At 45.3% G+C, this 136065-nt stretch overlaps 1 protein-coding gene and 1 pseudogene across 2 annotated transcripts; both read left to right on the top strand.

The window, feature by feature from the left end:
* Positions 1–41776: 41776 nt before the first annotated feature.
* LOC149453694 (granzyme A-like) lies at positions 41777–55110 on the top strand (annotated as a pseudogene). The gene is made up of 5 exons (XR_016314425.1): positions 41777–41857; positions 46008–46149; positions 49143–49284; positions 50869–51133; positions 54244–55110. The product of XR_016314425.1 is annotated as a granzyme A-like (transcript).
* Positions 55111–59559: 4449 nt separating this feature from the next.
* On the top strand, positions 59560–91245 carry LOC149453693 (granzyme A-like). Its single transcript, XM_089688087.1, has 5 exons — positions 59560–59672; positions 67337–67490; positions 73408–73552; positions 76657–76917; positions 87828–91245. The coding sequence occupies exons 1-5, from the start codon at positions 59564–59566 to the stop codon at positions 88020–88022; spliced, it is 864 nt and encodes a 287-aa protein (XP_089544213.1). The 5' UTR covers positions 59560–59563; the 3' UTR covers positions 88023–91245.
* The last annotated feature ends 44820 nt before the right edge of the window (positions 91246–136065 follow it).

Raw genomic sequence — 136065 nt, 5'->3', positions numbered from 1 at the left:
AATTTGCCCTTGAAAGGCTGTCATGCCCGGCCAGTAGCGTGGCATCGGAGCGCGTGTTTAGTGCGGCAGGAGGTATTGTAACTCCGCGGAGGACACGACTGTCCACCCAAAGTGTGGAGAGACTCACGTTTGTGAAAATGAATCAGGCGTTGATTAGTCTGGATTTCAAACCACCAGTTCCTGACACAACTGACTAAATCCGCCATGAATCATGCCCCAAACATGTGCCACTGTCAGGTCTCCTCACACTGCTGGTGGGTTCCATTTTGTCATAGGGTGCTGGCAGATTACGGGCCTCCAATTGCTGCTGCCAGGCCCGTAATCTGCCATGGGCCCCTGTACCGCCTCCTCATGCTGCTGCCAGGTCCACAGTGTGTCATGGGTCCCTGTACGGCCTCCCATTGCTGCTGTCTCCATCGCCACACTCTGCCATGTGCCACTTTCAGGTCTCCTCACACTGCTGGTGGGTTCCATTTTGTCATAGGGTGCTGGCAGATTACGGGCCTCCCATTGCTGCTGCCAGGCCCGTAATCTGTCATGGGCCCCTGTACCGCCTCCTCATGCTGCTGCCAGGTCCACAGTGTGTCATGGGTCCCTGTACGGCCTCCCATTGCTGCTGTCTCCATCGCCACACTCTGCCATGTGCCACTTTCAGGTCTCCTCACACTGCTGGTGGGTTCCATTTTGTCATAGGGTGCTGGCAGATTACGGGCCTCCAATTGCTGCTGCCAGGCCCGTAATCTGCCATGGGCCCCTGTACCGCCTCCTCATGCTGCTGCCAGGTCCACAGTGTGTCATGGGTCCCTGTACGGCCTCCCATTGCTGCTGTCTCCATCGCCACACTCTGCCATGTGCCACTTTCAGGTCTCCTCACACTGCTGGTGGGTTCCATTTTGTCATAGGGTGCTGGCAGATTACGGGCCTCACATTGCTGCTGCCAGGCCCGTAATCTGTCATGGGCCCCTGTACCGCCTCCTCATGCTGCTGCCAGGTCCACAGTGTGTCATGGGTCCCTGTACGGCCTCCCATTGCTGCTGTCTCCATCGCCACACTCTGCCATGTGCCACTTTCAGGTCTCCTCACACTGCTGGTGGGTTCCATTTTGTCATAGGGTGCTGGCAGATTACGGGCCTCCCATTGCTGCTGCCAGGCCCGTAATCTGCCATGGGCCCCTGTACCGCCTCCTCATGCTGCTGCCAGGCCTGTAATCTGTCATGGGCCCCTGTACCGCCTCCTCATGCTGCTGCCAGGTCCAGAGTGTGTCATGGGTCCCTGTACCGCCTCCTCATGCTGCTGCCAGGCCCGTAATCTGTCATGAGCCCCTGTACCGCCTCCTCATGCTGCTGCCAGGTCCAGAGTGTGTCATGGGTCCCTGTACCGCCTCCTCATGCTGCTGCCAGGCCCGTAATCTGCCATGGGCCCCCATACCGACTCCTCATGCTGCTGCCAGGCCCGTAATCTGTCATGGGCCCCTGTACCGCCTCCTCATGCTGCTGCCAGGTCCAGAGTGTGTCATGGGTCCCTGTACCGCCTCCTCATGCTGCTGCCAGGCCTGAAATCTGCCCTGGGCCCCCGTACCGACTCCTCATGCTGCTGCCAGGCCCGTAATCTGTCATGGGCCCCTGTACCGCCTCCTCATGCTGCTGCCAGGTCCAGAGTGTGTCATGGGTCCCTGTACCGCCTCCTCATGCTGCTGCCAGGCCCGTAATCTGCCATGGGCCCCCGTACCGACTCCTCATGCTGCTGCCAGGCCCGTAATCTGTCATGGGCCCCTGTACCGCCTCTCATGCTGCTGCCAGGTCCAGAGTGTGTCATGGGTCCCTGTATCGCCTCCTCATGCTGCTGCCAGGCCCGTAATCTGCCATGGGCCCCCGTACCGACTCCTCATGCTGCTGCCAGGCCCGTAATCTGTCATGGGCCCCTGTACCGCCTCCTCATGCTGCTGCCAGGTCCAGAGTGTGTCATGGGTCCCTGTACGGCCTCCCATTGCTGCTGCCAGGCCCGTAATCTGCCATGGGCCCCCGTACCGACTCCTCATGCTGCTGCCAGGCCCGTAATCTGTCATGGGCCCCTGTACCGCCTCCTCATGCTGCTGCCAGGTCCAGAGTGTGTCATGGGTCCCTGTACGGCCTCCCATTGCTGCTGTCTCCATCGCCACACTCTGCCATGTGCCACTTTCAGGTCTCCTCACACTGCTGGTGGGTTCCATTTTGTCATAGGGTGCTGTATGGCCTCCCATTGCTGCTGCCAGGCCCGTAATCTGCCATGGGCCCCCGTATCGACTCCTCATGCTGCTGCCAGGCCCGTAATCTGTCATGGGCCCCTGTACCGCCTCCTCATGCTGCTGCCAGGTCCAGAGTGTCTCATGGGTCCCTGTACGGCCTCCCATTGCTGCTGTCTCCATCGCCACACTCTGCCATGTGCCACTTTCAGGTCTCCTCACACTGCTGGTGGGTTCCATTTTGTCATAGGGTGCTGTATGGCCTCCCATTGCTGCTGCCAGGCCCGTAATCTGCCATGGGCCCCCGTACCGACTCCTCATGCTGCTGCAAGGCCCGTAATCTGTCATGGGCCCCTGTACCGCCTCCTCATGCTGCTGCCAGGTCCAGAGTGTGTCATGGGTCCCTGTACGGCCTCCCATTGCTGCTGTCTCCATCGCCACACTCTGCCATGTGCCACTTTCAGGTCTCCTCACACTGCTGGTGGGTTCCATTTTGTTATAGGGTGCTGGCAGATTACGGGCCTCCCATTGCTGCTGCCAGGCCCGTAATCTGCCATGGGCCCCCGTACCGACTCCTCATGCTGCTGCCAGGCCCGTAATCTGTCATGGGCCCCTGTACCGCCTCCTCATGCTGCTGCCAGGTCCAGAGTGTCTCATGGGTCCCTGTACGGCCTCCCATTGCTGCTGTCTCCTTCGCCACACTCTGCCATGTGCCACTTTCAGGTCTCCTCACACTGCTGGTGGGTTCCATTTTGTCATAGGGTGCTGGCAGATTACGGGCCTCCCATTGCTGCTGCCAGGCCCGTAATCTGCCATGGGCCCCTGTACCGCCTCCTCATGCTGCTGCCAGGTCCACAGTGTGTCATGGGTCCCTGTACGGCCTCCCATTGCTGCTGTCTCCATCGCCACACTCTGCCATGTGCCACTTTCAGGTCTCCTCACACTGCTGCTGGGTTACATTTTGTCATAGGGTGCTGTATGGCCTCCCATTGCTGCTGCCAGGCCCGTAATCTGCCATGGGCCCCCGTACCGACTCCTCATGCTGCTGCCAGGCCCGTAATCTGTCATGGGCCCCTGTACCGCCTCCTCATGCTGCTGCCATGTCCAGAGTGTCTCATGGGTCCCTGTACAGCCTCCCATTGCTGCTGTCTCCATTGCCACACTCTGCCATGTGCCACTTTCAGGTCTCCTCACACTGCTGGTGGGTTCCATTTTGTCATAGGGTGCTGGCAGATTACGGGCCTCCCATTGCTGCTGCCAGGCCCGTAATCTGCCATGGGCCCCCGTACCGACTCCTCATGCTGCTGCCAGGCCCGTAATCTGTCATGGGCCCCTGTACCGCCTCCTCATGCTGCTGCCAGGTCCAGAGTGTCTCATGGGTCCCTGTACGGCCTCCCATTGCTGCTGTCCTTATCGCCACACTCTGCCATGTGCCACTTTCAGGTCTCCTCACACTGCTGGTGGGTTCCATTTTGTCATAGGGTGCTGTATGGCCTCCCATTGCTGCTGCCAGGACCGTAATCTGCCATGGGCCCCTGTACCGCCTCCTCATGCTGCTGCCAGGTCCAGAGTGTGTCATGGGTCCCTGTACCGCCTCCTCATGCTGCTGCCAGGCCCGTAATCTGCCATGGGCCCCCGTACCGACTCCTCATGCTGCTGCCAGGCCCGTAATCTGTCATGGGCCCCTGTACCGCCTCCTCATGCTGCTGCCAGGTCCAGAGTGTGTCATGGGTCCCTGTACGGCCTCCCATTGCTGCTGCCAGGCCCGTAATCTGCCATGGGCCCCCGTACCGACTCCTCATGCTGCTGCCAGGCCCGTAATCTGTCATGGGCCCCTGTACCGCCTCCTCATGCTGCTACCAGGTCCAGAGTGTGTCATGGGTCCCTGTACGGCCTCCCATTGCTTCTGCCAGGAGGCAGCAGGGTCGCAGCAGTGTCAGTGGAGGAAAACGGCCACGGAGTAGAGCACCAGCTCCACTGCAGCCTACCACCACGGCCAGTAGTGGTGCCGGTGTGCACGGAGGAAGTAGCAGTCAGCCAGTGAGGAGTAGCGGGGGCAAAGTTTCCTACTCGGTGGTGTGGCAATTTTTCGTCAAGCCGCCCGAGGAAGTAAACGTAGCCGTATGTCGACTATGTGGCCAGAAAGTCAAGCGTGGCCAGGGGGCCCATGTTGGGACTACAGCGTTGCGTCAGCATATGCAGCGTCACCATTTGGTGGCCTGGGAAAACCGTGATAAAGATACGGCGGTTCTGCCTGCCCCAGCCCCCGCTCCATCACCCGCTCCGTTACTTGCTCCGTCACCCGACGTCAATCGCCCTCTATCAGCCAGTCAAGGCTCCAACACCTCTGCTGAGGGGAGTTGTCGCTCGTTGGCATCTTCCGCTCGTTCAGATGCTCCTTCTCCTGCTACTCCTCTTCACGGATTCCGTCAGCAGTCTTTCTTGGAATCCGTTTCCAAGAGACAACAGTTTGCGAGCACGCACCCGACGGTGCAGAAGCTGAACGTCCTCCTGTCCAAGTTGCTGGTGCTGCAGTCCCTCCCTTTCCAAGTGGTGGACTCAGCACCTTTCCGAGAAATGATGGCTTGTGCCGCGCCGCGGTGGAGAGTGCCAAGCCGGCATTTCTTCGCCAAAAAGTCAGTGCCAGCCCTGCATTCACATGTAGAAGAGATGGTGGGCCAGTCTTTGAGCATGTCGGTCTCTGCCAAAGTGCACGGCAGCGCCGACGTGTGGACCTGTAACTACGGTCAGGGACAGTACATGTCATTTACGGCCCACTGGGTGAACGTGGTGCCGGCACAGCCGCACCAGCAACTTGGACAGGTCACGCCGCTTTTGCCTCCACGTTTGCACGTCCTTGGTCCAGCAAAGATGTCCGCCTCTACCACCTCTTCTTCTGCCGTGTCCTCAGCCGCCACCCCCGTGCCAAGTCCCATTACCCGACCGGCATATCACATGTGCAGGGCGCAACGGTGTCACGCTGTGCTGCACCTGGTATGCCTTGGCGAACGTAGTAGTCACACAGGGGAGGAACTTCTGAGTGTAATGAACAGAGAAATCGACAGATGGCTGTCTCCGCGCAAACTGAAAATCGGAACCATGTTGACCGACAACGGAAAGAACATGGTGTCTGCTCTGCGTCAAGGAAGGTTGTGCCATGCGCCATGCATGGCTCACGTGTTCAATCTGGTTGTCAAGCGGTTCCTAAAATCCACCATCCCACTGCAAGACATCCTTAAAATGTCACGTAAACTTTGCATGCATTTCAGCCATTCCTACACCGCAAAGCACACCCTCCTTGAGCTGCAGCGGCAGAACGGAATTCCACAGCATCGCCTGATCTGCGACGTTGCAACAAGGTGGAATTCAACCCTACACATGTTAGACCGCCTTTACGAACAGCGAAAGGCCATCACCGATTTCCTGATGTTACAAGCGGATAAAGGTACTCCCCTGTGTAACTTAGATGTCAGCCATTGGCAGCTCATGCGTGACACCTGCCGCTTGCTCAGGCCCTTTGAGGAGGCCACGCTATTCGTGAGTCGGCAGGACTATGGGATGAACGACGTCATTCCTCTGTTGCACGTCCTGGAACAAATGCTGTTAACAATGGCTGGTCAGGGTGCGGTAGACGTGGCGCACAGATCTCAACGCCACATGACCCCTGTGGGGGCAGGACAGGAAGAAGAGGAGGAGGTAGAGGAGGACATTGGTGCTCAGGAATTATTGAGTGAAATGGGTGGTTTTTCCACTCAGCGGACAGGAGTGGAGGAGCAGGAGCATCTGGTAGAGGAGGAGGAGGAGACAGAGGACCCAGACGCACCGTGGCAGTATGCTGTGGAGATGGAGGCAGGGAGTCCCTCGCATTCCTTGGCACAAATGGCCCATAGCATGCTCGGTTGCTTGCGTAGCGACAGCCGAATAATAACCATCAGACAGAGGGATGACTTTTGGCTGTCCACCTTGTTGGACCCTCGCTACCGTTCAAAAATGGTGGCCTTTTTCACACCTGCTGAGAGGGAGGCCAAAATAACGTACTATAAAAACCACCTATGTAGTCAGTTGGTCTCTGCCTTTCTGCGCCAACGTCCATCCTCAGACACTGTGGGCCCTGTGCGCTCACGTTCCGCTGCCATGGCAGCAGGGGAGGGGTGGGGTGGTAGGAGCAGTGGCAGCTCCACCAGCAGCGGCTGCCTCAGTCTGCAGTCGATGATGAGTAGCTTTCTTCACCAGCGCAGTGAGGAAACTACTAACCAGCCGCAGCAGCAGCAGCAGCAGCATCAGGTGGACCTGGAGCAGGATCTCAAACAACAGGCTTGGGCCTACTTGGACAGCACCCTGCCAAACGAGGTAGACAATCCCCTTGACTACTGGGCAACGAAACTTGACCTTTGGCCCCAACTAGCTGAATTTGCCCTTGAAAGGCTGTCATGCCCGGCCAGTAGCGTGGCATCGGAGCGCGTGTTTAGTGCGGCAGGAGGTATTGTAACTCCGCGGAGGACACGACTGTCCACCCAAAGTGTGGAGAGACTCACGTTTGTGAAAATGAATCAGGCGTTGATTAGTCTGGATTTCAAACCACCAGTTCCTGACACAACTGACTAAATCCGCCATGAATCATGCCCCAAACATGTGCCACTGTCAGGTCTCCTCACACTGCTGGTGGGTTCCATTTTGTCATAGGGTGCTGGCAGATTACGGGCCTCCAATTGCTGCTGCCAGGCCCGTAATCTGCCATGGGCCCCTGTACCGCCTCCTCATGCTGCTGCCAGGTCCACAGTGTGTCATGGGTCCCTGTACGGCCTCCCATTGCTGCTGTCTCCATCGCCACACTCTGCCATGTGCCACTTTCAGGTCTCCTCACACTGCTGGTGGGTTCCATTTTGTCATAGGGTGCTGGCAGATTACGGGCCTCCCATTGCTGCTGCCAGGCCCGTAATCTGTCATGGGCCCCTGTACCGCCTCCTCATGCTGCTGCCAGGTCCACAGTGTGTCATGGGTCCCTGTACGGCCTCCCATTGCTGCTGTCTCCATCGCCACACTCTGCCATGTGCCACTTTCAGGTCTCCTCACACTGCTGGTGGGTTCCATTTTGTCATAGGGTGCTGGCAGATTACGGGCCTCCAATTGCTGCTGCCAGGCCCGTAATCTGCCATGGGCCCCTGTACCGCCTCCTCATGCTGCTGCCAGGTCCACAGTGTGTCATGGGTCCCTGTACGGCCTCCCATTGCTGCTGTCTCCATCGCCACACTCTGCCATGTGCCACTTTCAGGTCTCCTCACACTGCTGGTGGGTTCCATTTTGTCATAGGGTGCTGGCAGATTACGGGCCTCACATTGCTGCTGCCAGGCCCGTAATCTGTCATGGGCCCCTGTACCGCCTCCTCATGCTGCTGCCAGGTCCACAGTGTGTCATGGGTCCCTGTACGGCCTCCCATTGCTGCTGTCTCCATCGCCACACTCTGCCATGTGCCACTTTCAGGTCTCCTCACACTGCTGGTGGGTTCCATTTTGTCATAGGGTGCTGGCAGATTACGGGCCTCCCATTGCTGCTGCCAGGCCCGTAATCTGCCATGGGCCCCTGTACCGCCTCCTCATGCTGCTGCCAGGCCTGTAATCTGTCATGGGCCCCTGTACCGCCTCCTCATGCTGCTGCCAGGTCCAGAGTGTGTCATGGGTCCCTGTACCGCCTCCTCATGCTGCTGCCAGGCCCGTAATCTGCCATGGGCCCCCGTACCGACTCCTCATGCTGCTGCCAGGCCCGTAATCTGTCATGAGCCCCTGTACCGCCTCCTCATGCTGCTGCCAGGTCCAGAGTGTGTCATGGGTCCCTGTACCGCCTCCTCATGCTGCTGCCAGGCCCGTAATCTGCTATGGGCCCCCATAACGACTCCTCATGCTGCTGCCAGGCCCGTAATCTGTCATGGGCCCCTGTACCGCCTCCTCATGCTGCTGCCAGGTCCAGAGTGTGTCATGGGTCCCTGTACCGCCTCCTCATGCTGCTGCCAGGCCTGAAATCTGCCCTGGGCCCCCGTACCGACTCCTCATGCTGCTGCCAGGCCCGTAATCTGTCATGGGCCCCTGTACCGCCTCCTCATGCTGCTGCCAGGTCCAGAGTGTGTCATGGGTCCCTGTACCGCCTCCTCATGCTGCTGCCAGGCCCGTAATCTGCCATGGGCCCCCGTACCGACTCCTCATGCTGCTGCCAGGCCCGTAATCTGTCATGGGCCCCTGTACCGCCTCTCATGCTGCTGCCAGGTCCAGAGTGTGTCATGGGTCCCTGTATCGCCTCCTCATGCTGCTGCCAGGCCCGTAATCTGCCATGGGCCCCCGTACCGACTCCTCATGCTGCTGCCAGGCCCGTAATCTGTCATGGGCCCCTGTACCGCCTCCTCATGCTGCTGCCAGGTCCAGAGTATGTCATGGGTCCCTGTACGGCCTCCCATTGCTGCTGCCAGGCCCGTAATCTGCCATGGGCCCCCGTACCGACTCCTCATGCTGCTGCCAGGCCCGTAATCTGTCATGGGCCCCTGTACCGCCTCCTCATGCTGCTGCCAGGTCCAGAGTGTGTCATGGGTCCCTGTACGGCCTCCCATTGCTGCTGTCTCCATCGCCACACTCTGCCATGTGCCACTTTCAGGTCTCCTCACACTGCTGGTGGGTTCCATTTTGTCATAGGGTGCTGTATGGCCTCCCATTGCTGCTGCCAGGCCCGTAATCTGCCATGGGCCCCCGTATCGACTCCTCATGCTGCTGCCAGGCCCCTAATCTGCCATGGGCCCCTGTACCGCCTCCTCATGCTGCTGCCAGGTCCAGAGTGTCTCATGGGTCCCTGTACGGCCTCCCATTGCTGCTGTCTCCATCGCCACACTCTGCCATGTGCCACTTTCAGGTCTCCTCACACTGCTGGTGGGTTCCATTTTGTCATAGGGTGCTGTATGGCCTCCCATTGCTGCTGCCAGGCCCGTAATCTGCCATGGGCCCCCGTACCGACTCCTCATGCTGCTGCAAGGCCCGTAATCTGTCATGGGCCCCTGTACCGCCTCCTCATGCTGCTGCCAGGTCCAGAGTGTGTCATGGGTCCCTGTACGGCCTCCCATTGCTGCTGTCTCCATCGCCACACTCTGCCATGTGCCACTTTCAGGTCTCCTCACACTGCTGGTGGGTTCCATTTTGTTATAGGGTGCTGGCAGATTACGGGCCTCCCATTGCTGCTGCCAGGCCCGTAATCTGCCATGGGCCCCCGTACCGACTCCTCATGCTGCTGCCAGGCCCGTAATCTGTCATGGGCCCCTGTACCGCCTCCTCATGCTGCTGCCAGGTCCAGAGTGTCTCATGGGTCCCTGTACGGCCTCCCATTGCTGCTGTCTCCTTCGCCACACTCTGCCATGTGCCACTTTCAGGTCTCCTCACACTGCTGGTGGGTTCCATTTTGTCATAGGGTGCTGGCAGATTACGGGCCTCCCATTGCTGCTGCCAGGCCCGTAATCTGCCATGGGCCCCTGTACCGCCTCCTCATGCTGCTGCCAGGTCCACAGTGTGTCATGGGTCCCTGTACGTCCTCCCATTGCTGCTGTCTCCATCGCCACACTCTGCCATGTGCCACTTTCAGGTCTCCTCACACTGCTGGTGGGTTACATTTTGTCATAGGGTGCTGTATGGCCTCCCATTGCTGCTGCCAGGCCCGTAATCTGCCATGGGCCCCCGTACCGACTCCTCATGCTGCTGCCAGGCCCGTAATCTGTCATGGGCCCCTGTACCGCCTCCTCATGCTGCTGCCATGTCCAGAGTGTCTCATGGGTCCCTGTACAGCCTCCCATTGCTGCTGTCTCCATTGCCACACTCTGCCATGTGCCACTTTCAGGTCTCCTCACACTGCTGGTGGGTTCCATTTTGTCATAGGGTGCTGGCAGATTACGGGCCTCCCATTGCTGCTGCCAGGCCCGTAATCTGCCATGGGCCCCCGTACCGACTCCTCATGCTGCTGCCAGGCCCGTAATCTGTCATGGGCCCCTGTACCGCCTCCTCATGCTGCTGCCAGGTCCAGAGTGTCTCATGGGTCCCTGTACGGCCTCCCATTGCTGCTGTCCTTATCGCCACACTCTGCCATGTGCCACTTTCAGGTCTCCTCACACTGCTGGTGGGTTCCATTTTGTCATAGGGTGCTGTATGGCCTCCCATTGCTGCTGCCAGGACCGTAATCTGCCATGGGCCCCTGTACCGCCTCCTCATGCTGCTGCCAGGTCCAGAGTGTGTCATGGGTCCCTGTACCGCCTCCTCATGCTGCTGCCAGGCCCGTAATCTGCCATGGGCCCCCGTACCGACTCCTCATGCTGCTGCCAGGCCCGTAATCTGTCATGGGCCCCTGTACCGCCTCCTCATGCTGCTGCCAGGTCCAGAGTGTGTCATGGGTCCCTGTACGGCCTCCCATTGCTGCTGCCAGGCCCGTAATCTGCCATGGGCCCCCGTACCGACTCCTCATGCTGCTGCCAGGCCCGTAATCTGTCATGGGCCCCTGTACCGCCTCCTCATGCTGCTACCAGGTCCAGAGTGTGTCATGGGTCCCTGTACGGCCTCCCATTGCTTCTGCCAGGAGGCAGCAGGGTCGCAGCAGTGTCAGTGGAGGAAAACGGCCACGGAGTAGAGCACCAGCTCCACTGCAGCCTACCACCATGGCCAGTAGTGGTGCCGGTGTGCACGGAGGAAGTAGCAGTCAGCCAGTGAGGAGTAGCGGGGGCAAAGTTTCCTACTCGGTGGTGTGGCAATTTTTCGTCAAGCCGCCCGAGGAAGTAAACGTAGCCGTATGTCGACTATGTGGCCAGAAAGTCAAGCGTGGCCAGGGGGCCCATGTTGGGACTACAGCGTTGCGTCAGCATATGCAGCGTCACCATTTGGTGGCCTGGGAAAACCGTGATAAAGATACGGCGGTTCTGCCTGCCCCAGCCCCCGCTCCATCACCCGCTCCGTTACTTGCTCCGTCACCCGACGTCAATCGCCCTCTATCAGCCAGTCAAGGCTCCAACACCTCTGCTGAGGGGAGTTGTCGCTCGTTGGCATCTTCCGCTCGTTCAGATGCTCCTTCTCCTGCTACTCCTCTTCACGGATTCCGTCAGCAGTCTTTCTTGGAATCCGTTTCCAAGAGACAACAGTTTGCGAGCACGCACCCGACGGTGCAGAAGCTGAACGTCCTCCTGTCCAAGTTGCTGGTGCTGCAGTCCCTCCCTTTCCAAGTGGTGGACTCAGCACCTTTCCGAGAAATGATGGCTTGTGCCGCGCCGCGGTGGAGAGTGCCAAGCCGGCATTTCTTCGCCAAAAAGTCAGTGCCAGCCCTGCATTCACATGTAGAAGAGATGGTGGGCCAGTCTTTGAGCATGTCGGTCTCTGCCAAAGTGCACGGCAGCGCCGACGTGTGGAGCTGTAACTACGGTCAGGGACAGTACATGTCATTTACGGCCCACTGGGTGAACGTGGTGCCGGCACAGCCGCACCAGCAACTTGGACAGGTCACGCCGCTTTTGCCTCCACGTTTGCACGTCCTTGGTCCAGCAAAGATGTCCGCCTCTACCACCTCTTCTTCTGCCGTGTCCTCAGCCGCCACCCCCGTGCCAAGTCCCATTACCCGACCGGCATATCACATGTGCAGGGCGCAACGGTGTCACGCTGTGCTGCACCTGGTATGCCTTGGCGAACGTAGTAGTCACACAGGGGAGGAACTTCTGAGTGTAATGAACAGAGAAATCGACAGATGGCTGTCTCCGCGCAAACTGAAAATCGGAACCATGTTGACCGACAACGGAAAGAACATGGTGTCTGCTCTGCGTCAAGGAAGGTTGTGCCATGCGCCATGCATGGCTCACGTGTTCAATCTGGTTGTCAAGCGGTTCCTAAAATCCACCATCCCACTGCAAGACATCCTTAAAATGTCACGTAAACTTTGCATGCATTTCAGCCATTCCTACACCGCAAAGCACACCCTCCTTGAGCTGCAGCGGCAGAACGGAATTCCACAGCATCGCCTGATCTGCGACGTTGCAACAAGGTGGAATTCAACCCTACACATGTTAGACCGCCTTTACGAACAGCGAAAGGCCATCACCGATTTCCTGATGTTACAAGCGGATAAAGGTACTCCCCTGTGTAACTTAGATGTCAGCCATTGGCAGCTCATGCGTGACACCTGCCGCTTGCTCAGGCCCTTTGAGGAGGCCACGCTATTCGTGAGTCGGCAGGACTATGGGATGAACGACGTCATTCCTCTGTTGCACGTCCTGGAACAAATGCTGTTAACAATGGCTGGTCAGGGTGCGGTAGACGTGGCGCACAGATCTCAACGCCACATGACCCCTGTGGGGGCAGGACAGGAAGAAGAGGAGGAGGTAGAGGAGGACATTGGTGCTCAGGAATTATTGAGTGAAATGGGTGGTTTTTCCACTCAGCGGACAGGAGTGGAGGAGCAGGAGCATCTGGTAGAGGAGGAGGAGGAGACAGAGGACCCAGACGCACCGTGGCAGTATGCTGTGGAGATGGAGGCAGGGAGTCCCTCGCATTCCTTGGCACAAATGGCCCATAGCATGCTCGGTTGCTTGCGTAGCGACAGCCGAATAATAACCATCAGACAGAGGGATGACTTTTGGCTGTCCACCTTGTTGGACCCTCGCTACCGTTCAAAAATGGTGGCCTTTTTCACACCTGCTGAGAGGGAGGCCAAAATAACGTACTATAAAAACCACCTATGTAGTCAGTTGGTCTCTGCCTTTCTGCGCCAACGTCCATCCTCAGACACTGTGGGCCCTGTGCGCTCACGTTCCGCTGCCATGGCAGCAGGGGAGGGGTGGGGTGGTAGGAGCAGTGGCAGCTCCACCAGCAGCGGCTGCCTCAGTCTGCAGTCGATGATGAGTAGCTTTCTTCACCAGCGCAGTGAGGAAACTACAAACCAGCCGCAGCAGCAGCAGCATCAGGTGGACCTGGAGCAGGACCTCAAACAACAGGCTTGGGCCTACTTGGACAGCACCCTGCCAACCGAGGTAGACAATCCCCTTGACTACTGGGCAACGAAACTTGACCTTTGGCCCCAACTAGCTGAATTTGCCCTTGAAAGGCTGTCATGCCCGGCCAGTAGCGTGGCATCGGAGCGCGTGTTTAGTGCGGCAGGAGGTATTGTAACTCCGCGGAGGACACGACTGTCCACCCAAAGTGTGGAGAGACTCACGTTTGTGAAAATGAATCAGGCGTTGATTAGTCTGGATTTCAAACCACCAGTTCCTGACACAACTGACTAAATCCGCCATGAATCATGCCCCAAACATGTGCCACTTTCAGGTCTCCTCACACTGCTGGTGGGTTCCATTTTGTCATAGGGTGCTGGCAGATTACGGGCCTCCCATTGCTGCTGCCAGGCCCGTAATCTGCCATGGGCCCCTGTACCGCCTCCTCATGCTGCTGCCAGGTCCAGAGTGTGTCATGGGTCCCTGTACGGCCTCCCATTGCTGCAGTCTCCATCGCCACACTCTGCCATGTGCCACTTTCAGGTCTCCTCACACTGCTGGTGGGTTCCATTTTGTCATAGGGTGCTGGCAGATTACGGGCCTCCCATTGCTGCTGCCAGGCCCGTAATCTGCCATGGGCCCCTGTACCGCCTCCTCATGCTGCTGCCAGGTCCACAGTGTGTCATGGGTCCCTGTACGGCCTCCCATTGCTGCTGTCTCCATCGCCACACTCTGCCATGTGCCACTTTCAGGTCTCCTCACACTGCTGGTGGGTTCCATTTTGTCATAGGGTGCTGGCAGATTACGGGCCTCCCATTGCTGCTGCCAGGCCCGTAATCTGTCATGGGCCCCTGTACCGCCTCCTCATGCTGCTGCCAGGTCCACAGTGTGTCATGGGTCCCTGTACGGCCTCCCATTGCTGCTGTCTCCATCGCCACACTCTGCCATGTGCCACTTTCAGGTCTCCTCACACTGCTGGTGGGTTCCATTTTGTCATAGGGTGCTGGCAGATTACGGGCCTCCCATTGCTGCTGCCAGGCCCGTAATCTGCCATGGGCCCCTGTACCGCCTCCTCATGCTGCTGCCAGGTCCAGAGTGTCTCATGGGTCCCTGTACGGCCTCCCATTGCTGCTGTCTCCATCGCCACACTCTGCCATGTGCCACTTTCAGGTCTCCTCACACTGCTGGTGGGTTCCATTTTGTCATAGGGTGCTGGCAGATTACGGGCCTCCCATTGCTGCTGCCAGGCCCGTAATCTGCCATGGGCCCCTGTACCGCCTCCTCATGCTGCTGCCAGGTCCACAGTGTGTCATGGGTTCCTGTACGGCCTCCCATTGCTGCTGTCTCCATCGCCACACTCTGCCATGTGCCACTTTCAGGTCTCCTCACACTGCTGGTGGGTTCCATTTTGTCATAGGGTGCTGTATGGCCTCCCATTGCTGCTGCCAGGCCCGAAATCTGCCATGGGCCCCCGTACCGACTCCTCATGCTGCTGCCAGGCCCGTAATCTGTCATGGGCCCCTGTACCGCCTCCTCATGCTGCTGCCAGGTCCAGAGTGTCTCATGGGTCCCTGTACGGCCTCCCATTGCTGCTGTCTCCATCGCCACACTCTGCCATGTGCCACTTTCAGGTCTCCTCACACTGCTGGTGGGTTCCATTTTGTCATAGGGTGCTGGCAGATTACGGGCCTCCCATTGCTGCTGCCAGGCCCGTAATCTGCCATGGGCCCCTGTACCGCCTCCTCATGCTGCTGCCAGGCCCGTAATCTGTCATGGGCCCCTGTACCGCCTCCTCATGCTGCTGCCAGGTCCAGAGTGTGTCATGGGTCCCTGTACCGCCTCCTCATGCTGCTGCCAGGCCCGTAATCTGCCATGGGCCACCGTACCGACTCCTCATGCTTCTGCCAGGCCCGTAATCTGTCATGGGCCCCTGTACCGCCTCCTCATGCTGCTGCCAGGTCCAGAGTGTGTCATGGGTCCCTGTACCGCCTCCTCATGCTGCTGCCAGGCCCGTAATCTGCCATGGGCCCCCGTACCGACTCCTCATGCTGCTGCCAGGCCCGTAATCTGTCATGGGCCCCTATACCGCCTCCTCATGCTGCTGCCAGGTCCAGAGTGTGTCATGGGTCCCTGTACCGCCTCCTCATGCTGCTGCCAGGCCCGAAATCTGCCATGGGCCCCCGTACCGACTCCTCATGCTGCTGCCAGGCCCGTAATCTGTCATGGGCCCCTGTACCGCCTCCTCATGCTGCTGCCAGGTCCAGAGTGTGTCATGGGTCCCTGTACCGCCTCCTCATGCTGCTGCCAGGCCCGTAATCTGCCATGGGCCCCTGTACCGACTTCTCATGCTGCTGCCAGGCCCGTAATCTGTCATGGGCCCCTGTACCGACTCCTCATGCTGCTGCCAGGCCCGTAATCTGTCATGGGCCCCTGTACCGCCTCCTCATGCTGCTGCCAGGTTCAGAGTGTGTCATGGGTCCCTGTATCGCCTCCTCATGCTGCTGCCAGGCCCGTAATCTGCCATGGGCCCCCGTACCGACTCCTCATGCTGCTGCCAGGCCCGTAATCTGTCATGGGCCCCTGTACCGCCTCCTCATGCTGCTGCCAGGTCCAGAGTGTGTCATGGGTCCCTGTACGGCCTCCCATTGCTGCTGTCTCCATCGCCACACTCTGCCATGTGCCACTTTCAGGTCTCCTCACACTGCTGGTGGGTTCCATTTTGTCATAGGGTGCTGTATGGCCTCCCATTGCTGCTGCCAGGCCCGTAATCTGCCATGGGCCCCCGTACCGACTCCTCATGCTGCTGCCAGGCCCGTAATCTGCCATGGGCCCCTGTACCGCCTCCTCATGCTGCTGCCAGGTCCAGAGTGTCTCATGGGTCCCTGTACGGCCTCCCATTGCTGCTGTCTCCATCGCCACACTCTGCCATGTGCCACTTTCAGGTCTCCTCACACTGCTGGTGGGTTCCATTTTGTCATAGGGTGCTGTATGGCCTCCCATTGCTGCTGCCAGGCCCGTAATCTGCCATGGGCCCCCGTACCGACTCCTCATGCTGCTGCCAGGCCCGTAATCTGTCATGGGCCCCTGTACCGCCTCCTCATGCTGCTGCCAGGTCCAGAGTGTGTCATGGGTCCCTGTACGGCCTCCCATTGCTGCTGTCTCCATCGCCACACTCTGCCATGTGCCACTTTCAGGTCTCCTCACACTGCTGGTGGGTTCCATTTTGTCATAGGGTGCTGGCAGATTACGGGCCTCCCATTGCTGCTGCCAGGCCCGTAATCTGCCATGGGCCCCCGTACCGACTCCTCATGCTGCTGCCAGGCCCGTAATCTGTCATGGGCCCCTGTACCGCCTCCTCATGCTGCTGCCAGGTCCAGAGTGTCTCATGGGTCCCTGTACGGCCTGCCATTGCTGCTGTCTCCATCGCCACACTCTGCCATGTGCCACTTTCAGGTCTCCTCACACTGCTGGTGGGTTCCATTTTGTCATAGGGTGCTGGCAGTTTACGGGCCTCCCATTGCTGCTGCCAGGCCCGTAATCTGCCATGGGCCCCTGTACCGCCTCCTCATGCTGCTGCCAGGTCCACAGTGTGTCATGGGTCCCTGTACGGCCTCCCATTGCTGCTGTCTCCATCGCCACACTCTGCCATGTGCCACTTTCAGGTCTCCTCACACTGCTGGTGGGTTCCATTTTGTCATAGGGTGCTGTATGGCCTCCCATTGCTGCTGCCAGGCCCGTAATCTGCCATGGGCCCCCGTACCGACTCCTCATGCTGCTGCCAGGCCCGTAATCTGTCATGGGCCCCTGTACCGCCTCCTCATGCTACTGCCAGGTCCAGAGTGTCTCATGGGTCCCTGTACGGCCTCCCATTGCTGCTGTCTCCATCGCCACACTCTGCCATGTGCCACTTTCAGGTCTCCTCACACTGCTGGTGGGTTCCATTTTGTCATAGGGTGCTGGCAGATTACGGGCCTCCCATTGCTGCTGCCAGGCCCGTAATCTGCCATGGGCCCCCGTACCGACTCCTCATGCTGCTGCCAGGCCTGTAATCTGTCATGGGCCCCTGTACCGCCTCCTCATGCTGCTGCCAGGTCCAGAGTGTCTCATGGGTCCCTGTACGGCCTCCCATTGCTGCTGTCTCCATCGCCACACTCTGCCATGTGCCACTTTCAGGTCTCCTCACACTGCTGGTGGGTTCCATTTTGTCATAGGGTGCTGTATGGCCTCCCATTGCTGCTGCCAGGACCGTAATCTGCCATGGGCCCCTGTACCGCCTCCTCATGCTGCTGCCAGGTCCAGAGTGTGTCATGGGTCCCTGTACCGCCTCCTCATGCTGCTGCCAGGCCCGTAATCTGCCATGGGCCCCTGTACCGCCTCCTCATGCTGCTGCCAGGTCCAGAGTGTGTCATGGGTCCCTGTACGGCCTCCCATTGCTGCTGCCAGGCCCGTAATCTGCCATGTGCCCCCGTACCGACTCCTCATGCTGCTGCCAGGCCCGTAATCTGTCATGGGCCCCTGTACCGCCTCCTCATGCTGCTGCCAGGTCCAGAGTGTGTCATGGGTCCCTGTACTGCCTCCTCATGCTGCTGCCAGGCCTGTAATCTGCCATGGGCCCCTGTACCGCCTCCTCATGCTGCTGCCAGGTCCAGAGTGTGTCATGGGTCCCTGTACGGCCTCCCATTGCTGCTGCCAGGCCCGTAATCTGCCATGTGCCCCCGTACCGACTCCTCATGCTGCTGCCAGGCCCGTAATCTGTCATGGGCCCCTGTACCGCCTCCTCATGCTGCTGCCAGGTCCAGAGTGTGTCATGGGTCCCTGTACGGCCTCCCATTGCTGCTGCCAGGAGGCAGCAGGGTCGCAGCAGTGTCAGTGGAGGCAAACGGCCACGGAGTAGAGCACCAGCTCCACTGCAGCCTACCACCACGGCCAGTAGTGGTGCCGGTGTGCACGGAGGAAGTAGCAGTCAGCCAGTGAGGAGTAGCGGGGGCAAAGTTTCCTACTCGGTGGTGTGGCAATTTTTCGTCAAGCCGCCCGAGGAAGTAAACGTAGCCGTATGTCGACTATGTGGCCAGAAAGTCAAGCGTGGCCAGGGGGCCCATGTTGGGACTACAGCGTCGCCATTCGGTGGCCTGGGAAAACCGTGATAAAGATACGGCGGTTCTGCCTGCCCCAGCCCAGGGTTCCATTTTGTCATAGGGTGCTGGCAGATTTCGGGCCTCCCATTGCTGCTGCCAGGCCCGTAATCTGCCATGGGCCCCCGTACCGACTCCTCATGCTGCTGCCAGGCCCGTAATCTGTCATGGGCCCCTGTACCGCCTCCTCATGCTGCTGCCAGGTCCAGAGTGTCTCATGGGTCCCTGTACGGCCTCCCATTGCTGCTGTCTCCATCGCCACACTCTGCCATGTGCCACTTTCAGGTCTCCTCACACTGCTGGTGGGTTCCATTTTGTCATAGGGTGCTGGCAGATTACGGGCCTCCCATTGCTGCTGCCAGGCCCGTAATCTGCCATTGGCCCCTGTACCGCCTCCTCATGCTGCTGCCAGGTCCAGAGTGTGTCATGGGATCCTGTACGGCCTCCCATTGCTGCTGCCAGGTCCAGAGTGTGTCATGGGTCCCTGTACGGCCTCCCATTGCTGCTGTCTCCATCGCCACACTCTGCCATGTGCCACTTTCAGGTCTCCTCACACTGCTGGTGGGTTCCATTTTGTCATAGGGTGCTGTATGGCCTCCCATTGCTGCTGCCTCCACCGCCACACTGTGGCTCCACACTCTGGTTTTGGCCTCGTGACTGCCCAAATGAGTGAAGTGTGCGGTGATTCTAAGATCGACGGCACTCATCTGCATGTCATACTGACTGACAGTATTATTTCTCTTCCCCAGCAGACTCCAAGGGCATTTAAATTAAAGGTACAGTGTTCTGCACTAATATAAAGGCTCTCTGAAGCCTAGAAACACTCTTTTATAAGTTAAATTCGCAGCGAATATATTCGACTCGAATCTAATTTTTTTCACGAATTCGCCGAATCAGTCGAATCGAATTTTTGAATAATTCGCTCATCTCTAGTGATAACCTATCCCCATCTATTCTAATTCTGAGATCCAAAAAATGGATCTCTTCCTTACTTGATTCGTGTTGCAAAACAATCCCCCTATCATTATTATTCAAAGATAAACTCATTCAAAGACTCAACTTCCCCTTCCCAAATTAGAAGGACATCATCAATATATCTTTTCCAGAGCACTAATTCAGAATGTGCCTGGTGATAAATGGCTTCTTCTTCCCACAGAGCCATAAAAATATTAGGCAAACTTAGCCCCCATGGCTACGCCTTTACTTTGCAAAAATTATACACCATTAAACTAAAAATAATTATTCCCCATGACAAAATCTAACAGAGATAGAATGAAATTGCTCTACTGCCTTTCTGCCATGGAGATGGGAAATTATGGTTTACAGAGAGACTACACCAGCAGTATCCAAAAGATATAACTGTTTCCACTCAATGTTATTTAAAATATCAATAACCTGGCTGGTATCCTTCCAAAAAAAAGGAGTCACTGTAACCAAAGGTTGTAAAAAATGTTCAATATATTTACCTACCCTAGAGGTGACTGAATCAATCCCACTAACAATGGGTCTCCCAGGGGGGTTAGTGAGGTTCTTATGTACCTTAGGTAGACAATATATAACAGGTACACGTGGAGCAATGGGAACTAGAAAACCCTTCTCCTTTTTATAAAGGATCTTACTTCTATAACCTTCATCAACCAGACTAAGTCGTTATTTTTTAATTTAATTATAGGGTTGCCATTTAGAGGGACATATGTGTCTCCATCTGCTAATAAACTATACATTTCACATTGATAGTCTTTAGCTAGAACAACTAAACCCCCCCTTATTTGCCACCTTTATCAGACAGGCTGACTACGTTGTCATTCCAATTTCTGAGGGTATCCAAACCCCTCTGGAATCTAACATTACTTTTTTGTCTTTTAATGGATAGGTCCTTCAAATCTTTGAGGACCAAATCCTTAAAGACAGAAATAGAAGGGGCCACATTACCTGGTGGATAAAAAGGGAAGCATAAGACAAGGAGGTGTTCTTAAATCTTGGTTCATAAATAATATTATTATTAATGGTTCTAGCTGGATTGGTAATTAAATACCTTTTGATGATGAATGTTCGTATATATTTATGAACATCCATATAAGTCTCAAATTTACTAAGCTTCCGTGGAGGGGCATATTTTAAACCATGCCCCAAAACGTATTTTTCATCATCAGATAGTTTGGAGGAACTGAGATTAAACAAACCTGCCTCCCCCCTCTGGAGCCTCTATTACCCTTTTTGCACTTAAATTGGCCTTCGGAAAAAAAATCATTATTAACTCTTGGCCTCATTCTCATGTCATTATTTTGATACACTTCATATTGTTTCTGATATGGCCCATTCCTATTTTGGTTAAACATACAGAGTTTATTGACCTTCCTTTGGGGGTCCTAATTATCCGGTAAGGAGCGGTGTATTTGGTGTTGGTGAAAGGTCTTTTTCCCTTCAATGTTTTCTCTGGACACATTATGGACTCATGCTGTTTCCTTAACACTGGACTTTCTATATTCTATATTTTGGATTTCTTGTATCATGCTAGTTTAAATATTTCAATTTTTATAGTCCATGTATTGTAACTGGTAATACTGTGCTAGCTGCTAGTATGGATTCTAACGGTAGACTTTATAATTGATCTCAAGTGCAATTTAATGTTTTTATTTTTGTGTACTCTGTAGATATAGTACGTTATCAACAAGAAAGGAAAAGGTGTACTTTGTTTATTCTTTTGTTACCAAGTGTTCCCTGAAGTTTTAAAGCTATTTCAAGGGTTCCTCCATAGCAAAAAGTTTGAGAAAGGCTGTTCTATTTTGTATTACCCATAGGAAGTAAGCATAACTCTGGCTCTTTATTGTGACAAAAAATTAGCAGAAAAGTTGTGCAAATGTTTTGCTTGAGGTGATTGTAGCCGTATTAGTGCATTTACGACAGGAACAATTGAGTACTGTTCGTGATACTTTTTTTATTTGCACTAACATACAATTTTGAGGACAAGCTTTCGGGGAATGTCCCCTTCTTCAGGTCGAAGCAGTACTGAAACAAAGATTTAGCAGAATGTTAGAAGAGATGTAGGGGATGGGAAAAAAACAAAAAAACAGAGATAAGACACAGCAAAACCAAAGTCTGGGGGGGGGGGGACAACACTAGCAGAGGCAGTCATGCTTAAGCTGATAGTCATAAAACTGTTGGATAATGATTGAGGAATCCCATGTCCAAACTCAGGCCGTCTCTTGTGTCAAATAGAATTATCATTCTTAGTTCAAAAGTTTTTCTTTCCTGAATGGATTTGAAATTTCCTTTAAAAACTAAAATATTGAGGTCTTCCATTGTGTGGTCTCGTTGTGCGAAAAGGTGTCCCACAGGTGTGCAAAGGTCATCTTCTTTATGTTCCTTGATGGTATGTCTGTGCAAATTCATCTTGGTTTGCAACTTCTGTCCTGTTTCGCCAACATAAGATCCTTTGCTACATTTTCTGTACTGGATAAGGTACACAACATTACTAGAGGTGCAGCTGTATGATCCGGAGATATTGAAGATCCCTTTTGAGTGTCTGACACTTTTTGATGGATTGATTTGGTTGCACAGTTTGCAGCGTTTTTTATTGCAGGGTTTGCTTCCATTATTTGTGACATCATAATCAGAAGGAAGTTTTCTACTGATTAGTTTATTTCTGAAGTTGGGGGGTTGTCTGAAGGCCAGTATTGGGGGTTGCTGGAATATTTCTTTCAGAGTTCCATCCTCTGTTATGATGGGTTGTAAATCTTTGATTATTTTTCTTATCCCTTCTAGTGCTGGGTTGTATGTGGTTACTAGAGGTACACGGTTGTTTGTTTTCTTCTCTTTGTACTGAAGTAGATTTTCTCTTTGGGTTCTCAAGGCTGTGTTTATGCTGGTGTTGATAGTTTTGTCCTTGTAACCTTTCTTATGGAAGGAGTCTGCTAGTGTCTCGAGATGTTTATCTCTGTCTCTTGGGTCAGAACATATTTGGTGGTATCTAATGGCCTGACTGTGTATGATGGCACGTTTCGTGTGTGGGAGGTGGGAGCTAGAACTGTGGAGGTAGTTGCATCTGTCAGTGGGTTTCCTGTATATTGAGGTGTGAAGCGCATCATCCCTGATGTATACTGAAGTGCTTAGGAAGTTGACCTGTGTGTTTGAGTATTCCATTTTTAGTTTGATTGATGGATGAAAAGTGTTGATCAATGAGTAAAATTGTTTTAGGTATTCTTCACCTTCTGTCCATATGATGAAAATATCATCAATATAGCGATAGTATCTGTATGGTTTTTGTTCCATGCTGTTCAGGAATTTTTCCTCCAGGTCAGCCATAAATAAATTGGCATATTGGGGTGCCATTTTACTTCCCATCGCAGTACCCATACATTGAAGATAGATGTCTTTATTGAAAGTAAAGTAGTTGTGTGTAAGTATGAATTCAATGAGCTGTGTAACATCCTCAGCAGTGTATTTGTGGTTTGGTGAAGATGATAAGGATCTGTGACATGCAGCTAAGCCATCCTTGTGAGGGATATTACTATACAGGGATACTACATCCATAGTCACTAGAAGTGTATTAGATGGTAATTGCTGTATGTTGTTGATCTTATTCAGAAAGTCAGTTGTGTCTTGCAGGAAACTAGCAGTATTCTTGACTAACGGTTTTAACATTTTTTCTACAAAGCCTGAGATTTGTTCGGTGAGTGTATTCATACCTGTTATGATGGGTCTGCCTGAATTTCCTGGCTTGGTGATTTTGGGCAGCATGTAGAAGTCCCCGATTTCTGGATGATCCGGAATCGCATTTATAAGTTCTGAATGTAGGTGGGCTGTAAGTGTTTTAATGAGGCCTTTTATTTGCTTTGTAAAGTCCTGGGTCGGATCATAATCCAGTTTTTTATAGTTGATAGCATTTTCCAGCTGCCTCTGGCCTTCTTGTATGTATTTGTTTGTATCCATCACAACAACTGCTCCCCCCTTTGTCCGCTGGTTTGATGGTGATGGCCTGATTATTGCGCAAATCGTGTATAGCCCTTCCCTCTAGTGGTGAAAGATTGTACAGAATTTTCTTTTGCTGGGTGGATATCAGGGATGTAGCTCGCAATCTGAAACCTAGAGTGGGGCTACAGCAACTGGACATCTAGCCACCGCTGGTGGCCATCCTGAACTTTATGGTCAGTAATTTTCATTTTATTGTACTACACATTTATTATCTGGAATAAAGAGACCCTATGCAGTATTACACTATGTGGTGTCCCTTATTGGGCTCTCCATGTGAGTGCCATCATTCGCAGTGTCCGCTTTAAAAGGTGACCCCAGATGGTGATACATGCCGAGGGATTCCGGATACAGATGAGGGATTCCTTAATACAGATGAGACCAGATGGTGATATGGAGTGTGACCTGACCTGGGAACAGATGACCCACTAATTACCTGATGACACAGGATTTTCATATTGAGTGTTAAAAACGCACTTCTGGTGAGTGTGCATTTTTTATTCACTTGGAACACATCATCTGTCACTCCCAGATCGGATATCCATACACCAATTTTTGCTATCCTTTTGGGATCCACACGTTTATATCTTTTATTGGACTAATATTTCACTATAATGACCACGTGGTGGTATCATTTAGTGCACCTGATGTAATATTAAGGATGTGAATATACAGTGATAGATATATTTATTAAGTTGCACAATATGATTCAGTGCTGCACCTATTTGTCTTGACTCATATATTTTTGGAAGGTTTCTTTTGGTTGCCTTTTTGGTGTCCTAGCAGCTGCCGTGTTTTTTCCTTTATCTTTGTGTAGCGCTTGCTAAACATTCCTTTTTTACAACTAACAGTTGACCGTGGAATATTTAGTAGAAAGGAAATGTCATGGATGGACTTATTGCACAGGTGACAACCTATCACAGTACCACGCTTGAATTCACTGAGCTCCAGAAAGCAACCCATTATGTCAAAAATGTTTGTAGAAGCAGTCTGCATGCCTAGGTGCTTGATTTTATACACCTGTGGCCATGGAGGTGATTGGAACACCTGAATCCAATGATTTGAAGGGGTGTTCCAATACTTTTGGCAATATAGTGTATGTAAAATATGAGGAAGTCTAAATTATTTCATTGGAGTGTACCAACTTTTCTATTTCCTGTTGCTTAATTCATTATAGAGAATTTTGAGTCAGGGTGAAACATCCTGTCAGAAAACATCACCTCTAAGTGTGAAGTTTCCAATGACAAGTGTTAAAACAAGTTAAAAATGAATGTATATGTTTCTTTCTTTTCTCTGAACTATAATACTGCCACAGAAGCCTCTTGGAGAAACTTAAATAAAGGCAAAACTTTTTTTTAACTTTTGTATAGAGGGATTAGAACAGGTTCTTAATGCTGTCTGTGGCCCCCTTACCTCTTTAGGGAAATTCACCCACTCTATTTATCCTGTTTACTTTTATCACCGAGAGTGAAAGTCCCAAATTTTTAGTTGTCACCAGAATAGTAATAGAAGGGACACTAGTTCTGGTGACCCAGTAACTTCTTGTTTTTACTATGGGACAAGAAGTGAGAGAAGAATTATAAGGGGGACTACGATTGGCTGGATGTTAGTGCCAAGTTGCACAAGTCCCCGCCCCAGTTCTTCTCGGATAGGGCAGCTACCCACCTGTTTATGGAGCTCTCTGCCACTCTCCTGGCCATAGGCCTGCTCTCAACATTCCTGGCCATAGGCCTTAATATTCAAGAATAAAGGGATGCCCACACATAAAATGTACTTACCGAGCTTTACTGTAACTTGAAAGGTTTCCATGACTTTTGCTATCACATTTGACACATTAACAGAATTCTTCATCACAGAAAGCCATACACAGGAGTAGACATTCTGTAGTTATCAATTAGGTGCAGAATGCCAGCACATAACTTGTAAGCCATCTTCCTTTAAAACCTCCTCTCCTTGGGAACACAACAGAGATGGGTCCTGTTTCCCTGTATACAGCTCACAGCATGCAACTTACATCACCAAGTAGAATCAAGGTGCCCTCATTAGTATGCCAATCTCTCCCAATGTCCCTTTCTATAGCTCTGCCCAGGCAGGCATGCTACCAGATGGCCCACTTGTTTCCAGGTTTCACAAGTACTCACTCTGACTGTTGCCTGGCCTACAAGGCCTCTTGCACCCCACTTAGGCCGTGCAGGAGAAGGTCAGGGGAGACAGGGTGCCTACAGCTGTTCTTACTGAGTACTGTACCACCTCACCTGAGACTACAGCCCTGTAGATGTCCCTTTAGGTTAGCAGCCAATTATATCCTAGTAGCTCTGGGGTGTTTGTCTCCCATGCCCCATCTTCGACTGCCCCCCACTGGGATTTATATGGGCAATAACTCCACCTATAACATCACTAGAAGAAGGTTTTCTCTAAAGGGGGCCCAACAGCCATTTACCACTTTCCCTTTACTATACTATGTTAGGAACAGTGCCACCTAGTGGCAAGCAAGCTAATTGCACCTGCCAGCACACTACCTATCAGGTACACAGTTGGCAAAAAAAAAAAAAACTGACAGGGGTTGTAACTGTTCCTTAAAAGCTCTGTCCAAATAACTTTAACTACTACTTTACCACTGGCTGACCGCCGCACTTATATATACATCCTGTCAGCAAATAAAGTGATCTGGGTGACTCTACAACCACCTGACTACTTTTACTGAAATGAGAAACCTTTTAGGCACTGCAGTACACTGGCACTCCCAATTTTGAGTCTTGACAGGTTTGTTATCTGTTTACTCGATGCAACTCCATTTTCTATAGTTCACCAAAAAAAGGGTATTATGTTCTGCTTGTGTGCACTGAGGTTCATTTGAGTATTTTTTTCTGAACATAAAAAATGCAACCATTTTATTCCCAATGGCTTCTGCTTTCAGAAAATATATGTTTGGAAGTTCTAACTAATGTTCTTGCAAAAAATGCTGCTTTAACATGTGCGTGATATATTTAAAAAAAAATGCCACAGAAAGCAAGTGGATAACTACAATTTTATACTTCATTGTAATGACTGAGATATTGCAGAAATCACCTTGACATTAAATTTGACTGTAAATTTCATGCTGGAATTTGCATGCCACCAGATGTGTCATTTGATTGGTTTTGTTGCCTTTATTTTAAAGGGCACTTGTATTGCATAGTTGTCAGCATTTAAAAAAAATTTCCAGGAACACTTTTGTGCATTCAGCAAGTAATTGTAGGTGAGAACTATTTTAATTAGGGTCTGGATGTTCTTTAAATTGGGTGAGGTTCTACAAGAAGCATATCAGAAATCTTATGTAACATGTAATTTTCAATGATAGGAATATTTATCATAATAAGAACAGAAACACAACTAAGAAGGTCATTTTTATTAGTAAAATGTTATTGAGTTAGTTTAGCTAGTTACAACTTTTTAGTTTGTATGATCTAGTGCGGCCCAACGAAAGCCCTGGCAGAGAATAAAGCACAAAATACTCCTCAATTATCAGTTCAGTCTCACTGACATGTATAAAACCTAAATTATCATTTAAAACATAAAACAGAATATGGGCAGAGAGCTAAAACTAGTTTGAACCTACCTTATAAAAGACCTTCATTAAAAAACTGTGATCAGTCACTACTTAGTAACCAGCAAATATTGTGGCAATAAACACTTTAGTGTCAGAAGTATGTAATGTACAGCAGTCAGCTTTAGTGCAATGCACAACACAATATATAGAAGAGAGGAATTAATAAGTATTTGATCCCCTGCTGATTTTGAATGTTTGCCCACTCACAAAGAATTTATCAGTCTAAAAATTGAATGGTAGGTGTATTGTAACACTGAGAGACAGAATAGCAACAAAAAATTCAAAAGAAATGCATGTATAACAAATTATGCATTGATTTGCATGTTCATGAGGGAAATAAGTATTTGATCCCCTATCATTCAGAAGGATTTCTGGCTACCAGGTGTCTTTCATACAGGTAACAACCTGAGATTAGAAGAAGTCTCTTAAAGGGAGTGCTGCTAATCTCATTTTGTTACCTGTATAAAAGACACCTGTCCACAGGAGCAATCAAACAATCAGATTCCAAACTCTCCACCATGGCAAAGACCAAAGAGCAGTCCAAGGATGTCAGAGACAAGATTGTAGACCTACACAAGGATGGACTGGGCTACCAAACTATCGCCAAGCAGCTTGGTGAGAAGGTGATAACAGTTGGTGCAATCATTTGCAAATGGAAGAAACACAAAACAACTGTCAGTCTCCCTAGGTCTGGTGCACCATGCAAGATCTCACCTCGTGGAGTGGCAATGATCAAGAGAACAGTGAGGAAAAATCCCAGAACTACATGTGAGAATCATGTCCATGATCTTCTGGCAGCTGGGACCACAGTCACCAAGAAAACAATTGGTAACACACTATGCCAACAAGGATTGAAATCCTGCAGTGCCCGCAAGGTTCCTCTGCTCAAGAAAGCACATGTCCAGGCCCGTTTGAAGTTTGCCACTGAACATCTGAATGATGCAGAGGAGGACTTGTTGAAAGTGTTGTGGTCAGATGAGACCAAAATCAAGCTCTTTGGCATCAACTCAATTCGCCGTGTTTGGAGGAGGAGGAATGTTGCCTATGACCCCAAGAACACGATCCCAACTGTCAAACATGGTGGTGGAAACATTCTGCTTTGGGGGTGTTTTTCTGCTAAGGGGACAGGACAATTGCACCTCATCAAAGGGACGATGGACGGGGCAATGTACTGTAAAATCTTGGGTGAGAACCTTCTTCCCTCAGCCAGGGCATCAAAAATGGGTCATGGATGGGTGTTCCAGCATGACAATGACCCAACACACACAGCCAAGGCAACAAAGGAGTGGCTCAAGAAGAAGCACATTAAGGTCCTGGAGTGGCCTAGCCAGTCTCCAGACCTTTATCTGGTTGAAAATCTGTGGAGGGAGCTGAAAGTTTGAGTTGACAAACATCAGCCACAAAACCTTAATGACTTGGAGAGGATCTGTCAAGAGGAGTGGGCCAAAATCCCTCCTGAGATGTGTGCAAACCTGGTGGCCAACTACAGAAAACGTCTGACCTCTGTGATTTGCCACCAAGTACTAAGTCATGTTTTATGAAGGGGATCAAATACTTATTTCCCTCATGAACATACAAATCAGTGCATCATTTGTTAGACATGCATTTCTTTTGAATTTTTTGTTGCTGTTCTGTCTCTGAGTGTTACAATACACCTACCTTTCGATTTTTAGACTAATAATTTCTTTGTGAGTGGGCAAACATTCAAAATCAGCAGGGGATCAAATACTTATTTCCTTCACTGTATAGAGTGCAGTGGGGCAAATGTTTTGGGTTTGTGGTCGGCAGGATGAAAAAGTGTTCAGCTTCACAGGTCAGTGAAAAGAAAAACACCCTTCCTCTTTGGGTAGAGAAAGGAAAAAATGCCCTCAATCTCTGGTCAGTGAGAGGAAACAAATACCCATGATCTGTGGTCAGGGGGATGAAAAAGATGCTTATTATTTGTGGTCAGGAAAAGAGAAAAAATGGGTCGCCATGTGTCGTCAGTGGGAGGAAAAAAATGTCTGCTCTTGGTGGTCAAATAAAGAGGATAAACTGCCACTATTTGTGGTAAAAGAAAGAGGCAAGAATGCCTGTTATTAGTGTATTTTTTTACCACGTTTTTGGAAAATAATAAAAAATAATAATTTTTTTGTTTACACAAAATTGTCACTTAAATTTATTGCTCACACATGCCATGGGTATATGTGGAATTACTCCCCAAAATACATTCTGCTACTTCTCCCAAATATGGGGATACCACATGTGAGAGACTTTTTGGCAGTTTAGCCAAGTACATGACCCCAAAATCCAATTAGCACCTTCAGGCTTTGAGCCCTGGTTCACACTGATGCAGTGCGGAATTCGCGTTTTCAGTATGAATTCCGCACCACATCACAATCGCACCCCGTTCATACGAACCGATGCGGGTGTGTATGTTAAGTTAACAACAGCCTGAAAGAGGTCTGCAAAATGCGGTGCAAAATGCTGTGCAATGTGCAGAATCAGATCGCATAGGTGTGAATATTTATTGGATCCGATTCTAGCGCGGACCAAAAAAAGGGTCCTGCATGTTTTTGGTGCAGGTGCAGTGCGAATAGAGCCATACAAAATGTATGGCTCCAATCGCACCGCACACAAATCGCATGTGGTTTGCACAGGAATGCGGTGCATTTTTTGTTCGAATCACATGCGATATACCGCACCACACATATGGCAACCCAGGCTTAAAGGGATTTGTTTCCTAATTACACTTTCTGACTACTTATCACAGTTTCGGAGGCCTGAAATGCCAGGATAGTACAAAACCCCCCAATTGACCCCTTTTTGGAAAGTAGACACCCCAAGGAATGTGGTAAGATGCATTGGTGAGTATTTTGCAGATCTCGTTTGTTGCCACAAGTTTGTGGAAAATGAAGAAAGAAAACAAAAACATAATTTTTCTTTTCTTTTTTTATATTTCAAAACCTTGTGAGAAAAAATGAGATCTGCAAAATACTTACCATGCATCTTTTAAATTTCTTGGGGTGTCTACTTTCCAAAAAGGGGTCATTTGGGATTTTTTTTTACCTGTAGCAGAATACATTTTGGCTAAGTTTATGACTAACTTTGAGTTTACTATATATTTTTTATAGCCAAAAGTAAAAAATATTGTTTGTTTTTTTTTAAACTTTCCATCTTTTTTTGTTTATAGTGTGAAAAATAAAAAGCACACAGGTGATCAAATACCACCGAAAGAAAGCTCTACTTGTGTGAAAAAAAGGACATACAGTACATTTTGTTTGGGTACAGCATTGCATGACCGCGCAATTACCAACTGAAATAGTGTAGCGCTGTATAGCAAAAAGAGGCCTGGTCAGGAAGGGGGGTAAATCCTTAGGAGGGCAAGTGGTTAAAGAATAACTGACACCATGTCTGCACAAGAATCGCACAGGAAAGCGCGAGCAAAATGCACTGCTTTTGCGATCTGCATTGGGTGTCACTAAAATGTTAACAGCACCCAAAACGGGGGTCGTAAACACAATGAATTTGGCCACGCTCAATCTTTTTGCCATGATTTGGTTGCCATGATCCGGTTGCAGTACGTTTTAAAAGTAGTGCATGTGCTACTTTTAGTGTGGTGCAGTGCGATTTAGGCCATTCAAAATTAATGGGCCTGAAATCGCACCATACACAGCGCATTCCTGTGTAATTCAGCTCCAGGCATGGTGTGAACCAGGCCTCAAGGTAAAATGTTTTATTTTAGTTTTGGATAGAGTCGAGACTAGGGAGAACCCCTGTCAGGTATTATTGCTGTCCATGCTCCCCATTAACCACCAGCCCTCTAGAAGATTTACCCCCTTAATGACCAGGACTCTTTTTGCTACTCAGCGATGCACTAATTCAGCTGATAATTGCGCGGTCATGCAATGCTGTACCCAAACGAAATTTACGTCCTTTTTTCACACAAATAGAGCTTTGATTGTATTTGATCACCTGTGTGCTTTTTATTTTTCGTGCTATGAACAAAAAAAGACCGAACATTTTGAAGAAAAACAATATTTTTTACTTTCGGCTATAAAAAATATATAGTAAACTCAAAGTTAGTTATAAATTTAGACCACAATGTATTCTGCTACATGTTTTTGGTAAAAAAAATCCCAATAAGTGTATATTGATTGCTTTGTGTAAATGTTATATAGTTTACAAACTATGGGATAGATACTGCAATTTACGCCATTTGTTTGCTATACAGCACTGCACTAGTTTAACTGACAATTGCGCGGTCATGCAATACAGTACATAAATGAAATTCATGTCCTTTTTTTCACACAAATAGAGCTTTTTTTTCGTGGTATTTGATCACCTGTGCGCTTTTTATTTTTGGCGCTATAAACAAAAGCTTTTGATAAAACTTTTTTTTTTAAAAAAAACAATATTTTCTCATTTCTGTCATGAAAAATATAAAAAAAAACTAAAATTTTGTCATAAATTTAAGCCAAAATGTATTCTACTACATGTTTTTAGTTAAAAAAATCCCAATAAGTGTATATTGATTGCTTTGTGTGAAAGTTATAGCGTCTACAAACTATGGTATAGATAATGGCATTTACATAGCTTTTACTTTCTGACTGCTCATCACATTTCTTGAGGTGCTAAAATACCAGGATAGTACAAACACCCCCAAATGTCCCCTTTTCAGAAAGTAGACACCCTAAGCTATCTGCTGAGAGGCATATTGAGTCCATGAAAGATTTATTTTTTTCCCACAAGTTTCTGGAATATGACAAAATCTTTTTTTTTTTTTTTTTTTTTTTACACAAAGTTGTCTAAATTGTTCAATGATATATTTCTCGCACAAGCCATGGGCATATGTGGAATTACACCATAAAATACATTCTGCTACTTCTACCGATTATGGGGATACCACATGTGTGAGACTTTTTGGGAGCCTAGCCACATACAGGAGCCTGAAATCCAATGACCACTTTGAAAGCCTGAAGGTGCGTAACTTCCTCATTTCACTTCCTCATACCTATCACAGTTTCGAAGGCCCTGAAATACCAGGATAGCACCAACCCCCCCCCCCCCCAAATGACCCTTTTTGGAAAGTAGACACCCCAAGGAATTTAAAAAAAAGGTATGGTGAGTATTTTGTAGATCTCATTTTTTCTCACAAGGTTTTGAAATATAAAAAATGAAAAGAAAAAATATGTTTTTGTTTTTTTTCTTCATTTTCCAAAACTTGTGGCAACAAACGAGATCTGCAAAATACTCACCATGTTTCTTACCAAATTCCTTGGGGTGTCTACTTTCCAAAAAGGGGTCATTCGGGGGGTTTCGTACTATCCTGGCATTTCAGGGCCTCCGAAACTGTGATAGGTAGTCAGGAAGTGTAATGAGGAAATAAAGCCCTTTAAAAGCCTGAAGGTGCTTATTGGATTTTGGGGTCCTGTACTTGGCTAGACTGCCAAAACGTCTCTCACATGTGGTACCCCCATACTCGGAAGAAGTAGCAGAATGTATTTTGGGGAGTAATTCCACATATACCCATGGCATGTGTGAGCAATAAATCATTTAAGTGACAATTTTGTGTAAAAAAAAAAATGTTTTGTTTGTCATTTTCCAAAAACTTGTGGTAAAAAATAAATTCTTCTATTGACTTAACATGCCTCTCAGCAAATAGTTTGGGGTGTCTACTTTCCAAAAAGGGGTTGTTTTGGGGGGTGGGGGCATTTTATGCCCAGCATTAGAAGTTGATGCCACACATCACTCACTCTTCTAACCACCTGAAGACCAAGCCTTTTTGCTAGGAAATTAATTTAAACCCCCAAACATTATGTATTTTTTTAAAGCAGACACCCTAGTGAATAAAATGGTGGGTGCTGCAATTTTTTATGTCACATAGTACTCGCGCAGAGATTTTTCAAACGCAATTCTTTTTTTAAAAATACACTTTTTTACTTTAAATGCACAAAAACACAATATATTTGCCAATTATTTGGTAAGATATAAAAGATGATGGTATGTCAAGTAAATATATACCAAACATGACATGCTTTAAAACTGTGTATGCCTTGTGCAATGGCGACAAACTGAATACGTTTTTAATAACCATAGGCAACGTTTCAAAAGCCTTTACAAGCTACCATTTTAGATTTACAGAGGAGGTGTAGTGTTAGAATTACTGCCCTTGATCTGACGTTCGTGGCGATACCTCACATGCATGGTGCAACTGCTGTTTCCATACCAGCACAGGGTGAAGGCTCAAGAACGCAGGTGCGCGCATGCACAGGGGGGTGAGGGTACTTTTTTTTTTTTCTTAAGTTATTTTGATTTTTTTTATTATTTTTACATTGTCCCTTTAATTTTTTTTTTTTATCACTTTAATTGCTATCACAGGGAATGCAAATATCCCCTATAACGTCAATGTGCATTGTCATATATTATTTTTTCAGAAATCTGGGGTCTATGAGACTCTGGATATCTCCTCTGCCCTTACATTATCTAATCAAACCAAGATCAGTGTGATCAGATGCTTTCCCAATTTTACAATTTGCGCTGTTTATATCCTGCGAAACTGAAGTGATGAAATGCTCGTAGCTTCTGATTTCTTAGACTATAGAGATGATTGGCACCATTCTGGTCTCCAATCAGCTCTATGGTCAGCTGGCAGAAACACCGGCTGCATTCTCAGGTTCCCCCGATGGCACGAGACTGCCCAAGAAGGCCGTGGAAGGCAGCGGGGGAGGTGGGGCATCTTCTCCCACTGCTTGTAAAAGCAATCCTGCAGCTAATTAGCCACTAGCATTGCTTTTACATGAAAGCCGATCACCAGCTGAAAAAAATTATACCAGGATGATGCCTACAGCTGTAGGCATCATCCTGGTATAACCATTCAAAGTCCAGTAATGTACCAGTACATCGCTGGTCCTTGTTGGGTATATATGCTATGTTCTTTTTTTTTTTTATGCAGCCTGTGGGCTGAATGAAAAAAAGAGAAGAAATCTGTGCCAAAAAAAATGTGTGGGGGGGGGCGCATGCGCGGCCGGCTCCTGTATGGACGTGGAGTAACACCGCTCCGTCCATAAGCCAGACCCGACGCAGCACACACCGGCTCTGAGGGACAACAACCCCGCAGCACATTAGGGCAGAGGTATACAACCCTCCCTACCTATGCCATGCCGACGAAAAACCCTGGGACAGCCCGGGAAACTGACTCTTTTCTTCCCTGCAATCCAGGCAGGGATCCAAGATGGCACCGGCTGTCGGAACAGAGCTGACAGGCAGGGAGAGGATGACAGAGCACAGCACACAGATCCCAGGCTGCAGTATCCACTCTACCCAGGGGACCCTGGTGAGTCTTCTCCTCCCCTGACACCCACATCAGGCAGCCCAGCTACGTCCAGACCACGGCTGGACATTGACAATATATCCATGTGCCAAACCCTAATCCATCCCCTCAGCATCCCAATGATCTCCCAATAATTGAGTCGTTCCCGGTGTCTGACCAACCTATTTTGGAGATTTGCATGAAAAATATGCTCCTCTCACTAAGACAGACGCTACATAGTGATTTGACATCATCGCTTGCCCAAATCACTACCGTGATTCAGAACCAAGACCACAGACTGCGCCATATTGAGACACGGATGGGGGAAATCATTACAGCCCACAATGACATGATTGATGCACACGCTGACCATACCTCAGACATCGAACAAATTAACCTAAAGCTGGCGGACCTGAAGGACCGCTCAAGACGCAACAACATCAAATTTAGAGGTATTCCTGAACACATCACCAACGAGGCACTACTACCCTTTATACAACAATACATGAAATCTCTTATACCGTCTCTCTCAGATATAGAGATCGCAATTGACCGCGCTCACAGAATACCCAAGCCGTCTTTCCTGTCAGCATCAATCCCTAGGGATGTTCTGGTGCGGATTCACTTTTACCATATAAAGGTGAAAATAATGTCAGCAGCCAGAAACCCTCCATCATTATCACCATCTTACTCAAATATCAAGTTATACGCAGACCTTTCTAAAACTACACTCCTTAACCGTAAAAAACTGGTTACCATCACCAAAGCCCTGCGGAATCACAGTATCGCATACCAATGGGGATTCCCCACAAAAATAACGGTCAGACACCAGGGAAGAACCTACACTATTAGAAACCTAGAAGCGGGCATTGAATTATTGAAAACGTGGAACATAATACCCACAGACCCCCAACAATCTTCTTCCTGTGAAGCTCATCAAATGGAAGCAGGCTGAACATAACCTTAGTACCTCATCCATCCTCAAACTACATACCTCCGTCGTTCATCTCTACGACGTCCCATTATATCAAGATCTGGCGATCGGCCCGATTAAGGAAAATTATTTGGTTACAGAATACTGTTTGGCATGACCCTATGGATGGTCAATGCTTGTTTTCACCCCCCAGTTTTGAAGTAGCATACCATGCTACCCATGTTTCTTGCATTTTTTGCAAGCCTTTTTTAACCGTACCCGCACCCTTCCCTTCATGCACCAGCAGTCAAATAGACATATCACCAGTTTCACTACCTCTACCGAATGCATCAAGAATACAGCTTCTGAATCCCCGCATAAGCCAACTTTGCATGACCCAGACCATGACAATCTATCTACTCAAACTATATCCGCTCAACGTAGATCAACGCGTTCAACGCTTTAAATGCCAACTCGACCACCTTACACACCGAACAGAAAATATACACTATGATTAACATAACATCTCTAAACGTACGTGGTCTAAACTCCCCTTTCAAAAGATTGATGCTTCAAAAGGAAATTCGGGCATCCCTTGCGGACATAATTTTCATACAAGAAACTCACTTCGCAACATCCAAGACCCCCAAACTACAACTGCATCGATTCTCTACCATGTATATGGCCACCAATCCCAAGAAGCATAATGGCGTTCTTACAGCAATTAAGGACACAGTACAATTCAGCCATGTTTCGGAAGTAGCTGACCCCCAAGGTCGCTACCATATTCTGATCTGTAAAATTAATGACACTCTCTACACCCTAGTGAATGTTTATGGTCCAAACAACAATCAGACCCAGTTTCATCGGAAACTCTATAACATCATTTCCTCCAAAAAACAAGGCAGACTCATCATCGGCGGAGACTTTAATATTATCGGCAACCCTCTCCTGGACTCATCCTCTAAGAACAGATCCTCAAAACAAAACTTCAACCGTTTCCTGTTCGACCACGATCTTTATGACATCTGGAGGTGTCAACATAGCACCGAAAAAGACTACTCCTATTACTCCCCTGCCCACATGTCCTACTCCAGGATTGATTTCTTTATCACAAATAAGTGGACTTTACAACATGTAACGTCATCCAACATTGGCACCATCACATGGTCAGATCACGCTCCAATCAACATACTCCTGGACGACTCTCACCGCTCAGCGCTTCCTCCCATATGGAGACTGAACTCTACTATATTGAAGAATCCAGAAAATTTAAAACATGTATTAGATGCTCATAACCTATTTTTTGATCTAAATAACACACCTGACATTTCTATAACCACACTTTGGCCCGCCTATAAAGCATACATGCGAGGTATTCTCATACAACTCAACTCTCGAATTAACAAACAGAGATCTAAACAAATCGACCAACTCCTAGCTTCTATAAAACTAAACGAACAACTTAACAAACAAAACCCCAACACCACCACTTCTGCATCCCTCGCCTCGGATAGAAACCAGCTCCGATCCCTCTTACTATACAAATATGACCTTAATCTTCAAAAATCGAAATCACAATTTTACTCCCTTGGAAATAAAGCAAATTCTCTCCTGACAAAAATAATTAAACAAAAACGCCTCAAATCCAAAATTCCCTCTATATTACACCCAAATACTCGTACCTCACTCACAAATCCTAAAGACATAGCCGATGCTTTCGCAACCTACTACCAAACCTTATACAACATCAGAGATGATCCAGACACACATCAACCAACAACAGAGTCCATACAAAAATTCTTAATTTCCACTAATTTACCCCAGCTCACTCCATCACAACTTACCTCCATCTCTACTCCATTCTCTCCCAGGGAAATTGAGGACTCTATAAAAACCCTACCCTTACACAAGTCCCCAGGGAATGATGGCTTTACCAACGAATACTACAAAACACTTGCTCCTCACCTTACGCCATACCTAGCTACCCTTTTTAACCATGCTGCATCTGCAGGTACATTTCCCAGTGAAATGCTCCAATCCATAATCACCACTATCCCCAAACCCGGCAAGGACCCCCAACTAGTTCAAAACTATAGACTGATCTCACTGCTGAATACAGATATAAAGCTCTACGCCAAATTGGTGGCCCGAAGACTGCTTCCCTACCTGCCGACGCTAATCCACCCAGACCAGGTAGGATTTGTCCCAGGTCGCCAAGCACCCAACGCAACAAGAAGACTCATCTCCCTTATCCACACACTAGAAAATAACAAACAACCCGCTTTACTTCTATCCCTTGATGCTGAAAAAGCATTTGACCGAATACAATGGCACTTTATGACACTTACGCTCCAAAAGTTTGGAATCTCGGATTGGATGCTATCGGCAATCCTTGCCCTCTACTCAAACCCATCAGCGAGAGTACTAACCAATGGCACGCTTTCACAGGCCTTTCATATTTCCAATGGAACCAGACAAGGCTGTCCCCTATCACCCATAATTTTCACCCTTCTTATTGAACCTTTAGCTTCTAAACTTAGAGAGGACTCGACGTTCACAGGGATCACCCATCTCAAAAAAGAACACAAAATAAGTTTATTTGCTGATGACATAATATTAATGGTTACAAATCCATACAAATCACTACAAACGATCCAATCTCATCTCCTACAATACTCAGAAGTATCATACTACAAACGTAACGCGCCCAAATCATCTATCTTAAACCTCAACATATCTACTAAGCTTCAGAAAATACTTAAGCACCGCTTTCCCTTCTCTTGGGAACACAAAAGCATCCCTTATCTAGGAATTAAACTTACCACGTCAACAGATCAGCTCTATGCCTTAAATCATAAACGACTACTTGATTCTATCCCACAAGAACTTAAAACCCTACGTACATCCACATTATCGAAGCTAGGGAGAGTAGCCACTCTAAAAATGTGCATACTACCTAAAATTCTTTATATCTTCCGCACACTCCCTATACCCATTCCTAATATTTTCTTCTCCAAGATACAATCAGCTATTTCCAAATTCCTCTGGAACTCGAAGAAACCCAGGTGTACAACGAACTTACTCATACGCCCAATCTCTAGAGGAGGAGCAGGTCTCCCACACTTAAAATCATACTATAGCGCAGTACTTCTAGATCAACTCTATTTTTGGTGGCATCCAACTAACGAAAAAGCGTGGACTACTATGGAAACACTCCCACACCTTTCGACATCACCACGTGATATCCTGTTCTTACCACAATCCTCCCAACCCAAAATTATACACAAACATCCTTGCGTCCAAGCTTCCATACAAGCCTGGTATGACCTTTTATCAAGAACCTCCTCAGAATCAAAGGCAATCCTCACCCCAATCACAATACTTCATTATATCACTCCCTCTTTGAACCTTCTACAATGGGAAAGGCAAAATATATCTCATATACAAGACCTTTATACAAACCACAAACTAGATTCCTTTCTAACTATTCAACAGAAATTTCACCTTCCTAACAAAGAAATGTTTACTTATTTAAGAATAGCTCACTCCCTAAAAAGGACGAATATCCCTCTTCTCTTGAAAATACCTACAACTACATATCTTTTCCTCACCAAACCACAATACCCTAAGAAAGGAATATCGACCTTTTACAAGCTCATAACCAGTACATTGTTTCCCCTTCAAACCACTTCTTTATCCAACTGGGAAAAAATCCTCTCCCACCCAATACAACCCCACACATGGGGAAAAACTTTTACTATCACACACAGAGCGTCCAGATGTAGCTCCCACTGGGAATCTTACATAAAAATTTTGCACCAATGGTATCTCACACCTCTCAAACTCGCATTATTTTATCCCCAACATTCACCCGCTTGCTGGAGAAATTGTGGAGAAACAGGTTCAACCCTTCATATTCTTTGGTCCTGCAAATCCCTAAGATCGTTCTGGAACAGTGTGTTTCAATTGATCTCTACCATTGCTGGGGCCCAAGTGGCGCCACACCCAGCCCTCGCTCTCCTACACATAGGAAAGGACAATTTTAGCATCGCATCCCGTACTATCATCATCCATATATTAGCAGCCGTCAAACTCAATGTCACTAAACTCTGGAATTCTTCCAAAACCCCTTCTCTCTCTACCCTTATAACGGATCTGAACTTTCAGTGCGATATGGAAAGAAGATCAGCCTTTACTAATGACGCCTCTCACCATAAATTTTCCAAACAATGGTCCTTATGGCTACACAACCCCAATTGCTCTATAAAATGATAACATACTCACAAACGAATAACATTACGACCCTATGTCCTAGACTGGTGTTACAGCGCTGCGGTATTTTAACTAACAATTGCGCGGTCATGCAATGCTGCACCAAAATTACATATACATCTTTTTGTCCCACGAATTGGGCTTTCTTTTGCTGGTATTTGATCGCCTGTGCGTTTTTTATTCAATGCGATATAAAAAAAAAGACCGACAATTTTGAGAAAAAAAACAATATTTTGGACTTGTTGCTATAAAACATGTCCAGTAAAAAATTTAAAAATCAAATTTCATCATAAATTTCTGCCAAAATATATTCTGCGACATGTCTTTGCTAAAAAAAATCCCAATACATGTAAATTAATCGGTTTATGTGAAAGTTATAGCGTTTAGAAATGGCGGTATATATACTGGAATTTTTTTTTATACTAATAATAGTGGCGATCAGCGACTTATGGCGGCAATCAGCGACATATGGCAGCGATCAGAGACTTATGGCGGGACTGCGGCGGACATTCTGACACTGGGGGGGAACTGACTTGGGGTCACTGACATCCCCAGTGACACCAATACAGTGATCAGTGCAAAAAAAAACACCGACACTGTGCTAATGGCACTGGGGAGGAAGTGGTTAACTTTTGGAGACAATGAAAGGGTTAACTGTGTGAGGGGAGTGTTTTACTAGGGGGCGGGGTGTGAACTGCTCTGTTACACACTGTCCCGGAAGGCTGTGACCAGTGATCCCGGAACAGTAACAGTGTGCTGAAAGCTGACAGGGAGGAAAGCTCCATTGAAAACAATGCAGCCTTCATCTCTGTCAGTGATTGCCAGCAATCGCCAGGCTCCGGCGGGCATTCACCGGCTGGGACCCGGTGATTGACACCCGCGGCCGCGATCGGTGCCAAGGGTAGGGCGGTCGCGCGCCTCGCACGTGCCCCCTACCCCGGAATTCAGGATCACGTATATATACGTATATGTACTGCGGGCGGTCCCCTTGTGATTAAAGAGATTTGCCTTCCCTATTTGTTCTGTTTACCATTATCATTGAAAGTGAAAGTAAAGAAAATTCTAAGTTTTAGGTTGTCCCCAGAAAAGTAATAGAGAGGAAGTCTTCCAATGGGGAAGTTCTAGTGACCTGGGGGTCTCCAAGGGATTCGCAGGGATTTCATCTCACTTCCTGTTTGGCTATGGGACAGGATTAAGTGAAGGGAAATCTCTGAACTGGGACACAGATGGTGGACACAAAAATGTCAGGGGTTATAACCCTCCTTTGCTCTATCCAAAATGAAAATAAAAATGCTGGCCATTGATTACTCGCCAACTCCCCGTGATTGCCAAGTATCTTCAACGGGGGAGGGGGGGGGGGAGATCAGATCCTGTCAGATCCTGCACACTGCTTTGCATGGCTGTGCATTGCACAGCCATGCAAAGCAGTGTGTTCACAGTGAAGCATAAACACGCAGCCACACAGTTATCCCTTTGATCGCCCGAGATGTTAACCCCCTCCTGCCCACTGCCATTAGTACAGTGTCAGTGCTTTTTATTAGCACTGATCAATGTGTTGGTGTCACTGGGGATGTCAGTGACACCAAGTCAGTCCCCCCCCCCAGTGTCAGAATGCCCGCTATAAGTTGCTGATCGCCACCATTACTAGTAAAAATTCCCCCTCAAAAATCCCAGTATCTATACCGCCATTTGTAAACGTTATCTTAACGTTAACTTTCATGTAAACCAATTAATTTACACATATTGGGATTTTATTTTTAACAAAGACATGTCGCAAAATACATTTTTGCCTAAATTTGTGATGAAATTAGATTTTTTAAATTCTTTGTTTAATAGCAAAAAGTCAAAAATATTGTTTTCTTCTCAAAATTGTCAGTCCTTTTTTTTATAGCGCAAAAATTAAACAACGCACAGGCAATCAAATACCCCTAAAAGAAAGCTCTATTTGTGGGAAAAAAAGGATGTAAATTTAATTTCCGTGCAGCGTTGCTTGACTGTGCAATTGTCAGTTAAAATAACGCAGGGCCGTATCGCAAAAAATGGCCTGGTCAAGAAGGGAGGTAAATCCTCATATGTTTTCTGTATACCCGGGTTATGGACTCTTTTTGTTTGGTATGCTGAAGAAAAGCTATTTTTGTTTGGCTGTTTTGAACAATAAAAGACTGTTTTTACAAAGTTGGCTGGCTGGTAATCTGGAGCCCCACATTATCACAGTATGTATGCCATATCTTTATATAGTATATCTCAAATCTCTATGAATGTGTTAACTGCATTCTGGTTGAAATGGAGACTGAAAAGGGAAGTGATATAGGTGACAACATTTATATTTGCCTCCACATGTCAAGAGCCAATATATTGGTTTCACACTTTATCTTTCTTTCATTTCACAGAAAGCAGGCATGGAAATGCTACAGAAGAAATCCATCATGAGAACTGTGCTTAGCATACAGCTGATTGCAGCTTTTCTACAGAGCTGTTTAGGTATGTTTTAGTTTACCTTACCTCTAACAGAACAGTGCATGCACAATGTTTGGAATATTAGTTAAATTACCAATGTAATGGCTTGTATAGATGTGGAAATACTGCATGTTTTCAGGTAAATTCAGCTTAACCCCTTCTGAGTCTTACTTCTTTCTCATCTGTCCTCAAGAATAACTAAACCCAAGAACAAAAATGCAATATATTGCAGCTTACAGGCCCTCGATGTGGATTTTAGCAAATATTGAAAATACTGTAGCCTGGCCAGAAATGCAATGTCCTTGTCAATTCCTGTGGGCTGCACTAAAGAATATCTTCTTTCCTAGCTATCTTTTGTAAACTAACAATTTCCTGCCCCCATGAAATGGAGATGAAGAGATATGGACAGGTTTGTAGATCACATCAGGTGAACAACCTAGGGTGACAACAATAAATATTGTGAAGAAGTGACATAGCCGCCCAGGACAAGTGTGATAGTTGCAGGATTACCAGGTGAAAATAAAACAGGATTGCCAAAAAAGAAAACAAATGCAGCCACCACATCCAAGGACTGGTAGCTGAAATACATTACATTTTTAGTTTTGGGTTAAGATACACTTTTACCACTTGGCAACCGCGCTATCACCGGTAAATGCAGTTGCCAGTTATCGGCTGCACTTTCCTTATGCTGTAACAGCGCGAGGAAAGTACTGCCGATAACCGGAAATTGTCAGAGGACAGATCAGCACCGATCATCAGGGCACTGATCCGTGCCCTGATGATCAGTGCACAGCAGTGCCACCAGTCCGTGCCCAGTCAGTGCTGCCAGTCAGTGCCACATCATCAGTGCCGCCTGTCAGTGCCACATCATCAGTGCCCATCAGTGCTGCCTATCAATGCAGACTCATCAACACACATCAGTGAAGGAGAAAAATTACTTGTTTGCAAAATTTTATAATAGAAACAAAGAAAAACTTTATTTTTCACATTTTTTTGCTTTTTTTTTGTGTATAGCACAAAAAATAAAACACCCAGCAGTGATTAAATACCACCACAAGAAAGCTCTATTTGTGTGAAAAAAAATGATAAAAATTTCATATAGGTAGTGTTGCATGACCACGCAATTGTCATTCAAAGTGTGACAGGGCTGAAAGATGAAAATTTGCCAGGGGAAGAAGGGGGTATAAGTGCCTGTTAGGCTGCTTTTGCATTCTTGTTGACCAGGGGAAAGCCAGTCTTAGTGCAAACACATGCCTATGTACATAAATCCTTAGGTTTTATGTAACTTTTATAGGAATTGCCACAGATCATCCTAAGGAGAAATGTTATTAGAAGTGTAGAATATTAGAATTTTTAATAGTATCCTGAATATTTTTTGCCCTAAACCTTACAATAAATGGTTTGATATGTTGGCTTGGAGAGGTGGAGGTGAAAAAACAGCAGCACACTGATGTTGGCCCCTTAGTTCCAGTAAGGGGAACTATTAAGGCGTCAGCATACCAAGACATTTTGGACAACTTTGCGGGAATAGTTTGGGGATGGCCCCTTCCTGATCCAACATGACTGCTCACCAGCGCACTAAGCAAGGTCCATAAAGACATGGATGAGCGAGTTTGGGGTGGAGGAACTTGACTGGCCTGCACAGAGTCCTGACCTCAACCTAATAGAACACCTTTGGGATGAATTAGCATGGAGACCGCGATCCAGGCCTCCTCAATTGACATCGTGTAAAGGCAGGTGTATAACTTATTTTATATTGCACAATACTGTGTGCTTTGTTAGGGTAACCCATTCATTATGAATAGACTGTCAATACACCACAATGGATCGGAAACCTCAACTAACCCTTTGTCCACCGCAACATACCACAACCTATGGTATGTGCATTGTAGCCCACTACACTCAAGCCTACTAGAAACCACAGGAACCCATACAGCCAACTTGACAGCCCCCCCCCCAAAGAAAACACAGTTTACTATGCTTCAGTTATGAATGAACACAGTGAGTGTTTGATACCAATCACTCATTGTGTTAATTCAGGAAGAGAATAGGCTGGAAAATGTGACATATTTACCGAACCCTTCCCTCACTCTCCATCCTAAAGGATCCAATCGTGTGCTTGCAGCTGCTAGTGGGAAGAGGAGGAGGGAAGCTGGCAGAACTGCCGGGTAGGGGAGCACATAGGGAGGCCTGGACAGCAGGGGGAAATATATGGTGCAAAGAGATGGGGGTGGAGGGGCTCAATTACTGGAACTGATCTCCTGTATGATTCTCTCTGCAGCAGCTGAAAGCCAGCTGGAGGGAGAAGAGAAGAAGCCAGCTTTCATCTGCTGCATAGAAAGCCATATAGGGGATCATCCTCCCTGCCCACATCCAATTCACCCTGTGGGCCTGGGGCCCCATACAGGAGGACTGGTGGTATCCCCTTCTCCATGTCCCTGACTACACTGCCTGTTACTCTGTAACCTTGGGGTGAAAGTAGGCACCAGCACAAATAGGGAGGGTTAATATCCTCAGCACAAAAATAGACAGTATTAGAAATTTGCAGAATGCCAAACTCTTTGCAGATCTAACCAAAACTATAAAAAAACGTTTTGCCTTTACATATACATTCTCCTGCATGGATCAATTTTCTCATCCCTGGTGCATACTGAACCTAAGCAGACAAATTATGGTAACTGGCTCATCTGTCGAGCCACCTCTGTTTTTTTGGGGTCGTGGAAACACAAATAAGATGCAAGGCAGTGGATCCATATATTGTATTATGCAATTTATAAGTTACTATTTAATGCTAAGGAAAAAACGTGTAAACTTGGAATTTCATTGAGTTAAATGTGAGATTTAGAAGCCTACTGCAACACTATTTCCACAATTAGATTACAGTATTGCTGTGACCAGTCTAGCATTGTCATAAATATCTGTACATATAAAATCTGAACTGTCCATTATTTCTGTGGAGTTGTCTATATAATATAAGTTGTGGTTTGGAATACACAGAAAAGCTCAGCTCTTTCATGTGCACATATTTAACTGTAAATGGGGCAGCACAGTGACTAAATCAGGGGTGGGCAAACTTTTTGACTTGAGGGCCGCAATGGGTTCATATATTGGACCCGGGGGCCGGACCAAGAGTAGATGAATGATGTGTATGTGTCATCTATAGTAATATTCCCCCATAGTAAGCATAGTAATTAATCCCCCATATAGTAATTCATCCCCCATAGTAATTCATCCCCCATATAGTAATTCATCCCCCATATAGTAATTCATCCCCCATAGTAATTAATCCCCCATAGTAATTCATCCCCCATATAGTAATTCATCACCCATATAGTAATTCATCCCCCATAGTAATTCATCCCCCATATAGTAATTCATCCCCCATATAGTAATTCATCCCCCCTATAGTAATTCATCCCCCATATTAATTCATCCCCCATATTAAGTCCCCAAGTCCCCCCTGTGTCAATTCACTTACCTTTGCTCCGCGCGTTCCTCTCGCCGTGTTCCCGCGCCGTTCCGGTGTAGCATGAAAATCTGTCTCTTATGAGGATCTGTCCCGCCCGACGTATCTGCGCATGTGCCAGTTTCAGGCATTAGCAGCCGATCGGCGATCTCCGGCACATGCGCAGATACGTCGAGGGGGACAGATCCTCATAGGAGACAGATTTTCATGCTACACCGGTCTTCAGGGCGGACCATGAGAGGAGCCTAGCGGGAGCCTAGCTCCACGGGCCGGATTAAAAGGTCCGCCGGGCCGTATACGGCCCGCGGGCCGTAGTTTGCCCATTGCTGGACTAAATGGTTAGCACTTCCACCTGGCAGTACTAAGGTCGTTGGTTCAAATCCCGACCACGGCACCACCTGCCTGGCGTTTGCATGTTCTCCCTGTGCCTGTGTGGGTTTCCTCCGGGTACTCCGGTTTCCTCCGACACTCCAAAGACATGCTGGTAGGTTAATTGGCTCCAGTCTAAATTGGCCCTAATATGTGTATGTATGGATGTGAGTTAGGGACCTTAGATTGTATGCTCCTTGAGGGTTAGGGACTGATGTGAATGTACATTATACTGTATATGTAAAGCGCTGCATAAATTGACAGCACTATATAAGTACCTGAAATAAATAAATAATTCATAAATGGTTCCCAGTTATAACTCTTGTGCATTTTGTCCAGATGTCTGTTCTGGAATTGTAGGAGGGAGAGAAGCAGATCCACACTCCAGACCTTACATGGCCATAGTACGTAACGGGAACCTATTCTGTGGAGGCATTTTAATTAAAGATGACTGGGTTCTAACTGCCGCCCATTGTGTTTTGTAAGTATTCTTTTTTTAGCTGGTAAGATAATCTGTAAGGAAGAAGTGCAACTCATAGTGCTTGCAGGACACACACACAGGACAATGTATAGGATAGCAACATCTTCATCTGATCAGTGAGCAGACTTCCTGCACTAGGGCACAAAATCCATGTGTGGGTGGGGTCTAACTGTGCCCGTTTACGTGGGGTAACACCTCACCCGAAGGCATGCTCACCAATGCCCGGAACCAGGCAGAGGCTGCAGTCATGTGAAGAATCAAACATTAAGGCAGTCTCCTACTAAGAGATGAGCCACTTGTGTGCAGCACTAACATACAGAGTTCCTCCTTAAGATGCTTCGTCCCAAGTAACTACACACTTGTACTGATGTATGTGTTGCATCAGAAGGACAAGCAGAGCCATTACCCACTCCACCAGTCCAGCGTACCTGTCAGGGCTCCCGGTAAGACCAGAGATGCGTGAACTGACACAGGGAAACGCAGGCTCAAGTATGGTGTAACAATATAATTTATTAAGGGTTGTACACAAATATAACGCACAATATAACAAAACCAAACCTCCAACTGATAACGGAATGTACACAGATAAGAGCACTCAGGGCTGGCGAGGTGGAGTGGTCAGGCGGGCGAGGTCAGGAATCATCGGGCAGACAAGACACAAAGGAGTAGGCAAAGCGTAGTCAGACGGTCCGGGTCAGGAACAATCAGGCAGACAAGGTACCAAAGGAGCATGCTGGAGAGTGGTCAGTAATAGCCGAGGTCAGGACAGGCGGAGTTCATTCAGGGTCAGGATCAAGCAGAATCAGGAATCAAGCAGGAAGCAGACAGGATGCAGGTACAGGAGCTCATGGGAAACATACACCAAGGCACTGACTGCAGGTCTGGCCATTCCTTAAATACACTTCCTGCAATCAGCCTCAGGTGATGGCTAACTGCAGGAGTAAGCTTCTGGTTGCTGAGAGCACCCGCTGGCCAGCCCTGGTACTGCAGCCCACAAGGCAGGTGAGTCCCACCACCATTGGCAAGTCCTTCCTGACAGTACCTCTGCTACCCCACTGCTAGCAACAAAATGAAACCCTGCTGGACATATATGTTGTCTTATATTAATTTGATATGTATATTTATAAATGTATTTTCCCGCAGCAACTAGTCCAAGAGATCTTTTGAAGAGAGATGCATTTAATCAGTTCAGCGACAATCCATAAAACAGAGGTACAGACAAGGCAGATGACAGGGTATCCAGAATACTCATGCAATCATCAGAAACCCTCATAGGACCCAATTTCTCCTGACCACACTTTCTCCTGTGTGTCCTTTCTCCAGACAGAACTCCACCAAAAAAAACCCTTCCCTAATATACAGCTTTTCCCATTGACCAAAGTGTCGATGTTGATTGGTTGGCTTTATGAACATGTTTGATCTTGTGTCTAGACCTAGAACAGATGTATGCATAGATTTTAATTAAAAAAAAGTTAAATAGATACTCCTTGTCTTGTTTATGGCAAAACTGTTCTCTTCACCATAAACAAGTACACTATGAATATTTAAGACCTATCTCAAATCTAATCAGACAAGCTTGCATTTTACAATGCTGGAAGATTTGCAAATAAACTACTCCTGAAACTGCCCCTGACTCTCCACATATTTACCCACAAAAAAGGTTAACCCAACATAACAAAGGTAAGGTAATTACCTCATGCATAAAATAACATACCAAGGAGTCCTTGGCTAACCTTTTGGTCAATAACTTGAATATACACCATATATATATATATATATATATATATATATATATATATATATATATATATAATTACAATATCCTACAATATAGCGCAGGGCCTGTGCATGTCCTCAGTTAACTATTTCCTGTGCCTAGTGATGAGGCCTTGGATCTCTGTAATGCTTTTCTGCTCCAGAACACCGATCCCCTTGTTACTGGAGGACGTGTCACTTAATCAAGTACCATGTCAAACAACTGGTTGCTGTAACTGTTCTTTCCTTTGGTCACCCATGGCAACTACCTTCTCTTCTTTGCCTTGCAAGTTAACCTTTTGTAGTGGTGGTACACATACTCTATAGTGCTTTACAGACCCAGGTTCTTTAGGAATATGGCAAGACCCAACATGCACCTTTGAGTAACTTCATACCAGGCTCAGAGCAGTTGAATCAACTTTTAGGCCTCGTACACAGGATACGTGCAGAAAAATTAATGGAAACTGACGTGCAGATTTCAAGTGCAGAGACATCAGTTTACATGCACACTGCAATGAGTTTTATACATGTTGCAGATTCTTGTGCAGAAAAAATCTGTGTGTGATACCAGTGTTGTGATGTGAACAGGGCACACAGAGAACAATTTTTTGTTGTGGCCTTGCAGAACATGTGCAGAAAAACTGATGTCTCTGTACCATGGTGCGATTGAGCCCTTACTGGAACCTTGGCACAACATGTGTAACATATATAAATGTCCTTCTCCTAGCTACACCTAACTGTGGCTGCCCCAAGTTACCTGCACAGGTGAAGTCTCTTTAGGGGAAGGTCCATACTTGGCAAGACTCAAACAGAGAAGTCCATGTCCTTAGGGTTTCCTGATGGATCGGCGCTCCAAAGTGGACCACAGGTCTTGTGCTTCTGGCGTGTCCTGTTCTTTCTTAAGTCCTGAGCCCCCCAATAGGATCTGAACCTCTTCCCTATTACAACACACGGGGGGGAGGCTGGACCTGGGCAGCCAAGTGCTAACTAAACATACAAATCAGTCGGTTATAGTTTTGGTTAAAATGTTTAGCTTGTTATGTTTCACCATTCCAAGATTTTAAAGCCCTGGCTTCAATGGACTATGGCTTGAGGAGTAATATGACTATAAATTTATGAAAGGGTAGGACACCTATACACGACCTATACCCACCTGTATTATATTTTAGATGAGGTATGCTAGGGTTTACTATCTTCCATTTCGTATAAAGCACTTATGTCTAACCTCTTGTTTCCAGAACTGAAAATAAAACCACAGTAACTCTGGGTGCACATTACAGAGACAGGGGACCTCATTTACAGATCATTGATGTAAACAAATCTATTGCACATGAGGAATTCAACAGGAAAAACTACCATAATGACATTCAGCTTTTGCAGGTATGATCAATCGATTGATCTATTTATCTAACTCATTGTCTGTCTGCCCATCTATATATAGCATACCAGAGATGGCAAAGGGCATGCATAGTTCAGTGTCTATAACAAGAGAGTATCTAGCTCATATTCACTACTTTAATAAAACAGTTCAAAACACAAACCGCTCCTTGTGATTATACTCATAAACAACATCCTTCTCAGTGAAGTCAAGGGTAGCTTTGATAACGCAGGTTGAAAGCTGGAGGGATCCAAGACCCAAGGACAAAGGGTCATCCACTGGAAATGAAGAACTTTGGTAGCAATCGGAGACCTCCCTACAACATCTGGGTCTTCTGGAGCTGTGTGCAATTTGGCTGCCCACACACTGGTTCTGATGTATTTTTCTCTCCATTCAGAGGAGAAAAAAACACATGGGTGGTTTACACAGTGACTGATCATAGCCAGTCAGAGGTTATCACAGTGATCAGGTGATCGGGAACCTCAGGCTCCAGTTCCCAATCATTAGTATGAAACCTGGCTCTCTCTGCTACAAGCACAAACACTGGTACGCATATATGCGGCCTCACAGAAGAAGACCCACTTTAGTGAGGCCACATATGTGAGTACAGGCGGTGGGAAGAAGTTTAAAATCTGAAGCCCCAACAAGTGGATGGGGATTGGGATTTTTCCACTACCCCCCTATTCTGGCACCCTAAGGCGGCTGCCTATGTAGCCTTTTTCTGGCTCCAGTCCTGCCCCCAGCTACCTTTTCTTTATCAAGTATGTTCTCGATGAGCTGCTGAGGGAAGAAAGCTGAGAAATGTATCATCCCTGGTTCCTGGATATAACCAGGAATGATACATTTCTCAGGTTTCCTCCCTCAGCAGCTCAGAGAGTACCTGATAAAGAAGAGGTAGCTGGGAGCAGGACCGGAGCCAGAATAAGGCTACATAGGCAGGCGCCTTAGGGTGCCAGGATAATGAGGTTTACCTGTAGTTCCTGCAAATACCTCCTAAATATATACCATTCAGGAGATATTTACTTATAAAGGAGCACTAGCAAATGTGCTCTGAAGGAACAGCATGCCTGTGCCATTCTGTCAAGCTGCCGGAGCCCACAAACCTGGAAGAAGGACCGGGTGAAGATGAAAGCTCTATCAGCGGTGACAGCGTGCCGCTGGAGGGCTTTGTATTAAGGTAAGTTTCACATAATTATTATTATTATTATTATTATACAGTATTTATATAGCGCCAAAGGGTATGCTCAGTGATATACAGTAGCAGGGGGACAGAACATGAGACAAGACAGTAACAATACACTACACGAGGGGTTCGAGGGCCCTGCTCTTTCATATACTAGTATGCGATGCATACTAGCACATTATACCATTGTCTTGCTTTATACTGTGTCTTTTCAAAAAGTCACAGTTTACTACTACTTTAATTTAATTTAATGGGTAGAAGCAACCCTTGGACCTGCCAAAAGCACCCCGGGTCTACACATACCAAACCACAGCAATATAGTAAGCAAAGCTACTTAACAGATCTGCCCGTGTGAATGGTAAAGCATACAATGATGTCCTAACTTATTTTTCATTAATTTCAGCTGGCAGATAAGGCAAGGCTGGGACGATATGTGAATTTCACAATACTGCCAAAGAAAGACATATGAAGATGTTGAAGGTGGAACAGTCTGTGAAACTGCTGGCTGGGGGAGAACTGAAAATAGCAGACCTGCTGATAAGTTAATGGAAGTCAATGTCACAATTCTAGGCAGAATGCAATGTAGCAAAAAATGGAAAAAGAAGTATGAAATAACTAAAAACATGCTGTGTACCATTGTAGGGCGTAATAGAACAGATGTTTGCAAGGTAACTTTAATTGTTTGTAATATCATAATCATGAGTCTTTTCCATGTTTGTTTTTTAATTGTTAAATACAGTACCAGGGGAGGACTTGGTTGGAGTCAAGGGAGGTATTTTCAACCCCAGGCCATTACTAATAAGATTTATTGGGCTTGTAAACCTGACTGGATATGCTTTGTTATTTAGCCATCAATGAGATTGGGACCAGAAGTCAATGACAGCTGTTGGGCATTACATAGTACCTGCTCCCTGTTCAGACCTGCAATCACAACTTTTGATAGATGGATGTTTTTGGCACCAATGTCCTTTTGAATCTCCCATGTCCTTTGACGTTCAGAGATTTCATGTGACCAGATGTCAAGAACTGCAATGGAAGTTGATGCTGGAAGACATGAAAGATGTGTCACAATAAGCTGTTTCCTTTAAGAATCTACTTTCACCATTCTAACCGGTCATTTAGGCATCATGGCACACTTATGCAAGGTACATGAAAAACCTGTCCCTACCATGAAAGGGCTGCTTGGTTGTGTTCCCTACACTAACAAAGGTTCCCAATCTTCTACTGTACAGTACATTTAGGTCTCTTAATCATTCCGTAAGGGAATGAGGAAGCAATGTGGGCAGATGCTGCTGGAGCTTATCTTGGGAAAACAACAGAAATAAGAACAACCTATCCAAATAGCATTCAATAGATTGGTTCTGCCCATAGCAGTGAGATTGTCACCATGGTTTCAGATAAACTGACAATGTTGCAATTTTGTAAGTATCTGAATCACATTGTTTGGAACAGTTTTAACTTGTGTTAAATAAATGGCTTAAATTGCATTTTAGGGCCTTGTATGCCAATCTCTGACTGTTAAAATGGAAGTCAACGGGCCAGAATAAAGACATAGTTCAGTAAAGAAATGCCTTATACAAGCATTAAAAGCGCAGAATATAAAATAAAGTGCAGGATTTAAAAAATTGCTGCCCCTACCTCAGTAACATCTCCAAAATATGCACCTTCTTTACCAACCACCACTTCATACACCTCACCAACCATTCTGTGTCTGCTACCCTTCTCTGCCAATCCTTCCACTGGCGTCTGCTCACCCAACAAATCACATTCAAAATACTAACAACAACCTACAAAGCCATCCACAACTCTGCAACTAGATATATCACCAATTAATTTCAAAATACCGACCAAACTGTTCTCTTTGCTCCTCCAAAGACCTCCTGCTTTCCAGCTTTCTTGCAACCTACTCCCACACTCGCCTCCAGGCCTGCTCCAGAGCTTCTCACATCCTCTGGAACTTCTCACCTCAAACTGTCCAACTCTCTCCTATTCTAGCCACCTTTAGGTGATCCCTAAAAAACCCATCTCTTCAGCCTTTAACTAATAAACTGTACCTTTACTTTCTCCATCAGCTCATCCCCCACAGTTTTTACCTTTTTGTATCACTTGATTGTAAGCTCTAACGAGCAGGGCCTGTGGTTCCTCTTGTACTGAATTTTATTGTAACTGTGCTGTGTCCCTCCATTTGGTAACGAATTGCCAAGTGTTGGTGAAAGGGGCATAAGTACAGGGGTCACAATTGCAACCCGGCCCCTATGTACAGTTTGTGAATGAAAAGGTAACTCTGTACAGAGCTATTCTTGTCTATTCATTCTGTGCAGCTGAAGCTGCAAAGATCGAGATTGAGGGCTGTGTCCTCAATCTCCTTTCTTTGTCCCAAAAGTGGAACATCAGAGGTCTGTTTAGATATTTCACCAAAGCCCCACAATGCGCTTCTAAAAAAGTTCTAAAACGTAATAGAAAGTAAAAATGTAAAAAAAAAATAAAATGACAAAAATAAAAAACTACTGTCACTAGTGGCAGAACTAATGGGGTCAGAAAGGTCTCACTTGTGAACAGGCCCTGGCATTCTGCCACCAGGCTCGGAGGTCAGTGCCATAAAAAACCTGTACAATAATAATAGTCATATGAAACTAGTGTTGCAATAGCTGAGCTCATCATAGGTGACAGGAGAGAGTACACATGTGCATGCGTGGCACGATACAACAGGACAGCACTCTTTTCTGTAGCATTAAGGGGTGTCTGTCCTATCAGCTGCTTTGTCCCTATAATAACAGTGGACAGAACCATCACTGGCTGCAGATGTTTTTAAGAAGCTTCTTTTAAATGCTGGACTACATTGTTTGGTAGGTAGGATTTGCGCATTATGCTGCTATACCCATATGGGACTGCATAGTGTGCTTTACACTTTAAATGTATATAGCACTCACCCTTAAAGGGCCTGCTGAGAATATACAATAGTACAAAGGCTGCCAGTCACGGGCACAGTTCCATGCACACCGACAATACAGGCTCAGACTAGAGGATGTTTTTTTTAGAATTTATTGCTTAATAACTTGAAACAGGAGAGGAGTTCAGGGGGGTTCAGGATACTCCAAAACTATATTAGAATTAATAGGAGGACAAATTTCTTAGCACCAATCCTTATACTACCAGGCACACATGTAAGTTCCAAACCAGGTATTATTCACAATGTTCTAGGAGCTGTCTGCCACCCAACTTCCACAGGTAGTTGCACAGTGAGGGAGATAAAGATCCTTCTCAAGACCATGACTTCAAAGCAGTGCCCTACATCAAGTAAACATAAAATACTTTAGCAGTCTTCTCCAGGCCCTCAGCCCAGTAACGTGCTAAGGCCCAAACTGCAACACAAATCTCTTATTAGCTGCATTCCAGGGGCAGCAGCCGTAGGAGAATAGGGACCTTCCTAGCAGAGGAAAGAACACTCAGCCCAGGGCTCCCAAACACCCAAATATCACCTCTCCAACCACCTTCTAGGCAACTCCTCCTCTGGGATTGGCTAGAGTCTAATAAATATTCATAAATCAGGGTTGATCCTCCTGCTCTATGTTCTGGAAGCTTCTTCCAGAGGCAGACAGGAGCAATCAACCACTGGCCTTAGGAAAATCTGTCCAGACCAAAAAAAAGATCACCACTCTACTGAATACTGTGAAGCCACCAAAACTAAATTTAGCCTAACTTTAATGACTTGCACTACATGTCATCACAAGAATTTTTTAGCCTTATCTTATAAGCTCATATTGTTTATTTTTTCCAGGGAGATGCGGGAGGTCCGTTAATCTGCAATGGAGTGCTCAGAGGAATCACATCATTTGGAGTCTTTCCATGTGGTCTAATTGGAGATGCAAGTGTCTTCTCTCGTCTTACCGAGGACTATCTCTGCTGGATTTATAAAGTTGTCAGTACATGGTCTTAGGGTTCTTTAACCGCTTTCCCACTGCCCTATAGTAGAACTACTGCTACAGGGCAGCAGGGCTGCGCAAAATCACGTGTATATATACGTGATTTGCAGTTCCGGGAAGGGGGCATGCACGTGCACGCCGCCCTACCCGCACCGCCATTGCTGGCTACGGATGTCAATCACTGCGTGCCGGTTGGAGATTTCCCACTGGCACCTGGCGATCACCGTGTGGAACTGACAGGGAGACCTGTGTGTAAACAACATTGCTCTCTCTCCTGCCAGCAATGCTGCTGTGTATTTCTCTACACAGAAGAGAAATACAAAGCAGCATGTCTCCCTAATAAAACACACACAGCACATCATGTAAAACAGCCCACTGTTAACCCTTTGATCACCCCTTGAGATGTTAACCCCTTCCTGCCCAGTGTCATTAGTACAGTGTCAGTTCTTTTTATTAGCACTGATCACTGTATTAGTGTCATTGGGATGTCAGTGGCAGTTAATCAGTTCCCACCCAGTGTCAGAATGCCCACCACAGTCCCGCAGTCCTGTCATAAGTCATTACTAGTATAAAAAAAAATTAAATTCCTGTGTATATACTGCCATTTGTAGATGCTATAACTCACGTAAACCAATTAATTTACACTTCTTGGGATTTTTTTGGCAAAGACATGTAGCAGAATGCATTTTGGCCAAAATTTTATGAAGAAATTAGATTTTTTTCATTTTTTTACTGAATATGTTTTATAGCAAAAAGTTTAAAATATTGTTTTTTATTTTTGTCGGTCTTTTTTTGTTTATAGCACAGCAAATAAAAAATGCAGAGATGATCAAATAGCACTGAAAGAAAGCTCTATTTGTGGGGAATAAAGGACATAAATTTCATTTATATACAGCGTTGCATGACCGCTCAATTGTCAGTTAAAGTAACGCAGCGCCGTATTGCCAAAAAAAGGCCTGGTCAGGAAGGGGGATAAATCCTCTGGAGGGCAAATGGTTAAGATCATGTATTTTTAAAATGTGTAGCTGCATGAGTTAATTTATTTTATGCAGTTTAAGGATTGGTCTATGTGCATTTTAAATCATGTTTTGTTTTTTTGAGTGAGAAAAAAATATCCTGAACTAGGATTTTCATGGTGCAGATGCATTTAAACCAGAACGTAACTGTATCTGAATGCCACAAGCTGAAAATGCTTTTTCATTCAATTGTAATATTCAAACCAAACTCGCACATCCATCCATGTGTACTAACCCCTTAGGAGTCGCTAGAGATTTGGGTCCCCCTATAGTCCTGCACAGCCAGGTAACACACATTTTCCACACAGACCTGCATCCAGGAGACAGTAACCAGTCCTTGAGCTTGTTTTTTGTTTTGTTTTTTAATTAGGGGATTTGAACTTGGATGGGATAAGGGGAGTATGGGATGCCCAAGGGAGATGCAACTGACTACAATTTAGTGGAACTATGTACAAGTATTTTAGACAAAAATGCTCCTCTTGGAGAGCTAGCCAGCCCCTCCTGGTATACCACCCCAGACCCTGGATAATCCTCTGCTACCCAGCTGTCTGGAGGAATTTCTGGGCAGGAGATTCAGTGCCTGCCACCTCAATGTGAAACAGTCCTGAGTAAAAAGCGAATCCAGTTTCCCAATAGAGTGCCTCTTTTCCATTAACTGGCCCAAGGGGTGTAGGATTACTCATTCGGTCCTCTGCCCCTGACCTAGTGGGTTGGCAGTTGCCTCCAGGCCTTCTGCTGGGCTGCTCCTTCCCTGCTGCACAAGCAGTCCTTGCTCTGGCGGCCGATGAAGTCCTAAGCTTTCTTCCTGTCCAACACCACTGCCTAGAGGTGAGCCCCTTTCCCATCTAAATCCCCTTCACAGGCTCCTGCATCTATTCCGCTCTCACATCTTCAACCCAACTCTGCTCACTGCTGAGCAAGCTTATTTACTCTTAAGGATTGTCCTGGCCCCTTGCGAAGCCTTCTGTTGGGGATTGGCCAGGATCATCTAAGCGTACAGACCAGTCACTCCTCAAATCCACCCACTGCTTCTAGACCTTTCTCCAAAGTTCTAGAGCAGGGGGAAATTCCAGAGGGCTGGTCTGCAGAGCCTCTCAGCTCTGACCTAAATTTGACCCCCGCTAGCTATCACACCCAGGCTGCTACTCAGCCCTAAATAACAATTGAGGTCTAGCTCCCCCTAGCTAACAAGAAGGGTGCTACACATGCTTTATTTTTTCACAAAGTCCCTTTAAAAACCTTCCCTCCCCCCATTTCTAGCCACATCCATGCCATGCCATTCATGTAGCATTTACTTCCTGGAATCCATCTGCCTCTAGCTTAGAAATGCAGGCAGGTGGGTGTGCTTAACTGAAAAGAAATGTAAAACAGAGGTTTAACCACCTGAAGACCACCCTATAGCAGTATTACTGCTATAGGGCGGTCCTCCTGTGCAAAATCACGTGTATATATATACACACACGATTTTGCACTTCCGCCATAGGGGGCACATGCATGCCACCGTCGGCTCCCTTTTGCTGTGAACACTCACAGCAGAAGCCGATCTGCGAGCCCAGTTGAATGGATATTCGCCTGCACCCACCAATCATCGGGCAGGACAAAACAGGCAGAGCTCTGTTCTGACAGTTTGGAAAGACAAAGTTCGTGTGTCCCTGCAAAGCTGGGAACATGATCCTTCACTTCCCTTAGTAACAGCGCCACCTGGTGTACACCAAGAACATGGCTAGGCACACTGTTAACCTTTTGATCACCCTAGATGTTAACTCTTTCCCAAGCAGTGTCATTAGTACAGTGATCAGTGCATATTTTTAGCATTGATCACTGTATTAGTGTCACTGGTTCCCACAAAGTGTCAGTTAGTGTAAAAATGTCTGCCGCAATATCGCCGTCCCGCTATAAGTTGCTAAATGCCGCATTACCAGTAAAAAAAAAATTCCAGTATATTTCCCATAGTTTGTAGATGCTATAATGTTTGCGCAAATTAATCAATATATACTTATTGGGATTGTGTAGCAGAATACATTTTGGTCTAAATTTAGGAAATTTTCATTTTCAGTTTTTTTTATTGGATATGTTTTTATAGTAGAAAATGAAAAATATTGTTTTTTTCCCAAATTGTCTGTCTTTTTTTAATTTATAACGCCAAAAGTAAAAACCGCAGAGGTGATCAAATACCCCTCTATTTGTGGGGAAAAAAGAACATAAATTTAATTTATGTGCAGCGTTGCATGACCGTGCAATCGCCAGTTAAATTAACACAGCTCTGTATTGCAAAAAATGGCCTGGTCAGGAGGGGGTAAATCTTCCAGAGGGCAAGTGGTTTAAATAGGTAAATATGATACACTTTCCTATCTATAGCAGAATAAGGATTACAAATAGTTAATGTTCATTGTGAGAGTTTAGTTCCACTTTAAGGAGCTTTTCACACATTTTGGGGACATTTTTCCAACCATCCATTTATTTATTTATGTATTTCAGGTACTTATATATTTAGAGTGACACCCCATTGCCTAACCTGTCCTTTTTGCACCAGAGTGCACATGCCTTGTGTTGTGGTCCACTATGGGGTTGATTTACTAAAGGAAAGTAGACTGTGCATTTTGCAAAGTGCAGTTGCACTCTGCAAGTGCAGTTGCTCCAGAGCAGGGGCGGACTGACCATTTGGAAACTCGGGCACTGCCCGAGGGCCCTGGGTCAGTAGGGGGCCCCATGAGATGCCCCTGGTACCTTTTTCATAGGCTTTTTTGAGTTTGGGCAAGGACACAGGGGCCCCATGATCCCCTATTGCCCGGGGGCCCCATGAGTTGTCAGTCCGCCCCTGCTCTAGAGCTTAGTAAATGAGCAAAAACTCTGCAGACTTCCATCATCTAATCATGTGCAAACAAAAATGCATTTTTTTTTCTTTTCTTTTCATGCGATTATCAATTCTTTGCAAAGTGAAACCTTACCTAATTTACTAAGCTCTGAAGCAATTGCACTTGCAGAGAGCAACTGAACTTTGCAAAGTGCATAGTCTATTTGTCTTTAGTAAATCAACTCATATATCTTAACCCCTTCACGCCGGCCGCACGCAAATCTGTGGCCTCCCGGCGTCTGGGCGTAGACGCCGAGTGGCCGCATATTTGCGTTCATGTCGCAAAAAAGATATGTGCTGAGAGCATGCGCCCTGCGCTTTCCCAGCATACTTGAGGTACTCACGGAAAGGTCCCGGTCCGCTCTTTCGATCGGGACCTTTCCCGATCATGTGACTGGCCGTGACGTGACGTCACGGCGGCCACATGACACTAAGCCACGCCCCATCCCGCCCACTTCCCAGCGCAGGAACTCCTTTTCACGCCAGGACGATCCGGCGTGAAGGGGTTAAAAAGAGTGTGCAGGGCACATTAAGAGCAAAATACCACACACTAACATACATGTGGTAAAACATTGCAATGGACCACAATGGTCTGAAGAGAGCCATATCCGCTTGCATTTATGTCACTTGTTACTGCTTGCATTGTGAATGCACTTATGCAAATTTTGTGTTTTTGCATAAAAATGACTTTTTGGTTTATTATGCAAATCCAGGGAAAATCATTCAAGTGCCAATATGGATCCTTGCTCTTTTGCAATGCTATACTTCCCAAAGAATCAAAATCGGCAGCCCAACACACCACAATGAACCAAAATTGCTCCTTCACCAGGTTTGGTTAGTATAGTGCACTGCAACACTGGTGCGTTGCAAAGGTACCTTGAGTTACCATTCATAGTGAACGGCCCTGCAGTGTACCACCACGTCTAACATACATTATCGAAGTGCTTCGATGTATACGTGAACAAGCAGGACCTTTCTATCCTTTTACACTGTTTATTTAGCTATATATATATTCAATGTAGACCCTACCGTGTAATGCTTTGTGGGACGAAAAGAAAGGTATAAAAATATATAAGATAATGCCAATAACCCAAATCCTATCATAGACATTCCATGCCTCATCTTTTCAATTATTTATTGTTAATGTACACTTTACATTTCTAAATAATTCAACTACAACAGTTGTGACACAGTCTTACCGTTGACAGATGTTTATCAGAAAGACAGATTGCTGAGATTAGATTGGTAGTTTTAACGAACAGATCTAAGGGGGTTTATAAGTATAAAGGGGAAAGTCTCTGTAGTATGCACAGTTCAATCATATGCAAGATTGTAACCTCCAGCATGAACCGGCCACTTCCAGCATACCTCTTCTACCTAGTCCCTGCTGTATGCTTTTTCTTTATCTGTGAAGGTAAGTGCTATAATTACTGTTTTTTTAGACAAACGTTGCAATAAAGCTGGCACAAATCCTCATTGGAGCACAACACAGATGCCGAAATTTACTGAAACAACCGTAGACACTAAATTTAGTAAAGAAAAATACAAGTGACAATTTTTGCTTGTGTTCAACTGAGACCTTACTTCCAACTAAATTGTTACTCTTGAGAACTTTTATAGGCTGTATAGCCAGGATTTTGTTGTTCTGCATAGAAAACCATTCCCAGTAGCTTAGTTACCAACAAAACAAAATGTCCTTGTGCCACCATTTTTGCGGTGCATCCAACAAGCAATTGAAGGCCAGGAATAGACTTTTACTAGGGATGGAGCATTTATTTAAAATGGGTGTGGTAATAAGAGAGGCATACAGTATTGTTAAACTATTTTACAATTTGTTTAACCCCTTCCCGCCTAAGGATAAAACAAATGTTAATGCCTAAGCACAATTCTGCAACTTTGACATGTGTTAGTAAAACTGTACTTATCATCACAACTACTGTGTATATAGGCGGATTATACCTTGTATTTTTTTTTCAGGACAAATTCTTCTTTTATTTGGTGGTAAATGGTAATAGATATCTCCTGATTTTTTTTTTTTATTGTCAAAGGAAAACTGGCCCAAAATAGTAAAAAACAAACCTTTTCTTATTTAGCTATATATTTCTTGCTACTACCATAACCTACCACCAAAGACTAACCGAAAATAAATTCTCCTGCTCCCGACGATTACAGTGATACCACATATGTGTATGTTAGTTGTTGTTTGTACTTGTAATACAGCCCAGAAACAATAGTGCACATTTTGGGGTTTTTTTAAATTCCCGCCCAAAATATACTGACCCTAACCTTTGACCCTTGTGTGACCTAAACATTAACCCTGGCAATGACCTAGCTCTAACCTTGATGCGGGGTTTTTTTTTTTTTTTTTTACGCACTGTTATGTTTATATACAGTGTATTTCTCTCCTCCATTCAGAGAGAGAGAAACCATAGGGGTGGGTATCACAGCGACTTATCACTGTAATAGCCAATCAGAGGCTATCACAGTGATCCAGTGTCCCGGAACCATGAGTTACATGTCCTGATCCTTAGTACTGGATCAAGGGCTCCCGGTGAAACCCCGGTCTCTGTGCTGGGAGCTCGCTGTGCAGTGCGCTCCAAGCACAAACACAGATATGTATATATACGGCCCCACGCGAAAAAATCCCAGTCCAGTGGGGCCGCATATACAGTATGCATATTGTCAGTGCGAAGGGGTTAAAATACTGTCAGTCTATATAAAATGCCGCAACCCAACAGCTTTTGCATTGAATACAGTGGTAAACACCAATGACACTGCAACATATTTAGCAAAAACATCATTTGACACTGACTGTTGTGCTGTGTAAAGAGAACCTGCTGTGGCTGCTGATGGGATGAGTTGAGGGCATTGTGGCAAAAAATCTAAGAACTAAAACTTATCAGGACTTAAAGGAGATACTTGTGATACTTATAAAATAAACATACATTTTCACCTTGATGATGCAGAATTGTTATGATGCTGCAGCTGTCCCCCACTGGCTCTAAGACTGAGAACTGAGTGATCACATGACCTTTTCTTCACCCATCAGCTCTTTCAAATACTGAACCCACCTGCTGACACAAACACCAGGTCAGTGAAAGTTTTTTCTCATATACATCCCGCTCCCATCTTACTTTCCTCTGACTGGGCTTCTTGTGCTGCACTCTCCTATGGTGGCCTCCACTGGACACACCCAGACTGAGTGGACGGAAAGGAGGTGGAGTTGGATTCTTTCTATTCACACAGAGCACCTTCCAAGTCCTTCCTACCCCTCCCTCTCTATTCCTCCCTTCTTTTGAGACGCACTGTATTAATCTGTTTTTTGCCAATTTCTCTGAGGATTACAGTGATTTATCGGCCTCCTGAACCAGTATCACCCTGTTTTGATGATTTCTCTGCCTGGCTACCCTACTTTCTCTCCTCTGAATTACCCACTATTATTCCTGGTGACCTTAACATCCCTGTTAATGTTAACATCCCGGCTACTGCTCAGCTTTTCAACTTAACCTAATCTTTTGACTGAATGCAATGGATACATACTTCCACTCACTCCAATGGTAATACCCTTGACCTTGTCTTCTCCCATCTCTGCACTCCTGGCAACCTTACCAATGCTCCCTTTCCTCTCTCTCTGATCACAACCTCATCACTTTCATGGTATCCTTGTCTTCAATCACCTATCCCTCCAAGCAGCAAATTATTACTTGTAGAAACCTTCACCACTTTAACCCTACACTTTTCTATTCTGCTACTGACCACCTATATGACAAAATCTCTCCCTTTTCCTGTCCTAACCTGGCCACCTCTGTCTACAACAGTTCACTCTCATTCGCACTGGACTCACTTGTTCCTCTAACTCAGTGTTTCTCAACTCCAGTCCTCATTGACCCCCAACAGGTCATGTTTTCAGGATTTCCATTATTTTGCACAGGTGATTTGATCAGTTTCACTGCCTTAGTAATTACCACAGCTGTTTCTTCTGAGGGAAATCCTGAAAACATGACCTGTTGGGGGTCCATGAGGACTGGAGTTGAGAAACACTGCTCTAACTACATAAAGAATAAGGCTGTTATAACCCTGGCAAACTGACAATACCAGAAATCTCAAGAGATGTTGTCGTGCTCTTGATCAACTGTGGCCTAAAACCAAATCCCTATAGGACTTCACCCTATATAAATCTGCCCTCCTAACATACCATTCCTCCCTCCATGCTGCCAAACAAACTTACTTTGTCTCTCTTAATACCTTGTCATCCAGTCCTTGCCGGCTCTTCGCTACCTTTAACTCTGCTTTGTTCCCTCCTCCTTTACTGTCTAACTCACTCAATGCCCAAGAGATTGCCAATCACTGCAAAGGCAAGACTGATGCAATATGTGAGGACACATCCAATATACAGATATCTTCCCCTCTTAACATACCTTGTCCAACAGCACAATCAACACTTTCCTGTTTTTACCTGGCTACTAAAGAAGAGGTTACCAAACTGTTCTCAGATGCCCACCTAACCAATTGTCTCCTGGATCCTGTTCCCTCACAACTACTATAGTCACCCTCTTGTTCTATCCTAAGCTCTGTCACTCATATCTTCAATCTTTCCCTCTCTATCAGCACCTTCCCCTCTCCTCTAAAGCATGCACAGGTCACTCCCATACTTAAAAAGCCTCCTCCTTTCCAGCTCCTCTGCATGTAGGTGACCTCTTCCCATCTGGACCCCTCCCGGGCGCCTGCTATCCAGCCTACCACTTCTCCATCTTCCACCTGAACTCTCCTGCTGCTGAGCAGGCTCAGTCACTCTTAAGGGCTGTCCTGAACCTTTGCCAAGCCTCCTGTTGGGGATTGGCCAGGATCCCTTGAGAGTGCAGACCAGTCACCCCTCACTCCCTCCTACTACTTCTAGAATCTTCTCCAAAATTCTAGAGCAGGGGGAAGTTCCAGAGAGCTGGTCTGCAGAGCCTCTCAGACCTTACATGAATTTGACCTCCCTCTGACTATCTCCACAGGCTGCTGCTCAGCCTCTAAGTAACAATTTGACTCTAGCTCCCCTTAGCTATCTTGAAGGGTGCTATAGAAAGTAAATGAAACAGAACTACATGGAATGGAAGGGTGGAGGATGTCTGCACATCAGCAGTCACCCTCCACACTTCTATTTGCCTTACACTGCAACTGTTTCTAAAAGGTACAAGGTTCTCACATCACCTCTCGTATGCTGAGGTTTTATATTGAGAGAGCTTACTTGCTTTTCTCCTGGTGATTTGTAAGAAACCGTTTTTGACAACAATTCCATCCAGATCTCACTCTGCCTACTTCTTGGATAGAGTCACCACATACCTGTCTTTTTGGATCCACCATCTTGGACTCATATCTCCCAGCCATAGGCCCACTCCCACATTCCCCGCCAGAGGCCACAGTGTTTAGAATAAAGAAATGTCCACTCCATTTGCATTTCAACATTTTACTGTAACTGTTCGCACATATTTCTTCATCACAGCATCATATCTTCACAGAATCACTGACAGAGTCTATAGTGCAGAACATCATGACAGTGAGTTCAAATTAGTGCAGGGCACTATTCATCGGGTTAGCAATCTTCCCTTGATTTTACATTAAGCCCCTCACAACAGTCAGCTCACCACAGAGTTCCTCAGTTCCAGGCCACAAATCCACAGTTGATGGTCAAGGGTGGCAAGGTGACCCCATTTGTTTCTGAAAGGATGTTCTTCTGTCCCACTTGTAGGTGCTGACCAGCTGGGCAACCCCCACTTTTTCTTGTCTAGGTAACTTGTCTTGCACTCCAGCCTCTTGGGTCCCACCCCTAGCTGAGGGGCAAAGCTTAAAGCGAAGCTCCACAGACAAAGGGGAAATTACACTTTAAAGCTTTGTCCCCCGCTCCCCATTAAGGATTGGCACCTTTGGGGAATGGGGGAGAGTGGGTACTCGAATTTGACAGGTACCCACTCCCACTTTCGGTGTGATCGCCTAAGGCGATCAGAAGCAGAAGTTGTCTTCCCCCCTCCCTCCTGTAGTCTTCTGGGACACGTGACAGGTCCCAGAAGACTACAGGACCATTCACAAAGCACATGCGCAGTGGGAATCCGGCTGTGAAGCCACAAGCTGTCACAGCCAGGTGCCCACACTGAAGATGCCGGCGGCTGGGGAAAGAAGACGGCCAGTGAAACCAGCCATTGTGAAGACACTGCTGGACCGAGGGACAGGTAAGTGTCTGTATTTTAAAAGTCAGCAGGTACAGTTTTTGTAGCTGCTGACTTTTTTTTTTAATTCAACTAGAACTCTGCTTTAAGGGGGCACTAAACCTTCCAAGAGACTGGCTGCTATAGATGGTGGGAGAGAGTTTTTTTGATCAAGGAAGATGGTCAGAATCATGGGGCGCACAACACAACATCACAACAATGGGGTATTATGAGATAGCATGGATTGTTAATTATTATTATTATTATTATACAGTATTTATAAAGCGCCACTAGTTCGCTCAGCGCTGTACATTACAAAGGGGGACAGAACATGTGACAGAACAATACCAATACAATGCAAAACATGAGGGGATTGAGGGCCCTGTTCTTTCGAGCTTACAATCTAGGAGGGAGGGGATAGTGGTACAGGAGGAGATAGCTGTGGGGGATGGAGTGGTAGGAAGAGTGGAGGAGGTCGGCAAGTTAGCAGGGGGTGGGGTAGGCTTCCCTGAAGAGATGGGTTTTCAGGGTGCGCCTAAAGGAGAGGAGAGTAGGTGATAATCTGATGGGTTGGGGCAGGGAGTTCCAGAGGATGGGTGACACTCTGGAGAAGTCCTGGAGGCGGGCATGGGTGGAGGAGACCAGGGAACTAGAGAGAAGGAGGTCTTGTGAGGAGCGGAGTGTGCGTGCTGGGCGGTATTTGGATATTAAGTCAGTGATGTAGTTCGGGGCAGTATGGTGGACAGCTTTGTACGTCAGCGTTAGGATATTGAATTTGATCCGTTGCGCAATCGGAAGCCAGTGGAGGGATTGGCAGAGGGGGGTGGCGGAGACAGAGCGGTTGGAAAGGTGAATGAATCTGGCAGCCGTATTCAGGATCGACTGAAGCGGGGATAGCCAGCGGCGAGGCAGGCCAGTGAGGAGGGAGTTGCAGTAATCGAGTCGTGACATGATGAGGGAGTGGATGAGCTGTTTAGTGGTTTCTGGGGTTAGGAACGTGCGGATTTTGGCGATGTTGCGGAGGTGGAGTCTGCACGAGTTTGTTAAAGATTGGACTTGGGGTTGAAAGGATAGGTTGGAGTCCAGGATTATCATCTCATCTCAAAAAAATTCCAACTCTCTTTGTCTGGTTTGCTCATAAAACACCATCAAAATGCAAGATAATATTCCTGCTTACACATACAGTTGCAAGAAAAAGTATGTGAACCCCTTGGGATTATGTGGAGTTTTGCATGAATTGGGCATAAAATGTGCTCTGAACGTCATCTAAGTCACAATAGAAGAACACAGTCTGCTGAACATAATACTACACAAACATTAGATGTTGCCATGGTTTAATTGCACATAACATGTAAACATTCACAGTGCAGGGAGGAAAAAGTATGTGAACCTTTGGACTTAATAACTGGTTGACCCTTCTTTGGCAGCAATAACCTCAAGCAAACGTTTCCTGTAGTTGCAGATCAGACCTGCACAACGATCTGGAGTAATTTTGGACCACTCCTCTTCACAAAACTGTTTCAGTGTAGCAATATTCTTGGGATGTCTGGTGTGAATCGCTCTCTTAAGGTCATGCCACAGCATTTCAATCGGGTTGAGGTCAGGACTCTGACTGGGCCACTCCAGAAGGCGTATTCTGTGCTGTTGCAGCCATTGTTTTGTTGAATTACTTTTATGCTTCGGGTCATTGTGCTGTTGCATCACCCATCCTCTGCGGAGCTTCAGTTGGCGAACAGATGGTCGTACGTTTTCCTGTAAAATGTCTTGATAAACTCTGGAATTCATTTTCCCATCAATGACAACAATCCGTCCAGGCCCTGAGGCAGCAAAGCAGCCCCAAACCATGATGCTCCCTCCGCCATGTTTTACAGTGGGGATGAGGTTTTGATGTTGGTGTGCTGTGCCTTTGTTTCTCCACACATAGTGTTGTGTGTTCTTCCCAAACAACTCAATCTTGGTTCCACCTGTCCACAGTATATTTTGCCAGTAGTCCTGTGGAACATCCAGGTGCTCTTTTGCAAACTTCAAACGTGCTGCAATATTCTTTTTGGACAGCAGTGGCTTCCTCCGTGGTGTCCTCCCATGTACTCCATTCTTGTTTAATGTTTTCCTTATTGTAGATGTGTCAACAAAAATGTTAGCATGTGCCAGAGATTTCTGTAGGTCTTTAGCTGACACTCTGGGATTCTTCTTTACCTCATGCAGCATTCTGCGCTGTGCTCTTGCAGTCATTTTTACAGGACGACCCCATCTAGGGAGAGTAGCAACAGTGCTAAACTTTCTCCATTTGTAGACAGTCTGTCTTACCGTGGACACATGAACATCAAGGCTTTTGGAGATACTTTTGTAACCCTTTCCAGCTTCATGCAAGTCAACAATTCTTGATCGTAGGTCTTCTGAGAGCTCTTTTCTGCGAGGCATGGTTCACATCAGACAGTGCTTCTTGAAACCAGTAAACACAAAACAGGTGTGTGTTTTTTAAGGGCAGGACAGCTGTCAGCAACACATCCAATATCATCACACTGATTGGAGTCAAGGTTGGCTCACTCCTGGCTCCAATTAGCTCTGGGAGAAGTCATTAAGCTAGGGCCTCACATACTTTTTCCTCCCTGCACTGGGAATGTTTACATGTTATGTGCAATTAAACCATGGCAACATCTAATGTTTGTGTAGTATTATGTTCAGCAGACTGTGTTCTTCTATTGTTGTGACTTAGATGACGTTCAGAGCAAATTTTATGCCCAATTCATGCAAAACTCCACGTAATCCCAAGGGGTTCACATACTTTTTCTTGCAACTGTAGCATGCTAACTCTATGGAGATGGAGGCCCAGCGCTAGTAAGAATGTAATTATTTCTTTTGCTTAAAATGACATTTTATTATTATTTAGGTGCAAACATAAAAATTTTCAATGGAGATGACGTCATTCCCCATTCCAGGCCTTACATGGCACTAATAGAGACTCAGAAAGAAAGAACAAAATCAATATGTGCTGGAAGTTTAATCAGGCCTGACTGGGTGCTGACCGCAGCTCACTGTAAACTGTAAGTACACAAGGTTTTTTTTTATTTTAATATTATCATTGCCTAATGTAATGCTTCGGAAACATTTTGCTATTAAAGTGGACCTTGCACAATCGGACAAGGTAAAAAAAAAACCCTCGGGGGGAAAAAGTAAATTTACTTACCTTACACCTGGCTGCTGCACATGTTGCCCAAGCAAAAGTATTGGCACAATCTTTCCAGAAAGATCCCGGGGAATACTGGGTATCCCAAATCTCATAAGAAGATATATTTCCATTGTGCTAGAGTCTCTCCCCACAAGATTTGGGATACTTACCATTCCCTAGAATCCTGCCATCCCCCTCTGCTGTACTGAAGATGGGGGTAAGGTAACTATATTTACTAACTTTTCTCCTGTTTTTTTTTTGTTACTTTAATGGCATGACTTATAGGCAGGGAGGCCCTGATTTATTAAGTGGATCCTGCATGTTAGTGCAAGGCCCCCTTTAACAAACATTAAAGTAGATCTAAACCCAAAGTTAATAACATTTACTTTGCTAAAGCACTGAGTTTCATTAACATGTTCTATATGTTATAATAAAATACACCTACTATGCCTGGTGAGGTGGGGTAGTTTCTCTAAGGGCAGGGCTGCTGTTAGAAACTACGGGGCCCTATACAGACAACCTTACAGCCCCCCCCCCCAAACGAAAAAACAGTTTACTATGCTTCACTTATCAATGAACACAGTAGTGATCGGTTTCAATCACTCACTGTGTTCATTCAGTAAAGAAAAGGGCTGGTAAATGTGACATATTTACCAGAACTTTCCCCCGCTCTCCACCCTGCAGGATCAAATTGTGTTCTTGCAGCAGCCAGTGGGAAGGAGAAGAAAGAAGCTGGCAGCACTGCAGGGGTGGGGGCACACAGGGGGCCTAGGCAGCAGAAGAAAATGTATGGTGCACAAGGAGAGTGATGGGGGAGTGGCAATTGCCAAAACCAATCCCCTGTATGGCTCTCTCTTTCAGCTGCTGCAGACAGGGGATTGGTTCCAGTAATTGCCCCCTCACCAAGCTGATCACCATCCCTGCGCACATCCAATTCACCCATCTGCATGGGACCCCCTGCTGGACTGGGCCCCGTACAGGAGGACTGGTCCATGGCCATGTCTAAGGGTGATCGTTTTTATTTTGTAATAAAGAAAAAAAGTTTAAAAACTAAAAGCATAAGTCCAGAAGATGATCCAGCAAGCCAAAAATACCAGAGGATGTCCCCTAGCCATAAAGATGGGATCTCAAACCCAGCTAACAGTTATATAATTTATCTATCGTTAATATTTTACTATTATTCACGTAAATTGAGTTAAGCAATAGTTGTGCGAGAAGTGGAATTACAATACTACAGCACCACCTGTTGCTGTTATCTGTACATTGTAACTGTTTCATGTTACATTCTACTGTATGTACATCATGTTATAATATAGACCAAGGGTGTCCAACCTGCAGCTCAAGACGGCTGTCAATGCGGCCCAACACAAAATGGTAAACTTACTTAAAAATGTTGATTTTTTTTTGTAAAAATGCTTTTACACTTAGCACACACATGCAGACGAAGAAATTTTGTCTTTTTACTGGACTTTTTTTTATCTTCCCCAAAGAAAAATACCTTACTCTTCACAATCACACCTTTTCCATGTCATCAGTTTTCAGCAGCATCTATATTTGAGAGCAACTATTTTCAAGGATAAAACATAAAGGGCAAAATTAGAACCTAAATATCTGATGAACACATTGAGAATTCACTTCTACATCCATCAAACCAGATACTGATGAGTTAGTTTATCAAAAACAGCATCAAATATCACGCTAATTTAATGTTGCCCTTTAATGAAAAATATTACAAAAAAGTTTTATTTACTCAGATAGGTTCATTATCTATATCAGTGTTCGTTAACCACTTGCCCTCCAGAGGATTTACCCCTTCCTGACCAGGCCATTTTTTGCTATATAGTGCTGCGTTACTTTAACTGACAATTGCGCGGTCATGCAATGCTGAACCCAAATGAAATTTATGTTCTTTTTTCCCTAGAAATGGAGCTTTTTTTTGGTGGTATTTGATCACCTGTGCATTTTTTTTTTGCACTATAAACAAAAAAAGATCGACAATTTTGAAAAAAAAACTATATTTTTTACTTTTTTCTATAAACCATATTGAGTAAAAAAATTTATTTCATCATAACTAGGCCACAATTTATTCTGCTACATGTCTTTGCTTAAAAAAACACCAATACATGTAAATTAATTGGTTTACATGAAAGTTCCTACCACTCCATCCCCCACAGCTATCTCCTCCTGTACCACTATCCCCTCCCTCCTAGATTGTAAGCTCGAAAGAACAGAGCCCTTGAGCCCCTCTTGTATCACATTGTATTGTTACTGTACTGTCGCATGTTCTGTCCCCATTCATAATGTACAGCGCTGAGTGAATTGTTGGCGCTTTATAAATACTGAATAATAATAATAAAGTTATAGTGTCTACAAATGGCGGTATATATAGTGGAATTTAAAAAACAAAATTTTTATACTAGTAATGGTGGCAATCAGTTACTTATTGCGGGACTGCAGTGGGCATTCTGACACTGGGGGGAGCTGAATAACTACCACTGACATCCCAATGACACTCATATAGTGATCAGTGCTAATAAAAAGCACTGACACTGTACTAATGACACTGGGCAGGAAGGGGTAACATCTGGGGCGATCAAAGGGTTAACTGTGTGCTGTTTTACTATGTGTGCTGTGTGTGTTTTACTAGGGAAACATACTGCTGTGTATTTCTCTGCTGTGCAGGGGAGAGAGGATAAGAGCTGCTGCAGACGTGCATAGGGCTCGGGTAAGTATTTGGGGGGCTTAGAGGTGTGCTAATATTAAAAGGATTTTTACCTTAATGCAGAGAATGCATTAGGGGAAAAAACGTTTACGTTTACAACCACTTTAAAGTGGATGTAAACCTCTGACAAGAAATATGAACAAAGCATATCCCTCTACAACGTGTCACCAAGTGTAATTTCCTATTCCCTGCCTTTTTTCCTCTGCTATCTGTATGAGTCACTTCTGAAAAGCTTTCCTGACACCCAGAGGTAAAAAGGTGACAGGGGAGGGACCTCCAGCCCACAGCCTGTGATTGACAGCCTCAGCTCTGTTCTTGTGTGCTTTGTGAAGGGGGGGTGTCCCTTCCCTTCCATCAGTTGTGAGAGCTTCCCCCATTGAGCTTTGCAGGGCATAACTTCAGCTCCCCACCTCCTGTTTTCTAAAAGCTCAGACAAGCTGTATAAATTTTGCACTTTGAACATCTGTAGAGGATAGAGGGATGCAGATAAACAGGTACAACGTATGTAGGGGGATTTATATAGTCTCTGTGTATCACCAGAGGCCAGTCACTTCACTGAGTATATATAAGAGTTTACAACTACTTTAAAGCAGAACTTCATGCTCTTGATCAATATTAACTATTTTAATCCTTATACTGCTAGCATTAGTAAACAGATAGGAAAGTATATCATATTTACCTGTTTTAAACTTTTATTTTTACATTTCTTTAGTTATGTCTTAGTTTCCAGGCCTAGGAAACTGATGTCATACATCCCAGGAGTCTTCAGGAGCGGAGGAGGGGTTTTCCCAGTTAAGCAAACCCTCTTGCTTGCATGCCTGAGCTAAGGGCAGATGGATTACAGGAAGTAAATGCTAAAGGAATCATCTGCCCTTACTCAAGATGGTCGTATCCAGAAATGATAGGGGTTTTATTTTATAAGTGATTTCTCAGCAAAATAAAGCATGCAGACATGGATGGATGGGGGAAGTTTTCTTTGAATATCAAAATTTAATTAAATAGCATTTTTCAATATGTGGTGCTCAGATGTAGTGTAATTCTCCTTTTACTTCCAGGTTCCAACTGACGAAATCCTAAAACAGGGAACCCAGGTTCATCTAACCTGATTTTAAATACTGATTATATTGTTGCAGGGAACAGAAGGGTAATACTTCTCTCGATTTCCCTGTGTCATTTACAAATGTGTCAGTGACAGAATTCTCTTTATTGCTGAGTCAGTGATTGAAGAGCAAAATTAAAAGAATCTGTGTTCCCTTCTATATTCCCTTTCTCCCCACTGGTGAGATCCACAAGGGAATGTCCCTGGAACATGAAGCCACTGCCAAAATTAACAAATTAATAAAAATAGACAAATTTGGTAGAGTAAAGTCAATCCATCCCAGCAGGGTACAACAATCAGTAACAATATACTATAAATCAACATGGAACTCTTTTTGCACTAAAATGTATAATCTCCAAATCTGCCCTATGGACAATATTCTCAGTAAGCCCATCAGAAATCATGTCTTTGGACCCTGTTTTGATGTTGTTTTGTTGGTGATGCTGATTCTCCAGTAGTTCATCTCAACTTTTCTGCTGGTATAATATGTATGGCACCAATTTTTTTTTACACATGCCCGTACTTCTTTTTTCTCTTGCACGATATTGTGCCATACTTTTTATTAAGTTCCTGTAGAGGCTGAGATTTTAAAGGCGAAAGGTGGGTGGAATGAGGCCTACATAATGGTTGCCTTGAAACCACACCCAATGTGGGTACAAGAGAGTAAATGGAATTGGTGCTTGGAGGGAACCACAAGTACGGAGATCCTAATATGAGTAAATACAGCAAATAAAATCACAAGCAGTACAGATGAAAGGTGACATGTTAGGCATAAAGTCCAAAAATCCAAATGTCCTAGAAAGGGTATGACAGGCGAAGGCAACTCCCCATAGAGCGAAGCAGTACTTTGCAGGAGATAAAAAACGAACAGAAGAGGACGCCAATCTGAGTGTAGAGGGTTAAAAGGAGTAAAAAATACTCACAAATGTAAGGAGTTAAAAGGCATGGTTAAAAGTCATCCTCTGGTAAGCCGTTTGTCAGCCAGCGATGTGGTTGTGGATCCTGGTCAATCAGGATGAACGGGGATGGAGACCTTGCTTCTTCTTCTTCAGCGCTTGCTTCTTCTTCAGACCTGCTGGTCTGAAGAAGAAGCAAGCACTTCGAAATGTGTCACCTGACTTCTCCTTGCTTTGCCATCGGTCACCCCTGCCGGGTCTGGGATTTCCTTGCTGTCCGCGCTGGTAAACGGCGCCATTTTCAAATCTCCTGCAAAGCTGACAGCTGACGGCTCCATCCCCGGTCATCCTGATTGACCCTGACCCTAAACCACATTGCTAGCTGACAAACGGATTACCAGAGGATGACTTTTACCTCCTTGCGTTTGTGAGTAGTTTCTACTCCTTTTGATACCATTAAAGTGTTAACCCTCTGCACTCAGATTGGCGCCCCCTTCTGTTCGATGGAAAACACACCCAGCTACAGAGAGTCTAAGAACCATTACAGAATTCTTTTCCCCTGAATTCATAGAATATTTTTACATATTTTCAGTAAATGATGAAAACTGTTAAATGTTTATCATTAGCATATAATACAACATGGCTGTATTCCAAGAAAGACTTTCAATAATCTATATTTAGTACAATTAAGAGTCACTGTAAATAAAATGTTTTAGTTAAGTAGTACCTATCCCTGAAGGAGTTGCTGATGTTTTAATTCCACCAGTTTCAGGTGTTAGTGATCCACACATCGAGGCTGATGGAACCCAAGTTCTACGTTGGAGCGCTCTAAACAGCATTTTTTAATCCCAGTGAGAAAAGGGAAGCACAGTACAAATCCCTGGGGGTCCCAGAACTGAGTAGTGCTGTCCCTCTTAGCAGGAATGTGACAAAGATGGTGGTCAAAGGCCTTGTACCACCTTTATCTGAGGTGCCCAGAATGAAAAACTAGTTGTTACTATAATGCACAAAATTGAAATATAAGTTTCGAGTGGAAATGTTGCTTTAAACTTTTCATTTCTGCCATATTCCTTAGGATAGCAAATATCACTACAGTAACTCTTGGCGCTCACTCAATGAAAGAAAATGAATCTGAGAAGCAGAAGATGAAAGTTATCAGACTCTTTGCATACAAGACGTATAACTCCACAACAAAACAAAATGATATTCAACTTTTGCAGGTAGGAATTGCATGTGCACTTTATGTAAATTGTTAGCTTGTACGACTACAGAAGCTCATAAAATATGGTGTCTTTCAATAGTAGCCTAAGGCTAAAAGAAGAATGGTGTCTCCCTATAATACAGCCTCCGTTTACAGGCAGAGATATAATCTGATATTGATTAATTAGCAGGGGTGCTTGAAAACACCTTGAATTTGTTTGATGCTGTATTTACACTGATCAAGTGAACATTAGGGTTAGCACACACAGGTGTTTTTTTTTTCCATAATATGTTTTTACTAAAAAGTTATCAAATCATACATAACAAATTTGAGTAGCCATAGATTTGAGGTATGGACAAAGATCAGCAGCACACAGGTTGTTAAGTATACATTTCTCCATTTGCTTTTATTCAAAGTTCTAAAACTACAATCCACATTTATCAAAGATGTTTGACAAACTGATGGTTGATGCAAACCATAAAGACCCTTAAAAAGGAGTGATCTATGAAAGCTGTGCCAGCAAAAGGAGGCAAAGGGCAAAGGATTGGTCACCAGTCTGTTGTCCCTTTTACCATGCCTTGTTCTGCACTGCATCTCAGTTTGGAGATTGTCTTTGTAGAGGCAGCAATGTACTTCTTCACGTAAGAGCCTCCAGCAAGAAGAACAGTAAACAGCACAGCAGGTACGGCAACAAATCTCCTTAAAGCGGAGTTCCACCCAAAATTGGTCCCCCACTCCCCATTACGGATTGGCACCTTTGGGGAGTGGGGGGGATGGGTACCCGAAACAGACAGGTACCCTCTCCCACTTCTGCTGCGATCGCCTAGGCAATCGGAAGTGGAAGTTGTCCTTCTACCCTCCCTCCCTGTAGTCTTTTGGGACACGTGACAGGTCCCAGAAGACGATGGGGCCATTCAGGAAGCGCAGCACTACTCGCGCATGCACAGTGAGCACCCGGCTGTGAAGCCGCAAGCTGTCACAGCTGGGTGCCCACACTGAAGATGCCGGCGCCTGGAATACAGGACGGCCAGTGAAACGGGCTGCGGCGGGGGCAACGCGGGATCGTGGGACAGGTGGGTGGCTGTTTTTTTAAAAGTCAGCAACTACAGTTTTTGTAGGTACTGACTTTTATTTTTTTACAGAGTGAGTGGAACTCACTCGCTTTAAGCAGTCAGAGGCAGCAGTGCCATAGATATCACACTGAAGATATATAGTACATGTATGAGTCTCTAGGTACAGGAGTGCCTAAGCACACTCACATATCAGGAAGAGCACAGCTAATTTTTTTCAGGAGAAATCCCAGTCAAGAGGTAATTTTTTCAGGTGCTGATAAGGCATAATTAACATTTCTAAATTTTTTTCATAACATAGCTTATCTTTATTTTTTTTAGTTCCAGTCCACTTTTTTGGGCTATCAACCACAGTGGCATGCATTAATTAATTAATGGAGTGGCTTCCATCTTGCTTGAGGGAGAGGAAGATCATTTCAGGGGTGTCCTGTTCCAAACCCTTGCCAATCAACATTTTTCCCAGTGCTGTTAGGCAGCTAAAAGGCTTGTCAGCTCCCCCTTTCTTTGGGCATCAGATTTGCAGCGGTGACAAGTGTATGTAGCCAATCAGACTAGTGATCTGCATATTTTGATAGTGACAAGTGCCACACATAGGCATAAATGGAGATGTTCAAAGCAAGTTCCCTATGCTCCTCTAAAAAGAGTGTATAGCACAGGGACTTGGTAAAACTTATCTTTGCGCCATGTTCACTGCATATAAAATCTGCAGTCGCTATTGTAACACCCTGCTGTAATACTCGTTGCAGGATGTTAAATGGACACTAGATGGCAATGTCCTGCAGCCCAGTTGCACAGACTCTGTTGAAAAGCTTTGTGGAATTCGTAGGCTGACTGCAGGACTTTGCTGCTTGACAGTGAGCTAGTGAACTACATTTCCCAGAGCAGCTGGCGTGTGGGCAGAGGCAAATAAATACAGAAGCCTGGGAACCCGGAGACAGGAAGTGAATAGGGAGAGAAGGTGTGAAGGGAAGGCTGTGCAGGACGCTGGAGGACCGGGCTAGGCCAGGTCTTTGAGAGTGGAGGAGAAAGGAGGAATTGCTGACCGCTGATGAGTCTGATGAACTGCCCTGCAAGCAGGCTGACCAGAGTGCTGTTGCCTGGAGTGATCTCTGAAGGGGGAACTGTAACGAATACAGTGCTCGACCACTACCCTTCTCACCAATTTGTGACAAAGGACCAGCCAATAGCACACCGCACTGTCACTTGTGTAACAATACCACTATCAACTGCACCATGCGCAAAGATTTTCCAGCTCGCAGGACCACAATCTATGTGTCAGCAGCCTGAGAGCATTTGTCACTGTGTTAGGTTGATTAGCATTTAACCCTTCAAACTCCAAACTGCCACCAGATAGCTTTGGGCCTATCAACCCTTCACAATGTTAGCAAGAACAAATGTGAATAATTAACGTCTGTAACACACACTATCACCACAGACAGGTATATTCAGAGGATTATTATATACAGTAGCACTCTTCAAGAGGCAGGGATTCTTTAGCCCAAAGAGCCCAAAAGAGCCCAAAGTGAGCTAGCCTCTCTGTTTTGTAGTTTTTCTTTGCTCACTGGGGAAGAAATATCTCAAGACTGGGGCTATCATTTAAATTCCAGGACATCTAGAACTGATTGAGTTTGTGCTGTGTTGTGACCCTTATTTGAAGTTATTAAGAGTGATAACTGTTATTTCATGCACATTTTTTGTTTGCTGCCTTACTGTGCCTACTTTTCACTTTAATACAACCAAAGTATCAGTTCACTCTAAACTGTGTGTGAGTCTATTTTATGGTTGCAGCCAAATGGTTCTTCTGGCTAGAGGTTTAAGGTGGTGCCAGCAGGGGTTGGGCTTTCATAGCGGGACCAGGCAAGACAGGGAACCCCTGAGGGGGTAGTGCTACATTATCTATGTGTATTTTGCATGCTATGAGCAGCAATTTGGAGTATGAAAAGGACTTAGAGACAAAAGGCAACTGAGTGTATATTTTCATTCAGCAGTAAACGTCTCTAAATACATTGTATATGTGTAATAAATGTGTATTGTATAATTTATGTGCTTCCAGTTATCCAAGAAGGCAACACTTGGAGATGCTGTCAACATCATTCCGTTACCAGAGACATTTGAAGACATTCCAGAAGGTACAATATGTAGGATAGCTGGATGGGGAAGAACTGAATCAGGCAACCATTCCGACACACTAAAAGAAGCCAATATCACAATACTAGATAGAGAAAAATGCATTAAAGACTGGAGACACAAATATTTCATTACAGCAGATATGATTTGCACTAATGTGGGTTCTGACAGGCAAGACACTTGCAAGGTAAGAGTAACATCCTTTTTTTGTGTCCTCTCAGAACAATTTGCCTCCAGTGCTGTTGTTTCTTTATCCACTTCTCCTTTGGAGCAATGGTTTCATTTTTGATATACATGGTAAAATGTGCATTTTTGTCGATAAAATTACTTAACCTCCCTAGCGGTATGATTATGTCCATATTTCTGTGCTCAAAGCGGTAAATGTTTTTGCATGGAAATATGTATTTTTTTTATTGTAGGCCTGTAATTTTTAGGAAGAACTCACTGAAATCTCGCCAAACAACAGTCTAGTAAACATCCCGGGTAGGATAAATTTGAAACACAAAATCATAAATTATAATTTAATAATCATAAAAAATAATACTATAATAATAAATTTAATTCAATAATATAATCAAACCAAAAACACTGAAATTTGAAATATAGCGCCAAGTTTGCACATCACTGAGCAAAGTCGCAAAATCATTTTTAGTGTCTGATGACGAATTTCCCCCACGAATCATTATCACTCAATTCTGCAAGTAGTTCTAATTTACTATCACTGTTCTCTAGCTGGTCTAAAACCACTTTTGACCTAAAGGGACGCTTTTTGGACGCCATGGATATTTCTCAGTTTCCAGGCAGAAAGAACGGTAAAAATGCAGGCAGGACAAAGCACTCGGGACAAAATGTATGTGAAATGGTTTGATACAGTAATGTTTTACTATGTGATTTTAGTGAATGTCACTTTTTGTCATTTTCAAATTTCCCGCCAGTTCCGTCCCCAGTACGTCTGGACGCTTGCAGGGGACGGAACCCAGATGACAGATGCCGGCATCCACCGGATTACATTGCCGGGGACACTGCAGGAGGGTCATCGCGGGAGCGCAGGACAAGGTAAGTGATCAAGGGATCGCGGAGCAGCGCTGCATGGTAAGCCTGAGTGTAGCTCGGGGGTTACCGCTTGTGGTACTGAAACTTTACCCCGAGCTACACTCGGGAATACCTCCAGGGAGGCTATAACTTCCAGAACATTATATATTTTTTTAATGCAGAGGCCGTGTAGAATAAAAAAATATTAGTTACTATTTATTATGTCACACAATATTTGCACGACTTTTTATCAAATCTACATTTGCAGAAAAAAGTTACACTAAAATAAAGACAAGTGCAAACAAACTCAATTGTATCCCCACTTTTTTGTACAAAATAAAAGATGAGGTTGTGTGCAGCAAATAGATACTAAAATGTCAAGAAATAACGCAGCTGTGAAGAACAATCTGTAATCAAAAACTGCCCATGCAAAATAGCATTTTAAGAATTACATACAAAACTTAAATATATATCTATTAAAAAATTATGGGAGGACATTACCTTACAAGGCAGGACATAAAAACAGCAGTCATATACAATAAATTAAAAGAAACCGTCTGTACTAAGACATATGCTAATGATCAGTGATGTGTATCAAAGACAGTCTTAGGAGCCATGCATATTAAGATGCACATCATTGAATGGGAAACCCAGTTTGGGAAAATAGCTCACTTCATGATCATGGAGAGCATTACAATATTCCACATCATGTAAATAAATTATATAGATTAGAGACTGACAGATGGTAACTAATAGAAAGCTTAGCTGAAAACCTGTCCATATCAAGTAAATTGGCAATCAAATAGTCCTCTTTGAAAATTGCAGCATGACGAACGATCAAAAGATGGCAAATCATATGACTTCACTTCATAAGAATAGGTAGTTCCATATGGGTTGCCATTTCACATTAATAATACGTAGCCATCATAAGTGGACTTTTATAAGATATATTCAGCTGCATTGCAATAGATGTGGACAATGTTAGATCCAAAACAGTTTCTCATTCAAGGTGACCAACTCTAATCGCGGAGGTTAAACGCCATAAAGAGTAGACACATATAGCAGCAGTAGTCAACAAAGTGGACTGCATATTGTAGCAATGGACATTGCCTTCTTTTTGTCCCCAGTCAACCACTCTAGATTATTTTGTAAAGGGCCTACATGCTTGGACCTGACCTTTTTACTATTAATATATTTGAAGAAATTTGGGGGGTTTGTCCTGCTATCTTTTGCAATCTGTCCTTCATTTTCCATTTTGCAGCCTTGATTTCCTTTTCACATATTCTGTTATATTCTTTGTTATGTTAAAACGATGATAGCAATCATTCATTTTTATTTTTAATAAAAGCTCTTTTCTACAAACTCAAAAACAAAATCAACTGTTAGTGGTATTACAACAAAGTGGAAGCAATTGGGAACAACAGCAACTCAGCCACAAAGTGGTAGGCCAAGTAAAATGACAGAGCGGGGTCAGCGTATGCTGAAGCGCACAGTGCGCAGAAGTCACTAACTGACTGCAGAGTCAACAGGTAAAGACCTCCAAAGTGCATGTGGCCTTCAGATTAGCACAGCAACAGTGCATAGAGAGCTTCATGGAATGGGTTTCCATAGTCGAGCAGCTGCATCCAAGCCTTACATCACCAAGTGCAATGAAAAGCATCGGATGCAGTGGTATAAAGCACAGCGCCACTGGACTCTAGAGCAGTGGAGATGTGTTCTCTGGAGTGACAAATCACGCTTCCCTGTCTGGCAATCCGATGGATGTGTCTGAGTTTGGAGGTTGCCAGGAGAACGTTACTTGCCTAACTGCATTGTGCCAAGTATAAAGTTTGGTGGAGGGGGGATTATGGTGTGGGGTTGTTTTTCAAGGGTTGCGCTGGGCCCCTTAGTTTCAGTGAACGGAACTCTCAAGGCGTCAGCATACCAAGACATTTTGGACAATTTCATGCTCCTAACTTTGTGGGAACAGTTTGGGGATGGCCCCTTCCTGTGCCAACATGACTGCGCACCAGTGCACAAAGCAAGGTCCATAAAGTCATGGGGGAGAGAGCTTGGGGTGGAGGAACTTGACTGACCTGCACAGAGTCCTGACCTCAGCCCCATAGAACACTTTGGGATGAATTAGAGTGGAGACTGCGAGCCAGGCCTTCTCGTCTGACATCAGTGTCTGACCTCACAAGTGCGCTTCTGAAAGAATGGTCAAACATTCCCATAGACACACTCCTAAACCTTGTGGACAGCCTTCCCAGAAGAGTTGAAGCTGTTATAGCTGCAAAGGGCGGGCCAACTCAATATTGAACTCTATGGACTAAGACTGGGATGCCATTAACATTCATATGCGTGTAAAGGCAGACATCCCAATACTTTTGGCAATATAGGTTATATCAGAGCTTTACCTGCGATAACAGCCCAGAATTTGACCATCACAGCAGGGCTGCTGCACTGTATATCAACAGTGTTTTTTTCTCTCTTTAAAATGGCAAAGTCTCTTTAAGTAATAGCAGCAAATAAAGGAAATGTAAGGTGATTAATTTATAGCTCTGGTATGTCTTCCCTATTTTCACTATTTAGTGGGACATAAGAAATGTGCCTATTGGGTACCAAACAGGTGGAAGCCATGACAGAGCTCCAAACTAGAATTAAGTGGAGGCCTATGTAATAACTATATGTACACTCACTGGCCACTTTATTACGTACACCTGTTGAATTGGGGAAGAAAGGGGCTTTAGATTACTTTGAACGTGGCATGTCTGTTGGTGCCAGACAGGCTGGTCTGAGTATTTCAGAAACTGATGATCTACTGGGATTTTCACGTACAACCATCTCTAGGGTTTACAGAGAATGGTCTGAAAATTCTGTCTTGTATCAATGGTTCAGGCTGGTGGTGGTGTAATGGTGTGGGAGATAGTTTCTTGGCACTAGCAAGGTGTACCTAATAAAGTGGCAAGTGAGTGTATATTGTTTCATCTATGCAACCATGAAATACATATCAATATATGATTGCAGACAATTTACCTTTCTCACTAGATGCTAGGTAAATATCTTAGCCAGTTTCAGAAAATTGCAGTTATTATCTGAGAGGAGCACAAGACCACTCAAAGTTAAAAAGGCCTTAAAATGTGTATGCTATCTAATGACAGCATTGCATTTGTTAGGAAATTATAAAGGGGAAACCCTCTGCCAGTCAATCTATCAGTATGTGTGTCCACTAATCTCCAAACATTTATGCACAGCCTAAGCACTTCCTTATCTCTGCAAAGTGTGGCCATGTTGTGGAGACTGCACAGAAGGATTTATTAAAACTGGAGAGTGCAAGAATCTGGTAGAAACAAGCCCCCAGGTTTTTTTGGGTTTTTTTTCTGTCAAAGTTTAATTGAACAAGATGAAGTTAGAAGCTGAATGGCCACCATGCGCAGCTACACCAGATTTTGCAAATTAAGTCCATTTAGACATAATTCACTGGCCACTTTATTAGGTACACCTTGCTAGTGCCAAGAAAATATCCCCCACACCATTACATCCCCACTACCAGCCTGAACCATTGATACAAGGCAGGATGGATCCATGCTTTCATGCTGTTTAAACCAAATTCTGACCCTATCATCTGAATATCGCAGCAACCAGTCTGCCCATTCTTCTGTGACCTCTGACATCAACAAGGCATTTTCGTCCACACAACTGCCACTCACTGGATATTTTCTCTTTTTCAGACCATTCTCTGTAAACCCTAGAGATGGTTGTACGTTAAAATCCCAGTAGATCAGGGGTTTTTGAAATACTCAGACCAGCCTGTCTGGCCCCAACAACCATGCCATGTTCAAAGTCACTTAAATTCCCTTTTTTTCCCCATTCTCATGCTCGGTTTGAACTTCAGCAAGTAGTCTTTACCACATCTCCATGCATAAATGCACTGAGTTGCTGCCATGTGATTGGCTGATTAGCAATGTGTGTTACCAAGCAATTGGTCAAGTGTATCTAACAAAGTGGCCACTGAGTGTATAAAGGCACCTTGAAGTGCCTGCTTCTAAAGTAATCGGATGACTAGAGAAATATATGGTTTGCTGTTGCTGACCTCTCTTTATAAAAACACTAGTTTCCTAATTGTAATTGTGGCTTATTAGCTTCTTAGAAATGGGGCACAGTAAGGTATTGCTAAACAGATGCAAGATTGACTCCAAATTATAAAACAGATTCATTATAATGCTACACCTTGATTTTTCAATTACACTCTCCGCTGTTATAAAGTAGCACTGTTACTAAATGAAGCCCGATGCTGTCCACTTCCTAAGGTGTTACTAAACCCACAACAGTAAAATCAGTCTGTATATGCAGTAAAGCATGCTTGTTATACTCATTGTGGAACCTAAGGATTCAAATCCTGCACATTGTGTAAAAAGGCTGTTTGTTCCTGTCTTCTTTGATCCTCCCCTTCTTTTGATTACCCCAATTCATCTGTGATAGTGAAGAGAAGCAGTGGCAAGTCTGCACATGCTCTGTTTGGTGAGTATTGCTAGAGAGGTTTTTTTTTTTGGGGGGGGGAGGGGCATGTGATCAGTATACAGTTCCAATCAGTACTGTCCAGACAGAGGTCATGCAGCCTCATAGGACAATCAGAGGAGAATGAAAACTCCTCCTACAAGATTAACCGATGCTCAGCTGGACACTGATAAGAATGCTTTATGCTGCTGATGAGAAAAGGTATTTAGCAGTTTATAGTTACTAACATAACTACATTTCCATGTTCTGTGAATGAATATAGCCGGCACCCGCTGTAGCTCTTGCGATACTTTATTTACAACATGCAGTCCTCCAGGCTCACGGGTATCAACCCTCAGTGGGTCTTAAGTGCCTATGACTAAGACCCACTGAGGGTTGATACTTATGTGCCTGGGTCATGGGTTTAGTAACACTTTAATTATGTCTGTTTGGGTAATATTCTGTCTCATCTTCATTACTAAATTGGTCTCAGACCTGTCCGGGCCTAGTGGTCTCAAGAAGGCAAAAATAACTGACATATAGACTCTGCTAAATGAGTGGGGCAGCCTGGTTCATGCTTAAGTACTAAAAGTCTGTCTTTGAGTCTCTGACTTGGAACAAATATGAAAATCAGGAGTTTTGATTTTACTTTGCATTGAAACTTATTCTGAGAAGGATACTCATAAAGCATTAAAGGCGGAGGGCCAGCATGACCGCAAGGCAACTAGTATTTCCAAATGGAGGTAAGCAGTGGCAATCTTTACTTTTTTTTAGCACAGGTTTCTTTTACTTGCGCCTGTGATTGGGGGGACATATTTATAAAGTGACAGTGAACAAAAGGCATTTTTTCTCCCTGGACTTTACTCAGTCTGGACTTCACTTCAATCATGGTTATTGAGGCCATATACCAAATGGCAAACCATGGAACAGCATGATGATTTTTCAGCAAACTCCATCAATACGAATAATGAATAAAGTTCATTGAAAAAGCCATGTTATTAATTAAGCCCAAGGGGTGCTTCCACAAATCAATCACTCATTACTTCAGTTCCTAATTGGAAATACTTTGGTGACAATACTTAAAGTATAAGTAAAGGCAAAATTTTTTTTGTTAGTTTTGGATAGAGTGGAAAGGGATTAGAACACCTGTGAGTTGTAGTGCTGTCTGTGTCCCTGTTAGAGAGATTCACCATATTTGTATTTGTTACCATTATAAATGAAAGTGAAAGAAAATCCCAAATTTTGGGTTGTCCCCAGAAAAGTAATAGAGGGGAAATCTTCCAATAGGGACTCTAGTTCTGATGACCTGGGCCCCCCAAGAGATTCCCTTAATTTGCAGGGATTTCCTTTCAGTTGAAGAGAAATTGAGAAAAAGAGGGAAAAATTATTACAAGTACTTATATAGCGCTGTTAATTTACTCAGCACTTTACATATATATTGTACATTCACATCAGTCCCTAACCCTCAAGGGGTGTACAATCTAAGGTCCCTAATTTACATTACTAGGGCCAATTTAGACAGGAGCCACTTAACCTGCCAGCATGTCTTTGGAGTGTGGGAGGGAACCAGAGTACCCAGGGGAATGCCACGCAGGCACAGGGAGAACATCTTACAGAGGTTATAACCCTCCCTTATTCTATTCAAAATGAAAAAAGTTTTGCTATAGTTCCACTTTATTATAATAAAATTGAGTGTCGTTTATTCAGGGTTCCATTTATAACAGATACTACCATCACTTGTTTCAGTGACTATAAGCTAGACAGTGCAGAGTCTGGGGCTGCACTCTCTCTTTTTTTTTTTTTTTTTAGTTAAAAGTGAGCAATATTGATGTATACAATTTAGCCCACTAGTAGGGGTCCAAAACATCCTCTATGCTGTTTAATCTATTTATAAAAAGATCATTAAAGAAGGGCAATGGCTTCCCACATGCACGAGCCACACTGCGCTTTGTGAATGTTCCCAAAGCTTTCTGGGACCTGTGATGCGTCCCAGAAAGTTGCGGATATGCAGAAGGAGAGCTTCCAGTGATCTGACCAGAAGTGGAGGTGAGAACCTGTCAAAACGGTACCTCCTCCCCCCTCCAAAAAAAATAATTCCAAATGTGGCAGGGGAGGGGAGGAGGATGAGGAAGTGTGGAACTTCCCCTTTTGGGTGAAGTTCCACTTTATAATGGTTGTAAAAGCTGAAAGTTTTTTACCTTCATGCATTTTATTCTATTCTGTACGCCGTTCCCCCCATATACTTACCTGAGCCCCCTCTTGATCCAGTGATGTGCACTGATCCTCGGCTGTCCCAGGTCTCTCTCTTCTTATTGACTGAAACACAGCAGCGGGAGCCAATGGTCCCATTATCACCATAGTAAGCTGCTTGATACTGGGGACACTAGTCAAAGGGGAGGGGCCAGAAGCTCCTGCGGGGCACCCGAGAAGATTGGGGCTGCTCTGTGCAATACCATTACCAGACTTCAACTGCTTCCCGATCACATTATAGCCAAAAGACAACTACAGCGCAGTCGTCTAGTTCTGGAAGAGCATCCATGGATGTCCTCCCATAACCACGCCCCCCATGTACCCGCTGCGGTGTGCACCCGGTGTGCTCTGTGATTGCTGTGTCCTTCAGGCACAGCTGATTACACAACGTGGTAAAGGGCCAATCACAGTGGCCCTTTACATTGATCATCTGTGTCCAATCACAGTGTAAACATACTTGCCGGTTATCATACTTCCCTTTCCTTAGTGCTGCAAGTGTAACAGGGAACATCTACACTGATAATCAGGGCACTGAACATCAGTGCAGCCCTGATAGTGCCTATTAGTGCTGGCTGTCATTGCCTATCAGTGCCTCCTAGAGTGCCTTGAAAAAGTATTCATACCCCTTGAAATTTTTTCACATTTTGTCATGTTACAACCAAAAACGTAAATGTGTTTTATTGGGATTTTATGTGATAGACCAACACAAAGTGGCACATAATTGTGAAGTGGAAGGAAAATGATAAATGGTTTTCAAAATTTTTTACAAATAAATATCTGAAAATTGTGGAATGCATTTGTATTCAGCCTCCCAGAGTCAATACTTTGTAGAACCACCTTTCACTGTAATTACGGCTGCAAGTCTTTTTTGGGGATGTCTCTACTAGCTTTGCACAACTAGAGAATTAAATTTTTGTCCTTTCTTTCTTTGCAAAATAGCTCAAGCTCTGTCAGATTGGATGTAGCTTTGGCTGCATGTTTTGGGTCGTTTCCCTGCTGGAAGGTGAACCTCGGCCCCAGTCTCAAATCTTTTTCAGACTCTAACAGGTTTTCTTCTAAGATTGCCCTGTATTTGTCTCCATCTATCTCCCCGTCAACTCTGACCAGCTTCCCTGTCCCTGCTGAAGAAAAGCATCCTCACAATATGATGCTGCCACCAACATGTTTCACGGTGGGGATGGTGTGTTCAGGGTTATGTACAGTGTTAGTTTTCCACCACACATAGCATTTTGCTTTTAGTCCAAAAAGTTCAATTTTGGTCTCACCTGACCAGAGCACCTTCTTCCACATGTTTGCTGTGTCCCCCCACATGGCTTCTCGCAAACTGCAAACGAGACTTCTTATGGCTTTCTTTTAACAATGGCTTTCTTCTTGCCACTCTTCCACAAAGGCCAGATTTGTGTAGTGCACGACTAATAGTTGTCTTATGGACAGATTCTCCAAGTGCTCCATGAGATGTTCAAAGCTTGGGATATTTTTTTATAACCTAACCCTGCTTTAAACATATCCACAACTTTATCCTTGACCTGTCTGGTGTGTTCCTTGGCCTTCACAGTGCTGTTTGTTCACTAATGTTCTCTAACAAACCTCTGAGCAGTTCACAGAACAGCTGTAATTATACTGATATGAAATGACACATAGATGGACTCTATTTACTGCTTAGGTGATTTCTGAAGGCAATTGGTTCACTAGATTTTAGTTAGGGGTATCAGAGTAAAGGGGGCTGAATACAAATGCACGGCACTCTTTTCAGATATTTATTTTGAAAACCATTTATCATTTTCCTTCCACTTCACAATTATGTGCCATTTTGTGTTGGTCTATCACATAAAATCACAATAAAATATATTTATGTTTTTGGTTGTAACATGACAAAATGTGGAAAATTTCAAGGGGCATGAATACTTTTTCAAGGCACTGTATCAGTGCCCCTCAGTGCCGTCCATCACTGCCCATCAGTGCCGCCTACCAGTGCCCATCAATGCCACCTATCAGTGCCCATCAGTGCCACATATCAGTGCAGTCATGTCAGTGCCTCTTCATCAGTGCCCATCAATGTTGTCTCATCAGTGCCACCTCATCAGTGCTGCCTCATCAATGCCACCTCATCAGTGCCATCTATCAGTGCCCATCAATGCAGCCTCATCACTAAACAAATGGAGAAAAGTTACTTATTTACAAAATGTTATAACAGAAACTAAGAAAACATTTTGTGTTCAAACTTTTCTGTCTTTTTTTGGTTGTTTAGCAGAAAAAAAAAACCCAGTGGTGATGAAATACCACCAAAAGAAAGCTCTATCTGTCTCAAAAAAAGATAAATTTCATATGGGTACAGTGTTGCATGACCGATTCAATGTGCAACAGTGCTGAAAACTGAAAATTGGCCTGGACAGGATGGGGGTAAAAGTGCCTGGTATTGAAATGAGTCTAAATATAGCACCAACTGCCAGCTTTTAAATAATATGAGACACAACAAGGGACTGTATGAACCAGTGAAGAGAGTAGCTTTTGCTTAAAAAAAACAGATATAACTGCTACACCCCTCATTTTGTTCTTAAATGTGATAAAAATTCCCTTTGCATTCCTATATACAACAGTCATTTTAGAAAACTATAAAAAAAAAAAGTTGAAACTCACTCCATTCACCCCCCGGTCACATCAAGCCCAACTTTGAAATTGAACGATTTAAAGTGAAGTCGCACGATTTCAAAGTCGGGTGAGATGCCGATTTCAGGTGCGATTTGCAAGACATTTGACACAGTAGTGCATGTACAACTTTAGAAATCGGTGTGGCTCCGACCAAGTCGCAACCGCACTGATTTGACCGCTCTAATTGCGGACAATAGGGTGCGACTTGGCATACAATTTGCAAGTCGCCTGGCATGCAAATCACATGCCAAGTCTCACTCTATGTGACCGGGGTGTAAAATATGGTAACCTGGGAGTGGTGTGCACATCCAATGTGTACAGAACTTACCTAAAAATGTAATTTCCTGCTTGTGTGATTATCTTGCATCTTTCCCCAGAACTCTGCAGTTACCCAAGAGAAATATGAGTTAGCCATTGATAAACTGATAAATACTCTCTAGGTTGTAATGTTGAGTTGCTTCAGAGTATGCAGATCAGTCTTCACAGGAAACATTTTAATTTTCATAACTATTTCACCCAATCTGATCAACGTGAAGTAACAAAATTGGAGCTTTAGTAAAAATGTTTAGAATGTTGTGTTTCTCCTGCTGATAAATATGGCCTTCACTGAGAAGTATTTACATGCCAAACCCAGTTTTACCTTATTTGTTCCAAGAGTACTACTTAATACTTAACCTTTATTCCACACAGGGAGATTCGGGAAGTCCTCTAATCTGTGATAATGTTTTCTGCGGAGTGAATTCTTTTGGATATATGCCATGTGGAACCCCAGAGACCTCCAATGTATTTACTCGACTGACCCAGAAATATGTCCTGTGGATTGATAGAATAATTAGTAACAATGACATTGACAGCTGGGGCAAAGAAAATTTGTGCAAAAGATGACCCGTTGCCCATGAAAAGCAGTAAGATGCTTACAGTAGGTGTAGAAAAGAATCACCCCCCCCCCCCTTTTAAAATAATCAATTTTTTTTGCTTTGCAGCCTGAAATTAAAACAGACACAGTTTTGGTTTTCTCCAGTTGTAATTACTCAGTGCAACTTATAACATCCACGTGGAAGATATAACACCAACATGTCAGGAAAAAAAGAAATAAAAAACAGAATAACTGAGTTGGAAAAAGGGCCAATGTCAATATTTTGCTGAACCACCTTTTGTGTTAACTCCAGCCTTTAGTCTGTTGGGATATGTCTCTACTAACTTTGCACATCCAGACTTTGCAATATTTGTCCACTCTTCCTTGCAAAACTGCTCAAGTTCAGTTAAATTTGATGGTGACCATTTGTGACTGCAGTGTTTAAGTCATTCTACAGATTTTCAATTGGGTTTAAGTCTGACTTCTGACTAGGCCATGCAAGGACATTCACCTTTTTCTTTCAACCACTATGTGGTCATTTTTTGCTGTGTGCTTTGGGTCATTGTCATGTTGGAAGGTAAACCTTCTTCCCATAGATAACTTTATGGCAGAGGGCAGCAGATTTTCCTCAAGAATTTGGTGGTATTTTGCCCCATCCACTTTTTTTCTATCCTAACAAGTGCTCCAGTTCCTGCTAACCCCTCCCCCCCCCACCACCACCACCACCACCACCATTCATAACAGGATATTATAACCTCCATGTTTACTGTAGGAATGGTGTTATTTGGATTTTGAACTGTGTTGGATTTCCGCCAGACTTATCGTTTAGTGTTGAGGCCAAATAATTCAATTTTAGTTTCATCTGACCATAACACCTTTTCCATGTGACCTCAGAATCTTCAAGGTGCGTTTTGGTTAAGCTCAGTCATGACCGCGTGTGACCTTTCTTGAGGAGCGGCTTTTTCTTGCAACCTACCCATACAAGCCACATTTATGGAGAATTTGTGATATTGTCACATGCACACAATGACTACTCTTTGTCATTAATTCCTGCAACTGCTTCAGAGTTGCTGTAGGCCTCTTGGGAGCCTCTCTGACTAGTTTTCTCCCGGCTCCTTCATCCCGGTTCTTCCTGGGTCTTTTATCCAGTTTGGAGGGACGTCATGATCCCGGTCCTGGTCTGTGTTGTACCAAATACATTCCACTTCCTAACAATATACTTCACTGTGCTTCTAGGCATTGATAAAGCCTTTGAAATTTTTTTTTATCCATCTCCTGACTTGTGCCACAACTTTATCCCAGAGATCTTTTGACAGTGCCTTGCCACCCATAGTTGATTGTTTGCGTCAGTTGCACTACCAGGGACTGAAATGCTCCAGGAAATCTCTTTACATGCTGAGCTATTAAAAAATGACCACAGCTGATCACAGTTGAAAGTCAAATGGCTTTGTGTGCCATTGAGAAGGTGATTAGCTACACCTGATTGAGTTTACAAATCATTTTTAGTAAGGGGTGATCCTTTTTCCAACTCAGTTATTCTGTTTTTGATTTTTATTTTTATTTTTTTCTGACTTGGTGTTTTATCTTTCACTTGGACGGTTTAAGTTGCATTGAGCAAATACAGTACAACTGGATAAAACAAAAACTGTATCTTCATTTCAGGCTGAAAAGAAACAAAATGTGATTATTTTAAAGAGGGCGGATTGTTTTTATACCCACTGTACATTTCCAATTAATCTAGAGCTAAACTGCTGACTTTAGCTAGGCAAAATCCCTGTTTTTTTTCTGCTAGTTTCCACAGATGAGCCTCAGGGATGTCAGCCATTCTTTTTAATGGACAGTCCATTAATATAAAGCTTAGAAACCCAGTCATAGAAAGTCCATGTGTGTTTTTGCTCCTCAGTAAAGATAGATAAACAAATAAACAATTGGTGGATCCCAGTTTGATGCACTTTCCCAGAGAGTTTCAAACATGTAGGCAAAGGGGACGCCACTCTCCTGCCCAGCCCATGTGAGATAATATGAAGCAGCGTTAGCATTTGCTCCTCCGCAAACCACTCCTCCAAGGCATTTCACCTTGCCCATTGGGGCTTAGTCATAGAGGTCCATGGCTAAGCCCAAGTGGCAGGATGAAACGCGTCAGTTAGCATGGTTTACGGAGGACCAATGGCTTTTTACACTCTTTACTATCTCACATGGGCTGGTCAGGAGAGTAGCATCCCTTTTGCCTATAAAGCATTGATTGTATTTAAATAAATATCAACATTAGCATAGGGAGCTTCCCACTACATGTGCTCTCCCTCATGTTATTGAAATTTTCTTTTCTAGCCTGACCACAAATGTAGGAATTTACACAGCCAAACAATGTAACAGGGGAATTTACTCTGACCACCAATATAACAGGAATTTACACTAACCACCAATATAGAAGGAAAAATTATTCTGACCACCAAAATAACAAGGAAAATCATACTGACCTCCAACGTAACAGAGAAATTTACACTGACTGCCAATGTACCAGGGATATTAACACTATCAAAAATTGGTTGTAAAACCCACATTAAACAAGTTGATGGATTTGAGTAGGACTTTACATGAAGGTGACTTGGGGTAGTTAATTCCTTTCCCCTCCAGCCCTGTGCAGCTACACAGCCTTTCCCTCATCAGGGTTGCCTTCCAGGGGATCAAAATGGCCCCCATACCCGCAGGTTGTTATGGGCATGGTAAAAGGGAGGCTTGCCTCTGCCAGAATCGCACTATTTTATCATGTCTGTTAACACGTGCCAATTTAGTCATGCTAAGTTTTAATCATGTTTCATCCTGCCTCCAAGTGACAGTGCCCACGCCTAGTGATTGGCTGCTAATTCACCTAGCAATACATAGTAGGAGGAAGGCAACAAAGCCGCAAGCTTCCCCATGCCTTTGACATTTTTGTTTATCCAGGGCAAGTATGAAAAAGTAAAGTCAGACTTAGAAATCTGATTTCTAAAATTGTTCAGGGTCCGTGACACAGAGAGTATTGAAGACATTTCATTAACAGTGATGGAGCTAAAAATTTACATTAATGCTTGTTATTTTTACCTTCAAGATGCATGTAGTAGTAGTTGTTACTTCTTTGTGAACTCTATTCATTACATTTTGCAAGTGCCATGAATAATATATCCTTTATAATCCTGTTTCTATGCTGTTTGCCTCTGGTACTGTATTATTGTTTATCTCTTTGCTGTGAATTAAAGGACAGCTATACCCAAATGGAGCAAACAGTTTCATTTTGTTAACCTCGCTAGCGGTATGATTATTTCAGATTATTTTGCATGGAAATATGTAGTTTTTTTAATGTAGGCTGTAATATTTAGGAATAGCTCACTGAAATCTATCCGAACAAGAGTCTATTAAACATCCCGGGTATGATAAAATTTGAAACACAAAATCATAAATTATAATTTAATAAATAATCATAAAAAATAATAATATAATAATAATACATTTAATTCAATAATATAATCAAACCAAAAACACTGAAATTTGAAATATAGCGCCAAGTTCGCACATCGCTGAGCAAAGTCGCAAAATTGTTTTCAGTGTCTGATGACGAATTTCTCCACGAATCATTATCACTCAATTCTGTAAGTGGTTCTGATTTACTATCGCTGTTCTCTAGCTGATCTAAACCCGCTTTTGACCTAAAGGGACACTTTTTGGACGCCATGGACTTTTCTAAGTTTCCAGGCAGAAAGAACAATCAAAATGCAGGCAGGGCACAGGACAAAGCACTAGGGACAAAATGTATGTGAAATGGGTTGAAACAGCAATGTTTTACTATGTAAGATCGTTTTGAAAAAAATGCCTTTTTTTAAAATTTTCAAATTTCCCGCCGTCGGCGGCGCCCGTACGTCCCGACGTCACAGGGACCAGAACACAGGAGCCGGATGCCGGCATCAGCCGGAGGAGATGGCCGGGGACGCTGCAGGGGACACATCGCGGGAGTGAAGGACAAGGTAAGTGCTGCAGGGACTCCCTATGCAGCGCCATATGGTAAGCCCGAGTGTAGCTCGGGGTCACCGCTTTTGGTACTGACATTTTACCCTGAGCTACACTCGGGAATACCGTTAGGGAGGTTAAAATGCTATGAACAAGTTTGAAAAAGTCCCAACATCTAGTCAGAAAGCTTGATGTTTGAATATCTTAAAGTGGTTGTACACCCTTTCATATACCCAGTGAAGTGAAGTGACTGGCCTCAGGTGATACACAGAGACAAATCCTTCTACATAAGTTGTACCTGTATTCTCTCCTCTACATCTGTTCTTAGTGCAGAATTTATAAAACGTGTCTGAGAGTTCAGAAAAAGGGTGCAGAGAGCTGAAGTCACACTCAGAGCTAAGCGGGGAGAGCTCTGATTGCTGATTGAAGGGAAGAGACACCCCCTACCCCCCTCCACAAAGGTTACAGGAACAGAGCTGAGGTTGCTGGAGCTCCCTACCCTGTTACCATTTTTCTCTTGGTGTCAGCAAAACTTGTCAGAAATGACTCATGCAGATAGCAGAGGACTGAAGCAGCAGACAGAAATGACACATAACGCTCTTTATTGAGACAAGTACACATTATAGAGGGATATGTCTGAGGTTTAAAACCACTTGAAATTACACCTCCAGATAAAAAGTATTTTTTAGTTTTAGAGCAGAGAAGGATTGAACCTTCTGGCTTTTTATGGCTCTCTGTGTCCCCACTGGGAAAGTTCTTCTTGATCCATGTTCTGGAGCTACAACAGAAACTGAGAAGGAATTTTGCCAAAGTGTAGGGAAGATCTACACGTGACAGTTGTCACTGGAACAGTGCTGGTGACAGTTAATTTTCCCTTCACAGCAGTCTATAAAAATGAATCTTTAATACTGTCTGCATCCCTCTCATAAATTTCTAGTCCAGGTAACCACACAGGAAGTGAGAGTGAATTTGCCCCACGGAGTCGCAGAAAGCAGGAAAAAATGTAAGAAAGATTCTAACTCTTCCCCACTACACCAAGAATGACAAAAAATTACTGAAATTCCACTTTACCAGTTGCCACTTGCCCACATTTACTGCATGAAGACAGCATGGGCAAGGCCAAGGGAGCACAGCACATGGCTCCCGCAACTACTGTGTTCAACGGACTCAGTGGATTACGGCTTCTGGTATCCAGCCACATTGAGCAGCTAGGGGATCATGTAATCACAATGTCAACAAAGCTGACTTGAATGAATATCATTCATAACAGCTGTGATTCCAATAGAGTGATGATGTGATTGGCCCACAGCTATCACATGGTACCTTGGCCAGTCACAGTACCCTGTACCATGTGATAGCTGTGGGTCAGTCTCAGCACACAGTAACAATCATGGCTGTTATGGATGTATCCCATTCATGACCGTTCAAAACATTGCTGTTACAGTGATCATCACTGTAGCAGCAATCAAAGCGTAAAAAAAAAAAAAAAATCCCCCAGCAACCTGAAGAGTAGTACAGTGAAACTGAACTACTCTGATGAAAGTATGTAAAAAAAATAGTAAAAAAAAGAAAAAAAAAGTTAAAAAAAAAATTGTTAAAAAAGAAAAATATATTATTTCTTTTTAACATACTGTCACCAGTCAGTATCCCTGATCATATGATGATGCTGTATTGCACTGCTGACAGAATGTAAAAAAAAATGTAAAAAAGATATGTTTTATTTGATTTCTTAATTTTCCAGAAATTTGGACACAAAATTACGAATTCAAAAAACTCATAATGTTTCTTACTAAATACCTCAAACTGTTTACTTTCCAAAAGGAGGTCATTTGTGGGATATTTGTACTGTCCTAGCATTTTAAGGGCCTCAAGAAATTAGATAGACCGTAGGTACATCAGGACTGATCAATTTTCAAATATATATATAGCATAGTTTGTAGACGCTATAACTTTCACACAAACCAATTAATACACATTTACTTGAATTATTTTTTTTCACCAAAGACGTGTAGCAGAATACATTGTGACCTACAAGTATAAAGAAATTTGATTTTGATGGGTATATTTTATAACAGAAAGTAGAAAATATCTTTTTTTTCACATTTTGCGGACTTTTTTTTCCGTTTATATATCAAAAATAAAAAACCCAGAGGTGATCAAATAGCACTGAAAGAAAGCTCTATTTGTGTGAATGAATAATATAGATTTAATTTAGGTACAATGTTACATGACCGAACAATTGCAAGTTAAAGTAGGACAGTGCTGAATAGCAATAAAATGGCCTGGTCATGAAGGGGGTAAGTTAACTGTGCAGTATATAATTCTATATTTGCAGCTATGATAGGAAAAACAGACCAAAAATGACAATTATCTAATTCATGACTCACTAGAACAGTGGTTCTCAACCTTTCTAACGCCGCGACCCCTTAATACAGTTCCTCATGTTGTGGTGACCCCCAACCATAAAATTATTTTCGTTGCTACTTCATAACTGTAATTTTGCAGTAGGAGGAATAGTGCCACGTCATTGGTGTCAGTGGGAGGAATAGTGCCCCATCATTGGTATCAGTGGGAGGAATAGTGCCCCGTCATTGGTGTCAGTGGGAGGAATAGTGCCCCGTCATTGGTGTCAGTGGGAGGAATAGTGCCTCATCATTGGTATCAGTGGGAGGAATAGTGCCTCATCATTGGTATCAGTGGGAGGAATAGTGCCTCATCATCGGTATCAGTGGGAGGAATAGTGCCCCATCATAGGTGTCAGTGGGAGGAGGAATAGTGCCCCATCATAGGTGTCAGTGGGAGGAGGAATAGTGCCCCATCATAGGTGTCAGTGGGGGGAATAGTGCCCCATCATTGGTGTCAGTGGGGGGAATAGTGCCCCATCATTGGTATCAGTGGGGGGAGGAATAGTGCCCCATCCTTGGTGTCAGTGGGGGGAGGAATAGTGCCCCATCCTTGGTGTCAGTGGGGGGAGGAATAGTGCCCCATCATAGGTGTCAGTGGGGGGAATAGTGCCCCATCGTTGGTGTCAGTGGGGGGAGGAATAGTGCCCCATCATTGGTGTCAGTGGGGGGAGGAATAGTGCCCCATCCTTGGTGTCAGTGGGGGGAGGAATAGTGCCCCATCCTTGGTGTCAGTGGGGGGAGGAATATTGCCCCATCCTTGGTGTCAGTGGGGGGAGGAATTGTGCTCCATCCTTGGTGTCAGTGGGGGGAGGAATTGTGCCCCATCGTTGGTGTCAGTGGGGGGAGGAATTGTGCCCCATCCTTGGTGTCAGTGGGGGGAGGAATCGTGCCCCATCCTTGGTGTCAGTGGGGGAGGAATAGTGCCCCATCCTTGGTGTCATTTGGGGGAGGAATTGTGCCTCATTGTTGGTGTCAGTGGGGGGAGGAATAGTGCCCCATCGTTGGTGTCAGTGGGAGGAATAGTGTCCCATCATTGGTGTCTGTGGGAGGAATAGTGCCCCATCATTGGTATTAGTGACACCAATGATGGGGCACTATTCCCACTGACACCAGTGATACTTACCTTGCAGACCCCTGCTCCAGCCTGGGCTCGCTCGCTCCCTCCCTCTCCCATGGTACAGACACTTACCTGTCAGCTGTCTTCCTTCTCCGGCCGCTCTCCTCCTCTTCACTCGCTCGATCTTCGCGGTGCCGCTCGGCCCCTCCTCTCCAAGCTCCACCTCCTTGCCGGTGATTGGCCGCCTGTGTGCCTGAGCTACAGTGCCGGCGGCCAATCACAGGCGAGGATTGATCTCGAGGTGTGTCCAGATGACAGGGGTGGCATGTCATCCCGCCCACACCTGGAGACGGCGGTGGCGGCGGCGGCGGCGAGGAGCGGTGTCTCGGTTCCTAAGACCATCGGAAATATGTGTTTTCCGATGGTCTTAGGCGACCCCTGTGGAAGCGTCGTTCGACCCCCAAAGGGGTCGCGACCCCCAGGTTGAGAACCGCTGCACTAGAAGAATGCCAGAGATGGTGTGTGTGGTGTGTGATATGGCAGTTAGAGTTATTAAACATGTCACAAGAAAACTCTTGCATTGCCACTCTATTACTGACAAAATTGACTACAGTATAATCATAAACTGCTGCAAAAACACTAAATGTGTTCCCACACCCAACATCAAATCAAATCATAATAAACAGGTGTTGCACTGTTTTAAGACCAAAAAAGAGATTTGTGAAAAGAGATTCACAAGAAAGCAGCTACATTATGGACAGAATGCGATACTCAGAAAAATTTCCAAAAATTATGCTTTATTACACATTAATAATTGACACTCGGGCAGTCTCCCTGGTTAACTATCACCTCAGTATGAGGCAATACACACATACCTAAAACCATAAAAATCACACCAAGACCGGTCTGGATATATGTGCTGCAAAGGCTATGACCACCATAGTCTAAAGCATTTGCAGCACCTGCACATAGGTTACACTCCCTATAGGAGGTATTATAAAAAAATTATACCGTGGGTATATAATCTCACGTGCTATGCATATAAGCACATATAGTTACCGCATAGGTTACACTCCCTGAAGGAGGTGTTTTCAAAAATTGTACCATAGGTATATAATTTCACATGCAAGCATAAAGGCAAATACAGTTACCACCTGGAGAGTAGCATAACCCTAGGCCTATGTAAGGCAATGTGGGTAAAAAATTGAATGAAAAAAAGAGGGGGGATGAACCCCAATAATATGATGATGGATTCATGCAGTACAACCCTGTAGATGCACATGTGGTTGGGGCCCATCTATCTGTAATATACGTAAATAATTGCAAAGATTCCTATAGATGAAAGAGTCCCTGTTGATGTCTTGTTGGAGAGAGGAATGTAAATAGCAGAGGCCTGCTTTATTTGGTTTCTTCACCACAACATGTGGACTACAAACCACTTTGATATTTGAAATAAGATGAGGCCCAGTAGGTCTTCCGCCTGTTGCAATATATGTAGTATGCCTTGCATCTAGATAAAGCATCATAACGTCCCCATCCTGTAATAAGACAAACAATATAGGAATAGTCACTCTGGGTACTCTCACTCTAATGTATATATAATATAAGTAGCAAGGAACTTTCTTCGTTAATCCTGTAACAGTCCACTCACCACCTGTGCAATGGGTAGTAGAAAATAAAGATATCCTTCATAGGTACTGCCGTGTTGATCCAGGGAACAGCCGCTTACATCAGCCGACATTTTGCGGGTTCCGACCTCTCCATGGCGCCTGTACAGCCATTGCATGGCTCATGGCATGTGAAAATGGCTGCCTCCTTGTAGGTCGGCGTGCATATCGCCAATGTGCATGACCGGAATTGACGTATCTGACGTATGACGTCAACGCGTTTCGCCGATGGGCGTATCTCACTCAGCTTCATCAGGACCAGTGAGATTCCTGCATTTCAGCTTCCTATTTATAGTGGGTTTAAACACACCCGCATATGCAAATTGTTGACTCGCAGCTATTTTAACCCTACATAAATATTCACTACTCTGACTACCTCTAAATTGAAATGTCACACCATCAAAAACCCAGTGAAAAATACCCACATTAGAAATGCATAAATTATATCAATACAAATATATCACACTATAGTGAATAATAATAATAATAATAATAATATCATACAATCAGTATAAGACACAATATAAATACTTGGGAAAATGGATTAATGTCACCATACCAGTGTTACTAAACGCACAAAGCGTGCATGCATACAAAATAATATGATGTCACTATGGTACGTGAAACCAAAAACACCAGTGCAGTAAATTCAATACTCCTGCAAACTAACACATATGATAGCGAATGAACATAAAAGTCTACAGTGAATAACACAGCACTATTGTTATCACATCATCTATTTTAGTGACGGATACAAGTTCTTAAATAATTCAACCCGTGTTTGACTGACAATAATAATCCATGGTATCTTGCATGTGTCGTGATCCACTGCACTCAAAATAGCTAGTGCTCCATTATCAGACAAACTGCACTTACACTCACCTCAGGATATGACCCATATAATATATACTTCTTATGTGCTTTAAACCAACAGGCATGATACCTCCTTCACTCTGATGCAAGCCCTGAACCTAGAGGATAGGTGTAGAGGTCCCGCTTGCTGTGGCTAAGGGCACTCATAAAGAACCAAGGGAACCGCCAATAGTGTAGTAATTTTAAAATTAGCTGGTTTTATTAAAAATTGCACTTATATAAGGAAAAAAAAAAGTCATAGGACACCATGTGTACCCAACCCATACCGCACACATACTGCACTCTGTACCACTCTTATTCAAAACCTAGACTGCTCCTACAGTATATCAATCCTATACTGCATTATTCTGAATATTTAATGCATCTGAACCACATCTACCTTGCACCGGTGCCAAGATTATACCGTACCTATACTGCATGCAGGTTACTGGGACTGTCCAAAGTTCTTAATGAGCCCCAACAATATTTGTAATTGTAAATGTACTCTCTGCTCCTCGCAAGACCTCCTACTCTCTAGTTCCCTGGACTCCTGCTCCCATGCCCGTCTCCAGGACTTCTCCAGGGCTTCCCCCATCCTCTGGAACTCCCTACCCCAAACCATCAGACTATCACCTACCCTCCTCTCCTTTAGGCACACCCTAAAAACCCATCTCTTCAGGGAAGCCTACCCCGCTCTCAGCTAATTGCCGATCTCCTCCACTCTTCCTACCACCCCATCCCCCACAGCTATTTCCTCCTGTACCATTATCCCCTCCCTCCTAGATTGTATGCTCCAAGGAGCAGGGCCCTCGAACCCCTCGAATTGTATTATTATTGTACTGTCTCGTGTACTGTCTCCCATTGTAATGTACAGAGCTGAGCAAACTGCTGGCGCTATATAAATACTGTATAATAATAATACTAATCAGCATAGCGTTATGGAATGTTAAGGGCCTTAGATCCCCTAATAAGAGACTGAAAAGCCCAGAGGACCTATGGCCATCTTCTGTTCCTCCAACATCAAAGACAGGTTGTCTTTTTCCTGGTTCACTGATGATGCACCAAAGTGGAAGCACAGAATTTCAGAGATTGCCCAAAGCATGCATAGTGTGGTGGCGGTTGTCCTGAAGCCTCTTGGGATGTGTGATGTGAGAATCCCAAGAGGCTTTGGGCAGTGGTGGATGTAATTGACACCCAGGTAAGAAGCTGTGAAGTTCAGGGATAAGTCCCACAAGAAAAGGTATTTTAAAAGAAAAAATATTTACGTGTCCAACTATGTAATGGAAAGATGGGAGGAAAATAATGGAAAGTCATTGCAGATCCTGCAGATTGCAGATTGTACAGATCCTACCTTAGTTTTATTAAACAAAATGAGGTATTGTAAAGAGACAATCTTTGAAATAGTGTCATCTGCTCCGGCAGGCAGGATAATGTTACTGACCCTGGAAATCTTCTTAGACAATAGCAACGTACTGCTTTTTCCCTCATAGTTGCATTCAGTTGTCAGCCTCTCTACCCAGCAAAATAACATTGCTATCAGAGCCCAGAACAGTTTTTGAAACAGTAGTGTTGTATTCATACTAGCCTCAGGGTGCAATACATTGTCAGCTTCTCTGCTAAGTTAAAAATGTGCTATATGATAATAACTAGGAATGGGGTTTGGGTTTGTGGCTACTATGAGTTTGTGGTAAATCCTACGTGTTTCTGGACCAAATTAATTAATGCGGGAATTTTCCATAGTAAACAAAATTGATAGCTCTTCAGTTGTCTGCATCTTAGCTACATTATTCTATTAAGGGCTTTTTCCCTTTTTTATTAGATAATAACTTTTAGTTTAGGGTGGTTAGAGTGCATCAGGTAGTTGTTGCCGACAGTTCTTCAAGGATGCACCTAACTGCGTCCTTTTGGGAAAAAAAATGGAAAAAGTACAGTGCATCTGAAACCCTGCATATTTTCAATCCAGTAGCACTGCAACCCGCTGCCATATTCCCAATTACCCAAAAAGTGTTTGGACTTATAAGTATAAAAGTGTTCGAAGTTATAAGTATATAAAATAAATGCATTGATTTTATCAGTAACATTTACAGTGGGTGTATGGTAGACCTCCGTGATCCAGGTTTGATTGTCATTATTTAAAATCAGCTTCTCAATCATAAACGCTCTCTCCTGCAGTAAAGTTCCTCTTTGCTGAATCTAAGAGTGCATAACAGTCTCAGTAAAGTTCCATTGGCTGTAGTCACCAACCCACTGGCATCCACAGGGTTAATAAATAAACATGTCCCAGAAAAAAAAGTCTTGCCCCAAGAACTTCAAAATGTGCTCTGTATAAAAATAATTGTTTTATTTTCTAATGAAAAGGGTAGAATCACAGCACACAATCTGAAAATGGAGTGTAAACACAAACCACCAGCACGTGTTACATACCCCTCATAACCAATTGCAAACTGTCACATAAACACAGTAAAAAAAAAATCGAACAGCAAGAGGACCTGATGGGGAACAGCAACTGTGATCAGTGAAAAATATGATACAGCCTACAAGCATTCAAAATCAAATAAATTCCAGAAAAAGCAGCTTCCCACCAAAAAAAAAAATAAGAGCAAGAGTTGCACCTGATGGGGAAATTCCTACAAAATGAAAATATCACCCCATCCTTTTAAATGGTATTATAACTCTACCCACTCAACACAGCACCCTGATGGAGAGCATCATCATTAACCAAAGGCCAAACCAAACAGGGGGCAACCAGATGCTCTTCCACTGAGCTAAACCTTCCAGCTGTACCGAGTGCACCTGATGGAGAACTACATTAGCCCTCCGAGTGTCAGTTATGAAACTTTCAATTCTCAGCCTGCAAATATAAAGAATACAAAATAATAAATACTTGCTGTGTTGGTTGGTCCTAGCTAAAATAACAATATTGAAACCCACAAGTAAAAAATAAACACTTTCTTTGTTGCATAGTCTAGATTTTAAAGCGATTCTAAAGGTTCATTTTTTTTTTAAAATAACAAATATGTCTATACTTACCTGCTGTGTGCAGTGGTTTTGCACAGAGCAGCCCAGATCCTCCCCTTCTCAGGTCCCCCCAAGAACATCCAACCTTTAGAGCAGCTCTAGAGGTTACAGGTGAAAGCTTGACTTTCACTTTCAAGAAATCCCAACAAGTAGCCCAAAGAGGACTCTCTAAAAGCATTCTAGCCCACTGCACAATCTGCCAGTGCTCCATTAGGACCTACAATGCACCCGCTCTCACATTTGTAAAATGTCACATATGTGCACCAGAAAAGACAGGAGAGGATCCAGGAAGAACCCTTTGCACACTGCTACATCTCCTTTCTAGCAAACTTTGCAATAAAAATAGGGATTTTTAGTTCACACATATTGCAATACATGTTTAGGCCTGGCTAAGTTGTAGGGGATCTGAGAAGCATGCTTCACTAGGGCAACCTGCGCTCTTTGGCTGCAGCTCCTGGACGAGACACTCGATTCATACCCTGTACTCAGGGCCTGGCACTCCTCTGTCTCTGCGGGCCTCCAACATTAGTGTGGAGTTCATCCCCTATTTCAGGGCCTCGGATGCTGCTGTCTTGGACACTGGTGCCGGGCTCGTTCCCTGTCTCAGACATTGGCCTTGGTACCAAGCTCTCCACCCTCACACCTCAAATAAGCTGAATTTCTGTGCTATAGACCTCAGATCACCACATATCCTGCATCTTCACCCAGCAGATTAGCCAAAATTCTTGCACCTTTACATCTCAGAATGCCCCAATGCCTTCACCTTTACACCTCACATCACCCCAATTCCTGCACCTTCACACCTCAGATCAGCTCCAATTCCTGAATCTTCACACCTCAGCTCACACCAATTACTGCACCTTCACATCTCAGATCAGCCCCAATACCTATGCCTTGACACATTATAATTATTATTATTATACAGTATTTATAAAGCGCCAATAGTTCGCTCAGCGCTGTACATTACAAAGTGGGACAGAACATGTGACAGAACAATACCAATACAATGCAAAACATGAGGGGATTGAGGGCCCTGCTCTTTCGAGTTTACAATCTAGGAGGGAGGGGATGGTGGCACAGGAGGAGATAGCTGTGGACGATGGAGTGGTAGGAAGAGTGGAGGAGGTCGGCAAGTTAGCAGGGGGTGGGGTAGGCTTCCCTGAAGAGATGGGTTTTCAGGGTGCGCCTAAAGGAGAGGAGAGTAGGTGATAATCTGATGGGTTGGGGCAGGGAGTTCCAGAGGATGGGTGAGGATGGGTGACACCCTGGAGAAGTCCTGGAGGCGGGCATGGGAGGAGGAGACCAGGGAACTAGAGAGAAGGAGGTCTTGTGAGGAGCGGAGTGTGCGTGCTGGGCGGTACCTGGATATTAGGTCAGTGATGTAGTTCGGGGCAGTATGGTGGACAGCTTTGTACGTCAGTGTTAGGATTTTGAATTTGATCCGTTGCGCAATCGGAAGCCAGTGGAGGGATTGGCAGAGGGGGGTGGCGGAAACGGAGCAGTTGGAAAGGTGAATGAGTCTGGCAGCCGTATTCAGGATCGACTGAAGCGGGGATAGCCAGCGGCGAGGCAGGCCAGTGAGGAGGGAGTTGCAGTAGTCGAGTCGTGATATGATGAGGGAGTGGATGAGCTGTTTAGTGTATTCTGGGGTTAAGAACGTGCGTATTTTGGTGATGTAAGAGCAGCCCCAACTCCTGAAACTTCACACCTCAGATTGCCCCAGTTCCTGCACCATCACATCTCACATCACCCCAATTCCTGCACCTTTACACCTCTGATCAGTCCCAATTCCTGCACCCCTTAATTAGTAGTTCACCTGTCCAAAATGAGAGCAGGCAGCTTGAAGGGTCCGACTCAAAATTAGGACCGGATCAAGCTTGCCTGATGTGGGGGTGCAGTAAAAAGTCAGTCCCAATTCCTGCATTATCACACATCAGATCATGCCAATTCCTGCACCATCACCCCATTTCCTGTACCTTCACACCTCAGATCATCCCCAATTTCTGCACCATCACACCTCATTCCACCCCAATTCCTGTACTTTCACACCTCAGATCCACCCCAACTCCTGAACATTCATACCTCAGATCACCCCAATTTCTCCACCATCACACCTCAGATCACCCCAATTTCTCCACCATCACGCCTCAGATCACCCCAATTCCTGCACCTTCAGACCTTAGATCAACCCCTAATCCTGCACCTTCACACCTCAGATTCCCCCAATTACTGCACCTTCACACCTCAGATCATCCCTAATTCTTGCATCTTCGCACCTCATATCATCCCAATTCTTGCTCCTTCACACCTCAGACCACCCCAATTTCTGTACCTTCACACCACAGATCAGCCCCAATTCCTGCACCTTCACACCTCAGATCAGCCCCAATTCCTGCACCTCAACATCTCAGATCACCCCAATTCCTGTGCCTTCACACCTCAGATCACTCCAATTCCTGCACTTTCACAGAAGGGCAGAGAATAGGGTCATCAGGGCATAGGACTGGGGTAAGCAGGACAGAGGACTGGGGTCAGCAGAGGAGAGGACAGACATCAGCAGAGGATAGGGCAGGCCTCAGCATAGGATGGGATGAGCATCAGCAGGCCAAAGGGCCAGCATCAGCAAGGCAGAGGACAGGCGTCAGCAGGGCAGAGGACGGGCATCAGCAGTGCAAAGGACAGGAGTCAGCAGGGCAGAGGACAGGAGTCAGAAGGCCAGTGGATGGGAGTCAGCAGGGCACAGGGCAGTCACCAGAGGCTGGGCATCAGCAGGGGATTGGATGGGTATCAGCAAAGTAGAGGACACGCATCAGCAGGGCATAGGGCAGGCATCAGAGGATGGGTATCAGCAGGGCAGAAGACGGTCATCAGCAGGGGGTTGGACAAGCGTCAGCAGGGTGGAGGATGGGTGTCAGTGGGGCATAGGGCAGGCGTTAGCTGGGCATAGGGCAGGCGTCAGAGGACGCGCATCAGCAGGGCAGAGGATGGGCATCAGCAGGGAATAGGATGGGTGTCAGCAGGGAAGAGGATGGGGTCACTTCTGACAGGGAACTAAGCAGAGCTGCTCCACCCAATACTGCGCACAGCTAAGATCTGATTATTTTCCAGACACAACCTTGATTTGCACAGTGTGTAGCTGGCTGTTGAAGGTTGAGGCTTTCACAGGTCAGAACTGCAAACCGGCACAGCATCCATGGGGGGAGAGGTCTGGGGGCATGGCACAACACCCCCCTCTGGCCATCCACTGCTTCTGTGTCGGCTGTAGGCAAGCCAAGTGACGTGGGCGGGAACGGAGGCATGCAGGTGGGCAATGAGATGATTCCTGCCATGCTCCCTCCTGTGTAGCCAGCCACAACTGCTGGGCGTCTTTGCTGATGCATGGGAGGTGGGTGTCCCAGTCATCCCTCGCCATGTCGGGCACGTGTTCTGGAGGCTGCAGACCCCTGGATTAGAACATTTTCACACTGATACATTGTATACTTTTCATTTCCTGGCCAGTGCAGGGTTTCACTAATTGTTATTTTGTACATTTCTAAAATACCATCAGCAAACACCTGGTGATAAATAATGAATGTGTTTTATACTGAATTCGCTTTAATGATTAATCTCATGTTTTTGTGCAGTATTTATCTCACTATTATAACAAATGTGTGGCATTTACCTCACTTTGGATATTTTACTTTGATGAATTGACTCTTATTATCTCATGCAATAAATTAAAGAAAATAAAAATGCTCCTTTACATTTGCAGTATATATATTTGTAGATTTGCTATCAAGCTAATAAAAGCAGGCAGCAATATGACAACTATTTATTTTATTACCTTTTCACACTAGCCAGAAAAAAAAGTGCCAGAACTGGAAAAAATGTGCAAAATAGTTCCAGTTAGCAAGAACTGACAGTTAGACATTTATCAGACAATCAGACTGAAAGTGATTATAACACCAGCAGAAGTCTGAGGAATCTGTAGGAAGGAAGGAAGGGGTCTTTCATGGTAGAGATATTCATCCTTGTCTAACCCATCCTGTATTTATCATTTGATCCTATCAACTGTCTGTTTCATGCAAAGTTCTTTTAGAGACTAAATTTTCCAGTACGAGATATACCCTTTCCACTCGGTCATACTACTACTTTATCAGAAAAATGACTACAGGCTCATCCTGCATGCAACATTCATCCACACAATGGCACGCTACATCCTTCATAACCACATGCTGCTACCTCTGTACCTGCAGTCTCCCTGTCTTCTGATCCTGATTGTCTTCCTGCTGTTTCTAATCACAAGTCTAATTTGCAAAAAAAGTCAGGTTAGGCTAAGCAGGGTTGATTTGTCTAGAGATATGTCTAAGAGTATATTATGTAGACTGTAGACTTCACCTCTGTAACATCACTAAAATCCACCCCTATTTAATGAAACCACCAAGCTACCCATTCACTCCCTTGTTATCTCTCGCCTTGACTATTGCAACTCCCTTCTCATAGGCCTACCTCTATGTAGGCTATCCCCTCTTCAGTGAATGCTGCTGCCAAACTTCTGGCTTACCAACCACTCAGTGTCCGCTGCCCCTTCCTGCCAATCCCTCCACTTGCCCAGCTAATTAAATGCAAAATGCTAACAACAACATGCACAACTCTGCCCCGAGCTACATCACCAAGCGTATCTCCAAATATCACCCAAACTGTCCTCTCATGATCTCCTGCTCTCAAGCTCCCTTGTCGTCTCTTCCTTCCATTCTCATCTCCAGAGCCTCTCCCATCTTCTGGAATTCTCTTCCTCAATCTGTCTGGCCATCACCTACTCTGGCTGCCTTTAGGCGATCCCTGAAAACGAATGTAGCACCCTCCTAGGTACACTGAGTGGAGCTAGACCCTAATGGCTTGTGAGGAGCTCATTAGCAGCTCAGGTGAGATAGTCAAAGGGTGTCAAATTTGGTCAGGACTGAGAGGCTCTGCAGGCCAGTTCCTCTGGAATGAAAAAGTGATAGAGTCTGCTCAGTATCAGGAGTTGGAGTTAGAGAGTGGTGAAGGAGCAGTGTGAGTCAGGAAGATGTGAAGCTGGAGGTAGAAGGCTGCTAGGAGGTCTGCTGGGATGGGGCCTGCCTGGAGACAGAGAGGAGGAAACCTCAGGACTCACTGGTCCCCTGAGAGAAGACCACTTGTGTGGCAAGGAAGGAGCAGCCCAGCAAGCAATGATATCAGAAGTGACATCTTGCTTACTACTCTTCATGTGATCCCGGATTGGCCAATCAGTGATCACATGATCGGGACCTCACACAGAGGTCCCCTACAACGATCGGTGTTCCACTGTGTCCGGAGGACACAGCAGGGGCACCGGATCGCGGCGCTGCACGCTTCCAGGGAGCGCGCACAAGCCGGGGGCGGGGAGGCCATTTGTAAACTGCCACCCGCTCCTGCACTGCTACCGTCCGGCCGTTTATATACATGGTAGTGTTTTCCTGAACTGGTTATGTCTCTTTACTGTTACTTGGATTTGAAGCATATGTCTAGGCATACAAAAAACATTCAATACATCTCTGCAAAACTTTCCTATGTTGTGTCCATTTAAAAACAATGCAAGTACAGAAAAATACCTGTTGATCTGCCAGAAGTCCAGTGAGCTCCTATTTTATTTATTTGTTTATTTAATTTCAGGTACTTATATAGTGCCGTCAATTTATGCAGCACTTTACATGTATATGTACATTCACATCATATCTTCCTAAAGAAGTTGAAAATACCACATCAAATCCCAAGCAGTAGTATCACACCTGCTAAGTTCTCCCTTCTGGACTATAAAATACTTTCTCCTCTCTTGATCTTTATAAAATTAGGGGGAGGTGATCTGCAATCCAGAAGAGGAGAACGTAGGCAGGGCTGACAATACTGCTTGGGATTTCAGTGCAGCTGGCAAGAGTTGTCAGTTCAAACAGGAAGTTACAAGCTCAATGGATTTATAGCAGGTTTAACAAGTATGTTTCGGTAGAATACTTGCATTGTTTTTTCAAAAAACAGATTGTGGGAAAAATGTGCATGCATTGCAGAGATATACTAAACCCAAAACTATAATACATTGCAGATTATCAATCATTAAATGTGATGGCTACATTCATTTTCTTTTTTTTTTAGGCTTTTATCTCTGTTTTCACCTGGTTTTCTATCCAGGAACAACCATGCCTATACTCTGCATGAAGAGACACCTTTGGACAGCAGCATTGTCAGTCTGGGGGAGGGGAGTGTTAGCTGCACTAGCAAATTTAGATTTAGACATTAACAAACTGAAGCCAAACTCCAGCTAATAGTTTAATAGCAGTTACAGCAACAGTTTTTTCCTTTTGGAATAAAAGTTGACACTAATCATTGTAAGCACCCCTGTCAGTGGTAAATGGTTTGCCACATCTGCAAGAAAGTTTGTTCTTTTGAAAAACAACAGTCTTACTAGTTGGATTGTCAAGTGAAAATAAAAGAAAGAAAACCTAGAAAAAAAAACTAGTGCAGTCACCACATCTAATGACTAGCTAGCGGCAATATAATAAATGTTTGCTTTCCAGTTTAATACTGCTTTAATGCACCTTCCAATGTATTTGTAGCTCAGTATCTCACTCCTGAGATTCACAAAGCTCTGCCATTTAGCACAACATGTTTTGCAGAGAAGGAGACCTGATTTTTCTCTGCTTGCTACTGGACAGTGAATAAGATAATCTATCTGTCACTAAGCTCTCTCCTCCTGTCAGCATGTTGTTTGTTAGCACATGATCACTGCAGTCCAACTGATGGATCTGTGTGCTGCTTTTCCCTCTCCCAATCTTACACCTGTTGTATAGTGGACTGCAAGAGGTTGATATCAATTCACATTCAGGTACCTAAACTGCATTTCTAAAAATACATGTAATTATGTATTAGGCCATGGTCATACTGTGTTGTTGCAGTAACTATCACAGTACTGCACTATGCATGCATGTGTGCCTTGTGGTGTCGTGTACTTTGAATAGAACCCATATGCACTAGAACAGTGTTTATCAACCTTTTTTTCAGCCATGGCATGCTTTAAAAGTATTTCCAGTCTCAAGGAACCCCAATCTAAAAAAAGCAGTCCCTCTAGCTTAGCAAAGCAGTTCTGATCGTACAGAGTGTAGGGGTCAGGAGTGAGATCTCGTTCACAAGGGTGTACTGAAATGGGCTGTGTGTGTCGGTATCCCCGTGTAGGCAGTCCCACTCATGTCAATGGGACATAGCAGCTGCACGAACAAAGCCACTGCTCTGAAGGTGACATTTGTGTGGGTGCCAGTGTGGGTTCCCAAATGCACATTCTCTGTGTTCAGGGGCTCACACCTGCATGCACTTGCACGGGTCTCAAATTGGGAGCAAAGGCCGTTGTCCCTGAATAAGACTGCCTGCACTGGGATACACAGAACGCCTGTGGATGCAATAATAACCCCTAGCATTGGTATCAATGGATTCAGTAATAACCCCCAGCACTGATACCAGTGCAACAGAAACCCTTCAGCACTGGTGTCAGTAAACACAATAATAGCTCCCAGCATGGTGTCTGTGAACGCAGTAATAACCCCAAGCATAGGTGTCAGTGGATGTAATAATAACTTTCATTATTAGTATCAGTGGATGTGATACTAACCCCCAGCATTGGTATCAATGGACTCAATAGTAACCCCCAACACTAGTGTCAGTAAATACAGTAATAGCCTCCAACATTGGTGTCAATGAACTCAATAGAAAGCAAAACATCCCCGATGAAGTCACATGACATGTGATGTAACTCGTCAGAACGGAAGTGGGTGGCACCATATCCTGTCTGGACAGAAAGTCGGCCATATTGGTACTCTTTTGAAGCACTATGAAGCCTTATGGCTCTGAGATATTTTTGAGTGGCTTTTTACTGTACTCTTTATCTTTTTTATAAAAGTCTACATTATAGGAGTTTTTGATATGTTCCTTTGAGCCTTTGTGCCTATGACCTTTGGAGGATTCATTGGATACACACAAGCCTGGATGAAGTGGAGTGGACAATGTTGGAGTTTGAAATAAAGTGTCATTTGACCCGTGGGGGTCTTTGTTGGAGGTGATTGTGCATGCTGGCTGGTAGAAGATCACTATCACATTATATACTTAATAGAGCACAGGTGTGAGAAGAAGAAGCACTGGGTCTTCAATTGAGACGTTTATATTCATTTATGGACATTTTACAATTTATCCATTGATGATTTCTTGCACTTTAATTATTATAAAAAAAAAAATTTCACATTGTGCTTTACCTAAATTTTCAGTGTTGGCACCCCTGGAGGATGTCTATGGTAATTTTTTGCCGATTTGCACTTATTTTGGCTTTTATTATTGGTAGGTTAAGACTAGAGATGAGCGAAGTATTCAAAAATTCGATTCGACTGATTCGGCGAATTCGTGAAAAAATTTCGATTCGATGTGAATATATTCGCTGCGAATTTAACTTATAAAAGGGTGTTTCTAGGCTTCAGAGAGCCTTTATATTAGTGCAGAACACTGTACCTTTAATTTAAATGCCCTTGGAGTCTGCTGGGGAAGAGAAATAATACTGTCAGTGAGTATGACATGCAGATGAGTGCCATCGATCTTAGAATCACTGCACACTTCACTCATTTGGGCAGTCACGGGGCCAAAACCAGAGTGTGGAGCCACAGTGTGGCGGTGGAGGCAGCAGCAATGGGAGGCCATACAGCACCCTATGACAAAATGGAACCCACCAGCAGTGTGAGGAGACCTGAAAGTGGCACATGGCAGAGTGTGGCGATGGAGACAGCAGCAATGGGAGGCCGTACAGGGACCCATGACACACTCTGGACCTGGCAGCAGCATGAGGAGGCGGTACAGGGGCCCATGACAGATTACAGGCCTGGCAGCAGCATGAGGAGTAGGTACGGGGGCCCATGGCAGATTACGGGCCTGGCAGCAGCAATGGGAGGCCGTACAGGGACCCATGACACACTCTGGACCTGGCAGCAGCATGAGGAGGCGGTACAGGGGCCCATGACAGATTACGGGCCTGGCAGCAGCATGAGGAGTCAGTACGGGGGCCCATGACACACTCTGGACCTGGCAGCAGCATGAGGAGGCGGTACAGGGGCGCATGACAGATTACGAGCCTGGCAGCAGCAACTTGGACAGGAGGACGTTCAGCTTCTGCACCGTCGGGTGCGTGCTCGCAAACTGTTGTCTCTTGGAAACGGATTCCAAGAAAGACTGCTGACGGAATCCGTAAAGAGGAGTAGCAGGAGAAGGAGCATCTGAACGAGCGGAATATGCCAACAAGCGACAACAGGGGCCCATGACAGATTACGGGCCTGGCAGCAGCATGAGGAGTCGGTACGGGGGCCCATGGCAGATTACGGGCCTGGCAGCAGCAATGGGAGGCCCGTAATCTGCCAGCACCCTATGACAAAAAATGGAACACACCAGCAGTGTGTGAGGAGACTTGAAAGTGGCACATGGCAGAGTGTGGCGATGGAGACAGCAGCAATGGGAGGCCGTACAGGGACCCATGAGAGACTCTGGACCTGGCAGCAGCATGAGGAGGCGGTACAGGGGCCCATGGCAGATTAGGGGCCTGGCAGCAGCTATGGGAGGCCCGTAATCTGCAAGCGCCCAATGACAAAAAATGGAACACACCAGCAGTGTGAGGAGACCTGAAAGTGGCACATGGCAGAGTGTGGCGATGGAGACAGCAGCAATGGGAGGCCGTACAGGGACCCATGAGAGACTGTGGACCTGGCAGCAGCATGAGGAGGCGGTACTGGGGCCCATGGCAGATTAGGGGCCTGGCAGCAGCAATGGGAGGCCCGTAATCTGCCAGCACCCTATGACAAAAAATGGAACACACCAGCAGTGTGAGGAGACCTGAAAGTGGCACATGGCAGAGTGTGGCGATGGAGACAGCAGCAATGGGAGGCCGTACAGGGACCCATGAGAGACTGTGGACCTGGAAGCAGCATGAGGAGGCGGTACTGGGGCCCATGGCAGATTACGGGCCTGGCAGCAGCAATGGGAGGCCCGTAATCTGCCAGCACCCTATGACAAAAAATGGAACACACCAGCAGTGTGAGGAGACCTGAAAGTGGCACATGGCAGAGTGTGGCGATGGAGACAGCAGCAATGGGAGGCGGTTCAGGGACCCATGAGACACTGTGGACCTGGCAGCAGCATGAGGAGGCGGTACAGGGGCCCATGGCAGATTAAGGCCTGGCAGCAGCAATGGGAGGCCCGTAATCTGCCAGCACCCTATGACAAAATGGAACCCTGGGCTGGGGCAGGCAGAACCGCCGTATCTTTATGACGGTTTTCCCAGGCCACCGAATGGCGACGCTGCATATGCTGACGCAACGCTGTAGTCCCAACATGGGCTCCCTGGCCACGCTTGACTTTCTGGCCACATAGTTGACATACGGCTACGTTTACTTCCTCGGGCGGCTTGACGAAAAATTGCCACACCGCCGAGTAGGAAACTTTGCCCCCGCTACTCCTCACTGGCTGACTGCTACTTCCTCCGTGCACACCGGCACCACTACTGGCCGTGGTGGTAGGCTGCAGTGGAGCTGGTGCTCTACTCCGTGGCCGTTTGCCTCCACTGACACTGCTGCGACCCTGCTGCCTCCTGGCAGCAGCAATGGGAGGCCGTACAGGGACCCATGACACACTCTGGACCTGGCAGCAGCATGAAGAGGCGGTACAGGGGCCCATGGCAGATTAGGGGCCTGGCAGCAGCAATGGGAGGCCCGTAATCTGCCAGCACCCTATGACAAAAAATGGAACACACCAGCAGTGTGAGGAGACCTGAAAGTGGCACATGGCAGAGTGTGGCGATGGAGACAGCAGCAATGGGAGGCCGTACAGGGACCCATGAGAGACTCTGGACCTGGCAGCAGCATGAGGAGGCGGTACAGGGGCCCATGGCAGATTAGGGGCCTGGCAGCAGCAATGGGAGGCCCGTAATCTGCCAGCACCCTATGACAAAAAATGGAACACACCAGCAGTGTGAGGAGACCTGAAAGTGGCACATGGCATGACACACTGTGGACCTGGCAGCAGCATGAGGAGGCGGTACAGGGGCCCATGGCAGATTAGGGGCCTGGCAGCAGCTATGGGAGGCCCGTAATCTGCTAGCACCCTATGACAAAAAATGGAACACACCAGCAGTGTGTGAGGAGACCTGAAAGTGGCACATGGCAGAGTGTGGCGATGGAGACAGCAGCAATGGGAGGCCGTACAGGGACCCATGAGAGACTCTGGACCTGGCAGCAGCATGAGGAGGCGGTACAGGGGCCCATGGCAGATTAGGGGCCTGGCAGCAGCTATGGGAGGCCCGTAATCTGCCAGCACCCTATGACAAAAAATGGAACACACCAGCAGTGTGTGAGGAGACCTGAAAGTGGCACATGGCAGAGTGTGGCGATGGAGACAGCAGCAATGGGAGGCCGTACAGGGACCCATGAGAGACTCTGGACCTGGCAGCAGCATGAGGAGGCGGTACAGGGGCCCATGGCAGATTAGGGGCCTGGCAGCAGCTATGGGAGGCCCGTAATCTGCCAGCACCCTATGTCAAAAAATTGAACACACCAGCAGTGTATGAGGAGACCTGAAAGTGGCACATGGCAGAGTGTGGCGATGGAGACAGCAGCAATGGGAGGCCGTACAGGGACCCATGAGAGACTGTGGACCTGGAAGCAGCATGAGGAGGCGGTACAGGGGCCCATGGCAGATTAGGGGCCTGGCAGCAGCTATGGGAGGCACACCAGCAGTGTGAGGAGACCTGAAAGTGGCACATGTTTGGGGCATGATTCATGGCGGATTTAGTCAGTTGTGTCAGGAACTGGTGGTTTGAAATCCAGACTAATCCACGCCTGATTCATTTTCACAAACGTGAGTCTCTCCACACTTTGGGTGGACAGTCGTGTCCTCCGCGGAGTTACAATACCTCCTGCCGCACTAAAAACGCGCTCCGATGCCACGCTACTGGCCGGGCATGACAGCCTTTCAAGGGCAAATTCAGCTAGTTGGGGCCAAAGGTCAAGTTTCGTTGCCCAGTAGTCAAGGGGATTGTCTACCTCGGTTGGCAGGGTGCTGTCCAAGTAGGCCCAAGCCTGTTGTTTGAGGTCCTGCTCCAGGTCCACCTGATGCTGCTGCTGCTGCGGCTGGTTAGTAGTTTCCTCACTGCGCTGGTGAAGAAAGCTACTCATCATCGACTGCAGACTGAGGCAGCCGCTGCTGGTGGAGCTGCCACTGCTCCTACCACCCCACCCCTCCCCTGCTGCCATGGCAGCGGAACGCGAGCGCACAGGGCCCACAGTGTCTGAGGATGGACGTTGGCGCACAAAGGCAGAGACCAACTGACTACATAGGTGGTTTTTATAGTACGTTATTTTGGCCTCCCTCTCAGCAGGTGTGAAAAAGGCCACCATTTTTGAACGGTAGCGAGGGTCCAACAAGGTGGACAGCCAAAAGTCATCCCTCTGTCTGATGGTTATTATTCGGCTGTCGCTACGCAAGCAACCGAGCATGCTATGGGCCATTTGTGCCAAGGAATGCGAGGGACTCCCTGCCTCCATCTCCACAGCATACTGCCACGGTGCGTCTGGGTCCTCTGTCTCCTCCTCCTCCTCCTCTACCAGATGCTCCTGCTCCTCCACTCCTGTCCGCTGAGTGGAAAAACCACCCATTTCACTCAATAATTCCTGAGCACAAATTTCCTCCTCTACCTCCTCCTCTTCTTCCTGTCCTGCCCCCACAGGGGTCATGTGGCGTTGAGATCTGTGCGCCACGTCTACCGCACCCTGACCAGCCATTGTTAACAGCATTTGTTCCAGGACGTGCAACAGAGGAATGACGTCGTTCATCCCATAGTCCAGCCGACTCACGAATAGCGTGGCCTCCTCAAAGGGCCTGAGCAAGCGGCAGGTGTCACGCATGAGCTGCCAATGGCTGACATCGAAGTTACACAGGGGAGTACCTTTATCCGCTTGTAACATCAGGAAATCGGTGATGGCCTTTCGCTGTTCGTAAAGGCGGTCTAACATGTGTAGGGTTGAATTCCACCTTGTTGCAACGTCGCAGATCAGGCGATGCTGTGGAATTCCGTTCTGCCGCTGCAGCTCAAGGAGGGTGTGCTTTGCGGTGTAGGAATGGCTGAAATGCATGCAAAGTTTACGTGACATTTTAAGGATGTCTTGCAGTGGGATGGTGGATTTTAGGAACCGCTTGACAACCAGATTGAACACATGAGCCATGCATGGCGCATGGCACAACCTTCCTTGATGCAGAGCAGACACCATGTTCTTTCCGTTGTCGGTCAACATGGTTCCGATTTTCAGTTTGCGCGGAGACAGCCATCTGTCGATTTCTCTGTTCATTACACTGAGAAGTTCCTCCCCTGTGTGACTACGTTCGCCAAGGCAAACCAGGTGCAGCACAGCGTGACACCGTTGCGCCCTGCACATGTGATATGCCGGTCGGGTAATGGGACTTGGCACGGGGGTGGCGGCTGAGGACACGGCGGAAGAAGAGGTGGTAGAGGCGGACATCTTTTGTGGACCAAGGACGTGCAAACGTGGAGGCAAAAGCGGCGTGACCTGTCCAAGTTGCTGGTGCGGCTGTGACGGCACCACGTTCACCCAGTGGGCCGTAAATGACATGTACTGTCCCTGACCGTAGTTACAGCTCCACACGTCGGCGCTGCCGTGCACTTTGGCAGAGACCGACATGCTCAAAGACTGGCCCACCATCTCTTCTACATGTGAATGCAGGGCTGGCACTGCCTTTTTGGCAAAGAAATGACGGCTTGGCACTCTCCACCGCGGCGCGGCACAAGCCATCATTTCTCGGAAAGGTGCTGAGTCCACCACTTGGAAAGGGAGGGACTGCAGCACCAGCAACTTGGACAGGAGGACGTTCAGCTTTTGCACCGTCGTGTGCTTGCTCGCAAACTGTTGTCTCTTGGAAACGGATTCCAAGAAAGACTGCTGACGGAATCCGTGAAGAGGAGTAGCAGGAGAAGGAGCATCTGAACGAGCGGAAGATGCCAACGAGCGACAACTCCCCTCAGCAGAGGTGTTGGAGCCTTGACTGGCTGATAGAGGGCGATTGACGTCGGGTGACGGAGCAAGTAACGGAGCGGGTGATGGAGCGGGGGCTGGGGCAGGCAGAACCGCCGTATCTTTATCACGGTTTTCCCAGGCCACCAAATGGCGATGCTGCATATGCTGACGCAACGCTGTAGTCCCAACATGGGCCCCCTGGCCACGCTTGACTTTCTGGCCACATAGTCGACATACGGCTACGTTTACTTCCTCGGGCGGCTTGAAAAAAAATTGCCACACCGCCGAGTAGGAAACTTTGCCCCCGATACTCCTCACTGGCTGACTGCTGCTTCCTCCGTGCACACCGGCACCACTACTGGCCGTGGTGGTAGGCTGCAGTGGAGCTGGTGCTGTACTCTGTGGCCGTTTGCCTCCACTGACACTGCTGCGACCTTGCTGCCTCCTGGGCAACCCACCGACTGTTTTGCTCGCTGCCAAGCTGCCACCCTCTTCTCCTGATGATGCGGAAGCAATAGCCTGATGACGACGAGGCTGCCAAGTGCGATCAGACTCATCATCATCAATTAGGGTCTCCGCCTCACTACTAGCCCCCTCGGCTGCGTGTGGGTCAGGAGACAGACCTGTCTCTAGACCGGCTACCGAGCCACTCTCCTCGCCACTACTTCTTTGCCTGGCTGCTGAAGAGGCGGATGTCTCCCCCCGTTCCTGACCGCCCTCTGTTAGCTCTTCCTCACTGTACAGTGGGGCTGAGCCCACAGCATGCGATACTTCGCTTGGTGAGGGAACACCAAAGGACAGGGGCAGGTAGAGGACACGTGATTTCAGTGGGCTTGCTCCCGGGCCATGCCAACTAATGGTTGTGTCTGACGTACCCACCGACCGTTGGCTGTAGGTGTCAGAGGTGACCTGGGAAGAGGAAGACGACCGAGCCAACCAATCGATGACGGCAGGGTTGTCGGTGGAGACACGACCACTGGATGACACCGGGAGCACTGGCCTCTGGCTGCGACTAGTGCTGCCTCGACCCCTTCCTCTGCTGCCATGTCTGCTCGCTCCTAAAACATTGCCTCCTCTGCCACTCCTCTGCATGTTGTCTGACATACTCTTTAATTAAACGATTCTGTGTCCCTGAGTAACAATTCTGTGTCTGTCCCTGAGTAACAATTCTGTGTCCCTGAGTAACGTTTCTGTGGCCCTCAGTAACAATTCTGTGTCCCTCAGTAACAATTCTGTGTCTGTCCCTGAGTAACAATTCTGTGTCCCTGAGTAACAATTCTGTGTCCCTCAGTAACAATTCTGTGTCCCTCAGTAACAATTCTGTGTCTGTCCCTGAGTAACAATTCTGTGTCTGTTCCTGAGTAACAATTCTGTGTCCCTGAGTAACAATTCTGTGGCCCTAAGTAACAGTTCTGTGGCCCTCAGTAACAATTCTGTGTCCCTCAGTAACAATTCTGTGTCTGTCCCTGAGTAACAATTCTGTGTCTGTCCCTGAGTAACAATTCTGTGTCCCTAAGTAACGTTTCTGTGGCCCTAAGTAACGGTTCTGTGGCCCTCAGTAACAAATCTGTGTCCCTCAGTAACAATTCTGTGTCTGTCCCTGAGTAACAATTCTGTGTCCCTAAGTAACGTTTCTGTGGCCCTAAGTAACGTTTCTGTGGCCCTAAGTAACGATTCTGTGGCCCTAAGTAACGTTTCTGTAGCCCTAAGTAACGTTTCTGTGGCCCTAAGTAACGTTTCTGTGGCCCTAAGTAACAGTTCTGTGGCCCTCAGTAACAGTTCTGTGGCCCTCAGTAACAATTCTGTGTCCCTCAGTAACAATTCTGTGTCTGTCCCTGAGTAACAATTCTGTGTCCCTAAGTAACGTTTCTGTGGCCCTAAGTAACGGTTCTGTGGCCCTCAGTAACAAATCTGTGTCCCTCAGTAACAATTCTGTGTCTGTCCCTAAGTAACAATTCTGTGGCCCTAAGTAACGTTTCTGTGGCCCTAAGTAACGATTCTGTGGCCCTAAGTAACGTTTCTGTAGCCCTAAGTAACGTTTCTGTGGCCCTTAGTAACGGTTCTGTGTCCCTCAGTAACAATTCTGTATCCCTCAGTAACAATTCTGTGTCTGTCCCTGTGTAACGATTCTGTGTCCCTAAGTAACGTTTCTGTGGCCCTAAGTAACGGTTCTATGGCCCTCAGTAACAATTCTGTGTCTGTCCCTAATTAACAATTCTGTGGCCCTAAGTAACGTTTCTGTGGCCCTAAGTAACGTTTCTGTGGCCCTAAGTAACGATTCTGTGGCCCTAAGTAACGTTTCTGTGGCCCTAAGTAACGTTTCTGTGGCCCTCAGTAACAAATCTGTGTCCCTCAGTAACAATTCTGTGTCTGTCCCTAAGTAACAATTCTGTGGCCCTAAGTAACGTTTCTGTGGCCCTAAGTAACGTTTCTGTGGCCCTAAGTAACGGTTCTGTGTCCCTCAGTAACAATTCTGTATCCCTCAGTAACAATTCTGTGTCTGTCCCTGAGTAACAATTCTGTGTCCCTAAGTAACGTTTCTGTGGCCCTAAATAACAGTTCTGTGGCCCTCAGTAACAATTCTGTATCCCTCAGTAACAATTCTGTGTCTGTCCCTAAGTAACAATTCTGTGGCCCTAAGTAACGTTTCTGTGGCCCTAAGTAATGTTTCTGTGGCCCTAAGTAACGATTCTGTGGCCCTAAGTAACGTTTCTGTGGCCCTAAGTAACGTTTCTGTGGCCCTCAGTAACAAATCTGTGTCCCTCAGTAACAATTCTGTGTCTGTCCCTAAGTAACAATTCTGTGGCCCTAAGTAACGTTTCTGTGACCCTAAGTAACGTTTCTGTGGCCCTAAGTAACGTTTCTGTGGCCCTAAGTAACGGTTCTGTGTCCCTCAGTAACAATTCTGTATCCCTCAGTAACAATTCTGTGTCTGTCCCTGAGTAACATTTCTGTGTCCCTAAGTAACGTTTCTGTGGCCCTAAGTAACGGTTCTGTGGCCCTCAGTAACAATTCTGTGTCCCTCAGTAACAATTCTGTGTCTGTCCCTAAGTAACAATTCTGTGGCCCTAAGTAACGTTTCTGTGGCCCTAAGTAACGTTTCTGTGGCCCTAAGTAACGATTCTGTGGCCCTAAGTAACGTTTCTGTGGCCCTAAGTAACGTTTCTGTGGCCCTCAGTAACAAATCTGTGTCCCTCAGTAACAATTCTGTGTCTGTCCCTAAGTAACAATTCTGTGGCCCTAAGTAACGTTTCTGTGGCCCTAAGTAACGGTTCTGTGGCCCTCAGTAACGTTTCTGTGGCCCTCAGTAACAATTCTGTCTGTCCCTAAGTAACAATTCTGTGGCCCTAAGTAACGTTTCTGTGGCCCTAAGTAACGTTTCTGTGGCCCTAAGTAACGATTCTGTGGCCCTAAGTAACGTTTCTGTGGCCCTAAGTAACGTTTCTGTGGCCCACAGTAACAAATCTGTGTCCCTCAGTAACAATTCTGTGTCTGTCCCTAAGTAACAATTCTGTGGCCCTAAGTAACGTTTCTGTGGCCCTAAGTAACGATTCTGTGGCCCTCAGTAACAATTCTGTATCCCTCAGTAACAATTCTGTGTCTGTCCCTGAGTAACAATTCTGTGTCCCTAAGTAACGTTTCTGTGACCCTAACTAACGATTCTGTGGCCCTAAGTAACGTTTCTGTGGCCCTAAGTAACATTTCTCTGGCCCTAAGTAACGATTCTGTGGCCCTAACTAACGTTTCTGTGTCCCTAAGTAACGTTTCTCTGCCCCTAACTCTCTCCCTGAATACAGCCAGGTCTGCCTCTGTTGAATGACTGGAGGCAAATTGAGAATTCTAAAATGGCCGCCATTTATAGCTCGACCATTACACTGTGCTGGCTGGCTGGCTGCTGATTGGCTAATGCGATCACATGTCATGAATGAATGCATTATGGGTCAGCGCGCCTTGTCTGCGCGCCTTCCCAGACATCCCCGCTCCGTCGCCGCACATGTCGCCGCCATTTTAGGAAAAATTTCGATTCGCGCATCCGAAGTCTGCTTATTTTCGGATTCGACGCGAATCGAAATTTTCCTAATATTCGAAACGAATTCCACTTCGCCTACTTCGATTCGCTCATCTCTAGTTAAGACCATAGTTTTTCCATCATATTTGTTTTTATACACTCCTGGCAGGAGTTTAGATATGGAGATGTGTTATATTTATTACATTAATAACTTTTTATGTTTATTTCACATCACTGATCTGAAAGGATCTAGATAACTTCCATTTTGTATTATGTACGCCATTTTAAGTATTAAGTTAGCTTTTTGCAGAAATATTAAAAGTTTAATGAAACTGTTTTTGGTTGTTCAAGGATGTATCAACAGAAGCTAACATGACCCTGACAATGTCTTTGTCTGGCTGTTTTTCCAGAAAGTTAGCCAAAACAATTTGTACCAAGAAATGTATATGTTATGTTTTATGTAGTTAGCTCATGATGGAAAGTTACAAGTTACAGTTTTGAAACTCGCTCCCCCCTCCCTTATTATTATCTGTAGTCTATATAATCTTATTAATGTCTAATAAACTTTGAACATCTCTAAACATAAGCTGTCGTGATTTCTGTGTTCAAGGGGTGTTCCCAGAATTCTGCTGATAAACCAGGAATCTCTCCACAGACCGGGGGTCTCTGAGGGGAAAAGAAAATCATTCCTTTCAGCTGGGGGCTCAGTCCGGGATGACCACCCACCTCACTTGGTAAGTAAACCTTTTGTCTTTTTATGACTAAAAGCTCTTTCTTGCCCTGTGTTGAGGGAAGGTTTTGAATCATTCTGTATTGTCTATATAGACCCGTGATAACCTGTAGCTGCTTTTGGTAAGCAGACTTAACTCTTTGGTAGAGTTACAAAATAGTGCACTATAAAAAAAAAGGTGTTTTTGGTAAACACAGATTGTTCTCTGGTAGAACACACTGTTTTTGGTAAAACAGTGAAGAGATAACTTTTGGGAAGTTATCAAGAGGTTAATAAGTCTGTGGAGCAGATTCTGGTTTATCTGTCTTTTGCTTTTTCTTTCTGTTGCGTAGAAGTATAAGATAATTTGTTGTGTGGAACAAAATAAGATTTTAAGCTAAAATTGTCTTATCCACTGTCTAAATATGGGTCAAGGAGGTAGTTACCCACCAGGTCCCCCAGAAAAGGGAGAAAATTGTAAGGATTATGTTGCTAGAGTTTGTGGAACGGACTATTATTTAATAAATCCCTGGGTGGATTGTATGGCAGGCTGGACAGAAGCTATGGGGAGTACAGACCCATTCCCAAGAAAGGGGGCAAATGATCCTTTTCATACAGACATGATTAAGGGATTATGTTTGGGGGACAAACAAGCCTTTCCTTGGTATGAGGGGGACCCACAATGGGACCAAGTTTATATGAAGAAAGGGGGAGAAAACTGGTTAAAATGGTCACCGTATTGGGTTGATAATAGCAAGGGAAAGTTCAATTTGATTTTCTCTTTAAAACAAAAGAGGAAGTTGAAATTGGATACATTAAAAATTATGCCAAGAAAAGCATCAATCTGAAAAGACATGCAGACCCAAGATTGGACTGAAAACAGTTCAGACACCAATCCCACCCCCTCCGTATAATATATATCCTTCATTAAGTGGTTTTAAAAATGCTGCTGATGATGATTTTTTGATTAGTTTGGGGATGATTACTCCCCAGCCTAATGCCCCTCCAGTCCCTGCCCCTGTCCCTGCGCCACTTCCCGTCCCGGATCTACAACCAATACAGCCAGGCCCCTCCACTAGACCCAAACAGATTATTAGTATAAAATCACCAGAAGAGGGTAGCCAAGTTCAAGGCATCCTTACAGAGAATAATGACAACGAAGGAGAGTTGGAATACGAAGAACAGGGACAGGTAAATATAATAAAATTACAGAAAAAGGATGGTCAATGGAGAAGAAGTGACACCAGTCATAGAAAGGGCAGAGATGTGGAGGAATTTAGAATGCAGCTTAGATCCATGGATAAGAAACAAGAGGGAAAAAGAGAAGATGAGGGGGCCGTAGGAGGAAAGGTGTTGGCTATATTGACACTACCTTTTCTCACAGCAGGAGAACTAATTCTAAAAAACCCCATAGAATTAGAAGATATTAATAAGATTGTTAAACATTGTCCCAAGCCTACAGTATCTCCTGGAGGTACACTTGCTTATTTAAAAAAGGCATGTTTAGGAAGAAATTACACACAGGAAGATATGAGATTGATCATTGATGGTATTCTGGGAAATAATCCAGCTTGGGATTGGATAAATGTAAAAAGCATTAGTCACATAGAACCAAGTAATACACAGGCTACTGCCTATAAACTGAATACCACAGAAGGGAGAGAAACTATGTGGGAGGAGCTTGACACAGAATTAAAAAGGGTTTTCAAGAATAAGGCTTCCCTCCCTATTGTTACTGCATGTAAACAGAAGGTAGAAGAAACTGTTTCTCCTTACAACACACCTATCAATCCTGTTAAGAAGCCGGATGGCTCTTACAGGTTTGTACAAGATTTGAGGGCCATAAATAATTTGGTCGTTCCATTAGCCCCAATAGTGCCTGACGTGCCATCACTCCTCACCTCCATTCCGTCCGATGCAGAATATTTTACAGTGATTGATTTAACAAATGCATTTTTTTCGGTTCCTGTGGACCACCAGACAAGGGCGCTATTTGTATTTATATTCTGAAAATTGCCAGATGAGCTGGTGTAGAATGCCTAGGGCTATGTAGATTCGCCTGCAGTCTACTCACTTGCCCTCCAGACCACACTGAGGTCCTGGACCCCTCCCAATGGTTCGGTCCTCATTATATATGTGGATGACCTATTGATTTGTAGTTCAAGTCAGGCGGCCAGTCAGGAGGATAGTTGGTCTCTGTTAGAATGGTTGTCAGGGAATGGTCACAAAGCATCTAAAAAGAAATTGCAATGGTGCCAAAAACAGGTTGAATACCTTGGTTTTATTCTACGTCATGGTGAGAGGAATGTCAGTCACAAAAGAGCTGCGGCTCTCGTGGGTCTGCCCCGCCCACAAACAAAAAAGGACATGCTAACTTTTCTTGGTATGATTGGTTACTGCCGCCAATGGATACCTGATTGTTCATTCTATGATCACACTCTGAGGTCTGCCACACTTTCAGAATCACCTGACATTCTCACATGGTCAAATAAAATGGTTGATGCCTTTGTGTACCTGAAGAATGCTATGGTAACGGCCCCTGGTCTTGGACTACCTGACTATAAGAAAATGTTTCATCTGTATGCTAGGGAAAATTGTACAACCATGGCGGGGGTCCTGGCTCAGGAACATGGAGGCAAGCTCCGCCCTGTAGCTTTTTTTTCCAAAGTAGTGCCAACTCAGGTTCAGGGCATGCCTGCTTGTCTGAGAGCTGTTGCATTCTGCGTAATGGTGGTAGAGATGGCTATTTCTTTCACATTGGGACATGAAACTACCCTACACACCACACACCAAGTGTCCTTACTACTGAAAAACATACACACTCAACACATGTCAGCACAAAGGTTGAGCGGATATGAAGTGATTCTTCTATCTGATCCCAACTTGATTATTAAATATTCTTCAGCAAATTCAGGTCCTGTTCCAATTTTGAATGCCCTACTGGGGCTAAAGGGGGAACAGGATGAAGTGGCACCAGAACACAATTGTATAACCCACATACAGCAAGACACTTCCCCTAGGTCCGACATGTCAGCTGTGGCTCTTGATGGGGCCCCAGATGTGTTTGTAGATGGCTCATGTTCTAGGCCAAATGATAGTACTTACCATGCTGGATACGGCATTGTGCAACTTCCTGACAAAATACTCGAGGCAAAGCCAATTCCATATCAGTCAGCCCAAGCAGCCGAACTGATTGCCCTTACAAGAGCATGTCAATTATTTGCAGGACAGGATGTCAACATTTACACAGACTCCAAGTACGCCCATGGTGCTGTACATGATTTTGGGGTCATTTGGGAGAGAAGAGGATTCATTGCTGCTGATGGCAAAACCATATCTCACTCTTCTTTGATATCTGATCTACTCAAAGCCATACAGTTACCAAAAACATTAGCCATTCTTCATTGCAGGGCACATACAAATCGCAGAGATCATATTGCCAAAGGAAATGCATTAGCAGATAAGGTAGCAAAGGAAGCCGCATTACAACAGGTGGCCAGTGAGCAGATGCCTTTGCTCACTTCAGGCATCACAACCACCCCACATGACCAGATGTATGCAGATTTACAAAAATTTGCTACAAAAATCGATTTAGCAGACTGGGATGGTTCTGGAGCACAACTAGATCCAGCTTCTGGTCTAGTGTGCTTAGAGGGGAAACCATGCATTCCCATGTCAAGTGCCCCATTGTCCATTGCACAGTACCACGGTCTAGGACATAGAGGATGGAAAACGACATGTGAAACATTATTGCAGGATTTTTACATTACAGGCTTATCTAGGTTGGTGAAAGAATATGTTTCTAGGTGCATTACATGTATAAGGAACAATCCACAGAACCCAAAGAAATCACAACACCAGCATCTAGTGTACCCAACTACACCTTTCACCCATTTACAAATAGATTTTACCCACATGCCAAAAACAGGACAGAGGCAAGAGTTTTTGTTGGTAATGGTGGATATGTTTAGCAGATGGGTGGAAGCATTTGTCACTAATAAAGAAGATGCACAAACTGTAGTCAGAATTCTCACACAGGAGATAATACCCAGATGGGGATGTCCGCTGCAGATAAATTCTGATAACGGACCAGCTTTTGTGGCCAAGGTATGCCAAGATCTGGTAAAAGTACTTAGATTGGAAGTTTCATATTCCCTATCATCCTCAAAGTTCGGGTATAGTAGAAAGGATGAACAGGACAATTAAGGATAAGTTGAGGAAGGCCACTGGAGGAACCTATACCCACTGGAAGAAGATGTTACCTGCAATTCTAGCAGAGGTAAGAATGACACCTAATAAGACTACAGGGTTATCTCCTTTTGAAATATTAATGGGAAGACCGTTCCCCACTCCTTGGGCTAGACAGCCACTTATGTTAGAAAGAGGGGACCTTGACCTGGTACAACAAGAATATGTGAGAAAATTGATTCGGATTTTAGATAAGGTTGAAAGAAATGTTGCTCGCACTTTTTCTTTATTTTTTCAGGAACCAACACACCTTTTCCAAGTGGGAGATGTCGTACTGGTCCGCCAACTCGCTAAAGACAAGAAGCAAGGCTACCCCTTTGGACCACCTACTACGGTGATAGCGGTTACCAGAACGGCTGTTCTGGTGGAGAATTCCCAGTCCTGGATCCATGCTAGTCGAGTGAAGAAGGTGAACCAAACACCTGAGAAACATGAGATGGAAAAAGGAGGTGAAGTATGAGAGAAAAATCCTCGAAGAGTGGGTGAAGTAAGTGAAAAAGGCCCTGAAGATGAAATTTTTTACTGCCCCTCATGGTGCTTTGAAACTCTGGGTCCTATTGGGCACACTGACTGTGCTCTTTTTCCTGCCAGTATGGATCCTAACTAACTGTATTTATCACCCTGAGGACTTGGGCCTAATAAAAGGTATCTGTGGTCAAGGACTAGTTTTAAATGAGACCCAGATAACCAAAAGTGAAAGAAAGTCAAAAAGAAAGTTTTGAAGAGAACAATCCTTTTTCAGGAAAAATGTTGATGATGCAGTTTAAATATGCTTATGCTCAAAAGTCAGGTTATGATAAATGTTGGATATGTAGTAAGTTACATCCTAGCACATATGAAATTCCTCTTCTGGCCGCTCCAGTCAAAATATTTTTGTTAATAAAAGGGAATGTAAGTATTGGTTTGACCAATATTACTTCCAATGCCACCATATCTTTTCCAACTCTGGGAGTCACTCAACTCCCCGATTGGTGTTTTAGACTGGGGAATACTTCTCACAAGGGAAGGGGAATGTGCTCTCAGTCCATATTAAACATATCTGATCCTGGAAGGAGGGATGGAACTTCTTCTGTGAAACTCTGGCAAGTAAATGGTAAAACCCTGAATGAAAGTTTAGAAGGGATACAAGATAATGTGGGGAAAACTATGTTTGGAAAACTTCTTTTTTATTTTACACTTGTTGTCACCCCTGAATTTCGCTCTGCAATACAAAAATTGCCGATCTCCTTGGGAAACAATACCTATATCTGTTGTGGTAAGATCTGTTACCCTTGGAAACTGAGTAATGTCCAGGGCTGGTGCTATGTAGCCCAATTAGTGCCAATTATGGCAGCTATAGACCAAAAGGAACACCAGGTAAAAGCCAGTACATACCCAAAATACCAACTAACTCTGAGACAGAGAAGGGAAACCAAACAAGAAAAGGTAGATCTATTCTCTACAGGGGATAAGGTTTGGTCATGGTTTCCTACTTACACTGGATGGGGAATAACACTTATGAACAAAATAAATAATTACACAAACATTATTGATGATATACTGGAGAGGAACTCTAAGGACATAGGGTTGCTAAATACTGAGACCAGAGCTATTAGAAAACAGCTGGAGATGCAAGAATTAGCTATTGAAAGTATGAGTGCTGCTCTGACAGGTCTGTGTGAGATGACAGAGGATTCTGAATGTTGTACTTGGATATATAATACCACAATGACTGTTCCAGATTATTATGAAATAATAAAGCAACACAGGGAACAGGTAGATGGTTTGATGGAAGAAGCTAGAGCTATAGGAAAAGATGGATGGACTCCTTTTGATTGGTTAGGATCAGGATTTGGTTCCATCTTTTCATGGATGAAAGGTATCGCTGTAAGCATAGTCATGATATTGTTTTTTGTTTTATCTTTATATCTATGTTTTAAATGCTCATTATATTGCATTGCTAGAGCTACCAAGCCGCAAAATACAAATGAAGGTTATCTAGCTATGTACAAAAAGATGAATGAAGTAAAGAATTGAGATCATGTTCATGATCTCAGAGGGGATTGAAAGGATCTAGATAACTTCCATTTTGTATTATGTACGCCATTTTAAGTATTAAGTTAGCTTTTTGCAGAAATATTAAAAGTTTAATGAAACTGTTTTTGGTTGTTCAAGGATGTATCAACAGAAGCTAACATGACCCTGACAATGTCTTTGTCTGGCTATTTTTCCAGAAAGTTAGCCAAAACAATTTGTACCAAGAAATGTATATGTTATGTTTTATGTAGTTAGCTCATGATGGAAAGTTACAAGTTACAGTTTTGAAACTCGCTCCCCCCTCCCTTATTATTATCTGTAGTCTATATAATCTTATTAATGTCTAATAAACTTTGAACATCTCTGAACATAAGCTGTCGTGATTTCCGTGTTCAAGGGGTGTTCCCAGAATTCTGCTGATAAACCAGGAATCTCTCCACAGACCGGGGGTCTCTGAGGGGAAAAGAAAATCATTCCTTTCATGATCTTTGTCATATTTGCAATTAGATATATACCCCTGGCGGGTGTTTATTATTCTACATATTTGTCATGATTTATTGCACAGCACATTGGGTTTGAGATTTCTTATTGTGGGTTGTGTTTTGATATTTGTTAGATATATTTAAGGGGATCATTGCCTCTGTAGAGTGTTTATTTCCATTTTAGTTAGGGAGTAGCACAGCATCATTCTTTTTTGTCAATGAACATAATAATAACCCCAGCCTTGTTATCTGTGTATGCAATAATAACCCCAGCATTAATATCAATGAAGGCAATAATAACCTCTAATATTTGTGTCAGTGAACACAATAATAACTCCCAGCACTGGTGTCAGCAGACGCAATAATAACCCCAGCATTGGTGTCAGAAGACGCAATAATAACCCCAGCATTGGTGTCAGTGAATGCAATAATAGTCCCCAGCATTTGTGTCAGTGAAGGCAATATTAGGCCCCAGTGCTGGTGTCAGTACTATTAACTTTGATGATCACTGGCAGGCAAATATAATCCCCCCCATCCCCCCTCATTTAGTGGCCATTGGCAGTGAAGGTAAATAACCCCAACCTCCACCCCCCAGATTTTTAGTTATGGCAGTCAAAGTTAACCCCCCCCACATTGGAGGTCAGTGGCATCCCATCCCCCCTCCCATTGGTGATAACTCACCCAGTTAACCCTTACAGCACAGCCCCACTACAAGGAAGGATTTTTCCATTTCCAGCATTAAGAAAATGCATTTGCCCATAAACACAAACCCTTTACCTCCTTGGTATCACATGTATCTGGAGAGATTTTAATGAAAAAAATAAGTACTTTACTTTCATTTTCTAGTGTTAAGAATGTGAGTGTTGTGATTGGTCACAGCAATCACATGGCAAAACACCATGTGATCACCCAAACACAGTGGCATTGTGATCTGCTGTGTCCAGGTGACACACCCTGATCGTCAGGCTCCTGGGTGCACACTCTGTGAGCCGTGCAGGAGCAGCCGATGCAGGCTGATGTACAGATACGTTAGCGCGCATCGGCTCTAAGTGTGAGAACTCAGCAATCAAATGACCACTAATCACTGAGTTCTCACAGCCACTCTGAGCAGAGAGCGGTGACTGTCAGTCACCTCTGTCTGTTCTGCCCCCCCAGCGCTCACTGGAGCATTGGTCTGTGCAGGGGGAGGGGATGGCTGGCTCAGCCTGTAAGCTCCTTGCTGAGAGGCTGAGCTAGGTGCCTCTCCAGACTCTGGAGTGGAACATGACTTTAAAGTCGGGATCTTTCTCCAGCGTGGACTGGCTGAGTGACCCCAGCTGAAAATGGGTCACAGGAGTGCAGAACGAACTACACTCCTGTGATACACAGGAGAACTACAGCCAAAGAGCTTAAAATCCACAAAGTCAGTGATAGTCCCTCAGAATCCACAATTTGGTGACAATCCACAAAGGCAACAAAGTCCATGACTGGCAGCTACCAGTCCATGAGGGCCTCCAGACCCCACTGGAGAACTGTGACTTGGCTTCCATCACCCCCAAGGGTACAGGATACAAGGGGAAGCACTCCGGGAGAGTAACAGGTACATTTTTGGCAGCATTTCCCCTGGCACCTCTCGGCTGCACAGAAGAGCCCCTTTTAATGTGGATCTCTAGAAAATTGGTGAAAAAGTCTAGCCTATCAGTTCCTCAGATCCACACATCTACATTGTAACAGTTTGCACCTGGCTGGTTCAGTTAACTTGAGGACATGAGCACAGACAGGAGTGTAGCACTACCCCCTTAGGAGTCGCTAGAAGATTTGGGTCTCCCTATAGTCCTGCACAGCCAGGCATCACACAGTTTCACAAAGGCTTGCATCCAGAGTTAGAAATCAGTCCTTGAGCATTGGGTTTGTTGTTTTATTTCGGGTATTTGAACTGGGATATGGTTAGGGGTGTACAGGATGCCTAAAGGTACTGATTAACTAAGGACAACTTCCTGGAACTATTTACAAGCTTTCTCTGCAGTACAGTCTCTGTTGGAGAGCTAACCAGCATCTCCTTAATGTACCAACCAAGACTGTAGATGAATTTCTCCTCTTGCGCAGCAGTCTGGGGGTATCCCTGAACAGGGGATCCAGTTCCTGTCACTTTAAAAGATGAACAGTCACTGGTAGGGGCCTAACCTGGTTTCCCACCAGAGTGCTCCTTCCCCTATCCGCCAAGGGGGTACTCGCTCAGATCCTCTCCTGCACCGCTTGTGGATTGGTGGCTACTACCAGGCCTATCAGCTGGGCCACTCCTTCGGGGGGCTGGTGAGCTCTGAGCTTTCCTCCTTTCCAGCTCCAGGCTTGCAGGTAGGCACCATCCCACTGGGCCTCCTCACAGCCTCCTTTCTTCACATCTTCCACCCGAACTCTCCCTCCAACTCTCCACTCTGCTGCCACTGACAGGCTCCAACACTTTTAAGGGTGTCTAGCCCCTTGCCAACCTCTTGTTGGGGATTGGCTAGAGCCACTCAAAAGTGCAACCGGTCACTCCTCAGATCCACCCACTAGATCTAGGGCCTTCCTCTAAAAGCCCTGGAGCAGGGGGAAATTCCACAGGGGCTAGCCTGCAGAGCCTCTCAGCCCTGACCGCAATTTGACCTTCTGGCTATTACACCCAGGCTGCTACTCAGCCCCTGTCTAACCAATGGAGTCTACCTCTCCCTAGCTAAATGTGAAGGGTACTGCAGGAAAAACACAAACACAGAAAGAAAAACATAATGCTCAGTGTGTGTAATGTATTATAACTGCTAACACTATAGCATACGTGATATTTAGTTTAAGGTAGCGTTCCATATAGGTCCTTAGCAGTCATGATGTTGGAATGGAAAGAGAGTGGCACAATTTATGGTTGCATCACGTTTTATGTTGGTGTTGACATTATAGACTGGCAAAAGTTCAGGATCTCAGTGCGGACCTTACGTAACCCTATCAAACACAAACACACAAAAAGAAGAAACTACTTTTTATTACACTTCCTGTTGTTCCAGTTAACACCTTTTCATCATTTTGTATTAGCAGTGCTCTTTGAGCTAATCTTTGTCACAGGGCATATCATTGTCAGACACATGAAGAGATCTATGCAGAGATCACACACTGTCTTAAACCACATAAGAACTCAAGAGAAACGTCTAATCAATTAGTGTTAGGGATTATTTTATAGGTTATGATAGGGATAGGGTCAGTTAAGGCATTGTCAGGGCCGAAACTGGGGGACGAGCAGAGAGGGCATCTGTGCTGGGCGCAGGGGGCACTACCGTGGACAGGAGTAGTGACAGCAGTATCAGAGGTATCAGAACACCTATGGCCAGCACCTCAGGAAGGATGCCAGTGCAATGACAGCTTAGCCAAGTAAACAAAGAGTGGCATCAAAGGAAGACTTCCACCACTGGCTTCCCCTGTTGGCCTATGCATTAGATAAGTCACTAATCAGAGCCCGGCAGATAAGTAGAGTAGAGGAAGTCTTCTTTTGCTTTTGGCTCTTTGTTGACAAGTGGCAGCGGAGATAGTCTGAGCTATCACTGCACTGGCATCCCTCCAGATGAGCCTGTCACTGAATCTGTCTGGAGAGAGATCAGCAGCCCAGCGAAAGAGTGATGATTCTTCTATAGGATCCAAGATAGATCAAGCAGCAGGTATTAAGCACAAGTGCCCTCCTCCCCCACTTACTGGCAGTGCCCCCAATCTGCCCTCAATAAGCACCAGAACCCCCATTGAGGACCAGCGCCCCCCTCCCCCACTGACTGGCAGTGCCCCAATCTGCTCTCACTAAGCTCCAGGACCTCCCATCTGCCCCCACTAAACAGCAGGACAACCCCATCTATCCCCACTAAGCACCAGGGCGCCCTATCTTCCCCCACAAAGCACATGGACTCCCCTTCTCCCCCACTAAGCACAAGGACCCCTCATCTCTCCCCACTAAGCACGAGGACCCCCACCCCCAAGCACCAGGACCCCCTTGTCAACCACTGAGCACCAAGATCTCCCATCTTCTCCCACTAAGCACCAGGACCACTATCTCCCCCAGTCAGCACCAGGACCCCTTATCTCCCCCTGGTAAGCACCAAGACCCCCCATCTCCCCTGAGTTATCTCCCATCTTCCCCAACTAAACACCAGTGTCCCTTTTTGTCCCCTCACTGAGCACCAGGACCCCCATCTCCCCCAAATGAGCTCAAGTGCCCTCCTTGTTCCCCTTGTGACGGGCGCAGCGTCAGACCCCTGACCTTCTCACCAAACTCGTGACCGAAGGAATAGCCAATCTAAAACCGCAAAATATTATAAATATCTTGCGAGCCAGAAAATGAACAAAAACTCCTTATTAATACACTCTAATGCTGGATCGCAAACCTCTAGCACATAACTACCAATGTGATAAACCGCAAAAAATAAATCTATAGTGTTGCGCTCCCAATCCTTAAATCAATATTTAGTTATTTAAATATGATCTCTATAATAAAGATCACAATAATTAAGAATGATGTGTGCAAATAAACATAAATACTAATATTCTTAAACTTTGAATTAATACAAGTAAATAATGTGCATAAAAAATGATCAATAACAATAAATCACTAAAAAATTAATAAAAATATAAAAAATAAAAAATAAAATATAAAGATAAAAATAAAAATAAAAATAAAAATAATGTCCCAAAAAGTGACTTTGTGCTGGAAAATCTTCAATCTAAAATAAATATAAATCGGTGACTGCTTGTGAATCCTCCCTCCTGTGAAGATGTGCGCTCACCTCATGAGAAGCCTGCAATTAGGCTATAAAAGCTTGCGGTTCACCTCCTTTGGAACCTACTAGTTTAGGACTCCTGCTTGAAGATAGGATGAATCTCCTCTCCAGAGGGTGCAACTCCTCTATACTTTCATCTCCATGCGATTCTCCACATATAAAAAAGATCTCGACATGGTGCTTTATCTTTTATATAAGTATGCCTTTTATTTGCTTATGATATGGCACTCACATATAAAGTGTGCGGATAGTGGTAGCACAATTACAATCCCAAACCGCCGCTGATTGTCGGAGCTGTGTACTCGTGGTCCGGCTAACAAACTGACTCCCTCCGAGTGACTTTGCAGTCCCACCCCTACGCGTTACGCCACTGGTCACGTGGCTTCAACCAAATCCCCCTGATGAAGCCACGTGACCAGTGGCGTAACGCGTAGGGGTGGGACTGCAACGTCACTCGGAGGGAGTCAGTTTGTTAGCCGGACCACGAGTACACAGCTCCGACAATCAGCGGCGGTTTGGGATTGTAATTGTGCTACCACTATCCACACACTTTATATGTGAGTGCCATATCATAAGCAAATAAAAGGCATACTTATATAAAAGATAAAGCACCATGTCGAGATCTTTTTTATATGTGGAGAATCGCATGGAGATGAAAGTATAGAGGAGTTGCACCCTCTGGAGAGGAGATTCATCCTATCTTCAAGCAGGAGTCCTAAACTAGTAGGTTCCAAAGGAGGTGAACCGCAAGCTTTTATAGCCTAATTGCAGGCTTCTCATGAGGTGAGCGCACATCTTCACAGGAGGGAGGATTCACAAGCAGTCACCGATTTATATTTATTTTAGATTGAAGATTTTCCAGCACAAAGTCACTTTTTGGGACATTATTTTTATTTTTATTTTTATTTTTATCTTTATATTTTATTTTTTATTTTTTATATTTTTATTAATTTTTTAGTGATTTATTGTTATTGATCATTTTTTATGCACATTATTTACTTGTATTAATTCAAAGTTTAAGAATATTAGTATTTATGTTTATTTGCACACATCATTCTTAATTATTGTGATCTTTATTATAGAGATCATATTTAAATAACTAAATATTGATTTAAGGATTGGGAGCGCAACACTATAGATTTATTTTTTGCAATCTAAAACCGCGCTGTCACGTGCGTAACAATGCCACGCCCAGCTGCACCCTGCACACCGATGTTCCAGTTAATTGGACAACGATCGACGTACCGGCAGCCTGAATGCGATTGTTACTGGTTCAGGTTAATTACGCAATTAACCCTTCACACTGCCACAACCACCTTTTTATACAGAGAAAGAGGAAACTCAGCAATACACTAGGATGATTGGTTAACTGTCAGTATCCTGCTATCTCTACAGACCGGTTATCCAGAGGGTTAAATACTCATAGTAGCGTTCTTCAGCGGCAGGGATTCGTAAATTGCAATTAAGCGCTATAGAAACAATTCAACACTTTCAGGAAGCAAGATTTATTATCAAAAGGTTAAAAGGGTGCAGTACGAATATTTACAGAAAGAAGATGTAACCAATATATATATATATGTATAAATATACAGAGCACAACAGCACAGCAAACAGATAACAGAGAGAAGTTTAGGTAAATAAGTACTTGCCAAATAAATACCTGGAGTTAAGCAGTTTCAAGTCTGATGAGCTAAAAAAAAGAATTTCTGGTCTCGCATTGGGTTTCATTGTTGCCGCGAGATTCTCCTTTGATTTCTGTCCGATAGATGTTATATCGAACGGTCCTCACTTGTCTGACTCAACACAAAAAAAAAATCTCTTCTTTTCTAAGACAAACTCAACTGGAATCTTCCTATCACAGCCAAGCCAATACCTTATTTGGCAAAAGAATTGTTAGGCAGGGCTCAGCATCGTATGCTGCTTGCATTCCTGAGGGAGGGGAATGAGGAGATACATGACACCTCTTACGACAGGAAGATCCTGTTCCTGGCTCATAGGCAAAATGGAGAACCGCACCTCTCCCTGTATTTGTGACACCCCCCACTGAGCTTAAGGGCCCCCCTTGTTCCCCCCACTGAGCACCAGTTCCCCCTTGTCTCCCCCCTGAGCACCAGTGCTTCCTTTGTCTCCCAACTGAGAACCAGTGCCCCCCCCATCTCCCCCCACTGAGCACTAGTGCCCCATCTTCACCCACTAAGCAACAGATTCTCCAGTTCTCCAGAACTAACAGACACTGTCCCTGATGCTTCCCTATAACTCCCTCTCCGTCTCTCTCTCAGAAAAGATCTTCCCTTCTGCACACACTAGTGTCCATCTTAAATGCCCCGCGCTCTCTGGCTTTTCAATTTATATGACCCCTCCTGCATTCAAGCACACTAGACTTTGCAGCTTTCGGTGTCTGTATTGATAATGACATTGTGGCAGAAAAAGGGAACTTCTTGCAATGATGTTAACCTGCACATTTTGTTACAATGGGTCTTGTTACATCGAAAAGAAGAAAATCCACTTTAGTGATAGCAATCACTCTTCACTTCAAAATGTTACCATAATCACCAGTTCAGTTACCTTTCGTTTCAAGTAAGGTAAAAGTGCTAAAAAAAATTATGACCCTCCAAACTTGACAGAAGGGCTTAGTCTGAGCTTAGGCCAGACCACTAATCTGAGGTCTGAGAAGATTGGGTCTGTAGTGGTTCTTTTGAGCCATAATCTTAGTCCTCCCTTTGACATTAAAGCAGAACTCCATGAAAATTTTCTTTCTCCCATGCAGTGGGGCTGTGCCTGCACTGCATGGGTTAATTGCTCGTTGTGTCTAGGGGCACACTGAAAGGCTATACTTAGCAGATCCTTCGATCCTCCAAAAAAACATGTTCCCCACGTCCAGTGGTGAACTGTTCAGTCGTCCTCGCATCAAGAACCGGTCTATAGGATTGTCATGTACCTTGATTGGAGGCCAAATTGATGAGAAGGCTTCCCTTGCAGCTCTGGTCTGAGCACCCCAGAATGTGGTGACAGAGGTAAAAGGCTCAGAGAAGCATGGGTGCTGCTAGCTTGATAGCAGATGACTGCCACAGTCAGGGATGTAGTCAAGGTGAGCCAGGGTCATACACAGTGAGACAATAGTGTGGTCAGGAAGCAGGCAGAGAAAAATCCAGTAGCAAGCCAAGGTCTATACCAAGAAATCAGGCAGAGAATTGTCAGATCAGCGGATTAGGTAAGCATATCTCTGCTCTGAAATCCCCTAAACAAAAACAAGCAGTTCACCCATGCAGAGCAGGCACAGCCCCACTGCATAGGAGAAAACATTTTTGCCCGGAAATCTTCCTTAAGAGTGACTCTTGCTTTGACAATTAAAATCATGTTTGAATTATTACTAAGGAAAAGCTTAAAGTGTTACTAAACCCACAACAGTAAAATCAGTCTGTATATGCAGTAAAGCATGCTAGTTATACTCATTGTGGAACCTAAGGGGTTAATGTTCTGCATTGATTAAAAAGGCTGTTTGATCCTTTCCCCTCCTCTTGTTGAAACGACCACCTGATACAGATTGAACCCGTGGTCACATGCACATGCTCAGTTTGGTGTGCATTGCTAGAGAGGTTTTTCTTTTTTTGTGAGGGTACATGTGATCAGCACAGGCCCAATCAGCACTGTCCATACAGAGGTCAGGGGGTTTCACATCCTCCTAGAACAGAAAGAAAACTCCTCCTACAAGCTTTAACCAGTGCTCTGCTGAAGTCACAAGACTGCTCTAACTGCTGATGAGAAAAGGTATTTATAAGTTTATATTTACTAAAATAATTGCATTTCCATGTTCTGTGTACTGTGAGAGACCAGATATAGTGAATGCAGGGTCCTGGGTTTAGTAACACTTTAAACTGTATCAAAAGCTTGCAATGTGAAGCTGACCACACACTTGTACCACTGCAATGTAAGATACAATCTCTTTCAGGTTTATCAACAAGAGTTTAGTGCAAGCACCTACCCAATCATTTAAAAGTAATCAGGTAATCACACTGCATAGTTGTTGATAAATTGTATGTACTCATTTAGCCAATAAAGTTTCTCACTTCTTCAAGTCAACTATTGTTTTTTAACAAAGTCTTGATTTATTATATATAACCGGTGTGGTTAATCAGTATGATGTAAGGGGAAGACATGCTAGATTTTGTCTCCTGTCCCATTAATGTAGGTCCTGAGAGCTCTTGATCAGTGGACATTTCCTTGCCACCATAGATATAGGATTTTCACCCAATCCAATCAAAAATGGCCTTGGTAACTGTTTTATCATGTCTAAAGCTTCATGGCATTATGGTGTTAGATTATTAAGGGAAAAGGGTGGTGAAAAATGTTCACACCTCTTACAAAATAATGTCTGTGGTGTCTATTTACTAAATCTGGAGAGTGCAAAATCTGGTGCAGCTCTGCACAGAAACCAATCAGCTTCCAGGTTTTACTGTCAAAGCTTAATTGAATAAGCTGGAGAAGGTGGAGAAGGATCTGGGAGTTCTGGTAGATCACAAGCTTAATAATGGCATGCAATGCCAAGCTGCGGTTTCTAAAGCGAGCAAAATCCTCTCTTGTATTAAAAGAGGTATAGACTCCAGAGAGAGAGATATCATATTACCCCGGTACAAATCATTAGTAAGACCTCATCTGGAATATGCAGTTCAGTTTTGGGCACCAATTCACAAAAAGAACATTGGGGAACTGGAGAAAGTACAGAGAAGGGCAACTAAACTGATACGAGGCATGGAGGAGCTCAGCTACGAAGAAAGATTAGAGGAACT

The sequence above is a fragment of the Staurois parvus genome, unplaced genomic scaffold (assembly GCF_062004578.1).
Source record: "Staurois parvus isolate SC_StPar_1 unplaced genomic scaffold, SC_StPar_1.0 ptg000445l, whole genome shotgun sequence".
In the NCBI taxonomy this organism is placed as follows: Eukaryota; Metazoa; Chordata; class Amphibia; order Anura; family Ranidae; genus Staurois; species Staurois parvus.
This window is presented reverse-complemented; position numbering and strand designations above follow the sequence as displayed.

What these genes read in the sequence shown, in the direction of transcription:
- LOC149453693 (XM_089688087.1), top strand. Translation starts at nt 59,564, where the DNA reads ATGCACAGTTCAATCATATGCAAGATTGTAACCTCCAGCATGAACCGG. An exon ending in CTTTTTCTTTATCTGTGAAG is followed by an intron (nt 59,673 to 67,336) that starts GTAAGTGCTATA and finishes ATTATTATTTAG; the next exon opens with GTGCAAACATAAAAATTTTC. An exon ending in ATGATATTCAACTTTTGCAG is followed by an intron (nt 73,553 to 76,656) that starts GTAGGAATTGCA and finishes ATGTGCTTCCAG; the next exon opens with TTATCCAAGAAGGCAACACT.